The sequence below is a fragment of the Carcharhinus amblyrhynchos genome, chromosome 22 (assembly GCF_965287045.1).
Source record: "Carcharhinus amblyrhynchos chromosome 22, sCarAmb.v2.hapA, whole genome shotgun sequence".
Lineage (NCBI taxonomy): Eukaryota > Metazoa > Chordata > Chondrichthyes > Carcharhiniformes > Carcharhinidae > Carcharhinus > Carcharhinus amblyrhynchos.
In genome coordinates this window covers 34,952,236-35,096,414 of record NC_137345.1, presented here as the reverse complement: position 1 = coordinate 35,096,414, position 144,179 = coordinate 34,952,236, and the positions used below count along the sequence as shown (strand labels likewise).

The 144,179-nt window shown below is 46.3% G+C and overlaps 2 protein-coding genes and 1 non-coding gene across 3 annotated transcripts; 1 reads left to right on the top strand and 2 right to left on the bottom strand.

The window, feature by feature from the left end:
* Positions 1 to 7,321: 7,321 nt before the first annotated feature.
* On the top strand, positions 7,322 to 16,774 carry LOC145356778 (potassium voltage-gated channel subfamily A member 10-like). Its single transcript, XM_080209645.1, has 2 exons — positions 7,322 to 7,480; positions 15,143 to 16,774. The coding sequence occupies exons 1-2, from the start codon at positions 7,322 to 7,324 to the stop codon at positions 16,772 to 16,774; spliced, it is 1,791 nt and encodes a 596-aa protein (XP_080065771.1).
* An 11,194-nt stretch (positions 16,775 to 27,968) lies between these two features.
* On the bottom strand, positions 27,969 to 142,856 carry LOC145356940 (tetraspanin-2-like). Its single transcript, XM_080209951.1, has 8 exons — positions 142,769 to 142,856; positions 79,123 to 79,225; positions 60,652 to 60,749; positions 49,838 to 49,912; positions 35,129 to 35,224; positions 33,175 to 33,246; positions 32,008 to 32,091; positions 27,969 to 28,204 (listed from the first exon to the last, which is right to left on the bottom strand). Exons 1-8 carry the CDS (start codon positions 142,835 to 142,837, stop codon positions 28,139 to 28,141), a joined length of 663 nt encoding a protein of 220 aa, XP_080066077.1. The 5' UTR covers positions 142,838 to 142,856; the 3' UTR covers positions 27,969 to 28,138.
* LOC145357182 (U2 spliceosomal RNA) lies at positions 118,976 to 119,167 on the bottom strand. The gene has a single exon (XR_013889268.1). It is a non-coding gene; the product is annotated as a U2 spliceosomal RNA (small nuclear RNA).
* Positions 142,857 to 144,179: the final 1,323 nt, after the last annotated feature.

Here is a 144,179-nt window from a genome sequence, read left to right as displayed (position 1 = left end):
AGAGAGAAAGCAAGAGAGAGAGAAAGTGTGTGTGTGTGTCCAGTACAGAGGGAGAGAGAGAGTGTGTGTCCAATACAGAGACAGAGAGACAGTGACAGTGTGTCAGTACAGAGGGAGAGAGTGAGTGTGGGAGGTCTGTAGTATACCCCCAGCATAGTGACTGCACCCTTCCTGTTTTTGAGCTCTACCCACAATGTCTCGTTACATGATCCTTCCAAATTATCCACCCTCTGTACCGCTGTAATATTGCTACTCCCCCACCTCTTCTAGCCCCTCCTATGTCTCACCTAACACCTTATACCCCAGAATATTCAGCTGCCAGTCCTGTTCTTCTTTTAACCAAGTCTCTGTTATTGCAGCTATATCCCAGTTCCGCGCATGCATTAAGGCTCTAAGTTCATCCGTTTTGCCCGTTACTCTCCTTGCATTGAAGCAGATGCACTCCAGACCTCCAGGCCCACTGAGTTCATCCTCCCCAGACTGCTCTCCCTCTTAGGTAGCCTTGTCTTGGCCCCACGCTCGTTCCCAGTCTCTACACTTGCTGACCTATTGTTCCGATCCAGTACAGAGAGAGAGAGAGACATGGAGAGTGTTCAGTAAGGGGGGGAGGAGGGGGTGAGGTGCATGGAATGAGAGAGGGAGTAAGAGTGTCCAGTATCAGAGGAGAGAGATAGAGAGAGTCCAGTACCGGTTGAGAGAGAGAGAGAGTCCGGTACACAGGGAGAGAAGTGTTTTATGAGTCCAGTACGAGAGAGAGAGAGACTTGTACAGAGAGAGTCTGGTATCTCACTCTATCTCTACCCTTCTGTATTTTACATCCTCCCTCTCTCTCCCCCTGCACTGGACACGCTCTCTCTCTCTGTACTTGTACACACTCTCACCTTCTGTACTGGACAGTCTCTGCTGTCTCTTTCTTTTTTCTCCCTCTAATGCACACTTTCACTTTCAGTTCTGTGCACACTTTCTCTCTCCCTCTCTGTACTGGACACACTCTCTTTCCACAGTACAGAGAGTGAGAGAGAGAGAGAGAGTCCAGCACAAAGAGAGAGAGAATCCAGTCCAGTAGGAGAGAGAAAACACCCAGTACTGAGAAAGAGAGAGAGAGAGAGAGGGTCCAGTACAGGGAGAGAAAGAGAGAGAGAGAGAGTCCAGTACAGAGAGAGGAAGAGAAAGTAAATGCAAGATACTGGGATGTTGGAATCTGAAATAAAAAATGCTGGAAAGTCTCAGCAGAACTGACAGCATCTATGGACAGAGGATAGAGCCAATGCTTCGAGTCAGGGTGACTGTTCATCAGAGCTAAGAGCAAAGAAAATCACACTATCTCTCTCTCTGTCTCTCACAAACACACTCTGTCTCTCTCACAGACACACACACATACATACACACACACACACATACATACACACACACACACATACATACACACACTCTCTCTCTCTCACACATGCACACACACACACTCTCTCACACACAAACACATATTCTCACTCTCTCTCACACACATGCACTCTCTCTTTCTCTCTCTCACTCACATTGAAGCAATTCTCCCATCGCAACACACACGTTTTTTGGTGGATTGAGTTGGAAGATGCTCCTGCCGGCCATTTTGCGGGTTCCCCACGAGCGTTTACGACCCGCATGCATCTCCCAACTGGGAAAAGATGGCGTTGTTGGAACCACGCTGAAAACTGGCGTGTCGCTGATTTGCATTATTTACCATACCTTAGCGTGCAATTATCAGGATTCTCACGACAATCTCTGCCCACATCTGCGTCTCTCACCTCTTTGGCGTGATGTCACTTTGGCGCGAATCAAAATGGATATATAAATGTCTCAACCTGGCATGGCAGGCACTGGTGTGAGGAGGTAAGTGCGGTTAGCGGAGCACAGGAGATATTGCAGGCAAGGCCCTGGGGATGCTTGATGGGCTTCCTGCTGCTGTCTTCAGGTGTTGGCCTGTGGACCAGTAATATCTGAGGGGGGAGGGGAACTTCTATTTTCTCAGAGCTGTCTGGGTGAGGTTCTGTGAAAGAGTCCTGCTTACCCCTCCCCTCCAGGGCAGCGCTTTAGCTCAGAATGGGAGGAACCCTCAAGGAGTCGTGCTCAGCCTTCCCCTCCAGGGGACTTTGCAGAGGCAGCGTCTTGCCGTGGGGTGTGGTCAGGGACTCTATTGAGTTCCGGGGTGGGGGAGGAGCGCACCATGTGCTGACTGAGGCCTAACCGGATGAAGCAGCTGCTGTTCCAGGCCGGGGTGCAGAGGCTCAGACACGGACTGCATGGAATCTGCTGTCACTGGGCACATGTCTGGTGCTGCTTTGCAGTCTGTCCCTGCCCTGTGACACAGACCAGCAACACATGCCTGTAACGGATGCTGCAGTTGTACACATAACAATGGCTGAAGGACGCGCATTGCCCACGTCTGCACACTGACCTGTAGAATCTGTACCAGCATTTGTCATGATGGGAATTTCTCACAACTTAATCAGGTCACGCATGGCACCATAGATCGTGCGGTGTTGCCAGCTCCCACAAGTGGGGATTCTGGCTCAAGCGAGGGATTGGAGTGCTGCTGGATCTATGCAGCCAATAATAATAATCCATCATACTATGCTCTTTCCAAATCCCACTGTGCAGATAGATTGCGGACTGATCAATTTGTATCTGACCATTATGGTGGTGGCAGAGGAGGAGTAGGTGGCTCAGTAGTTGGCATGCGTGGAGAGACCCCCGCAAGGAGCAGCCACCACCAGACCCTCAGGAAGAAAAGCAGGGGGCTGCCATTGAGGGCCAGGAGGTTGCTGAGCTGGCTCCCGAAAGGGTGCTCAGAAGGCGAAGGGAGCAGAGGACAGGGAGGTACAGGCCCCACAATTCGTTCAATGATGCCCTCTCGGAGGCAATGTGCCGTTGCTGGCCAAGGGTCTCCAAGATGATGATGCAGCACCTTCGTGAGGGGCTCGCACACTTTGTGAGGGGCTCGGGGGAGGTGGACGTTAAGGTGACGGCTGTCCTGAATTTTTTCGCTTTTGGCTCATTCCAAGCACCCAGTGACGACGTCATTGGGATCTCCCAGGCCTCCATGCACAGATGTGTGTAGCAGGTCACAGATGCTCTGAATGCCAGGACAGAACAATATATAAATTTCGATATGGGTTGCGCACAGCAGTAGGCCTGTACTCTCGGCTTCACTGCCATTGCTGGGTTTCCCAATGTCCGAGGAACAGTGGACGGGATACACATCGTCTTGTGGGCACCACATGCAGGGTCTCAGCAATTTGTGAGCAGAAAGGGGTTCCACTCCCTCAATGTGACCATCTAATGAGGATTATGAAGGTCGATGCATGGCACCCAGGGAGTGTCCATGACAGCTTTGTCCTCAGGCAGTCGGACATCCCTGGGCTCTTTGAAGACCAGCCCAGGCTGCTGGGACGGTTACTGGGCGACAATGGTTACCTGCCAAGGTCATGGCTGATGACGTCCGTGCAGAGACCTGAGACCGAGGCAAAGAACTGCTACAACGAGGCCCATGCAGCTACCTGGTCCATTGCTGAATGGTGCATCGGCCTGCTGAAGATGTGGTTCCGCTGCTTGGACTGCGCTGGGGGGGCCCTCCAGTCTGACCCTGTGCGTGCTTCACGTATCATCATCGTTTGCTGCACAATATCGCCCAGCAGCGGGGAGACCAGCTGGAGCAGGAGGACGAGGAGGAGGGGGCGTCGAGTGGCGAGGGGGTGAGCTGGGCGTCCCACCACATGAAGAGCCAGAGGAAAGAGGGTGGGCAGCAATGGCAGGTGTCTGGCAGGGAAGGGCAGCGAGGGACATCTTGATTGCAGCCGCTTCACTGAGCTGGGGCTGGGCAGTGAGGGGGCTGCAACCTCCACACACCCACCACACCCCCGGAGCAAGTGCAGCCGCTATTCCCCCACCAAACTGACCCTGGGCCCTCAAACCACCACATCACCCTCCCCCAGCCCCTGTCATCCCACCACCCTATCCCCCAGAAACACCCGAACCTGCTAATGTGCCTGGGCTGGCAATGGTGAGTCTTGGGTGAAGGCTGGGGGGTGATGAACAAAGAACAACCCAGCACAGGAAACAGGCCCTTCGGCCCAACGAGCCCGCGCCGCCATCTTAACAAAGCATTTTCCTACACCTCCCTTGACCTGTGTGTATGCGTATGGTACCCGCATTGGAAACCAGATTCAGGGGAGAATAGTTTAAGGACAATTTGTTACACCAATCAGCCTAAGAGAACATCTTTGGGGTGTGGGAGGAAACCGGAGCACCCGGAGGAAACCCACACAACCACAGGGAGAATGCGCAAACTCCCACAGACACAGGCCCGAATCCATGTATCTGCACAGCTCGCAGTGATAGTCACTGAGTTGATGTGGTGCCCATCTGCTGGTCCAGTTTTAAGCGTACACAAACAACGCGAAGTACTAGGCCACTCTCAAAACATCCAAGAGCAGCCCACACATGACCCACCGTGTGCATTGCCCCTCGTTAGACAACAAGGTGGACTGACGCACCTGCGGAGTAAAAGAGACAAAACATCAACATATATAGCATTAGATTTCCAGGAACGTCCCAAAGCTCTGATCCTTATTTAAAACAGTCTCCTATAACCCTCCATCCCTGTTTCGCTCACGTGCCTATGTAAGTAAACCTTAAGTCCAGCATGCCTGCCTCCACCACCTTCCTTGGCAGTGCATTCCATACCCCCACGACCCTCTGTGTGAAAAACCTCCCTCTAGCATCCAAATTATACCTCTCCCCCCTCACCCTAAGTTCGTGGCCTCTCATGATATTTGTCTCCAATCTAGGAAAAAGCCTGCCACTGTTGACTCTATCTATACCCTTCATTATTTTATACACCTCTATCAGATCCCCCCTTAATCTCCGTCTTTCAAAGGAGAAGAGCCCCAGTTTACCCAATCTTTCCTCATAACCCAGTCCTTCCATACCAGGCAGCATCCTGGTAAACCTCCTCTGCACTCTCTCCAGGGTCTCCACATCCTTCCGGTAGTAAGGTGACCAGAACTGGACGCAGTACTCCAAATGCGGTCTAACCAACGTTCTGTACAGCTGTAGCATTAGACGCCGGCTCTTATACTCCAGGACTTGCTGTTGTGCACATTGGGACCCTGCCCCTGGTGCCACTCAAGTCTGACTCCTACATGTAGGGTCATAGAGTCATAGAGGTTTACAGCATAGAAACAGGCCCTTCGGCCCAACTTGTCCATGCTGCCCTTTTTTTTAAAACCACTAAGCTAATCTCAATTGCCCATATTTGGCCCATATCCCTCTATACCCATCGTACCCACGTAACTATCTAAATTATTTTTAAAAGACAAAATTGTACCCCCTCTACTACTACCCTTTGTGTGAAAAAATGCCTCTTTCGACATTTTTGTATCTCTCCCCCTCACCTTAAACCTATGCCCTCTAGTTTTAGACTCCCCTACGTATTGACTATCTATCTGATCTGTGCTCCTCATCATTTTGTAGACCTCTATAAGATCACCCCTCAGCCTCCTACGCTTAAGAGAAAAAAGTCCCAGTTTATCCAACCTCTCATAACTCAAGCCATCAAGATCCCAATAGCATCCTCATAAATCTTTTCTGCACTCTTTCTAGTTTAATAATATCCTTTCTATAATAGGGTGACCAGAATTGCACACGGTATTCCAAGTGTGGCCTTACCAATGTCTTGTACAACTTCAACAAGACGTCCCAATTCCTGTATTCAATGTTCTAACCGATGAAACCAAGCATGCCGAATGCCTTCTTCATCATTCTGTCTTCATCACTCTGTGACTGCACTTTCAAGGAGCTATGAACATGTACCCTGAGATCTCTTTGTAACTCTCCCCAACACCCCACCATTAACTGAGTAAGCCCTGCCCTGGTTCAATCTACCAAAATGTATCACCTCGCATTTGTCTAAATTAAATTCCAGCTGCTGTTTGTCAGCCCACAGGCCCAGTTCATCAAGATCCCATTGCAATTGGAAAGAACTTTCTTCACTGTTCACTATGCCACCAACCTTAATGTCATCTGCAAACTTACTAACCATGCTTCCTATATTCTCATCCAAATCATTAATATAAATGGCAAACAACAATGGACCCAGCACTGATCTCTGAGCTACACCACTGGTCACAGGCCTCCAGTTTGAAAAACAATTCTCTACAACCACCCCCTCTGGCTTCTGTCAAGAAGCCAATTTTGTATCTATTTAGATACCTCACCCTGGATCCCGTGGGATTTAACCTTATGCACCAACCTATTATGAGGTACCTTGTCAAAGGCCTTGCTAAAGTCCATGTAGACAACATCATCTGCACTGACCTCATCTATCTTCTTGGTTATCCCTTCAAAAAACTCAATTAAATTTTTGTACCCCAAATGCACTCTTCCACCCTGGTGTACATAGCTGTAAGGGTTGGAGACACATGTTTGTTGGCCAATCAGGGATGGGGGGGTGGAGGGGCCGACTTGCATCAAGGGTCTAGTGGATGTTGGGGAAGGTAGGGCAGGCATTCTGTAACATGTGGCTGAGTTTCCAAGGCACAACAGACAGCACCTCTATACATGGGAATGGGAACCATTCAGCTCTGTGAGTGAGGGGGGGGGAGGTTGTTGAGAGACTCAGAGACGCATTAGTCACAGCTGTAAGGAGCAAATAAAAGGTTATTCTGCTCTTAACGTTAGTGATTAATAAACTCTGAATACTGGTGACCTTTACCTGTGCCCTCTCAGTGACCTACAACTTTCTAACTTTATGTGGTCTACTGCTTCTTCCAGGATGCACATTGCAGGTGGAAGTGTCCAGCTGTGATCCATGCCCCATTGCCTGTGATGTCCTGGATGGCACTGTTTTGGTACCACCCTATTAATCTCGCTGGCCTTGAGATGCCCCGGTGTGAGAAAGGGGGGAGTCAGAAAGTCTCGGGGCATTCAGGGTATCCTGAGTGAAGGGCCCTGTCATGGGCTTGAGCCCCTCCTCCTCCCCTGGGGTGCCTAAAGGCCCCAGGGACACTCCATGGGACACCAGGGTAACGGGACTGAGCTCCGGAAGCTGTGGCATCACCTGGCTCTGCCAGTCCTGGAGGCCCAAAGGCATCTACCCCATGACCTGAGCTCAGCTCTGGCCCTCTGAGTCTGGGCCAAGCTCTAAAGCCCCTCTGGTACAGCATTCTGTGAGCAAGCCAGGCTCAGGAGCCCCTCAGCAGTAGCCCTCCGAGCCTGGGCTAAGTTGTTGAGGCTCATAGCCACAGTCTGATGTATCTCCAGAATGCCAGTGAGAGTCCCAGCCATGGCCAGCAGTGTCTTCCACATGCGCCCAACACCAATGACCATCAAACGCTGTGCCTCCTGGATGCCGGAAACACACCTACCCGTGGCCTGTAGTATCTCCAGGGTGACCTGGACCCCGTCATCCATGAGGGCAGGACTGGCAGCTAAACATTCCTGGGTATAAGTGTTTCAGGCACGATAGGGGAGGGTCAAAAAGAGGAGGGGGAGTGGCCCTGTTAGTTAGGGAGCAGATCACAGCAGTGCAGAGGGAGGATAATATAGAGGGGTTAGGAACTGAGTCGCTGTGGGTAGAGTTGAGGAGTAGGAAGGGAGCGATTACTATGCTAGGGGTGTACTATAGACCACCTGACAGCCTGCGGGCAGTGGAAGAAGGCATACGTAAAGACATTTTGGATAAGTGTAGGAAGAACAGGGTTGTTGTAGTGGGAGATTTTAATCTCCCTGGGGTGGATTGGAAGGTACCTAGAGCTGGGGGTTCGGACGGGGAGGACTTCGTAAGATAGCAATATGCAGATAGCCTGACTAGAGAGGGGGCTATATTGGATTTAGTTCTGGGTAATGAGCTGGGTCAGGTGGCTGAGGTTGCAGTAGGTGAGCATGTGGCTAACAGTGACCACAACTCTGTCTACTTTAGGATAATAAGGGAAAAAGATGAGTGCTGTCCTAAGGGGAGGGTGCTAAACTGGGGGAAGGCTAGATACAGCCGGATTAGGCAGGAACTTAGGGATACAGACTGGGATTGGCTGTTGGAGGGCAAGTCCACGTTCAGCATATGGGAGTCTTTCAGGGAAAACTAAAATGGGTGCAGGAAAGACATGTGCCGGTTAAGAGGAAGGATGGGAAAGGTAAGATTAGAGAGCTGTGGATTACTAGGGATATTGAGGACTTGGTCAGGAAGAAACGGGAGGCCTATGTTAGGTCTAAGCAACTGGGAACAGAGAGAGCGGTGGAGGAATACAGAGAGAGTAGGAGGGAGCTCAAAAGGGGAGTTAGGAGGGCAAAAAGGGGGCATGAAATGGCTTTGGCAGACAGGATTAAGGAAAATCCAAAGGCGTTTTACTCCTATGTCAGGAACAAAAGGGTGGTTAGGGGAAAAATCGGTCCTCTCAGGGACAGAGGAGGGGAACTGTGCTTAGAGTCCGAGGGAATGAGGGAGATCCTGAATGAATAATTTGCGTCAGTATTCACAAAGGAGAGGGGCTTGATGTCTGGTACGGTCTTGGAGGGAGCTGTAGACCAATTGAAGGAACTATCCATTACGAGGGAAGAAGTGTTAGGGCTTTTAGGTAGCATTAAAACTGATAAATCTCTGGGGCCCGATGACATTTATCCTAGGCTGCTTAGGGAGGCGAGAGATGAAATTGCTGGGCCTCTGACGCAAATCTTTGTCTCTTCTTTGGACACAGGTGAGGTCCCAGAGGACAGGAGGATAGCGAATGCGGTACCGTTGTTTGAAAAGAGTAGGAGGGATAACCCTGGTAACTATAGGCTGGTGAGTTTGACGTCAGTGGTAGGCAAGTTGATGGAGAGGATTCTTAGGGATAGGATGTATGAGCACTTAGAGCATTGCGATCTGATTAAGGATACGCAGCATGGCTTTGTTAAGGGGAAGTCTTGCCTTACGAATCTGGTAGAATTTTTTGAGGAGGTGACAAAAACGGTCAACGAAGGACGAGCCGTTGATGTTGTCCATGTGGATTTCAGTAAGGCGTTTGACAAAGTCCCTCAGGGTAGGTTGTTTGAAAAGATAAAGGCTCATGGGATACAAGGCCAGGTATCTAGATGGGTAGAGAACTGGCTTGCTAAGAGGAGTCAGAGAGTAGTAGTGGAAGGGTCCTTTTCTAGCTGGAGGTCTGTCACTAGTGGTGTGCCGCAGGGCTCAGTACTGGGATCTCTTCTCTTTGTAGTGTATATAAATGACTTGGAAGAGGGAGTAAGTGGTGTGATCAGCAAATTTGCAGATGACACCAAGATGGCTGGATTGGCGGGCAGTGAGGAGCAGTGTCTGGCAATACAACGGGATAATGATAGGCTGGTATATTGGGCAGATATATGGCAAATGGAGTTTATTCCTGATAAATGTGAGGTGATGCATTTTGGCCGGAATAATGTTATATGATAAAGGGTAAGCCTATAAAGAGTATAAGAACACAGCGGGACCTGGGGGTGCAAGTGCACAAGTCTTTGAAGGTGGCAGTACAAGTGGAGAAGGTTGTGAAGAAAGCTTATGGTATGTTAGCCTTTATAGGAAGGGGTATAGAATATAAGAGCTGGTGTCTAATGTTGCAGTTGTACAGAACATTGGTTAGGCCGCATTTGGAGTACTGCAACTAGTTCTGGTCACCTTACTACCAGAAGGACGTGGAGACTCTGGACAGAGTGCAGAGGAGGTTTACCAGGATGTTGCCTGGTATGGAAGGACTGGGTTATGAGGAAAGATTGAGCAAATTGGGGCTGTTTTCCCTTGAAAGATGGCGACTGCAGGGGTATCTAATAGAGGTATATAAGATTATGATGGGTGTAGATAGAGTAAACAGTGTTAAACTATTTCCTATGTTAGAAACGCACAGTACGAGGGGCCATGGGCTTAAGGTGAGGGGGGAGAGGTATAACACGGATATTAGAGGGAGGTTTTTCACACAGGGGTTATGGAATGCTCTGCCAAGTAAGGTGGTGGAGGCAGGCATGCTGAGTTGTTTAAGAGTAACTTAGACAGGCACATGAGTGGATATAGGAGATTGTTTTAAATAAGGTTCATTAGCATTGGGACATCCCTGGTAATGTATAAGGATATGGAATGATACTAATGTTTTTCTCTTTTCATTCACAGGTTTTAAGTCGGTCTGTCTTGTTGTCCAATGAGGGGCATACACGCGATGGGTCGTAGTTGGGCTGCTCTTGGATGTTCGAGATTGGCCTAGTGCTTCATGTCGTTAGTGTGTGCTTAAACTGGACCAGATACTGGGCAACACGACAGCTCAGTGACTATCACTGTTTGCTGTGCAGACACATGGATTTGGGTCGGTGTCAGTGGGAGTTTGCGCATTCTCCCCGTGCTTGCGTGGGTTTTCTCCGGGTGCTCTGGTTTCCTCCCACACCCCAAAGATGTGCTGTTAGGCTGATTGGAGGTAATAAATTGTCCTTAAATTAGTTTTCCCTCAATGTGGAATGCCATAAGCATAGATAAGGGTCATGGGTGGAGGGGGCGACTGGTAATGTTAAAATGGCGGCGTGGGCTCGTTGGGCCGAAGGGCCTGTTTCCCGGGCTGTTTTTGTTCTTTGTAGGACAGATCCCTGAACCAGATTTTCCGTTGCGGTCACCATCCTTGCAGTGTTGGCCTGGTTCGCACGCTGTCAGTACCACCTCCTTCAACAGCACTCTGCTGGACTCCTCTAAACAGCCTTGCAGTCGCAGCTGATCGCTCTTCCACAACTCCCCAGGTTTGCTGATGCATCTCCACCAGCCTTGGAGCGGTGGCACAACAACATGGTGGTTAGCACTGCTGCCTCACAGCGCCAGAGACCCAGGTTCTATTCTGGCCTCAGTCGCTGTCTGTGTGGAGTTTGCACTTACTCCCCGTGTCTGTGTGGGTTTCCTCTGGGCGCTTTGGTTTCATCCCACAGCCCAAAGATGTGTGGGTTAGGTTGATTGGCCGTGCTAAATTGACCCTAGTGTCAAAGGGATTAGTCAGGTAAATGTGTGGGGTTACGGGAATAGGGCCTGGGTGGAGTTGTGGTCAGTACAGACTCGATGGGATGAGTGGCCTCCTTCTGTACTGTAGGAATTCTATGAATTCTACGGACCCCGAGGCCCAGAATCTGGCTTGGGGACAGCTGAATCCTGGCTTCCGGCAGACCGCAGTGTGCCTGAGACCTAGGTTGACCCCAGTTGTGCATCAGTGTATCTGATGTACTCACCGGTTAGTAACCTAGGAGCCTCAGCACAATGATGGTCTCTGTGTTGGTGGGCTGTGTGGTACATGCTGGTGCTTCTTCAGTGGTGCTGTCCTCAGAGGATTCTTCAAAGCCTCCCTTTGAGATGCCCACCAGGGGGTTGTGGGCATTTTCTCCAGAGCAGCATGGTGGGTGAGGGGTGCGGGGAGGCAGCAACACTTGAAGGGCAAGGCTCCTCTAGGTCCAAGGCTGCAATAAAGAGTGCACATTAGGGGAAGGGAGGTAAATGATTCTAGGCAGCATCACACTTACTTCAAGGAGGGCGTGCTTCTGCTCACTTGCGTGCTGGACGCTGACCTGGCTGTCCGTGACTATTCTGGATGCCCCATCACCCCCGCCAGTTCCATGCCATGCTGTTCAATGTTGGTCAGCTGCCGCAGGTCAGGCACACCATCACCAGTTTGTGTCGTTTTGTGCATGTTCTGAATGCTTTTCTCCTCATAGAACCCTACAGTGCAGAAAGAGGCCCTTCGGCCCATCGAGTCTGCACTGAACACAAACCCACCCAGACCCTATCCCCATATCCCTACATATTATACCCACTAACCCCTCTAACCTACGCATCCCTGGACACTGAGGAGCAATTTCTTAGCATGGCCAATCAACCTAACCCGCATATTTTTGGACTGTGGGATCATAAGTGAATAGCAAGCATGAACATATTGCAGTGCTTAGCGCACAATGCGTGCCTGGATCTCAGGCGTTGTGCTGATAGTTTCAGGAAAAGTAGCCACCACTGAAGAGCGTGTGTTGAGGGGTAGGAGTTAGATTCTGTTCCTGAGAGAAGGGTAACTTGGTGCCCTTCAGGTGTCTAAGCAGATCTGTGACAAGCACGTGTGGGGTTCCAAGTGGGATGCTCACCCACCCTTGCTTCTCGAAGAAGTCCTACCGTTATTTCTGACACTGCGGGCCAGGGCGCCGTGTCAGGCTCCTGGCACTCACCACTTCTGCCAGCTCCTCCACAATGTGGTAGCGGATGCACTCTTTAGGTGAGGGTTGTGCCCTGGGAAGACCCACTCACACCTCTCCTCCACAGGATCTAGCAGGTGATCCTGATTCGCCTCTGTGAATCTTGAGGCTGTTTTCCTCCAATCTTTGTGGTGTGACTGGCTGTGTGTCCATTCCTGCAACTTATAAACACCTCTGGCTTATTATGAGATTGCAGATGCAGGGAGTGCAGCCAGTCAGGGGCCCACTGGCAACAAATACTTGTGAGAGATTTTGAAGGCTGCTCTCAGTTGAGTGACATTCATCCCTTAAATTTTTTTTCCTTTTCATTCACAGGTTTTAAGTCGGTCCGCCTCGTGTCCAACGAGGGACATACAGGCGATGGGTCGTACTGGGGCTGCTCTTGGTTGTTCGAGATTGGCCTAGTGCTTCATGTCGTTAGTGTGTGCCTAAACTGGACCAGATACTGGGCAAGACGACAGCTCAGTGACTATCACCGATTGCTGTGCAGACACATGGATTTGGGCCGGTGTCTGTGGGAGTTTGCGCATTCTCCCCGTGCTTGCGTGGGTTTTCTCCGGGTGCTCCGGTTTCCTCCCACACCCCAAAGATGTGCTGTTAGGCTGATTGGCAGGAATAAATTGTCCCTAAATCAGTTTCCCTCAATCTGGATGGCCATAAAACATTAGACAGGGGTCGTGGGTAGAGGGGGGGACTGGTGGTGTTGAGATGGTGGCGCGGGCTCGTTGGGCCGAAGGGCCTGTTTCCCACGCTGATTTTGTTCTTTGTTCTTTTGTTAAGGTGCTGATCGGCTGCCATTCAATAGGTCGCTGTGCCCAGGGGGTTGTAATACTCAGGGCTCCTAATCAATTAGCTGCTGTGTCCGAGGGGTGGGGGGGGCAGAGGGAGGGGCAATACTCAGGGCTCCCATTCAAGAGGGGGAATGATCACAAGCTGGGGTTGTACATGTCAGCACAGCACTCGTTCTCTGCAGGGCAGCAGTGAGGTCAGTATGTTCAAGGGATGGAGGGATTGGGTACCCGCATTATCCGGATCCATGGGGGCATGGGGTGAGCGGGCAGCAATGTCTGTGTGTTGGGGGGGGGGGGGGTGCAGTGATGTCCATTTGCGGGGGGACAGTGCTGTCTATATGGGGGAGTTGATGAGTAAGAAGTCTCACAACACGAGGTTAAAGTCCAACCAGTTTATTTGCTAGTAAACCCACAAGCTTCGTCCCCCTTCGTCAGGTGAGTGGAGAGTTCTGGCCTCAGGCAGAGCAGATAACAGCTCACAAGGTTTACAGAATACTGTAAATTCAGAATGTAAAAACAGAATACAGATTTGTATTCTCACTCTCTCACACACACATTCTCTCTCTCATTCTCACACACACTCACACTCTCACTCTCTGAAACACACTCTCACATTTTCTCACTCTCTCTCTTACACATGCACACACTGTCACACTTTCTCACACTCTTTCTCTCGCATACACATTCTCACACTTCCTCACACTTTCGCTCACTCAAACTCTCTCAAACACATGCTCTCACACATTCTCACTTTCTCACACACACTCTCACTTTCTCACTCTCTCCTTCATGCATATGCTCTACACATTTTCTCTCATTCTCACACACGCACACTCACACTCTTTCTCACTCACACATACTCTGACACTTTCACTTCTTATCTCTCGCTGTTTCATACACTCTCACTTTCTCACTCACACACACATTCTCACACTTTCTCACTCTCTCTTTCATACATTTTCACACTTTCTCACTCACACACATATTCTCACATTTTCTCACTTTCTCTCTCTCACACTTTCTCACTCACACTCACACTTTCTCATTCTCACATACACACTTTTGCACTCTTATTCTCAAACACGCACTCACACATTCTCACTTTCTCACACACACATTCTCACACTTTCTCACTCTGTCCCTCACGCACATGCTCTTGCACATTCTCTCTCACTCTCTCACACACACACTTTCTCACACACACATTCTCACACTTACACTTTCCCTCTCTTTCATACACTGTCACAATTTCACACTCTCATACACATATTCTCATGCTTTCCCACTGTCCCTCTCTTACTCTCTCACACACTCTCATACTTTCTCACTCTCTCAAGCACACTCTCACACTTTCCCACTCTCTCACGCACACACTATCATACTTTCTCACTCTCACGCATGCTGTCACACATTCTCACTCTCTCTCACACATACGGTCTTACACTTCCTCTCTCTCTCTCACACACACACTTTCTCACACTTTCACTCCCTCACTCTCACACTTTCTCACTCTCTCACACTCTCACACTTTCTCACTCTCTCACACTCTCACACTTTCTCACTCTCACACTTTCTCACTCTCTCACACTCTCACACTTTCTCACTCTCTCACACTCTCACACTTTCTCACTCTCACACTTTCTCACTCTCTCACACTCTCACACTTTCTCACTCTCTCACACTCTCACACTTTCTCACTCTCACACTTTCTCACTCTCTCACACTCTCACACTTTCTCACTCTCTCACGCACTCTCACACTTTCTCACTCTCACACATTCTCACACTTTCTCACTCTCACACTTTCTCACTCTTTCACACTCTCACACTTTCTCACTCTCTCACACTCTCACACTCTCACACTTTCTCACTCTCACACTTTCTCACTCTCTCACACTCTCACACTTTCTCACTCTCTCACACTCTCACACTTTCTCACTCTCTCACACTCTCACACTTTCTCACTCTCACACTTTCTCACTCTCTCACACATTCTCACACTTTCTCACTCTCTCTCTCTTATACATTCTCTCTCAGCCTGTGTTCTGATGCTTTGACAATGCGTCTGGCTGGTTGTTTGAGGCTGTTTGTGATGTTTGTCCACAGGTCAGTGTGGGAGTGTGCGATCCCGGTCCAATTGGCTCCATGAAGTCCAAACGTGAGATGGAGTTGGCACTGGTGAACTTTGCAGAGGTTGGCAGTGACGTGCCCATGGAGAGTTGGTCTAAAGGCCGAGACAGCTGCACGAGCCTCCTGCAGACATGGAGAAGCCTGGTGGGAAGTGAGGAATCCCCTGAACAGCTGTTGCAGCAGTCATTCTGGGAGCAGTGGTGTGAGATGGACAAGCTCTTGGAGGAGGAAGGCAGGCGTAGGATTATCATTAACGTGGCTGGAATGCGCTTCGAGACCTATCAGAGTACCCTGGCCCAGTTTCCAGATACCCTGTTGGGGGACCCTCTACGCTGTCTCCTTTACTTTGACCCTTTCACAAACCAGTACTTCTTTGACAGGAACAGGCCGAGTTTTGATGGCATTCTCTATTACTATCAGTCCGGGGGTAAGATTCGGAGGCCTGCGAATGTGCCCCTGGATGTCTTTGCAGATGAGATAATCTTCTACCAGCTGGGATCTGATGCCATGGAGCAGTTCCGAGAGGAGGAGGGCTTCATCAAGGAGTTGGAAGTTCAACTCCCCGTGCAGGACACCCTTCGTCAGCTGTGGCTTCTGCTAGAATACCCAGAAAGCTCCGGAGCAGCTCGAGGAGTGGCCCTGGTCTCTCTCATTGTCATCATCATCTCAATCATCACCTTCTGTCTGGAGACACTGCCCGAGTTTCGAGAAGGTGCAGAGCTGAGCTCCAGCTACGCTGATAACCCAACACCAAGCAACAGTAACAGCAACCTCTTCACCGACCCTTTCTTCTTCATTGAGACTCTGTGCATGCTTTGGTTCTCCTTTGAGCTGTTGGTTCGCTCGGTGGTTTGTCCCAGTAAGGCTGACTTCTTCAGGGATATAATGAATATAATTGACTTGTTTTCTATCACTCCCTACTTTGTAACTCTCATTAGTGAGTTGGCAGTGCAGCAGCAAGAGGGCAATGGCCAGCATCAAGTGGGCAGTGGGCAGCAGCAAGTGGGCAGTGGGCAGCAGCAAGGGGGCAGTGGGCAACAACAAGCAGGTAACGGGCAGCAGCAGCAAGGGCAGCAGGCCATGTCTCTGACCATCCTGAGGGTCATCCGCTTGGTCAGGGTCTTTCGGATCTTCAAGCTGTCCAGACACTCCAAAGGGCTGCAAATCCTGGGTCAGACCCTGAAGGCCAGTATGAGGGAACTGGGTCTCCTTATTTTCTTCGTCTTCATCGGAGTTATCCTCTTCTCCAGCGCCGTCTACTTTGCTGAGGCAGATGAACCCAACAGCCAGTTCTCCAGCATCCCCGACGCCTTCTGGTGGGCAGTTGTCACCATGACAACAGTTGGGTACGGTGACATGTGCCCGGTAACTATTGGGGGTAAGATGGTGGGTACTTTGTGTGCCATTGCAGGGGTGTTGACCATCGCACTCCCGGTGCCCGTTATTGTCTCCAACTTTAACTATTTCTATCACCGGGAAACAGAGAATCAGGAGAAGTCCATTTTCCCAGAACCCCCCCTCCAACAGAACGAGCTCAGCCAATCGCATGTCCCACGGGATCATATAGCTTCCATCAATAAAACCGACCCCTCAGATAAACACCACTAACCCCCCCTTCAATAAACACCAATCCCCAAATAAACACTGTGAACCACCCCACCAAATAAACATTGCTAGTGCCCACATAAAAAACACAGCAAACTCCCCAAATAAACACTGTTAGCCGCCCCCCATAAACAAGTCTAACCCCCCGAATAAACACTGCCAACCCCCTGAATAAACACTGCCAACCCCCTGAATAAACACTGCTAACTGCCCCCAAATAAACACCGCTACCTCCCCAAATAAACACTGCTAACCCCCCCAAATAAACGCTGCTAACCCCCTCAAATAAACACAGCTAACCCCCCCAATAAACACTGCTAACCTCCCCAAATAAACACTGCTAACCCCCTCAAATAAACACAGCTAATCTCCCCAAATAAACACAGCTAACCTCCCCAAATAAACACTGCTAACCCCCACCAAAATGAACACTGCTAACCCCCAAATAAACACTGCTAACCCCCTCAAATAAACACTGCTAACCCCCCCAATTAAACACTGCACCCCCCTCAAATAAACACTGCTAACCCCCCCAATTAAACACTGCACCCCCCCCAAATAAACACTGCTAACCCCCTCAGATAAACACTGCTAACCCCCTCAAATAAACACTGCTAACCCCCCCAAATAAACACTGATAACCCCCTAATAAACACTCCTAACCCCCCACCAAATAAACACTGCTAATCCCCCAAATAAACACTGCTAAGCCCCCAAATAAATACTGCTAACCCCCCAAAATAAACACTGCTAACCCACAACTAAACACTGTTAACACCCCAAATAAACACTGATAACCCCTAAATAAACACTGATTATCTCCCCTAAATAAACACTGATAACCCCCCAAATAAACACTGCTAACCCCCCAAATAAACACTGCTAACCCCCCGAAATAAACACTGCTAACCCCCCAAATAAACACTGCTAACCCCCCAAATAAACACTGCTAACCCCCCGAAATAAACACTGCTAACCCCCCAAATAAACACTGCAAACCCCCCAAATGAACACTGCTAACCCCCCAAATAAACACTGCTAACCTCCCCAAATAAACACTGCTAACCCCCCAAATAAACACTGCTAACCTCCCCAAATAAACACTGCTAACCCCCCAAATAAAAAGTGCTAACCTCCCAAATAAACACTGCTAACCCCACCAGACTGAGGGATTTGAGGTTGTTTTCGTTAGAAAGAAGGCAGCTAAGAGGGGACCTTATTGAAACATATAAGATGATTAGAGGTTTAGATAGGGTGGACAGTGATAGCCTTTTTCCTCGGATGGAGAAAGCTAGCACGAGGGGGCATAGCTTTAAATTAAGGGGTGGTAGTTATAGGACGGATGTCAGAGGTAGGTTCTTTACCCAGAGGGTGGTGAGGGATTGGAATGCCCTGCCTGCTGCAGTTGTAAATGCACCTAGTTTGGGGGCGTTTAAGAGATTCGTGGATAGGTTTATGGATGGAAAGGGATTGGTTTAGGTTAGAGGGTCATTGCTTTTTAATTGGTCGGCGCAACATCGTGGGCCGAAGGGCCTGTTCTGCCTGTTCTATGTTCTATGTCCTAAATAAACATTGCTAACAAACTCACCCAAATAACATTCCACTCCCCAAAAAAATGCTGCTCATCCCTTCAAAAAACATTGCTAACTCCCCCCCAAATGAACACTGCTAACTACCCCCTCTAATAAACACTGCAATCCCAGTCCTCCAGATCATTAATATATAGTGCAAACAACTAAAGTTCCGCACTGATCTCTATGGAACACCATGAGCTACAGATCTCCGTTCTGAAAAATACCCTTCCACCGTTACTCTCTGACTTCTATAAACAAGCCAATTCTGTATCCATCTTAACCACTTAACCACCAAAACAAACACTGCTGACTCCCCCCAGATAAACACTGGGGATTGAATTTAGGAGTCGCAGCGTCATGTTGCAACTGTACACAACTCTGGTGCGGCCGCACTTGGAGTACTGTGTGCAGTTCTGGTCCCCACATTATCGGAAGGATGTGGAGGCTTTGGAGAGGGTGCAGAGGAGGTTTACCAGGATGTTGCCTGGTATGGAGGGGAGGTCCTATGAGGAGAGACAGAGGGATTTGGGGTTGTTTTCGCTAGAAAGAAGGCAGCTAAGAGGGGATCTTATTGAAACATATAAGATGATTAGAGGTTTAGATAGGGTGGACAGTGATAGCCTTTTTCCTCGGATGGAGAAAGCTAGCACGAGGGGCCATGGCTTTAAATTAAGGGGGGGTAGTTATAGGACGGATGTCAGGGGTAGGCTCTTTACCCAGAGGGTGGTGAGGGATTGGAATGCCCTGCCTGCTGCAGTTGTAAATGCGCCTAGTTTGGGGGCGTTTAAGAGATCCGTGGATAGGTTTATGGATGGAAAGGGATTGGTTTAGGTTAGAGGGTCATTGTTTTTTAACTGGTTGGCGCAACATCGTGGGCCGAAGGGCCTGTTCTGCGCTGTAATGTTCTATGTTCTATGTTCTATCTAGCCAGCCCACCCTGAATCTGATGTGATTTCACCCTTTGTAGTAGTCTGCCATGTGGGATCTTATCAAACACCACACTAAAGTCCATATAAACTACATCCACAGCCCTTCTTTTATCAATTATCTTTGTCACCTCTTCAAAAACATCAATCAAGTTAGTGAGACATGACCTTCCCTGTACAAATCCATGTTGCCTGTCGCTAACTAGTCTATTTTCTTCCAAATGTGCATATATCCTGTCCCTCAGTATCTTCTCCAAAAGCTCCCCCACCATTGAAGTCAGGCTCAGCAGCCTATAATTTCCTGAATTATCCCTGCTTTCTTTTTTGAATATGGGAACAATATTGGCTATTCTCCAATCCTCTGGCTCCTCACCTGTGGTCAAAGTGACGATATCTGTTAAGGCCCCAACGATTTCTTCCCTTGCCTCCTGCAGTAACCTGCAATAGGTCCTATCCAACCCCAGGGACTTGTCTACCTTAATGCAATTTAGGGTACCCAACATTTCCTCCTTCAATATATTGACATTCTCTAAAACGTTCAAACACCTATCCCTGACGTCAACGCCCGTCACGTCCTCCTCTTTGGGGTCAATAGCGACACAAGTACTTATTAAGGATCTCACTCACTTCCTGTGGCTCCATGCATAACTTCCCTCCATTGGCCTTGAGTGGGCCTACCCTTTCTCTTGCTATCCTCTTGCTCCGAATATATGCGTAAAAAGCCTTGGGATTTTCCTTGACCCTGTTTACTAAAGACATTTCATAATTCCACATTTAAGTTCCTTTCTACTTTTACTGTACTCCTCAAAAGCTTTGTCAGTCATTAGATTGTTGAAGTTGTTGATATTACTGTGGATTGTCAGAGGATACAACAGGATATAGATGGTTTGGAGATGTTGGCACAGAAATGGCAGACAGAGTTTAATCTGGACAAATGCGAGGTGATGCATTTTGGAGGATCAAATTTAGGTGTGAATCATATTGTAAATGCCAGAACCCTTAGGAACATATGGAGGGATCTGGGCATGCTTGCCCAAAGTTCCCTAAAAGTGACAACACAAGTGGTCAAGGTGATTAAGAAGGCATATGGCATGCTTGCCTTCATTGGCTAGGGCATTGAGTACAAGAGTTGGGAAATCATGTTACAGCTATGTAAACTTTGGTTAGGCTGCATTTGGAATTTTGCATGCAGTTCTGGTCATCACACTACCAGAAGGATGTGAAAGCTTTGGGGAGAGTGCAAAGAAGGTTCACCAGGATGTTGCCTGGAGAGGTTGAATAAACTGGGATTGTTTTCACTGGAAAGAGGGAGCTTGAGGGGAGACCTGATAGAGGTCTACAAAATTAAGAGAGGCATAGACAAGGTTAATAATCAGAGGCTTTTTCCCAGGGTTGAACTGTCAATTACAAGGGGGCACAGGATCAAGGTGAAGGGGGAAAGTTTAAGGGATATGTGTGGGGGAAGTTTTTCACGTAGGGTGTGGAGGGTGCCTGGAATGTGCTATCAGAGGAGGTGGTGAAGGCAGGCACATTAGCAACATTTAAGAGGCATCTGGGTGGGTACATGATTCGGGAGAGAATAGAGGAATACAGACTAAGTTAGGGCAAAAGTTTTGTTTTAGTTTACTTAGAGTTTGGAGGGCTGAAGGGCATGATCCCTTGTTGTACTTTTCTTTGTTCTTTGAAATGATGACTATATAAATGATGATAAAACCAACATACTTCTCAATTTATATTTGAAGTTTCTTTTTTCTGGCTGAACATAGTTAGATTTCACACTAGTCAGAGTGCATGAAGCAAAAGGGTTGTTCTCCCTAAGGCATAATACGTGAAAGTGCTGCTCTGGCTCTAAAAGGTGAAATACTGCAAGTAAGCAATAATGTTAGCTTCAGATTAAAATAAACCAATACTTCAGATTTCTGCAAAGCATCTTTGACATCCTGCTTTCTCACATTCTGTTGTCCAGTCTCATGACTGATTCACACACACTAACTTATACGATGCTTCAATAATGTAGCTAAGTTAGGGACTGATTTTCCATAATAATTTACCAATCCTAGAAAGGACCTCCATTGCTTCACATTTTTGCTACTAAAATAGCGTCCAACTTTTTAGATGCTTTCTGTAGTCCCTTACTATCAACAGTGTGACCCAAATACTGAACTGATGTCTGGAAAAAGTCTCACTTTTCTTTCTTGATTTGCAGTCCATTTGCTTGAAGATGTTCCAATGTTGCTTCTAAATCATTTAAGTGCCCTTGTCATCATCCAGGTACCATTGTACACCTAGAGACCACTTAAAATCGGATCCATTGATCTTTGGAATAGGGCTGGTGCAGATATTTTTCCAAAAGGCAATCACTTACAATGAAAAAAGACCTTTATAGGTAACGATGGTAAGCAATTGTCATGATTCAGTGGTTACCTTCATCTGTAAATATGCTTGCAAAAGACCAATCATGCTGAATTTCAGCCCACCTGATAATAAAGCAGATAAATCTTCAATTAAAGGAAGCTGATATTGATCAGTGCACATCAGATTTATAATTGTTTTAAAATCAACAGAAATAAACAGATACGATGGGGTAACCCAGTTACGCATCATAACTGGCTCTAATGCACTAGTGTTTACAAAGTCACATTAATTCCTCTTCAACCTTGGGATGAATTACACAGGGCACTGCACTTGCTTTGGGACTTTTTGGTTGACTATTAGGTTTTATCTTGATTTTCACTTGAACTCCTTTCATTGAACAAAGTGTCTCTTTAAATAGACCCTTGCATCTACCCAGAGGGTGCTGTAGGTGTATTTTGTCATCGACCAATCTGTTGACAGCATTCCAATTAAGCTTTACCTTCACCAACCATGATCTTCCAAAATAGAGCTGGAAAAATACAACAGATCACTTGGAGAGGCAACTCCGCTGTTTGTCCATACAGCTCTATGTTGATCATGATGTAACATTTCAATGGCATGATCTCATCCATGCGTGTCCTTAAAAATCACATCAACCGGTTTCAAAGGAAGATGCTTCGGCTTTTACTGGTATGTAGTCTCAGGAATTAAAGATACAACAGCACCAGTATCAACCCCCATCCTAATAGATTGTTCACTTGGTAATCATCCAGAATCTGTGTGATCCACCCAGGATAAGATTGTGAGGAGAGCAGCAGACATGTAGGATAAAAGAATGTACATATTTTACAGATTAAAAAGCTAAAAAAAAGTTGAAATTTTTAAAAATTAAACACTAATTAAATAAAATAAAGATGGAGGGCCAGGTGATGTGTTGTAGCTGCATGATGTGGGAGCTGGTGGACCCCACTGTGGTTCCTAGTCAACACATCTGTACTGAATATTTGCTGCTCAAAGACTGTGGCTCAAAGTTGATGAGCTGGAGTCTGAGCTCCAGACACTGGACACATCAGAGAGAGGGAGAAGTACCTGGATGCTGTGCTTCTGGAGGCAATCACACTCCTTAGGTTAACTACCTTGAATTCAGCCAGTGGTCAGGGACAGGAGAGTATGACTGTGACCAAGGCAGGTAGCGGGCTCTGAGAGAGTCACAGCCCTTGTCCCTGTCCAGTAAGTACAAGATTCTTGCTCCTTCTGTGGATAAGAGGTGGCCTCAGGGAAAGATGATCAAACTGACTATAGCACGATAAGGGAGCCGTTCAAGTTGGTGGGGAGAATGCACAAAGATATGTTGATGGTACAAATTGCAACATGAGTATGATGTATTAGCTATGACAGAAAAGTGATTGCTGGGTGACCAGGACTGAGTGCTCAACTTTCAGAGTATACAGTCTTCCAAAGAAGGGGAAAGGAGGTGGGGTAGTGCTGTACTTTGGTACTTTGGTAGGAAGAATGGTAGGAAGGACTATTACTTACGTGGCGAAAAACTGCAGCAGGCGACGGTGCAGAGGGACCTCGGGGTCCTTGTGCATGAGTCGCAAAAACCCAGCTTGCAGGTGCAGCAGGTGGTCAGGAAGGCGAATGGGATGCTGGCCTTCATAGCGAGGGGGATTGAATATAAAAGTAGGGAGGTCTTGCTGCAGCTGTATAGGGCATTGGTGAGGCCGCAGCTGGAGTACTGTGTGCAGTTTTGGGCGCCGCACCTGCGCAAGGATATTTTGGCCCTGGAGGGAGTGCAGAGGAGGTTTACTAGGCTGATACCGGAGTTGAGGGGATTGAGCTATGAGGAGAGGCTGAATAAACTAGGCTTGTACTCGTTAGAGTTTAGAAGAATGAGGGGAGATCTCATTGAGACGTATAAGATGATGAATGGGATGGATAGGATAGAGGTGGAGAGACTCTTCCCGCTCAAAAAAGACAGTAGGACTAGGGGGCACAGCCTCAAGATAAAGGGGAGGCGGTTTAGAACGGAGTTGAGGAGGAACTTCTTCACTCAAAGGGTGGTGAATCTCTGGAATTCTCTGCCCGTTGAAGTGGTGGAGGCTGCCTCGCTAAATATTTTTAAGAAGCGGGTTGATGGGTTCTTGATAAGAGAGGGGATTAAGGGTTATGGGGAGAGGGCGGGAAAGTGGAACTGAGCCACAACAGATCAGCCATGATCTTATTGAATGGCGGGGCAGGCTCGAAGGGCTAGATGGCCTACTCCTGCTCCTATTTCTTATGTTCTTATGTTCTTATGTTAATCAAGGAAGGTTTCAGAGCAGTGCTGAGTTGTGATACAAAGGCAGCAGAAAAGGAGCTGAGGCTGGCATAGATCAGCCATGATCGTAATGAATGACGGGGCAGGCTTGAAGGGCCTAGTGGCAGCATTGAAATATGATTGAATTCCTGATACAGTGAACCTCATAGGCCCATAACCAGTGTCTTCAACTTAAATAAAGGCAATTATAATGGTATTAGGGAGGAATTGTCAAAGGTGAACTGGGTAAACTAGCTAAGATTCAGGTCAGTTGATGAACGTGGCAGATATTCAAGCAATTGTTCCAACATTATTCCCTGGGTTGAAATGGTCGCTACGAGAGGACACAGATTTAAGGTGCGGGGAGGAAAGTACAGAAGTGATGTTAGGGGTAAGTTTTTCACTCAGAGGGTGGTGAGTGAATGGAATCGGCTGCCGTCAGTGGTGGTGGAGGCGAACTCGCTGGGGTCTTTTAAAAGACTTCTGGATGAGTATATGGGGTTTAATGGGATTGGGGGTTATAGATAGGACTATAGATTGGTAGGTGTTAATGTGGTCGGCGCAACTCGTGGGCTGAAGGGCCTGTTTGTGCTGTAGTGTTCTATGTTCTATGTTCTAACATGAGTTTATCCCAGTCAAAAAGAGGAATTCCACAGAGTCCATGGTTAACACAGGAGGTCAAGGATAATGTTCAGTTGAAAAGCAGGAAATATAAAGTTGGGAAGGATAGTGGTAGAGATTGAGAAGTTTTTAGAATCCAGCAGCATAAAAAGGCAGAAAATGAATTTTGAGAGAAAGCTTGCATGCAGCAATAAAGCAAAGCGTAAAGGTTTCTCCGGATCTATAAATAGGAAGTGGGCAGCTAAGGTTTCTATTGAAAAAGGCTGTTGAATTGATAATAGCAAACAAGGAAATGGCAGATATGCTAAATAATATTTTTGCATCAGTCTTCACCATGGAAGATATTATCCCTAAGATATCAGATGAATTGATTACAAATAACATGGTTGAACTTACAAAAATTTCAACCTCAAGAGATAGAGTATCAGAGCAACTCAGGTGGCTAAAGGTGGACTTGATGAACTGCATGCTAAGGTTTTAATACAAGTGGTTGCAGAGATGGTAGAACGATTGGTTGAAATTTTTTGTAACTCACTTAACTCTGGGAGGACACCAGAAGATTGGAAAACAACCAATGTGACCCCCTTGTTCAAAGAGGGAGAAAGGCTGAAGGCAGGGAACTATCAGCCAGTGAGTTTAGTATCTATTATTAGCAAGATGCTGGAGTCAATAATCAAAGAGGAAATAGCAAACCATTTAGGAAAGCTGAATATAATCAAACCCAGTCAACATGGTTTTATGAAAGATAAATCATATTTGACAAATTTGCTCTAATTCTTTGAGGATGTAACAGAGAGAATAGACAGAGGGGAACCTGTAGATGTGGTGTATTTAGATTTCCAAAAGGATTTGACAAGATGCCGCATAAGAGGCTGGTGCATGAAGTAAAAGCCGGTGGAATTGGAGGAAGTGTGTTAGCAGGATTGAAAACCTAGAAAACAGAGAAAACAGAGAGTTGGAACAAATGGGTCCTTTTCAGGGTGGATGCAAATGGCATCTTGGCCTTCATTGCAAAGGGATTGGAGTTTAAAAATAGGGAAGTTTTGTTGCAATTGTACAAGATTTGGTGAGGCCTGACTTGGAGTACTGTGTACAGTATTTGTCCCCTTGGATATAGTAACAATGGAGGCAGCCCCAAGGAGTTTCACCAGGGTAATTCCTGGAATGAGAGGGTTGTTCCATCAAGGGCGACTAAATAGTCTGGGTTTGTATTCCTTAGAGTTTAGAAGAGCGAGAGGTGACTTTATTCAGACATATAAGATCCTGAGGGAATTTGACAGGGTAAATGGTGAGATGTTTTCACTAGTCTTGAACAAGAGGACATAACTACAAAATAAAAGGTTGATTATTTAATACTGAGGTGCATAGAAATTTCTTCTCGCAGAGGGTGGTGAATCTCAGGAATTCTCTGCCCCAAAAGGTGGTGGAGGTTGGATCATTAGAAGTATTTAAAGTGGATCTGGATAAATATTTGATAAACTGAGGAATAGAGGGCAATGGGGAAATGGCACAGAAAAGGAGGTGAAGCCGGTATAGATGTCATGATCGTAATGAATGGCGGGGCAGGCTTGAAGGGTCTAGTGGCCATTCCTGCTTCTATTTCTTGTGTTCTTGTATGTATGAATGACCTTCAGTTGGAGCACTTCATCATTCGCTGGACATTCATAAAATCATAAAATCTCTACAGCACAATAGGAGGCCATTCAGCCCATCGACTCAGGCCCTATTCTCATTACCCTTGTATTTACTTTGCTAATCCGCTGACACTAAGGGGAAATTTGGCATGGCCAATCAACCTAACCTGCACACCTTTGGACTGTGGGGGAAACTGGAGCACCCGGAGGAAACGCAGACACAGGGAGACGATGCAAACTGCACAACAACCAGCCAAGGGCAGAATTGGACCCGGGTCCCTGGTGCTGAGGGGCAGCAGTGCTAACCATTGTGCCAACCAACTTATTCTTCTTCTTGAAGGTAGCCAGGTTCATCTTCTAAATATTCTTCTTGGAGAAGTTGGTCTCGCCCAACGAGATTTTTAATATGACCCATTTTGCCACAATTGTTGCATTGACTATCCTTGCTCCAGCATTTGCTTATTGAATGGTCCATGTTGGTACATCTGTGAAATGCCTGTTGCTGTTTTGACTTCTTAAGGGCAGTTCACAACATGTGGATCTTCACTCATGCACCAGAAGCCTCTTTCAGCCAGTTCCATGGACACTGTGATTTCTACTGCTGTCTTTAAAGTCAAAGCATGTTGCATCAGAGATCTTCATTGGATAGGCTCATTTTGGAAACCACGCACTTGAAGAAAATCTTTGAATGGCTCACCAAACTGACACTCTTGCCTTTTTGAGATGCCACAAACTGAGCAATGCTCCCTCCGGCCACTTGATTCCTTCGGTGGAATCTGAACCATTCCTCGGTGATCAGTGGCTTTGGAGAATCGTGCACTGCTCAGTCATCATAAGTTTTGTTTCCTGGCTTTGCTGGATGTACCAAGCTCCAGAGCAAATTAAAGGTTTTACTTCCTATTGTGACGAGAAAAGCCAGTACGAGCAACTCACTTGCAATTTTACTCACTGGTATAAAGGACAAGAGCACGTGTGACTGTAAGGTTGTATGAATGTGTGTACGAGGGTGTGTGAGAAGGTGTGTGAGTGCGAGGGTGTGTGAGAAGGTGTGTGAGTGCGAGGGTATGTGAGAGGACGTGTGTGAAAGTGTGTGTGGGAGGGTGAGTTTGAGTGAGGGTGAGTATGTGAGTGAGTCAGTGAGTGTGTGCAAGGCTGAGTGAGAGTGAATGATTCTAAGTGTGTGAGTGAGTGTGAGTGAATATGAGTGAATGTGTGTGAGTGTGAGTGAGTGTATGTGTGAGGGTGAGTGCGCGTATATAAGAGTGAGTGTGAGTGAAAGTGAGGGAGTGAGTGTGAGTGAGTTTGAGGGCAAGTGAGGATGAGTGTGTGAGGGTGAGTGTGAGTGAGTGTCAGGGTGAGTGAGAATGAGGGTGACTGTGAGTGAGTGTTAGGCTGAGTATCTTACCCATGTAACTATCTAAATGCTTTTTAAAAGATAAAATTGTACTCTCCTCTACTACTACCTCTGGCAGCTTGCTCCAGACACTCACCACTCTCTGTGTGAAGAAATTGCCCCTCTGGACACTTCTGTATCTCTCCCCTCTCACCTTAAAGCTATGCCCTCTAGGTTTAGACCTCCCTACCTTTAGGAAAAGATATTGACTATCTAGCTGATCTGTGCCCCTCATTATTTATATTCTGCATTGTAAGGATTCTATGAATCAGTAACCAGGCCTCACTGCAGCAGTATCTGGGTTAGTACACTGCCCCACCTGGTCAACTAGATTATTAAATTAGCAGCAGATCTTTAGTATTTTTTAAAATAATTACAATGAAGTTTCACAAGTTTATGTAAAATAATTGAAGCATTACAAGAATGGCAACACGCCCAGATTCTTTAAGTACAGAAAAATCATTGGCATCTACTTCAATTAACCAATATGCAACTAGTTATTAGATTGAGTCCCAATGTGAAAGGTGTATGGAGCAGTGAGGGCATCGCGGTGGCTGTCCCAGTGTCACATCACATCCCGTGAATTACGAATCGCACAGCACAGAACCAAACTGAAAATCATCCCGAAAATCTGCAAAAAATAGAACACAAAAAGGCAAATCAGCCAGAAGCAGAGAACTAGACTGGTGTCTGTAAAATGCAGAAAATCAGATACAAAGAATTGGGATTGAGGGTTATAGATAGGCCTGATAGGTAGGGATATGATCGGCGCAACTTGTGGGTCGAAGGGCCTGTTTGTGCTGTAGTGTTCTATGTTCTATGTTAAAGAACCTCAAAGGAAGGAAAAGTCCTGTTCCTTGGGAATACCCTGCTCCATGCACTCAAAGAACTGTGAGTCAAGACTCACATGAGCAGGAACCACGGCATTAAATTCCTTAATTTGGAGTGTTATAGAATCATAAAAACACAACCTGTTATCACACAGAGACCTCTCTGCTACAGTGCCTATTTCAAACTCCTTTATAACATTATCCAATTTATCCACTTTCTTATCTTACCCAGTCAAACACATGCGTCTTTCATCTTTGATTTATTATTGTCACATGTATTAGTATACGGTGAAAAGTATTGTTTCTTGGGAGCTGTACAGACAAAGCATACCATTCTTAGAGAAGGAAACAAGAGAATGCAGAATGTAGTGTTACAGTCATAGCTACTGTGTAGAGAAAGATCAACTTAATGCAAGGTAAGTCCATTCAAAAGTCTGACAGCAGCAGGGAAGAAGCTGTTCTTGAGTCGGCTGGTATGTGACCTCAGACTTCTGTATCTTTTTCCCGACAGGCGAAGGTGGAAGAGAGAATGTCTGGACTTAATTATGCTTTCCTGAGGCAGTGGGAAGTGTAGACAGAGTCAGTGGGTGGGAGACTGGTTTTAGTGATGGACTGGGCTTCATTCACGACCCTGGTTTCTTGCGGTCTCGGATAGAGCAGGAGCCGTACTTAAGCTGTGATACACCCAGAGAGGATGCTTTCTATGGTAAAAGTTGGTGAGAGTTGTAGCAGACATGCGGATGTCTTATGGCTGGCTCACTCGGAACTGGAGGGAGCGTATTATTAAGTTTGTACTTGATACAAAACTTTTCTAAGTTAAGGAATATAACAGCTTTAGGAATTAAAATTTTGACTGGAGGTATATGGGGCTGTGTGATAGAAAAACTGATGAACAATCCTGAAGCAAACGTAATTCAGAGAATTATACTGAAATTACACACTGCCTGTATTTCTCATGAAAGGTTAGAGATGATAGAGGCAAATACTTGAACAATGGATGATCCATATCTAGGATTGCAGTGGGAGTCTGGAGAGAGGATAACAACATCCTTTAAAAATATCAATTACTCCTGTGAGTTACAGAATCAAAGAGATATGTTGAAAATAAAATAATATGTTTGCATTTCTAATGGAATCAACACAAATCATTCCACACAGATAGTGATTCAGGATGAAGCCTTAGTTAGAAGATTCTTTCGTTTAATTTATTTATGTGTGCTTGCTGATAGAGTTCACTTTGCGTTTCATGGTGGGGAAACAGTTTGAGGATCTGCACTAGTTTGTAGCTGGTGGAAGAAATCCTGAGTGGTCCTTATCAAGCTTTGTGGCAGAAAGCAGTCAGCCTGGATAGTTAACTTCAAAAGAGTTGCACAGAAGCAATGGGAGCATAGTCTTGAACTGCTGTAGTCTATGTGGCATAGGTACACCCATTGCACTGTTAGGGAAGGAATTCCAGGATTTTTACCCAGCAACAGTGGAGGAACAGTGATTTATTTCCAAGTCAGGATGGTGAGTGGCTTGGAGGTGATGGTGTTCCTATGAGTCTGCTACTCTAGTCCTTTAAGGTGGTGGAGATTACAGATTTGGAGGCTGATGTTGAAGGAGCCTTGGTGAGTTGCTGCAGTGAATCTTGCATTTGGTACACATGGCTGCCACTGTGCGTCAGTGTTGGAGAGAGTGAATGTTGAAGGTGGTATCTCGGGTGCTGATTAAACACATTGAGAAGTGTTGATGATAAACTGCATGGGAACACTCCCAATCCATTAGTGAGATCTTAATCACCTTGACAGGTGATTGGTTTGGATTTTTAAAGATTATCATTCCCATCAAACCTGATTAAAATGTTTGGAAAGATCAGAGTGGATAAGGCAATGTTTAAAGATGTTATTATATTGACTTTCAAAATGAAAGATAAACTCCCTCATTAGAGAATTCTTGTTAATTTGAATTCACTGGAGTTGAACCTGGTTAAGAAACTGGCTGAGTGGCAGGTTGTGAAGATAATGGGCAGGATGGCATTGATTTCATCAGCTCCTTCTCGATCCAGGGCTGCCATCTACCCAGGGCCACGGTTCCTGCTCACGTGAGTTTTTGAGCACATGGAGCAGGGCATTTCCAAGGTACAGGACTTCCCTTCCTTCATTCTCTGCCACCATTCCGCATCATCATGAAGGTTTTTGGACTGAAAGCATGATGCAGCTTAATGGACAGGAAGTTACCATTGTAAACAACTAGCGGTGGATGTCTGGTGTCAGTTAGAGTTTGTTGAACACACACACTAATACTGGCTGGACAGATGTGACGAGTTGTTTCACACACAGATGTGTGTTGGGATTTATTAACAATTTGGATAATGGGTGAAAAAGCTGGCAGCCAGCTGGGATGTGGTGACTCTCAATACCCAGTGTTTAATGCCCATTGCCCTCAAGCCAATCAGTCTCAGACATGCAGTGTGGGTAAGGAGTCACATGTATGCTCTGAGCAAATTGATACTCCTTCTCTTCAATTCACCAGCTTAGAATTAATGTTTGAAATTAGCTTCAAGTGTTGAGAAGTATTTGTTGGATTGACAAGATTCATTAAACTAAAAGCAAAATACTGCAGATGCTGGAAATCTGAAACAAAAACACAGAACTCTGGAAAGACGCGGCAAGTCTGGCAGCGCCTGTGGAGAGAGAAACAGAGTTAACGTTTCGGGTTTAATGTGACTCTTCTTCAGAGCTGAAGAGAGGGAGAAATGTGGTGGATTTTATGTTGTCAAAGAGGGGGTGGAACAGCTGGAGCAGAGCAGGTCACTGATCGGTGGTTGCTGGGAGAGATTGTAACAAGGCTGTGTAAATGATGAGACGGAGGAAAGGTTAACGGTAATGTGAAGGGCTCCGGAATGTTGATCCAACCTCCCTGTCACAAGCCATTTTAACTCAGCATCTTGCTCTCGTGCCCACCTGTCTGTCAATGGGCTGCTGCAATGTTCCGGTGAACCCCCAACGCGGAGGAACAGCACCTCATCTTCCGGTTGGGCACTTTACAACCTTCTGGATTCAACATAGAGTTCAACAACTTCAGACCACAAACTCTCTCCTCCATCTTGACCCCGTTCTTATGCAAAAACGTTGTTGTTCTAATGCAAGCCCTCCTCCCCCACTGGGCCATCTGTCACTTGTTCCTGTGTTTTGTTTTCACTCTGCACTGGCCTTTATTCTCACAATGACACTATTTTACCGTTCTGCCGCTCCTTCTCTGGCCCCACACACTGCCATTAACACTTCCTCTGCCACGTGACCCATACATCTCTGCTGCAATCTCTCTAGGCTGAACGCTCCCACCAATCACTGACCTTCTCCCGTATTACAGCTGTTCCACCCCCTCATATAAAATATAAAATTCAGCAAATTTCTCCCTCACTATAGCATTGAAGAGGAGTCCCATGGATTGCAGATGTTAACTCTGTTTCTCTCTGTACAGATGTTTAGAGTTTCTGTGGTACTTTCTGTCCTTGTGACAAGGTGACAGTGGGGTCATCACACTGGCTGCACAGCCTGTAGCTGACACTGAGATGCATATGGGCTCAGGCCTATTGACCAAGGGAGTATATGACCCTTACCATCACTCCCGCAATCCCGATTCCCATCACTCCGATCATGTACAGCTTTGAATTGAAAAAGTCCTTTAATTTGGAAGTGCAATTCTGTGGAGACAATGAGCAGGAAGTCAGTAACTGTGATCAAAGATTGGAACAGATAATATGTTCTCATAAATAATCTGGTGAATATGTGCAAACACATCTACCCCAAGGAATTGTCATCTCCGACTCTCACTGCTGGGGATATTTGAATGATGTTACTTGAGGGATAAATATTGATCAGGATTGACAAGGAGAACTCCCCTGATCTTCTTGGGAATAACACCCTGGGATCCCTTATTTCAGCTGCTCATTCCAAAGACAGCAACTGCAACGGTTCTGAAATCCCTGGAGAATTGTCAATAAATCGTCCCCATGGGCTTCCTCAATAGGAAAGGAGCAGCGGGACTTTAAAACCAGCTGGATCTACTCTGGCCAGCAGCCAAAGGTCACCAGAGCTTAACTTGTGAGTGTGGCCACAGAAGCTATCTTTGCAATGTAAACAAAGGGTGTTGGTGACAGGAGGCTGTCCTCGGTGAGATTATTACATTTACAGACTGACAAACTCACTTCTGAATATGGCTGCCTGGGTGAGTGTACAGCACTGACACTGAGCACTAGGTGTGAACAGCACTCGTGAGGCAGTACATAATCCTGTCCAGCAGATCTGCTGTACACCGTGAGGCCCACGTGGACAATCTATTGACAATCCTCAGCGGCCTTCAGAACTTGACAATTCGCTGCTCAGACTCTGTCTAAAAACTGAATTCAGTTTCACTCTCCCAAGGAAACGAATGAGAGAAAGATTATTGGATGTTATGAAATAAACAGCGGAACCTAAATGTTTAACAGTGCTCTGAACCTAAAGAGCACAGCAATGAACAAAACAGGCAATGGGAGCATACAGATGGATATCTACTGTCAGGTTAATACTCAGAATGGCAAAGGGAACAGACCAGAATCTGCACAATGTATCTGAAATAAATAAACAGGCTGAATCCAGGACTATTCCGTATTGTTGCAGCCAGGGGCAGTCACAGCTCATAGTTTATCATCACAGCTTTAAATGATTGAAGGGTCACTGTGACAGCATTGGGCAAACAAATCAAATAATTCTCTGTAGAATTTAATATGAAAGGGGGAACTCACCACAGGTGTGTGTAATGTAGGACACAACAGCTGGATGGAGGGATCTGGGGAAGAATCGCCACAGCACTGCAACTAGAGACAGAGACAGGGATAGAGATAGAAAGAGCGGGGAGGAAAGAGAAACACAGGTCAAAATATTTTACATCAAACCCGGCACCACCTGAGAGGCTGGAACGCAAATGTGAGTGTGAGACTGTACATTGAGTGTGTCAGTAAGTGAGAGACTGTGTGAGTGTTTCAGTGAGTCTGAGACTGCGTGTATCAGAGTGAGTGAGAGACTGTACATTGGGTGTGTCAGTGAGTGTGAGACGGTACATTAAGTATGCCAGTGAGTGAGACTGTACATTGAGTGTGTCAGTGAGTGAGACTGTACATTGGGTAAGTCAGTGAGTGAGAGACTGTACATTGAGTGTATCAGTGAGTGTGAGACTGCTGAATAGCAGGTGTGTCAGTGAATGAGACTGTACACTGAGTGTGTCGGTGAATGAAAGACTGTGTGAGTATGTCAGCGAGTGTGAGGCTCTGTGAGTGTGTCAGTAAGTGGGAGACTGAGTAACGAGTGTGTCAGTGAGTGTGAGACTCTGTGAGTATGTCAGAGTGAGTGTGAGACTGTACATTGAGTGTGTCAGTGAGTGTGAGACTGTGTGTGTCAGAGTAAGTGAGAGACTATACATTGAGTGTGTCAGTGAGTGAGAGACAGTGTGATTGTGTCAGAGTGAGTATGTCAGAGTGAGTGCAAGACTGTACATTGAGTGTGTCAGTGAGTGAGAGACAGTACATTGAATGTGTCAGTGAGTGAGAGACTGTGCATGTGTCAGTGAGTGTGAGACTGAGTAGTGAGTGCATCAGTGAGTGTGAAACTGTGAGTGTGTCAGAGTGAGTGTGTGACTGTACATTGAGAGTGTCAGTGGGTGGAGACTGTTTGAGTGTGTCAGTGAGTGTGAGACTGTGAGCAGTAAGTGTGTCAGTGAGAGTGAGACTGTGTGAGTGTGTCAATGAGTGTGAGACTGTGAGCAGTGTGCATGTCAGTGAGTGTGAGACTGTGTGAGTGTGTCAGTGAGACCACATGCATGGTCTTTTCTTTCTGTTAAAACCCACAATGCCTACCATATTTTCGACATTACAACCTCCAAGCCACTTACCATCCTAACTTGGTTATAACACTGTTATATATCAAATATATCAAAATCCTGCAACTCACACCCAAACAGCACTGTGGCTGTACCGACACCACATGGACTGTATTGACTCAGGAAGACAGCACAGCACCACCTTCTGATGGGATCTGCAGAGGTGGGCAGGTAATGAAGGTGATTCGAGTTCAGTTTGCAGTGGTTTTTCAGCCTCTTGGCTACTGGCCTGGTGCTCAAATTACCAGCTCAACGGAGGACATCCATCTGCAAAAGCTTCACACTTTATCCCAGCCGGAGCTCCATCCTATTGGTGCAGCCACAGGACGGAAAGGTTGCAATCTCGACCAATGGCAATCCAAGTCTTGGTGTTTCTCTTCCTGTTGCTATGTTCCTTGTTGAGGGGCAGTCTGAGTTTGCACCCTGCCACTGCGGTACCCCCTCTCTGTATGGGACTGCCGGGGGATTTCTTAATGTGAAGCCTGACCACTACGCTGATAAATACTGTGAGAACAAAGACCCCACCCCCCTCCGGAATATTCTGGATCCAGCCTCACTGCCAACTAGTGGGTGGTTTGGACCCCATTTTCTCTTGTTGTTCGGCTCTGAATCCTGAAGGAAAATCCTACCCATTCTGTCTGCTTTCCCTCTTTGGCTGGGAAAACTGGTTGATTAAGGTATAATGTGCGGTGATTGTTCTGGAAATTCGATGTGGATATTTGGTGAAGTGAGTGTGTAAAGTGTTCACTCACACAAGTGTTTGGGATGGCTGAGTGTGTACACACTCTCACTATCTGTGGTGACCATGTGAAGTGTGTACTCACCACATTGTGAATGGAATGCAGTGTCCTGTTACCAGCTCCGGTCATTCGATAAGCATGCAGTGACTTACTGTAATAAACATTCATCTCTTGCAGAATCTGTCAGCAAAACACAAACAAGAAATCCTTTTTACAGCAAGATCCACAATCAAATCAGGTGGAGGGAGAGGGGGTTGGCAAATGAGTGAAAGACAGGATGGGGGAAGAGGGAGAGAGAGAAAAGGAGAGAGGAACACGGAGGACAAAGAAGAGGGAGGTATAGAAAGGTGAAGAGAGAGAGATGGAGGATTGAACAGAAGGGGTAACAAGAAGTGGGGGCAAGACAGACAGATAGTGAGCAGGATTTTATGGCCTTGCTTGTCATATAAAAAATAAAATCCCACCTGAGGTCAATGGGTATTTTCATCGTCTACTCTTTGCCCGCTCCGATTCCGTGGTGGGTGGGACGGTAAAATTCTGGCCAGTAAACGTGGAACCAGAAAAGTGGAGAGACGGGAAGAGTGAGGAATGGGCAAAAAAAGTGGCAAAGGGATAGTGGGAGAAAGGAAAAAATGGAGCGAGAGGAGCGAGAGAGGGGGGTTGAGAGCGGAGGAAATGATCGAGAAACAAGTGGGAGAACGAGATCACAGAGTTGTGATGGTGCAGATGGAGGCCATCCAGCACATCATATAATCATATCTTAGAATCGCTGCAGTGCAGGAGACCAATCGGCCCATCGAGTCTGCACCAACACTCTATTAGAGAACTTTACCCTCAGCCCACTCCCTCACTCTAGCTCCATAACCTGCACATTGATCATGGCCAATCCACCAAACCTGCACATGTTTGGTCTGTTTCTGGGGAATGATAACTGTGCTGGCTAAAGGCCCTTAAATCCCCTGGACCTGATGGGTTGCATCCTAGGATATTAAAGGAAGTAACTACCTGCTGAACTCACATGCTAACTTCCTGTGATTTATGCACAAGGACCCCCAAATCCCTCTGGGCCGCAGCTTTCTGCAGCCTTTTTCCATTTAAATAATACTCAGTTCCTTTGTTCTTCCTACCAAAGTGCATAACTTCACGTCTGCACAGCGGATGCACTGGTAGTCATTTTCCAGGAATCCTTAAATTCCAAAAAAGGCACAGAGGGTTGGAAAACTGCCAATCAAACAACCTTACTCAGAAAGAGAAGGGGATAAAAAAAACAGGTAACTACAGACCAGTTAACTTACCATCTGAAGGTGGGAAAATATCAGAGTCCATTAAACAGGATGTAGTAGCAGAACATTTAGAAATATGTAATATAATCAAACAAAGTCCGCGTGGCTACTGCGTGAGTTTCCTCCGGGTTCTCCAGTTTCCTCCCACAGTCCAAAGATGTGCGGGTTAAGTTGATTGGCCATGCTAAATTACTCCTTAGTGTCAGGGGGATTAGAAAGATAAATGTGTGGGGTTGCAGGAAGAGCGCCTGGGTGGGATTGTGGTCGGTACAGACTCAATGGGCCGAATGGCCTCCTTCTATATTGTAGGGATTCTATGACTCTCTGAAATAATAAGGAAATGTTGCAACTGGAATACCAGCAAACTGTTCTGTATACACTTGAGGTCAAGTGAAAACTAAAAGATAGAAAATAATTTCACCAGTAAAGAGTAATAAGAAGCATGTTGGAGGATGGGCTGGTTCAGGGTGCAGAGTAAATAAGCATTCTTTATACACATGGGCCGAGAATAATTGCACCGTGCTGACCTGTCGGGAGGGAATTACCCGGGGAGTTCTCAATATCGACTCTGTACCCCATTTAATCTCAAGGCATCAGGTCAAACGTGGGCAAGGAAACCTCCGACTGATTACCACGTACCATTCTCCACTCACCGCCCCCGCACCCCAGCCCTCAGCTGACATATGAGTTCTCCTCCATGTCAGCATTCCAGGCAGTGAGTTAAACACTAAGATAGTGGGGAACCTGTAGATGTGGTGTATCTGGATTTCCAGAAGGCATTTGAAAAGGTGCCACACCAAAGACTGCTGCATAAGATAAAGGTGCACAGTGTTACGGGTAATGTATTAGCATGGATAGAGGATTGGTTAACTAACAGAAAACAAAGAGTGGGTGTAAATTAGTGTTTTTCTGGTTGGCGATCAGTGACTAGTGGTGTGCCTCAGGGATCAGTGTTGGGACTGCGATTGTTTACGATTTACATAGATAATTTGGTGTTTGGGACTAAGTGTTGTGTGTCAAAATTCGCAGATGAAACTTAGATGGTTTGAAGAGCAAAGTGTGCAGGGGACATTGAAAGTCTGCAAAGGGATATAGATAATCTAAACGAGTGGATGAGCATCTGGCAGATGGAGTAGAATGTGGGTAAATGTGAGGTCATCCATTTTGGTAGGAATAACAGCAAAATTGACTATTATTTAAATGGTAGAATATTGCAACATGCTGCTGTGCAGAGGGACCTGGGTGTCATTGTGCAGGAATCTCAAAGAGTTGGTTTGCAGGTGCAGCAGGTAATTAAGAAGGCAAATGGAATTTTGTCCTTCATTACTGGAGGGATGAAGTTTAAAAACAGCAAGTTTATTTTGCAGCTGTGAGGCCACGCCTGGAGTACTGTGTACAGTTTTAGTCTCCTTACTTGAGAAAGAATATACTGGCACTGGACTGGGTGCAGAGGAGATTCACTAGGTTGATTCTGGAGTCAAGAGGGTTGGCTTATGAGGAGTGACCGAATAGACTGGGGCTACACTCATTGGAAATCAGGAGAATGAGGGGCGATCAGACAGAAACATATAAGATTATGAAGGGGATGATAAGGTAGAAGCAGGGAAGTTGTTTCCACTGGCGAGAGAAATTAGAACAAGGGGGCACAGCCCCAAAATAAGGGGAAGCAGATTTAGGACTGAGTTGGGGAACTTCTTCACACAAAGGATTGTCAGTCTGTGGAATTCCCTGCCCAGTGAAGCAGTTGAGACTACCCCATTGAATGTTTTTAAGGCAAGGATAGATACATTTTTGAACAGTAAAGGAATGAAGGGTTATGGCGAGCGGGCGGGGAAGTAGAGCTGAGTCCACAAAAAGATCGGCCATGATCTTATTGAGTGGCGGAGCAGACTCGAGGGGTCAGATCATAGAATCCTACAGTGCAGAAAGAGGCCCTTCAGCCCATCGAGTCTGCACCAACCACAATCCCACCCAGGCCCTACCCCCATATCACTACACATTTTATCCGCTAATCCCTCCAACCTAAGCATCCCAGGACACTAAGGGGCAATTTCAGCATGGCCAATCAACCTAACCTGCACATCTTTGGACTATGGGAGGAAACTGGAGCACCCGGAGGAAACCCACGCAGGCACGAGGAGAATGTGCAAACTCCACACAGACAGTGACCCGAGCCGGGAATCAAACCCAGGTCCCTGGAGCTGTGAAGCAGCAGTGCTAACCACTGTGCTACCGAGCCTCCCTAGATGGCCTACTCCTGCTCCTGATTCTTATATTCTTATAGAGGGAAAACATTGCAGATGCTGGAATCAGCTCTGACGAAGGATCACCCAGACACAAAACGTTGGCTCGATTCTCTCTCCACAGATACTGTCAGACCCGCTGAGATATTCCAGCATTTTCTGTTTTTGTTGTGATTGAGGCACAATGGTAAGAGAGCATATGATAGGAGATAAAAAGGCAGTGGAATTTTATGGATAGAACTAAGATATAGGAAAGGGTTTAATTCATTAATGCATTAAGGCAGTTGTGAAGTGGTAGATTGTATCAATGAGGGGATTGTGTTGCAGCAGAGACGGAGGGATTGGAATGATCAAATAGATTGGGTTAAACTGTCAGAAACATTGCAAATTTTGAGCTTTTTCAGGATGGTTTAGAATCATAGAATCATAGAAAAACTACAGCACAAACAGGCCCTTCGGCCCACAAGTTGCGCCGATCTTATTTCTACCTACTAGGCTTACCTAGTAAGCCCGCTGGAGCGGGCGGAGTGAAGGAGCACTGAGTCAGGTAAGAAATTACCTGTTAAAAAACTGTTTAAATCATTTAAAAGCATTTTTGCGGGCTTTTTTGTGTTTACCGCTTTAAGAATTCAAAGGGAGTGGATAGCAGGGATTTGTGGGTAAGCAGTCTTTTAAACCGTGCCAGGTTTAAAAGGAGGCCTGGTGTAGACAGCGGGCAGCGGAGTGAGAGGGAAGCAGAGTGAGCTGCTAGGGCTTAGGATCTAAGGGCTTGGGAGAAAAGGGCCAGGTAAGTTTGAGTTGAAAACGGTGTTCAGTATTACTAAAGGGGAATAATGGAGGGGCATGTGATGTGCTGTTTCTGTATGATGTGGGAGCTGGTGGCCCCCAGGGTCCTTCCCAGTGACCATGTCTGCAGTAAGTGCAGGTTGCTGGAGGAGCTCTAGCTCAAGGTAGATGAGCTGGCCTCTGAGCTACAGACGCTGAGGCTCATCGGGGGAGGGAGGGTGCCATTGATAATGGGGTGCAAGAGACATCCACACCCCCTAGACTGGCTAACTCTAAGGGTCAGGAACAGGAGGGGGCTGCCGAGAGGAGGAAGGAGGGTGGGGAGAGGAGGAAGGAGGGTGGGGACCGGAGGAAGGAGGGTGGGGACCAAATGCCTCAGCCTCTCAATCTGCATAACAGGTTTGAGGTTCTTGCTTCCAGTCTGGACGAGAACGAGGGCTGTGAGATTGGTGAGCAAACTGCACACAGTAGTGATGCAGACACAGGACATAGACAAAGAGAAAGTGAAAAGGAATGTAGTGGTAATTGGGGATAGTGTGGTTAAGGGATTGACACTGTCCTTTGTCACAATGACAAAGTGCACAGAAGGGTGTGTTGTCTGCCTGGTGCTCGGGTCCAGGATGTTGCATCTGGGCTGCAGAGGAACCTGGAATGGGAGGGTGAGAATCCGGTCGTTGTGGTACATGTGGGTGCCAACGACGTAAGCAAAATGCGAACTGAGGATCTGGGGAGGGAGTATGAAAAGCTGGGAATGGAATTAGAAAGTAGAACCGACAAGGTGGTTATCTCTGGGCTACTGCCTGAACCGAGTGCAGACGGGCGTAGGGTTGATAAGATTAAGGAAGTGAATGGGTGGCTCAGGGATTGGTGTGGGAGGAATGGGTTTGAATTTATGGGGCATTGGCACCAGTATTGGGGTAGGTGGGACCTGTTCAGGTGGGATGGGGTTGGTCTGAACCGTGCTGGGACCAGAGTCCTGGTGAATCGTGTAGATAGGACTGTAAATAGGGCTTTAAACTAATTAGTGGGGGGGATGGTGAGAGGGTAGGTGAAATTACAGGGTCGAAAGTAAAGGAGAGGGTACAGGTAAGGGAAGAGGCCAAGGATGTCCCAATAATAAAAGGGGTAAGGGGCGTGAGTAAGGTTGGTGGCGTTCCGGCAAATAGGGTACAGGTAAAGGCTGGGATGAAGGCACTTTATCTGAATGCACGAAGCATTCGGAATAAAGTGAATGAGCTGGTGGCGCAGATCAGCACAAATGGATATGATCTGGTGGCCATTACAGAGACGTGGCTGCAGCGTGACAGGGACTGGGAGCTGAATGTCCAGGGGTATCAAGTGTTTAGGTGCATGAGTCGCAAAAACCCAGCCTGCAGGTGCAGCAGCTGGTCAGGAAGGCGAATGGGATGCTGGCCTTCATAGCGAGGGGGATTGAATATAAAAGTAGGGAGGTCTTGCTGCAACTGTACAGGGCACTGGTGAGGACGCAGCTGGAGTACTGTGTGCAGTTTTGGTCGCCGCACTTATGCAAGGATGTTTTGGCCTTGGAGGGAGTGCAGAGGAGGTTTACTAGGCTGATACCGGAGTTGAGGGGGTTGAACTATGAGGAGAGGCTGAATAAACTAGGCTTGTCCTCGTTAGAGTTTAGAAGAATGAGGGGAGATCTCATTGAGACGTATAAGATGATGAATGGGATGGATAGGATAGAGGTGGAGAGACTCTTCCTGCTCAGAAAGGACAGTAGGACTAGGGGGCACAGCCTCAAGATAAGGGGAGGGGCGGTTTAGAACGGAGTTGAGGAGGAACTTCTTCACTCAAAGGGTGGTGAATCTCTGGAATTCTCTGCCCGTTGAAGTGGTGGAGGCTGCCTCGCTAAATATTTTTAAGATGCGGGTTGATGGGTTTTTGATAAGCGAGGGGATTAAGGGTTATGGGGAGAGGGCAGGAAAGTGGAACTGAGCAGCGACAGATCAGCCATGATCTTATTGAATGGCGGGGCAGGCTCAAAGGGCTACATGGCCTACTCCTGCTCCTATTTCTTATGTTCTTATGTTCTTATAACTCTCAATCATATTAAGTCCCATGTACTCATCCAGAAGTCTCTTAAAAGATCCTAATGAATTTGCCTCCACCACCACTGATGGCAGCCGATTCCACTCACCCACCACCCTCTGAGTGAAAAACTTACCCCTGACATCTCCTCAGTACCTATTCCCCAGCACCTTAAACCTGTGTCCTCTTGTGGCAGCCATTTCAGCCCTGGGGAAAAGCCTCTGAGAATCCACCCGATCTATACCTCTCAACATCTTTCTGCAACAAAATGTCCCACAGCCAATCAGAAACAAGCCAGGTTAAATATAAAGGAATAACAAGTGGAATTCTCCCATTTTGAAGCTAAGTGTCCACACCAGCGGGAAAAACAAAGCATTCTCACTGACACTCACAGCTTCTGCCAGGTGGTCTCACCCACTTGGAAGGTGTTAATGAGGTTATTTCAGGGACCCTGCTGGCCAGCTCTGCTTCTCCAAGACCTGGTGCCTTTTATTAAAGATCAGCCTAACCTCCCCTTAATTTAAAGCTATGTCCCCTCGTGTTAGCCATCACCATCCAAGGAAAAAGGCTCTCACTGTCCACCCTATCCAATCCTTTGATCATCTTGTATGCCTCAATCAGGTCACCTCGTAACCTTCTTCTCTCCAATGAAAATAACCTCAAGTCCCTCAGCCTTTCCTCATAAGAACTTCCCACCATACCAGGCAACATCCTGGTAAACCTCCTCTGCACCCTTTCCAATGCCTCCACATCTTTCTTATAATGCGGCGACCAGAACTGTACGCAATATTCCAAGTGCGGCCGCACCAGAGTTTTGTACAGTTGTAACATGACCTCACGGCTCCGAAATTCAATCCCTCTACCAATAAAAGCTAACACACCGTACACCTTCTTAACAACCTTATCAACCTGGGTTTCAATTTTCAGGGAGCTATGCACATGTACCCCAAGATCTCTCTGCTCGTCAACACTACTAAGAGTCCTTCCATTAGACCTATATTCTGTACTCCTGTTACTCTTACCAAAGTGAATCACCTCACACTCTTCCGTATTAAACTCCATCTGCCACCTCTCGGCCCAGCTCTGCAGCTTATCTACGTCCCGCTGCAAACTGTAAGATCCATCCTCACTGTCTACAACTCCTCCAACTTTGGTGTCGTCAGCAAATTTACTAATCCATCCTTCTACACCCTCATCTAGGTCATTTATAAAAATGACAAACAGCAGTGGCCCCAAAACAGATCCTTGAGGTACACCACTTGTAACTGAACTCCAGGTTGAATATTTCCCATCAACCACCACCCTCTGTCTTCTATCAGCTAGCCAATTCCTGATCCAAACTGCTAAATCACCCTCAGTCCCTTGCATCTGCATTTTCTGCAATAGCCTACCATGGGGAACCTTATCAAACACTTTGCTAAAATCCATATACATCACGTCAACTGCCTTACCCTTATCCACCTCTTTGGTCACCTTTTCAAAAATCTCGAAGGTTTGTGAAGCACGACCTACCCTTCACAAAACCGTGTTGACTATCCCTAATCAGTTTATTTCTCTCTAGATGATTATAAGTCCTATCCCTTATAATTCTTTCCAAAACTTTGCCCACAACAGAAGTAAGGCTCACTGGTCTATAATTCCCAGGATGGTCTCTACTCCTCTTCTTGAACAAGGGGACAACATTTGCTGTCCTCCAGTCTTCCGGCATTATATCTGAAGCCAATGACGACATGAAGATCAAAGCCAAAGGCTCTGCAATCTCCTCCCTAGCCTCCCAGAGAATCCTAGGGTAAATCCCATCTGGCCCAGGGGACTTATCTATTTTCACACTTTCAAGAATTGCCAACACCTCTTCCTTATTGAATTGATGAGCAATGTATACATGCGTTTCATTATGTTGGCAATAAACAAACTTATCAAGGTTATAATCGGGTAATATCCTGAAGGCAAGATGAGTTGACCACATCCCTTAGAGATTCAGTTAACTTCACTGTCAAGGCCATAAAATACTAATGGCTTTTGTAGCCTCCTATATCAATTAAAGGATATCCATGTTGGACTGTTTTAGTGAAGATACTTTGTGAGGCTGCTATCAGAAATAGAGACATGACGCCTGACTAAGAAACTAGAGGGCCTACTTAGGGATGATATATTGGGGTATTATGATCTCATAGATCAGGGTGGTTCAGTGTTTTTTTCTATTGGATCAATACATAAAGTATGTCATTTGTAATATTTTTGATTGGATTGTGCCCAACCGACTGTGAGCTGCAGAATTGTGTAAACCAGGATAATTGTCTTTGTCTGGTGGAAAGGTATCTCGACCCATTGTGTCTAGAGACTACCCCCCTCGCCAGCAAGTAAAATAAAGACAATCTGTCGGTTAAGTATCATGTGTTAATGTGTGTTTGTATTAAAGTCAAACTTGGAAATCGAGATTTCGACAGTATATCTTGGAGGTCCACCGAGGTCGCCTGCTCCTAACTGGTGAGTAAACAGACACAAGCTCTCCAGGGGATGACTCTAACTGGTCAGTATAAAAAAAGGTGATATTTTAGTCACTAAAAAGGCTCTCCCTTGGATGGTTCAAAATGTAGTCTGTTTGTCCCAGCGGGTGAACTGCGACATTTGACTTATTTCAGGAACTGGTTAACTTTTTAAATCACTTCCTCGTTCTTAGCTTGATGACAAAGAGGGACAGATTCAGAAATTCCACTCCTGAACAGACCGGGCAGATTCTCTAAGTGAGACCAAAGGAAAGACATCATAAGAAAGAGAGAATGTCTCTGTTTCCTCTGGGAGAGGAGTGAGCCCTTGTTTGATGGGGCGAGAAAGGTAAAAGGAACAGGCCAGTCCTTGTGTGAAAGGATGATCCTTGTGTGATAGGATTATAAGTGAGAATAAGTGCACTGTTAGAGTTTAAGATAATGTGCTGAGGGCTCTGCCTGTAGTGGCGAACAACACAGGCAGAGAACTGTTTATATGTTTAATTAAAGTTTAAATTTGTGCTGTTTGTGATATTTGTTGTTAGTTTTGTACTTTGTGTTCCTATCGAGCTCTTGGGATTCAAATCGCTGGGAAGTAACAGGAAGTAACACAATATATCACCCTTAACTGATTGAGTTGCTGCGATAATCGGTTGATTGGGAAATGAGTGGCTTGTATCCAACAAGTATCTTAGACACCCAGACTGAGCCCAAATTAAGAGCCCAGATGTGTCACGTGAAGGCCAGGAGAAGTGGGCACAGAGAACACCAGTTGGAGCACTGGGACTATGATACTGTAATCTGTATCAATTCAATCAGTTAAGAGAACGGGAGCTAGTTCAAGCAAAATTCCCCAGAAGAGAACAACAATTTACTTTATGTTCTAAAATTGCGGCCAGTCTTCAATCAGTGATCTGCAAAAATGGGTAGAATGGATCAAGAGTAAGAATAAACCTTTCCCACCTAATGGTACATTCAACCTCGATAGAATAGAATGCCTTTTGCACAGAGGTCCCGAAAATAAAGGTAAATTGGTCAGATTTTGGAGATTGGTAAAGGGGGCATGGCAGACTATATTTTAAAAACATGGTATGCACCAGATATTTCTGCAATTGCAAAGCAAATTAATGATAGATGTATTATCTGTCAAACCATGAATCCAGGAGAAAGGTACAGGCTGCCTCCCATCCAAATCCAACAGGACCCTTTGTAAATCTGAAAATGGATTTTATTGAATTACCCCCATGTATGGAATTTAACTATATATTAGTAATTGTAGATGTATTTTCTAAATGGATTGAAGCCTTTCCATGTGAAAAGAATAAAAAGAATAATGCTACTCCTGTTGCTAAATATTTGCTAAAAGAAATTGTACCATGATTTGGCATACCTGTGCTTTCAAGTGATAATGGATCACATTTTACCAGGACAGTTATGAAAGAAATGTGCCGAGCATTACAAATCAATCAGCATTTGCATTGCAGCTATCACCCGCAGTTAGCTGGACTGGCAGAGAGATATAATGGGATGCTGAAGAACAAGCTGGCAAAACTTAGTGCTGAAACTGGACTAAAATGGGTTCAACTGTTACCCCCTGGCACTAATGGTAATGCGGTCAGCAACAAACAGAACAACTGGGCTACCATCACACGAAATCGTTATGGGACGAGCCCCCACCGTTTGCCTTTTTATGCACCACTTGTTAAGTAGATGGATATCCACAGAATGGAAGAAAATATGCTAAACTATTGTGTTGCTTTAACAAAATGTATTTCTAGTTTCCATTCCCAGGTAAAGGAAGCTCAGGCTAATCCTTCAGAAGGAAGGTACCACAGCTTAAAACCAGGTGACTTCATTTATGTTTAAATGAGAGAATAGTCTTCACCCAAGATTTGGGGGCCCCTATTAAGTCTTGTTGACCACCAACACAGTGATCAAGGTGAAGGAAAGACCAACATGGATTCACGCATCTCATTGCAAGAGGGCTCCAGCCCCAAAGAAAAGGAATCATCAGCCTCACCGATGGAGGAAATTGGACATTAAGGCTCTGTTTTCTTGTGACATTTATTGTACTGGTATTGCCTAATTGCACAAAAATACCTTCATGCACATGTCGTATACCTATGCCAAGGATATTAATGCTTCCAGCTGTAGGGTGTGTACACATGTACCAACACACTCGAAGGGAGATATTCCTTTAACACCAGTTCCTTTCAATTAATCAGAAATAGCAGAATGGTGGGTGAATCAGAAAAGGTCACCCACAAATCAGAACGACAATAATACTTCTTAAGGAAGGACTAAGGGATAGCAAGAAACATTGGGAATCAGCTGGGTATAATATAAATAAATTTAAAGGATGGTTCTAACCTAATTAGAACTTTTCTCAGAAGCCCCCTGTCTTGTTCCTTTCGAACACAACAGAACTGGGGAGACCCAATGGAACAATTTATCTGGTCAGTATACAGACAGGTGGGTGGAAGGCAGGAATAAGTAAGTGTAACCATTCACTGATTCTCACATCTGCAAACTGAAGGAAATGGTATCAGTTTACTAACCTTAAACTTAACATACTTTGTGTGCGGACACAAAGCATATCCCTAGTTGCCATTAAATTGGGAAGGGTCATGTTACTTGGGCTATGTAATACCGTATATCCATCATTTGCCCTCCCTAACACAACACCCCCTTTATCGGTCTAAATGAGCCCTTCCAAAGACGCAACAATTCCTTTTGATCCTTTTTCCCTCTGTCAGAGTGGGATTTACTTCAGTTGAAGTAGTACAATTAGCTAAACTACTAGAAGTGGTGGCAAATGATACAACAAAAGCTACAAAAGGGTTAAGTGATGAGATGACAGTGGCAGTTAAGAACAGTGACCTTACAGAACAGGATGACCCCAGATTATTTGTTAGCTGAAAAAGGTGGGACATGTGCTATAATAGGGTCTGAATGCTGAACTTACATCCCCGAACATTCTGAGGAAACAGGTAGCTTAGTGGATCATATGCGACAGGAGGTTAAGAAGTTTAAGGAACCAGATTCATGGGCAATTTTTTGTTGGCTGGGGGGATGGTTAGGAGGAATAGGTAAGTCCCTACTCATGGGTAATCATATTTTTGGCCGTTACCTTTACCCTATGTCTGGTATTTGCCATGATAAAGTGCTGCTGTGCACGGCTTGGAAATGCTATTAGTTACTCCAGGAGCTGCAGCCACTATGATGATAATAGCAACTTCAGAACTCTCAGAGAATGCAGTAAGCAAAGAAATGGAGAGACTTTACAAGATTCGATTAGATTGAAATTGTTGTCCTTGAGAAGGATAAGGGAGAGGGCGTGTCGGGTAGAAAAGAAAAGGGCTACCATAAGAGTGACTGACTGTCCTAGGGTTTTTGTTTAATCAACTTAGATATAGCATTCACTTTAAATCAAAGGGGGGTGAGTTTGCTCATAATTGTCATTTAAATACTCTGTAATTTTAAAGGTACATGTAATACATTTAATTAGGCCATACATGTAATGCCTTTAATTAGTCCATAAATATATCTGCTATACATTTTTAGAAATTAAACAAAGAAACTTCGATGCACAGTTACAGAGTGCCCCTTTAATACCAAACAGATGTTAGATACAGTCCTTTAAAGCACCCAACTGTTGGAATCACAAGACCATAATTGTCTCACCAGACACCTTATCAGAAACAACTGATACAAGAGTGAGTTTTAATGAAGCTGCCGTCACAGTTTCTAATCAAAACAGAGTCAGAAAGATTTTAATGTCTTAGCAAACGAAAAAATTATGGTAGGAGATTTAGTGGAAACTGACAACAATTAATCGTAACATAATGATACCCCTTGAAACTGTAGGTAGTGATAAAAAGCTCAGTCACTTAACTGATAAGCAATGCATACATGTGTTTCATTATGTTGGCAATAAACAAACTTATCAGAGCTATAATTGGGAAATATCCTGAAGGCAAGATGAGTTGATCACATCCCTTAGAGATTCAGTTAACTTCACTGACAAGGCCATAAAATACTAATGGCTTTTGTAGGCCCCCTTCATCAATTAAAGGATATCCATGTGAGACTATTTTACTGAAGATGCTTTGTGAGGCTGCTATCAAAAATAGGATAAGAAGTCTCACAACACCAGTTAAAGTCCAACAGGTTTATTTGGTAGCACAAGCCACTAGCTTTCAGAGCGCTGCCCCTTTACCTGATGACTTCTTACTGTGTTGACCCCAGTCCAACACCGGCATCTCCACATCATCAAAAATAGAGACATGATGTCTGACTAAGAAACTAGAGGACAGGTTTAGGGATGATATATTGGGATATCCCCGGAGATATCATGAACTCATAGATCAGGGTGGTTCAGTATTTTTTCTATTGGATCAATACGTAAAGTATGTCATTTCTAACACTTTCGATCAGATTGTGCCCAACTGACCGTGAGCTGCAGAATTGTACAAACCAGGATGATATTCTTTGTCCGGTGGAGTGGTATCTCAACCTAATATGTTGAGAGACTACCGCCCTTGCTAACAAGTAAAGTAAAGACAATCTATTGGTTAAGTATGTTGCGTTAATGTGTTTTTGTGTTAAAGTCAAATTCAGAAGTCGAGATTTCGACAGCGGAGTTGAGTTCGGCGGAGCGGGGTCAGGTTGGGGTCAGCGGAGCGGGGTCAGGTTGAGGTTGGCAGGTTGGGGTTGGCGGAGTGGTGTCAGGTTGGGGTCAGTGGAGCGGGGTCAGGTTGGGGTCGTCGGAGCGGGGTCAGGTTGAGGTTGGCAGGTTGGGGTCAGCGGAGCGGGGTCAGGTTGAGGTTGGCAGGTTGGGGTCGGTGGAGCGGGGTCAGGTTGAGGTTGGCAGGTTGGGGTCGGCGGAGTGGTGTCAGGTTGGAATTGGCAGGTTGGGGTCAGTGGAGCAGTGTCAGGTTGGGGTCAGCAGAGCGGGGTCAAGTTGGGGTCGGCGGAGCAGTGTCAGGTTGGGGTCAGCAGAGCGGGGTCAAGCTGGGGTCGGCGGAGCAGTGTCAGGTTGGGGTCAGCAGAGCAGGGTCAAGTTGGGGTCAGTGGAGCAGTGTCAGGTTGGGGTCAGCAGAGCGGGGTCAAGTTGGGGTCAGTGGAGCAGTGTCAGGTTGGGGTCAGCAGAGCGGGGTCAAGTTGGGGTCAGTGGAGCAGTGTCAGGTTGGGGTCAGCAGAGCAGGGTCAAGTTGGGGTCAGTGGAGCAGTGTCAGGTTGGGGTCAGCAGAGCGGGGTCAAGTTGGGGTCAGTGGAGCAGTGTCAGGTTGGGGTCAGCAGGGCGGGGTCAAGTTGGGGTCAGTGGAGCAGTGTCAGGTTGGGGTCAGCAGAGCAGGGTCAAGTTGGGGTCAGTGGAGCAGTGTCAGGTTGGGGTCAGCAGAGCGGGGTCAAGTTGGGGTCAGTGGAGCAGTGTCAGGTTGGGGTCAGCAGAGCAGGGTCAAGTTGGGGTCGGCGGAGCAGTGTCAGGTTGGGGTCAGTGGAGCAGGGTCAGGTTGGGGTCAGTGGAGCAGGGTCAGCTTAGGGTCAGTGGAGTGGGGTCAGGTTGGGGTCGGGACAGGGTCAGGCTGGGGTCGGTATGTTGGAGTCAGCGGGGTTGGGGTTCATTGGGTGAACCCCAGTTTTTGGCTCTGAAGAAGTGAGAGAATGAGGCTCAGTGAGGCAGGTTTGATGGGCAGCTTCATGGTGTCTGGAAACCTGCATCACTGATTGTAAAATGATCACCCAATGCTGCTTCACAGCTATTCCGATTCAGGATTTTGGGGAGAGCGGCTTCAATGTGAGAGAGAGACACTGTCCGCACCAAACAAATGTACACAGGCTGAGAATGGAAGGCTGATGTGATGATTTCTAATTTGGATGATTATGTGAGTGTCACTTCCTGTCTGTTCCATTTCTTCAGCAAGGACAGAGAGAATAAATTACCTCATGTTTGTTTAGGAAGCCCCAGACACCGGCTGTGATCTCAGCTGTAAAAATCACCAGCAAACACAGGAAGAACTGAAAAGAGAAAGTGTCAACATTAACATTGAACCATCAGATCTGACCCCTGGGACACTCTAACCTTTAACCCCAGATACACACCAACCCCTGACTCCAGGAGCACATTAACGCTCGAACCAGGGCACATGTCGACCTCTGACCCCAGGTAAAGGTCAACCCTAACCCCAGAAGTACACTAACTTCAGAACTCAGAAGCAGAGACCCATTGGTCCTTGATCATAAATGCAAAAACTGACCCTTGACCTCATAGCCTAGACATATACTCACCCTGACATACACCAATCTCTAACCTCACTGATAAACACTGACCCTGACAACAGAAACAAAACAGACTCATGACCCCAGACAGACTTTGACTTCTGACCCAGGCACAGATTAAAACTGACTGCAGATGCATATCAAACCCTGACCCTGACACACAAACACCTTGACCCTTGACGCACAATGACCCCTCACCCCAGACATGTACGCAGCAACTCATGACACCAGATCCAGACCGCAGCTTGACCCCAACAATCAATGACCCCGATCCCAAACTCACATCATCTGATGACCACAATCCATGCCAAGCTATGACCCCTGACATAAAGAATCATGATCCCAGTTCACATTTATCCCTGACCCCTGACACAGGCCAACACCTGACAAACAATGAAAACTGACCCCTGATGAAATCCTGAACCCTGACCTCAGCAATGTTCTGGACCCTAACCACAGAAGCACAGTGACCCCTGATTGTTGACACACTTTGAGACCTGACCCCAGACATGCCAAGCCCTCATAGCAGGCCCATACTGACTGTTGTGTTCTTTTATTAACATGAATGTACCAATCATATACAAGGATTGGTGAAAATATAATGAGTTCTTTAGTTGAAGATAAGACCACATAAAGATATATTTAGCAGGAGGTTAATCTGATCTCTCCACATCCCCTGCTTGCAAATTCCCACAAATCACAGGACTAATACACATTTCCTGTCCTGTGATGTTAACTGGTTGGTCACACTGCATGGTGTCACCCCAAGATGCAACACAATCATATGCAGATCATGTTTTGCTTGACAGAACCTTCATGATTAGAGATTTTACCGCTTGAATCCTGTGTTTGATCATTCCATTGCATCGGGGGGAGGGGGCGAGGAATGCAACGATGAAGTGATGTGGTTGGCTCCCCACTTCTCACATATCATCCGAAAGTGTTGTGCAGTCTACTGGGGTCTGATATTGGAACAACTTCCTGAGATGCCCTGAAGATCAAGCTCAGTGTGTCTCCAATGGGTGCGTGGGATATACAAGGTAACTGGGGGGGGTTACTGGAAATGTGGAGTAGTGATCTCCTTGGATGTTGAAGAGGTCTGCCTGGCCCATGGATGTTTGAGTACCTCGTGAGGAAATAGAACAAAGAACAACAAAGGAACAGGCCTTTTGGTCCACCAAGCCTGCGCTGACACTTGGCAACTTTCAAAACTCTTGAAATAGTACCTAGTCCGTCCGTAAGCAGGACCCAGACCTTCCTGTCGCTTGTCATTCCAACACACTACCCTGCTCTCCTGTCCACATGTCCGTCCCTGACCTTTTGCAAGTTCCAGTGAAGCCCAACACAAACTGGAGGAACAGCACCTCAGCTGTCGAATGGGCTCTTTACAGCCTCTGGACTCAACATTGAATCCAACAATTTCAGAGCATCAACTGTCTCCTCCACCCTCACCCCACTTCTATTTATTTCTATCTTATTAATCCAGTACTTTGTATTCTAGTAGATTTTTTATTTTAACTTCTTCCATCATTCCTTTTGTCCACTTCTAAATCTCACTTTACATTTTGTTTTCTTCCAAGCCCCCCCAACCTCACGCGTGCCGTCTGCCACATTCCTCAGGTTGCCTTTTGACATTGAAATGTTGGATCTATTCTCTCTTCACAGAGGCTGTCAGACTTCTTCTGTTTTTGTTTCAGATCATAGAAAGCATTCTTCCAGATTGTATCACAGCTTGGTATGGGCTCCTGCTCTGCCCAAGACCACAAGGAACTACAAAAGGTTGTGAAAGTAGGCCAATCCATCACCCAAACCAACTTCCCATCCATTGATTCTGTCTACACTTCCTGCTGCCTCGGCAAAGCAGCCAGCATAATTAAGAACCCCATGCACCCCAGACATTCTCTCTTCCACCTTTTTCCATTGAGAAATAGATACAAAAGCCTGAGGTCACGTACCAACCAATTCAAGAACGGCTTCTTCCCTGCTGCTGTCAGACCTTTTAATGGATTTACCTCGTATTAAGTTGATCTTTCTCTACACTCTAGCTATGACTGTAACACTACATTCCGCACTCTCGTGTTTCCTTCTCTATGAACAATATGTTTTTGTCCATATAGCACACAAGAAATAATACTTTTCATTGTATGTTAATACATATGACAATAATAAATCAAGTCAAATCAAAACCATCTTTTGTCTGGAATTACATAGAACATAGAACATTACAGCGCAGAACAGGCCCTTCGGCCCACGATGTTGCGCCGACCAGTTACAAAAACAATGACCCACTAGCCTATACCAATCCCTTTTCGTCCATAAACCTATCCACAGATCTCTTAAACGCCCCCAAACTAGACGCATTTACAACTGCAGCAGGCAGGGCATTCCAATCCCTCACCACCCGCTGGGTAAAGAACCTACCCCTGACATCCGTCCTGCAGCTACCCCCCCTTAATTTAAAGCCATGCCCCCTCGTGCTAGCTTTCTCCATCCGAGGAAAAAGGCTATCACTATCCACCCTATCTAAACCTCTAATCATCTTATATGTTTCAATAAGATCCCCTCTTAGCCGCCTTCTTTCCAACGAAAACAACCCTAAATCCCTCAGTCTCTCCTCATAGGACCTCCCCACCATACCAGGCAACATCCTAGTAAACCTCCTCTGCACCCTCTCCAACGCCTCCACATCCTTCTTGTAATGCGGGGACCAGAACTGCACACAGTACTCCAAGTGCGGCCGCACTAGAGTAGTGTACAGTTGCAACATGACGCTGCGACTCCTAAATTCAATCCCCCTACCAATAAACGCCAAGACACCGTACGCCTTCTTAACAACCTTATCTACTTGATTCCCAACTTTCAGGGATCTATGTAACAGACTATCTCTGTTGCTGTGCGGACACATGGATTTGGGCCTGTGTCTGTGGGAGTTTGCACGTTCTCCCCGTGGTTGCGTGGGTTTCCTCCGGGTGCTCCGGTTTCCTCCCACATCCCCAAAGATGTGCTTTTAGGCTGATTGATTGGGTACTAAATTGTCCCTAAATTGGACCTCCCTGATCCTGGCACATTAGGCGTAGACTAAAATCATGAATAGGACACTGAGACAGTGGGACGGCGGCACGGGCTCGTTGGGCCGAAGGGCCTGTTTCCCGTGCTGTGTTGTTCTTTGTTCTTTGTTCTTTGTTCTTTGTTCTATGTACACATACACCTACACATACACCTCTGTTCATCCACACTATTCAAAGTCCTCCCGTTAGCCCTATACTCGACACATCTGTTGCTCCTACCAAAGTGAATTACCTCACACTTCTCCGCATTAAATTCCATCCGCCACCTCTCGGCCCAGCTCTGCAACCTATCTAAGTCTCCCTGCAGACTATGACACCCTTCCTCACAATCTACCACACCTCCGACCTTGGTGTCATCAGCAAATTTACTAATCCACCCAACTATACCCTCATCCAGATCATTAATAAAAATTACAAACAACAGTGGCCCCAAAACAGATCCCTGAGGCACACCACTCGTAACCGAACTCCATGATGAATATTTACCATCAACCACCACTCTCTGTCTCCTATCTGATAGCCAATTCCTGATCCAACTTCCTAGATTACCCACAATCCCATACATCTGCATTTTCTGCAGAAGCCTACCATGGTGAACCTTATCGAACGCCTTACTAAAATCCATATATACCACGTCAACTGCCTTGCCCCCATCCACCTCTTTGGTCACCTTCTCAAAAAACTCAATAAGGTTAGTAAGGCACGACCTACCCACTACAAAACCATGCTGACTATTTCTAATCAATTCATTACACTCCAAATAACTATAAATCCTATCCCTAATAATTTTTTCTAAAACCTTGCCCACAACAGAAGTAAGACTCACCGGTCTATAATTCCCGGCAAAGTCTCTGTTCCCCTTCTTAAACAATGGGACAACATTCGCTATCCTCCAATCCTCCGGGACTACACCAGAGACCAATGACGACCTGAAGATCAGAGCCAGAGGCTCTGCAATCACCTCTCTAGCCTCCCACAGAATCCTAGGGTAGATCCCATCCGGACCAGGGGACTTATCTATTTTCAGACAATATTCAGACAGACTTAATGTTCATCAATGGACGCCTTCATTGCATAGTTTGTTTAATTGCTTAGGAAATATTGAGGGTCAGAAATCAAAGTTCGCCACCTTGTTATAAGATCATAAAACATAGGAGCAGAATTAGGCCATTTGGCCCATTGAGTCTGTTCCACCATTCAATCATGGCTGATAATTGTCTCATCCTCATTCTTCTGCCTTTTCCCCATAACCCCTGATCCCCTTATTAATCAAGAACCTATCTATCTCTGTCTTAAAGACACTCAATGACCTGGCTTACTATGCCTTCTGTGGCAAAGAGTTTCACAGATTCACCACTCTCTGGCTGAAGAAATTCCTCCTCATCTCTGTTTTGAAGGAGTGTCCCTTCACTCTGAGATTGTGCCCTCTGGTTCTAGTTTTTCCAAAAGTGGAAACATCCTCTTCACATCCAGGCCTCACAGTATCCTGTAAGTTTCAATAAGATCCTCCCTCATCCTTCTAAACTTCAACAAGTACAGACCCAGAATCCTCAACCGTTCGTCATACGACAAGCTCTTCATTCCAGAGATCTTGTGAACCTTCTCTGGACCCCTCCAAGGCCATATCCGTATCCGAGGAAGGGTGGGCCTTCCTCGGATACGGGCCCCAAAACTGCTCACAATACTCCAAATGGGATCTAACCAGAGCCTTATGCAGCCTCAGAAGTACATCCCTGCTCTTGTGTTCTAGTCCTCTTGACATAAATACTAACATTGCATTTGCCTTCCTAACTGCTGACTGAACCTGCACGTTAATCTTAAAAGAATCTTGTACAAGGACTCCCAAGTTCTTCTGTACTTCTGATTTCCCCATTTAGAAACTAGTCTATGCCACCATTCCTCCTTCCAAAGTGCATAACCTTACGCTTTTCCACATTGTATTCCATCTGCCATTTCTTTACCCACTCTCCTAACCTGTCCAAGTCCTTCTGCAACCTCCCCTGCTTCCTCAATACTACCTGTCCCTCCGCACATCTTTGTATCATCTGCAAACTTAGCAACAGTGCCTTCAGTTCCTTCCTCCAAATTATTAATGTATATCGTGAGAAGTTGTGGTCCCAGTACTGACCCCTGAGACACACCACTAGTCACTGGCTGCCATCCTGAGAAAGACCCCTTTATCCTCACTCTCTGCTTTCTGCCAGTCAGCCAATCTTCTATCCGTGCCAGGATCTTACCCTCAACCTCATGGGCATTTAACTTATTTAACAGTCTCCTTTGCGGCACCTTGTCAAAAACCTTCTGGAAATCTAAATCATGTCCACTGGCTCTCTTTTACCTAATTTCCTTGTTACCTCCTCAAAGAACTCAAACAGATTTGTCAGACATGACCTCATCCTGATGGAGCTTGTAAACTGTAAATTGTAAAATAATTGAACTTTAACCCGAACAAATTCAGATTGGAGAGTTATTGCCTTCCAATAGATTGTTGAAAATATTGTGGCCATTTTGCAGCTTTTTGCAGGATTTTTAACTATATCTGAAATTTTCACAGTGATCAGCTTATCCCCAGTGTTTTTAGAGTGAAACTGGCTTGAAGTTGCAAGGCCTTTGTGTCTGGGTGTACATGAAACCCAGACACACACCAATCCTGACTCAGTCTGGGTGTACACTAAACCCAGACACACATCAATCCTGATTCAGTCTGGGTGTACACTAAACCCAGGCACATCAATCCTGACTCAGTCTGGGTGTACACTAAACCCAGGCACATCAATCCTGAATCAGTCTGGGTGTACACTAAACCCAGACACAGCAATCCTGACTCAGTCTGGGTGTACACTAAACCCAGACACACATCAATCCTGACTCAGTCTGGGTGTACACTAAACCCAGACACACATCAATCCTGACTCAGTCTGGGTGTACACTAAACCCAGACACAGCAATCCTGACTCAGTCTGGGTGTACACTAAACCCAGACACAGCAATCCTGACTCAGTCTGGGTGTACACTAAACCCAGACACAGCAATCCTGACTCAGTCTGGGTGTACACTAAACCCAGACACACATCAATCCTGACTCAGTCTGGGTGTACACTAAACCCAGACACACATCAATCCTGACTCAGTCTGGGTGTACACTAAACCCAGACACACATCAATCCTGACTCAGTCTGGGTGTACACTAAACCCAGACACAGCAATCCTGACTCAGTCTGGGTGTACACTAAACCCAGACACAGCAATCCTGACTCAGTCTGGGTGTAGACTAAACCCAGACACACATCAATCCTGACTCAGTCTGGGTGTACACTAAACCCAGACACACATCAATCCTGACTCAGTCTGGGTGTACACTAAACCCAGACACACATCAATCCTGACTCAGTCTGGGTGTACACTAAACCCAGACACACATCAATCCTGACTCAGTCTGGGTGTACACTAAACCCAGACACAGCAATTCCGACTCAGACTGGGTGTACACTAAACCCAGGCACATCAATCCTGACTCAGTCTGGGTGTACACTAAACCCAGACACACATCAATCCTGACTCAGTCTGGGTGTACACTAAACCCAGACACACATCAATCCTGACTCAGTCTGGGTGTACACTAAACCCAGACACACATCAATCCTGACTCAGTCTGGGTGTACACGAAACCCAGACACAGCAATTCCGACTCAGACTGGGTGTACACTAAACCCAGACACACATCAATCCTGACTCAGTCTGGGTGTACACTAAACCCAGACACACATCAATCCTGACTCAGTCTGGGTGTACACTAAACCCAGACACAGCAATCCTGACTCAGTCTGGGTGTACACTAAACCCAGACACACATCAATCCTGACTCAGTCTGGGTGTACACTAAACCCAGACACAGCAATTCCGACTCAGACTGGGTGTACACTAAACCCAGGCACATCAATCCTGACTCAGTCTGGGTGTACACTAAACCCAGACACACATCAATCCTGACTCAGTCTGGGTGTACACTAAACCCAGACACACATCAATCCTGACTCAGTCTGGGTGTACACTAAACCCAGACACACATCAATCCTGACTCAGTCTGGGTGTACACTAAACCCAGACACAGCAATTCCGACTCAGACTGGGTGTACACTAAACCCAGACACACATTAATCCTGACTCAGTCTGGGTGTACACTAAACCCAGACACACATCAATCCTGACTCAGTCTGGGTGTACACTAAACCCAGACACACATCAATCCTGACTCAGTCTGGGTGTACACTAAACCCAGACACACATCAATCCTGACTCAGTCTGGGTGTACACTAAACCCAGACACACATCAATCCTGACTCAGTTTGGGTGTACACTAAACCCAGACACACATCAATCCTGACTCAGTTTGGGTGTACACTAAACCCAGACACAGCAATCCTGACTCAGTCTGGGTGTACACTAAACCCAGGCACATCAATCCTGACTCAGTCTGGGTGTACACTAAACCCAGGCACATCAATCCTGAATCAGTTTGGGTGTACACTAAACCCAGGCACATCAATCCTGACTCAGTCTGGGTGTACACTAAACCCAGACAACACATCAATCCTGACTCAGTCTGGGTGTACACTAAACCCAGACACACATCAATCCTGACTCAGTTTGGGTGTACACTAAACCCAGACACACATCAATCCTGACTCAGTTTGGGTGTACACTAAACCCAGACACAGCAATCCTGACTCAGTCTGGGTGTACACTAAACCCAGGCACATCAATCCTGACTCAGTCTGGGTGTACACTAAACCCAGGCACATCAATCCTGACTCAGTCTGGGTGTACACTAAACCCAGACACACATCAATCCTGACTCAGTCTGGGTGTACACTAAACCCAGACACACATCAATCCTGACTCAGTCTGGGTGTACACTAAACCCAGACACAGCAATCCTGACTCAGTTTGGGTGTACACTAAACCCAGGCACATCAATCCTGAATCAGTCTGGTTGTACACTAATCCTAGACACAGCAATCCTGACTTAGTCTGGGTGCACACTAAAACCAGACACGCAGCAATCCTTTAGCAAAGCCTTTACCTTTGATCTTTGCGTCCTCACTGTCCACAGGGATTATGCCAGAGTACTGGAGAGTGGTAGATGTTGTTCCTCTCTTCAAGAAAGGAAATAGGGATGACCCTGGTAATTATAAACCAGTTAATCTTACCTCGGTGGTTGGTAAATTAATGGAAAAGGTCTGAAGGATGGGATTTATGACCATTTGGAAAGATGCAGCTTAACCAGGGATAGTCAGCACGGTTAGCCAGGGATAGTCAGCCTCACAAATTTGATTGAATTCTTTGAGGAGGTAAATAAATGTGTAGATGAAGGTAGGGCAGTTAATGTTGTATACATGAATTTTAGTAAGGCATTTGATCAGGGTGCCCATGGTAGGCCCATGAAGAAAGTAAGGAGGTATGGGATAGAAGGAAATTTGGCTGATTGGATAAGTAACTGACTGTCTCATAGAAGACAGAGGGTGGTGGAGGGGAAATTTTCAGACTGGAGGCCAGTTACCAGCGGTGTACCACAGGGGTCAGTGCTGGGTCCTCTGCTATTTGTGATTTTTATCAATGACTTGGAAGAGGGGGTTGAAGGGTGGGTTAGTTAATTTGTTTTTGACACCAAGAGACATTGATAGGATGCAGAGCTGGGACGAAAAGTGGCAGATGGAGTTTAATCCTGATAAGTGAAAGATGATTCATTTTGGTAGGACAAACTTGAATGCGGGTTACAGGGTCAACGGCAGGGTTCTGAGGAATGTGGAGGAACAGAGAGATCTTGGAGTTCATATCCACAGATCTCTGAAGGTTGCCACTCAAGTGGATAGAGCTGTGAAGAAGGTTTATAGTCTGTTAGTGTTTATTAACAGGGGGTTTGAGTTTAAGAGTCGTGGGGTTATGCTGCAATTATACAGGATCTTGGTGAGACCACATTTGGAATATTGACCACATTTGAATTGTTTGCAGTTCTGGTCACCTCACTATAAGAAGGATGTGGAAACACTGGAGAGAGTGCAGAGGAGATTTACCAGGATACTGCCTGGTTCGGAGGGTAGGTCTTATGAGGAAAGGTTGAGGGAGCTGGGGCTTTTCTCTTTAGAACGGAGGAGGATGAGAGGTGGCTTAATAGAAGTTTATAAGATGATGAGGGGGTTAGAAAGAGTGGAAGTTCAGAAACTATTTCCTCTGGTGGATGTAGCTGTTACTAGGGGCATAACTATAAGGTTCATGATAGGAGATAATAGGAGCGATGTCCGAGGTAGATTCTTTATTCAGAGGGTGGTTGGAGTGTGGAATGCACTGCCTGCTGTGAGAGTGCAGTCAGACACTTTAGGAACTTTCAAGTGGTTATTGGATAGGCACCAGAATGATAGGGAGTGGGATAGCTTTATCTTGGGATCAGATAATAGCTTGGCACAACATCAAGGGCTATACTGTACTGTGCGTACTGTGCTATACTGTTCTATGTTCTATGTACACTAAACCCAGACACACAGCAATCCTGAATCAGTCTGGGTGTACACTAAATCCAGACACACAGCAAGCCTGAGTCAGTCTGGGTGTACATGAAATTCAAATGCACATCAATTCTTACTCAGTCTGGGTTTACACGATACCCAGACACAGCAATCCTGACTCAGTCTGGGTGTACATGAAACCCGGGCACACAATGACCCTTGACCCCAGTTGAACATTGTCTGCTGATCTTGACACACAACCCCTGACCCTAACGCATATCATACTCTGATTCTAGACACAGTCCAACCTCTCCCAAATACAGACTGACCTCTGACCCTGACACACACCAAGTGAACTCCAGAAGCTCACTGATCCAGATCCCAGACACCGAGTCATCCACGACCCTGGGATTCAAATCTATCTTGAACTGATATACACATTGACTCCTGACCCCAGATAGACACTGACCCCAAACATAACACCAGACCTAAGATACTGTGGATGCTGGAATCCGAAACAAAAACAGAAAATGCTGGAAAATCTCAACAGGGCTGTCACCATCTGTGGAGAGAGAATGGAGGCAATGTTTCGATTCTGGATCACCCTTCATCAGAACTCGAGGCATCCAGATTCGAAATGTTGGCTCTATTCTCTCTCCGCAGATGCAATCAGGCCTGTTGAGATTTTCCAGCATTTTCTGCTTTGTTCTAACACCAGGCCTGACTTACACAGACCCCTGATTCTGGGGATACATTGACCCCTGACCCCATAATGGCCTCGGGCACAGACCTATGTCTGGTACATACTGACCCCTGACCCCAGCGAAGCACCAGCCCCTGACCCCTGACCCCTGGCCTACTGAGTGATAAATGCTGATCGTTTATTCTGGGTTCTAATGATACTTACAGCTCCAAGTAAACACTGCGATTCCTGCACTGTTCCACAACATCCGAGAAATCCCACCACCATCATCAGGGCCCCTGTGGCAATCAGTATGTACACTCCTAGAAAATAGCAACACAGAGTGAGACAGTACACAGAGCCAGGCCAAGAAGATGGGAAAGAGGCAGAGAGAGGGAGGATAGCAAGAGAAAGGAAGGGAATGAAAGTTTTAATTTAGTTTATTTATTAGTGTCACAAGTAGGCTTACATTAACACTGCAATGAAGTTACCGTGTCACCACACTCCAGTGCCCATTCAGGTAGAAAGATAGAGGGGTGGACAGAGAGCCGGAGGGGGTGGGACAGACAGAGAGAGAGAGAGAGAGAGAGATAGAGAGAGAGAGAAGGAAGGGGTGGGACGTAGAGAGAGCAGAGAGAGAGAGAGAGGGTGGGTGGGAGAACAGAGAGGGGGTTGGGACAGAGAGAGGGGGGTGGGACAGAGAGCGGGTAGGACAGAGAGAGAGAGAGAGAGAGGGGTGGGACAAAGAGAGGGGGATAGGATGGGGGAGGTGGTGGGACAGAGAGAGGTGGTGGGACAGAGAGAGGGGGGTGGGGCAGAGAGAGCGAGGGAGGGGGGGGAGAGAGAGGAGTGAGTGGGAGAGGGAGAGGGAGAGAGAGAGGGAATGGGAGAAAGAGAGAGAGACATGGACACTCTCCATTTTCTATCCCAAGCCTGAGTTCAAACGTGAAACCAATAAAGTAAAGGCAAGGATGGCAGCATGGTTGGGTGGCAGGAAATAGAGAGAGTTGGGGGTGACATGTTTTACACAGGCCTTCTCCGGATGCTCCGACTCTAATTGATATCAATAACCTAGACCTGGATCACAACTACAGTATTACCCACACTTCAGGAAGGAACAAGATTTACTGGAATGGTTCTCAAGATGAGGGATTTTAGTTACAAGGTGAGGTCAGAGAAGCTGGAGCGACAGAGATTGAGGGAGATTTGATTGAGGTGAACAGGATTGTACACACCTGTAGATAAGGTAATAAAGGAAAGCTTTCCAAAGATGTGCGGGTTAGGTTGATTGGCCATGCTAAGAAATTGCCCCTTAGTGTCCAGGGACGCGGAGGTTAGAGGGATTAGTGGGTATAACATGTAGGGATATGGGGGTAGGGCCTGGGTGGGATTGTGTTCGGTACAGACTCGATGGGCCAAAGGGCCTCTTTCTGCACCGTAGGGTTCTATGATTCTATGATGATTCTTTCCCATGGGCTGATGGTGCAGGGATTAGGGAACACAGATTTAAAGTTTTGGTTACGAGATACAGATGAATATGAGGGAGAGTTTTTACACAGCGAGTGGTAATGAGCTATGTCCCCTGGTACTTGACATTTCTGCTCCAGGAAAGAGTATCTGACTGTCCACTCTGCCCGTGCCACTCATATACTGGTAGACATCTATGAGGTCACTTGACTAGACTAAAGCCTCGGCCCAGCAGTTAAAATACAGTGTCATGATTCTGTGATAATATTGTGTCCTCACCTCATGAGGAATATTCTGGAACCGCACTTTAGGAAGGATGTGAAGGTTTTCGAGATGATGCAGAAACGATTCATCAGAGTGACTCCAGTGTTGGTGACTGGCAAAAGGAAAGGCTGCCTTTGTGGTTAGACTCAGGAATGTGCGAGCTGGGAGTGTGGAGGAGGCAGATTCAGTCCAAGCTTTGAAAAGGAAATTTGAGAAAGATGTGAAGAGAAAGGATTGATAGGGTTACAGGAAGAGGGTGAGGGGGTGGGGCAATCAGTGAACTATTCATTCAGGGAGCCAACGCACACACAACAAGCCCAACAACCTTCTTGTACACTGTAACATCCAGTGATTCCAGGTGGGACAACAGTCACACGGATAGATTGAAAAGGCTGGGATCATTCCCCTTGGGAAGGGAAGGTCGAGAGGAGATTTGATAAATGTTGGAACTCGAGGGGTTTGGACAGATCAGATAGAGAGAAGAGTTCCAAACTGAATTACACCGAGTGTCAAAAGACTCAATGGAGAGAGAGAGGAGGTGGGAGAGAGAGGGAGAGAGAGGGAAAGATATGTTTTTTACACAAGTCAGTTATACTTAGATAGTGCTCAGAAAAGAAAGGGAAGGAAGAAAGGGAGATGGGGTGGCGGTGCTGACTAGCGAAGACATTATCATGTTCAGAAGAGAGGATGTCCTTGAGGGACTGAGGACAGAATCTATTTAGAGTCAGAATGTAAAAGGGGGCGATCACAATCTTGGGGGCGTTCTATAGACATCCTAATACTGAGAGAGAGAGAGAGAGAGAGAGGAGCAAATTTACAGGGTGAATAAGAACAATAGACTAATGATATTCATAGGTTTAATTACCTAAATATCGATTGGGATAATGTTGAAATAAAGCATAAAGAGGGGAGGAATTTCTGAAAATGTTCAGGACGTTCTTGATTAATAGGTTCTAGGGCTAGTCAGGAAGGGGCATTGGTGGATTTTTGTGAGCGAGTGGAGGAAGTGAACTGTGTATCTGTGGGGGAACAATACATCATAATGGTTAGATTAGTCATGGAGAAGAGCAAGGAATATTTAAAGAGGAATTTTCAATTGGCAAAGAGCTAACTCTAGTGTGAGGAGAGGGGATCTAGCCAGGGTTCAAATGGAACCAAAGAGTGAGAGCACAAACTGGAACACAACAATGAGTGATCATTCAGGAGGAGTTGTTTTAGGTACAGGTGCGGTGCATTCCAACAAGTGAGAAAGATAAAGGCAAGATTTTCAAACCATTCCCGCCGGTGGGATGTTCTGGTTGAGTTGATGGTGACTCCTCACCGTGGATTCCCTAGCAGCGGAGAGTGTGAACAGAAAGACAGGCATTCTGAGACAGCACACTGCCAAGGTAGCAGAATGTTTCTACATTTGGAGTCTGATGGTTCAGGACTTGTGCTTTGCTCTGGCTGAAAGGTAGCTACAGGATTAGAGAGAGGAAGTGAAGTGGAAATTAAGAATATAAAGAGAAATATGGGAATAGAACGACAGTCAACATTAAAGGCAAGAAAGAACTCTCTATTAGCATGTAAATACTACACTGGGGGAGAGAAGAGTCCTATATAGCATCAAAGTATTCTTTGCTGGACAAGGGGGAAGTGAGAATACTTAATGAGTTTTTTAAAAATTCAATCACAGGGTCTGGGCGTCACTGGCTAGGCTCAGTATTCACTGCCCATCCCTAATTGTCCTTGAGAAGGTGGTGGTGAGATGCCCTCTAGAACCACTGCAGTCCCCAAGTACTTTGTAAGGATGTTTACTAAGGGAGAGAATGCTGACAAAATATTGGTAGAAGTAGAGATGGTAGGGGATGGGGTGAAAATTGATGAGACAGGTTTGACTATCTGAGAATAGGTAAGTTACCAGCATAATTTTATTAAAGGCAGCTTGTGTTTGACCAATCCAATTACATTTTTGGATGAAGTTAGAAAGAAGGTTAATGAAGGGAATGCAGTGGATGTTTTCTATATGGATTTGAAAAAAGCTTTCAACAAAGTACACATGAAAGGCTGGTTAACAAAATTGAGGCTTGTGTGATAGGAGGGTATTAGCTTGGATTTAAAAAGAATGGCGTAAATACAGAAACCAGCAAGAATGGTAGATGGTTATTTTTTAGGCTGGAGGATGTTAGACAGTGGTGTTCCTCAATGGAACGGAATAGCAGAAACTCTGCTATTTTGATATAAATTAATGACTTGGACACTGGAATACAGAGTAAAATTTCAAACTTTGCCCATGATACCAGACCCAGAGGTGTGGGAAAGAGTGAAAATGATACAAATTGTCAGATAGACCAGCAGAATGAGCAGACATGTGGCAGATGACATTTAATACAAGTAATGTTAGGTGATGTACTTTGGCAAGGGGGGGTGGGGGGTGCGTGTAGGGAGAGGCAAATTGGATTAAATAGCACGGTTGTAAGGAGAGTGAGGATAGAGGCACCCGGGGGTTGAAGTGAGTACATTGTTGAACATGGCCAATCTTGTTGGCAGGGTGGTTAGCAAAGCAAGAGAATTATATCCAGTTCCAGTCACCACACTTCAGCACGGATGTGAGGGTCCCTGAGAGGGCGCAGAGAGACAGTTACTAGAATACTGTCTGGGGTGAAGGATTTCAGCTGGGGATTAGGAGCTGGACTCACTGAGGTTAAGGGGAGGTTTCATTGAGGTGTACAAGATTCTGACAGGTTTACATAAAGGTAGACAGGGAAAAAGCATTGTCATGAGGTGACATTGAAGGTTTTTGGTAAGGGATAAGAGGGAATATGTGGAAGAACATATTGAGACAGGAAGTAGAGATTGCTGATGAGGATGGTGCAAGCAAAGATGATGGGGTGGGACACTTATTCTGGGAGGGACTCTGGTTCTGGGAGGGGGTCCTTGTTTTGGAGGGGGAGACCTGGTTCCAGGGGATGGGAGACCTGGTTCTGGTGGGGGGAGGCCTGATTTCAGGGGGGGGTGAAGACCTGGTTCTGGTGGGGGGAGGGTGGGCCTGGTTCTGGGGGGGAACCTAGGTCTGGGGGACACCCTTGTTCTGGGGTCAGACCGTCATTCTGGGGGGGACCCTGGTTCTGGAGGGGGACCCTAGTTCTGGTGGGAGCCCGGTTTTGGGGGAAGGCACTGGTTCTGGGAGGGGGTCCCTTGTTCTGGGGGGCCCCTGGTTCTGGGGGGGGAATGGAGCTCTGGTTCTGGGAGGGGGGCCCTGGTTCTCGGGGGGGCGGAGAACCCTGGTTCAGGGGGGTGCCCTAGTTCTGGGGGATGTCCCTGGATCTGGCAGGGAAAGGGGAGACCCTAGTTCAGGGGGGGAGGGGACCCTGATTCTAGGGGGATGTGTTGGCCCAAATGAATTAAATGTCTGTAGGAGAGCACTTAGAGAATAGTGACTATTGTATCATAAGGTTTGGATTAGATATGAAAGAAGACATGAAAGGGAAAGCCAACTTTGATGGGATCAGAATGCGTCTGAGTCGAGTGAGTTGAGTGAGTTGGAATCAAATGTTGGTGGAAAAGACAGTAGCTGAACAATAAGCTTCCTTCAAAGAGATAGTACTGCAAGAAACACCAAGGCATGTTCCCTTGGAGACAAAAGATCTGACAATCCAGAACACTCTGGATGATGAGAGAGACAAGGTAGAAAATACAAAGGAGAAAAACTAATCCGAAAAGGAAAAGAGACCAGCAGCTAACATAAAAAAGAATCCTAAAGGTTTCTATATGCCTGCACGTGGCTCTAACATCCATCATTGTGAAGTGCTTCGAAAGGCTAATCATGGCACGAATCAATTCCAGCCTCCCGGACTACCTGGATCCACTACAGTTCACCTACCACCACAACAGGTCCACAGCAGACGCCATCTCCCTGGCCCTGCACTCAACCCTGGAACACCTAGATAACAAGGACACCTATGTCGGGCTCCTATTTATTGACTATAACTCAGCTTCAACACCATTATTCCTACGAAACTCATCTCCAAGCTCCGTGGCCTGGACCTCTCTGAGATTGGATCCTGAACTCCCTAACTCACAGACCACAATCAGTAAGGATAGGCAACAACACCTCATCCACGATCATCCTCAACACAGATGCCCCACAAGGCTGTGTTCTCAGCAACCTACTGTATTCCTTATCCACCCATGACTATAGGGCGAAAATCCCCTCCAATTCGATTATCAAATTTGCTAATGACACCACAGTAGAGGGTTGGATCTCAAACAATGATGATACAGAGTGTAGGAATGAATTAGAGAATCTGGTGAACTGCTGCGGCAACAATAATCTCTCCCTCAACGCCAATAAAATGAAGGAGATTGTCATCAACTTCAGGAAGTGTAGAGGAGAACATGCCCTTCAAGTTTTTAGGTGTGCAGATCACCAACAACCTGTCCTGGTCCCTCCATACCAACGCTATAGTTAAGAAAGCCCACCAACGCCTCTACTTTCTCAGAAGTCTAAAGAAATTTTGCATGTCAACTCCAACTCTCATCAACTTTTACAGATGCACCTTTACAGAAAGCATTCTTTGTATCACAGCTTGGTATGGCTCTTGCTCTGCCCAAGATTTCAAGAAACTACAAAAGGTTGTGAATGTAGCCCAATCCATCATGCAAACCAGCCTCCCATCCATCTACACTTCCTCAATTATGAAGGGCAAAACTGCGCACTGTACAAAGAAGCATGTTGACAGATACGCGAATAGGGCAGGAATAGAGGAATATGGACCACTTAGAGGCAAAAGGTTTTTAGTTTAGAAAGGCATACAGCACAGGAACAGGCCATTCGGCCCACTAAGCCTATGCCAACTCACAATGCCTTTCTAAACTAAAAATCTTTTGCCTCTAAGTGGTCCATATTCCTCTATTCCCGTATCTGTCAAGATGCTTCTTAAATGTTGCTGTTGTATCTGCTTCTACCACCTCCTCTGGCAGCGCATTCCGGCACTTCCCACCCTCTGTGTAAAAAAAAATTTGCCTCTCACATCTCTTTTAAACTTTCCAGCTTTTACCTTAAACGTATGCCCCCTTGACATTTCTACCCTGGGAAAAAGACACCAACTATCTATTCTATCCATGCCTCTGATAATTTTGTAAATTTCTATCAGGTTGCCTTGCCCCTCAGCCTCTGACATTCAAGTGAAAACAAACCATTTATCCAATATCTCCTTATAGCTAAAACCCTCCAAACCAGGCAACATCCTGTCCTGATAAACCTTTTCTGTAACCCCTCCAAAGTCTCTACATCCTGCTGGTAATGTGGTGACCAGAACTGTATGCAGCGTTCCAAATGTGGCCTAATTAAAGTTCTAGCTGGCTGCAACATGACTTGCCAATTTGTATTCTCTATACCTGACTGATGAAGGCTAGCATGCCGTACTAGGTGCCTCCTTGACCACCTTCTCCACTTGTCTTGCCATTTTCACGAAATTGTGGATCTGTGTTACCTGTGGATCCCTCCATCTTAATATATTCCAGGTGTGGTCTCACTAAAACTCTGTAGTCACCAAGAAGGGCAGGAAAGGTCAGCCTGAGTTATAGACCTACAGCTTGGACTGGAATGACAAATCATGTGGAGAGGTGTAATTATCGGCCAGGTCCGCGAGGCATTGGGGCTGAGGTTTAAAGGTTTAAAGGTAGTAACTCAATCCTGAGGGCGCTTGAGCTGAGGTTACAACAGAAATGTGGGCTTTTGCCTATGGTTTTTCGAGGAAGCTTTTTACTCATAAGTTGTTGTTTTAAGCGTTGCGTGGCATCGGTCCACGAGTTTAGACTTCTTGAATTGGGACATCAAGAGTGTTTTAATAAAAACTTTTGTGGTTGAACCTTTGTCTGGAGCATACACCTCTTCCACCAGTCACTTAACCTGTCTATACATTGTTCAAACCTCTCTGTGTCCTCCATACAGTTTAAATTCACATAAAGTTTTCTACTATCACAAAACCGATATATATATTTTCTTTTTGTTGAAGTTTTTAATCACAGTCCCTGCACTGATCCTCGCTACAGTCCATCAGACACTGCTGCCAATTTGAAAATGCCCTGTTTATCTTACTCCTTGCTTCCTACCCATTGACTAATCCTCTATCTTTGCTCACACATGATTTCTGACTCCATGAGCTTTTATTCTGCCTATTAACCATCTGAGTGGCATCTTACTGAGTGCCTTTCGGAAAAAAATAAATATACCACATCTACTGGTTCCCCTTTATCTAGCTTACAAATGATATCTTCAAAAACAAGGATAAATTTGGAATCACATTTTGTCAGATCACTGAATGTACTGTTATTATTTCCCCTAATAATAGATTCCAGAGACTATCGCTATTCCTGGGTCAGAACTCTCTTCCTTACAGCACTGTGGGTGTACCTACACCACAGGAGCTGCAGAGATTCACAAAGGCAGTTCACAACCATCTTCTGAATGGCAGCACAGTCAGTGCTGGTTTAGCCAGCAATGTCCACATCCCATAAATGAATGGAAAGAAGTTTTCACAGTGACTGATGTCCGGTACCTATTGCCAGTCTCTGCATTAACTGCGCTGTCAGTGCGCTGACTAGAGATTATTCCTGGTTTTTTGCTGTGCTACCTACTGGGGCTACTGTCAGTCTCAATGCTGATTGGAGATTACTCAGGTTATTGGCAATTAGCCAGGAGTTACTAAGAGTATTGTCAGTGCCAGTAACTACAGGCAGTTACTGTCATCTTGTCACTTGTCTCACAGGCAGTGTTTGTACTGAACCAGAATCGCAGAATTATTATGGTGCAAAAGGAGGCCATTCAGCCCATCGGGTTTGCACCATCTCAGCGTCCAAACCAGGCCAAGCTCTCCCCACCCTCATAACTGGCTCATTTAGCCTGGCCAATCCACCCAACTTGGACTGTGGGAGGAAACCGGAGCACCAGGAGGAAACCCACACAGACACGGGGAGAATGTGAGGACTCCACACAGACAGTGACCCGAGGCCAGAATTGAACCTGGGAACCTGGCGCTGTGAGGCAGCAGTGCTAACCAACCACTGTGCCAGCCACTGTTACTACTGATTGGACAATTCCCAGTGATTGGCAGTTTGCATGCTGTTGGCGAGTTACTATGGTTACTGCTAGTCACTGTTCTAATGGATCTATCCAAGCACAACTGTTGGACTCTATATTAATTGGAATTACTCTTTCTCTTCCCCGTTTGTGTAGGAACAGGAGTTTATTGTCATTATTAGCAGTCTCTGCTCTGACTGGCAGACTGGGTTCAGTGTGTGGTGTTTACAAAGGGTTAAGCAGCCCTGCTGATTGCTTGAAATCCAGTCTAGAGCTCTGTCCTAATGGGCACAACCTTTTCCACCATCAGGAATCCACCACTTCCTGCACACAAGCTATTAATAGAGAAAAGTGCACACAAACCAGACAAACACCTCCCCACCCCAACATCCTATAATCTTCACCAGTCTACTCCCAATACTGTATCACCCAGCCCTCAGCCAGAGCATACTGCTCATTCACAGAGCAGCTCATAGATAGGGTCAGAGAGAGAGAGACAGCATGAACAAGGTGGCACAGACACAAGGACAGCAGCTGACAGACTCAAGGAAACAGCAAGAGAAAAACAGAGAGAAAGAGAGAGAGATAGAGACAGAGCAAGGTAGATAAACATTAAGAAATGAAGAGAGAAGGAAAAACAGACACAAAATTAGTGAAGGGGAGACAGAGAGATACTGGGATGTAAGAGAGAGGCAGGCAGAACGTGAGGGAGTGAGACAGAGAGAGTGAGGGAGAGAGGGGGTGAGACAGAGAGAGTGAGGGAGAGAGGGAGCAAGACAGAGAGTGAGGGAGAGAGGGACTAAGACAGAGAGAGTGAGGGAGAGAGGGACTAAGACAGAGAGAGTGAGGGAAAAAGAGAATGAGACAGAGAGATTGAGGGAGAGAGGGAGAGAGACAGAGAGAGTGAGGGAGAGAGTGAGTGAGACAGAGAGAGTGAGGGAGTGAGACGGAGAGAGTGAGGGAGAGAGGGAGCAAGACAGAGAGTGAGGGAGAGAGGGACTAAGACAGAGAGAGTGAGGGAAAAAGAGAATGAGACAGAGAGATTGAGGGAGAGAGGGAGCAAGACAGAGAGAGTGAGGGAGAGAGTGAGTGAGACAGAGAGAGTGAGGGAGTGAGACGGAGAGAGTGAGGGAGAGAGTGAGTGAGACAGAGAGAGTGAGGGAGTGAGACGGAGAGAGTGAGGGAGAGAGGGAATGAGACATAAAGAGTGGGGGAGAGAGGGAGTGAGACGTAGAGAGTGAGGGAGAGAGAGAGAGAATGAGACAGAGAGTGTGAGGGAGAGAGGGAGTGAGAGCGAGAGAGTAGGGGAGAGAGGGAGTGAGTCAGAGAGAATAGGGGAGAGAGGGAGTGAGACACAGAGAGCAAGGGAGAGAAAGAGAGAATGAGACAGAGAGAGTGAGGGAGGGAGGGAGTGAGACAAAGGGAGTGAGACAGAGAGAGTGAGGGAGAGAGCGAGTGAGACAGAGAGGTTGAGGAAGGGAGTGAGACAGAGAGGGTGAGGGAGAGAGGGAGTGAGGGAGAGAGGGAGTGAGACAGAGAGAGTGGGGGAGAGAGGGAGACAGAGAGAGCGAGGGAGAGAGAGAGAGAATGAGATAGAGAGTGTGAGGGAGAGAGGGAGTGAGAGCGAGAGAGTAGGGGAGAGAGGGAGTGAGACATAGAGAGCAAGGGAGAGAGAGACAGAATGAGACAGAGAGAGTGAGGGAGGGAGGGAGTAAGACAGAGGGAGTGAGACAGAGAGAGTGAGGGAAAGAGGGAGTGAGACAGAGAGGTTGAGGGAGGGAGTGAGACAGAGAGGGTGAGGGAGAGAGGGAGTGAGACAGAGAGGGTGAGGGAGAGAGTGAGTGAGACAGAGAGATTGGGGGAGAGAGGGAGACAAAGAGAGTGAGGGAGAGAAGGAGTGAGACAGAGAGTGTGAGGGAGAGAGGGAGTGTGATAGGAAATGACAGTCTATCTTGCATGAAGTTGATCTTTCTCTACACCCTGGCTATGACTGTAGTACTACATTCTGCACTCTCTCCATTCCTTCTCTATGAACGGTATGCTTTGTATAGCATGCAAGAAAGAATACTTCTCACTGTGTACTAATACATGTAACAATAATAAATTAAATCAAAAAGATGCAGCACGCCCTCAGTACTGACCCTCTGACAGTGCGACCTACCCTCAAAGCAGTGCCCCTTCAGTGCGGTGCTCCCTCAGTGCGGCACTCCCTCACTGCAGCACTCCCTCAGAGTGGCGCTTCATCAGTGTGGCGCTCCCTCAATGTGGCGCTCCCTCAATGTGGCGCTCCTTCAGTGCGGCGCTCCCTCAGTGCGGCGCTCCCTCAATGCGGCGCTCCCTCAGTGCGGTGCTCCCTCAGTGCGGCGCTCCCTCAGTGTGGCGCTCCCTCAATGTGGCGCTCCCTCAGTGCGGCGCTCCCTCAGTGCGGCGCTCCCTCAGTGCGGCGCTCCCTCAATGCGGCGCTCCCTCAATGCGGCGCTCCCTCAATGGGTGCTCCCTCAATGGGTGCTCCCTCAATGGGTGCTCCCTCAATGCGACGCTCCCTCAATGCGACGCTCCCTCAATGTGATGCTCCCTCAATGGGCGCTCCCTCAGTGCGGCGCTCCCTCAGTGCGGCGCTCCCATACTCCAATAGGATAGTGAGATTGCGAAGCAGAAACAGAGAAAGACAGAGTGGTAAAGTGAGACAAAGACAGAGCGAGAGAGAGAGAGAGAGAATGAAGATACATAACAACGGTGGCACAGTGGTTAGCACTGCTGCCTCACAGCGTAGTCTCACAGCACCAGAGACCTAGGTTTGATTCCTGGTTTGGGTCACTGTGTGTGCGGAGTTTGCATATTCTCCCCATGTCTGCATGGGCTTCTCCCGGGTGCTCCAGTTTCCTCCCACAGTCCAAAGATGTGCTGGTTAGTGGATTGGTGATTCTAAATTCTCCCTCAGTGTACCTGAACAGGTGCTGGACTATGGCAGCCAAGAAATTTTTACAGTATCTTCATTGCAGTGTTAATGTAAACCTACTTGTGATACTAGTAAATAAACTTTACTTTAAGAGACAGAGGGAGACATGGGACAGAGAGAGAGGCAGAGATGAAGGCAAAGTGTGATAGAGAGAAATACTGAAAGAAACAGTAATAGAGAGAGAAATACTTAGAGATGGAAACTGAGCCGGGGAGACCCAGAGAGGGGTATGTTGGAGGGGGAGGGGAGTTAACACAGAGGGAGTTGGAGAAAAGGATAGAGAAGAAAAAGATGGCTAGTCACAGAGAATGATAAAAAGAGGGGGGAATGGAGAGAGAGAATCAGAGAGAGGGAGAGAGAGAGAGAGAAAGGGAAGAGAGAGAGAGAAAGGGAAGAGAGAGAGAGAAGGGGAAGAGAATTGAAGGAGTGAGAGAGGGGGAGAGAGGAAAAGAGAAAATGCAAAGAAGGGGAAATGGGAGTAGGGGGAGAACCGGAGAAAGGAGGAATTGAGAGAGAGGGAACCAGGAAGAGGAGGGAATGGGGGGGCGGGGAGAATGAAGGAAGGGAGAAATAGAGAGAGGAAGGAAACAAAGAGAGGGGGAGAGGAGAGACAAGCAGTGCATCCCAGATTCTCACCACCATCTGAGTGTTTTTATTTTTTCAAATTCCCTCTGAATCTCCTGCCCCTTCCCCTAAAACAAATCCCCAATTTGTGATTGATCACTCAACCATGGGGAACAGCTGCTTTCTACTTACCCTGTCCATACCCCTCATAACCTTATACACCTCAATCCCCCCTCAGCCTTTTTTGCTTTAAAGAAAGCAATCTAAGCCTATCTAGTCTCTCCTATAGCTCAAATGCTCCATCCCAGCAACATTCTGGTGAATCTCCCTGTACTCCCTCTAGTGCTATCATATCCTTCCTATAGTGAGATGACCAGAACTGCACACAGGATTCTAGCTGTAGCCTAACCTATGCTCTGTACATTACCTCCTTGCTCTTATACCTTATGTCATGAATGATAAAAGCAAGAGTCCCATATGCTTTCTTAACTATCCTGTTCACCTGCTCTGTCAACTTTGGGGATCTGTGAATAATTAGTTCAAGATCCAGCTGTTCATCTGAGCTTCCCAGTGTCCTGCCAGTCATTAAATACTCCCTCTTGTTACTTCTTACAATGTGCATCATCTCACACTTATCAGGGTTAAATACCATCTGCCACTGCTCTGCCTATCTGACCAACCTATCTATATCTTCCTGTAACCTACAACATACATTCTTCACTATTAACCACCCAACCAATCTTGGTGCCATCTGCAAACTTGCTTAACATTCCTGCACATTTTCATCAATATCATTTATGTATATAACAAACAATAAGGGCCCCAGTGCTGAACCTTGTGATACGCCACTGGACACTGGCCTCCAGTCACTCAAACAGCCTTCTAACCACTCCCCTATGTGTCCTATTACCCTGCCAGTTTCTGATCCATCTCGCCAAGTTTCCTTGAATTCCAAGTGCTTTAAACTTGTCAGTCAGTCTCCCGTGTGGGATCTTGTCAAAAGCTTTGCCAAAATCCATAAAAACTATATCAGCAGAACAGCAAGTTGCGTGAAATTCTGGAGGACTTGAACCCTCTATTTATAAATATTATAAGAACATAAGAAATAGGAGCAGGAGTAGGCCATCTAGCCCTTCAAGCCTGCCCCGCCATTCAATAAGATCATGGCTGATCTGAAGTGGATCAGTTCCACTTTCCTGCTTTCTCCCCATAACCCTTAATTCCCTTGTCTGTCAAAAGTTATCTACCCATGACTTAAATATATTTAGCGAGGTAGCCTCCACCACTTCAACGGGCAGAGAATTCCAGAGATTCACCACCCTTTGAGTGAAGAAGTTCCTCCTCAACTCCAATCTAAACTGCCCACCCCCTTATCTTGAGGCTGTGCCCTCTAGTCCTGCTATCCTTTCTAAGCGGGAAGAATCTCTCTATCTCTACCCTATCCATCCCTTTCATTATCTTATACGTCTCTATAAGATCCCCCCTCATTCTTCTAAACTCCAGCGAGTACAGACCCAGTCTATTTAGTCTCTCTTCATAGTCCAACCCCCTCATCTCCGGTATCAGCCTAGTGAACCTCCTCTGCACTCCCTCCAAGGCCAAAATATCCTTGTGCAAGTGCAGCGACCAAGACTGCACACAGTGAATTTTGGGAATTTTGGGGTTAAACTGAGGAAGGGAAGGAGAATATTGATCAGTGTGTGAGCGGATTGAGACAAGGAGCTGAATCCTGTGAGATTGAAGGATGATGTGATGAGCGACAGGAGGAGATCATCCTGTGAGTGCACGCCTTCTGAGAGAGGGAAATCTTATGCTCAGAAAGCTACTGACGTGAGCAGAAACTCAGAGATGGCTAGCGTTCAGCTGCAGAGCATTTACTGGGTAATTGACAGAGAGTGGCTCCATTTTGAGAGGCAGTGGAGATTGTTAAGAACAAGGTGTTGTAAACAAGAGCAAGGCCAGAGAGCTGAATGTAAGTGCTGAGGAGGACACTACACGAGGAAATGATTGCTAGACAGACGTCGGACGATAATTCTGAGAAATCAGCCTCAACCCTAGAACAGGTTGACTAGAGCAAAGCAGACTGAGGAGAGATTTGAACGAGGTGTATAAGGTTATGACAGTCTCAGATGATAAAGACAAAGATAAACTGTTCCCACTAAAAGTGACAATGACTAAAGTCAGGCAGGAGGTCATGTATTGACAGTGAAATACATCACCCTAATCCTGATACAGTGTGATCTGCAGCAGAGATACAGCAACTGACTGATGTAAAGGCAGGTCAATTATTCATTTATTTTTGTGAAATACTAAGCAAATCTTACCCAATTTGTCAACAGCTTGTCAATTTCTACACAACTCACTGCAAGGGATGTTCAGTGATAATGGGACATAGAACAAGAAGCAGCTTTCATTCACATCAAACAGCGAGTGACAACAATACCAGAGTTGATGAATTATGCTGTTAACAATAAGGTCACTCTGATGCCTGAGAGACAGAACTTGGAGAAACCCTCAGGCAATGAGGACAATCAATTACATTTATATCCAAGGTATCAACACAAACTGAGTAACACAATTCACAGATTGAGAAAAAGTACCTGTCTTCACGTGTGAGTATTTTATTCAGTGCTTGTCTGGGAGAGAAGAAGTAATATTGGAGTCTGATCACAAGCCATTCCTCTGGCCATGGGGAAAGGTGCTAGATGATTGGAGAAGCTAATGTGATTCTGCTTTCTAAGAAGGATTGTAGAGATAAAATAGGAACTACAGCCTAGTGAGGGAAGTTACGTTGGAGTTGTATTGAACTTCGATGAGACACAGCTAGAGCACTGTGTGTAGTTCTGGTCACCACATTATTGGAAGGATGTGATTGCACTGGAAGGGGTGCAGAGGAGTTTTGCCTGGGGTGGGATATTTAAGTTATGAAAAGAGGTTGGATAGGCTTGGGTTGTTTTTGTTGGCCATGATGTGGAGATGCCGGCGTTAGACTGAGATAAAACACAAAGAAATCCCACAACACCAGTTTAAAGTCCAAACAGGTTTATTTGTAGCAAAAACCGTAAGCTTTTGGGACAGCCTGTCCCTTGGTCAGGTGGCTGGAGCAGAGAAGACTGAGGACGATCTGATTGAGGTGTATAAGATTACGAAGGACATGGACAGGGTGGTTAAGGAGCACTTGTTTCCCTTAGTTCAAGGGTCAGTCACGAGGAGAGATAGGTTGAAAGTGAGGGGCAGCAGGTTTGGGGGAATATAGGGAAAAACCTTTTTTAATCAGAAGGTGGTGATGGTCTGGAATGTGCTGCCTGGGAGGGTGGTGGAGGCGGGTTGCCTCACATCCTTTAAAAAGTATCTGGATGAGCACTTGGCACATCATAACATTCAGGGCTATGGGCCAAGTGTTGGTCAATGGGTTTATGTAGGAGGTCAGGTACTTCTAATGTGTCGGTGTAGACCCGATGGGCCGAAGGGTCTCTTCTGCTCTGTATGATTCTATGATTCATTTCAAAACATCTTTCTCAAACACTGGAGTATCTGGAAAGGATGTTACTTCATTTGCAGAGATCTACATTTGGGAGTGAAGCACAGGCAAGGATGTACATCGCTGACATGTTTTTTGGAACTGCTCTCGCTTTGCAGGAAGTGGATGATGCAAGTACAGAGTGTGAAATCTTCCAGCTTCAGTGGAGAGCAAAATAATTTCATCAACCCAAACCCGGCACAGACATTGAATCTGACAGATAAGCATCTCCCTCAAATCAAGCAGTTAACATAATGAGACCCAATTCTTCAAGTTTCAGGATGCCCTGAAGCCATCAAAGACACAACTCTGGCTTTCTGAGAGAAACAGAGATCAGCTGTCACACAAGATGGAATTGTGTAGAAAGGGACAAGGGTTGTTATCTCTAAAAGGCTGAGAGGAGAGTTCTGATTCCCAGGAACATCCTAAACCAAAATAACCAACTTCACTCAATAACTCCCAAATGAAGAAGTTGCCAATACAATTCTACATTTTATAGCTTCTAACATGAATCAGGACCAAACGTGAATTAGCAATACTTCAAATAAAATAATTCTTCAGATAAAATCTCACGTTAAACAACAAAGACATACCTTAGACAACCACAAGCATTCCCGTCTGTCCTGTACAAATCTAGCACTACATAGCTACAGAGTTCCACAACTTGCTGCTCTTTATTCGCACAGGGTAGGTCAGGAGGTCAGTCCAATAACTGCTTTCACCCCTGAGTTTTATCGGTGAATTATCATCAGTAATGCACTCTTCTATGTTCTCCCTCTTCCCTGGGTCAAAATAGTACAGATGATGTAGTTTTGGTTTGGCCGCTTCTGGTTGACAGACTGCTTTTTAGTGTCTCCAAGCTATTTGCACAATTTTCCAGGTTTTAAGCCTTTTTAGACCATAAGACATAGGAGCAAGATTAGGCCGTTCAGCCCATCGAGTCTGCTCAGCCATTCAATCATGGCTGATATTGGTATGATCCCCATTCTCCTGCCTTTTCCCCATAACCCCTGATCCCCTTATTAATCAAGAACCTATCTATCTCATAAGAACATAAGAACATAAGAAATAGGAGCAGGAGTAGGCCATCTCTGTCTTAAAGACACTCAATGACCTGATCTCCACAGCCTTCTGCAGCAAAGAGTTCCACAGATTCACCACTCTCTGGCTGAAGAAATTCCTCCTCATCTCTGTTTTAAAGGATCATCCCTTTTGCCTGAGATTGTGCCCTCTGGTTCTAGTTTTTCCTACGGGAAACATCCTCTCCACATCCACTCTATCCAGGCCTCGCAGTATTCTGTAAGTTTCAATAAGATCCCCCCTCATCCTCCTAAACTCCAATGAGTACAGACCCAGGTCCTCAACCATTCCTCATACGACAAGTTCTTCATTCCAGGATTCATTCTTGTGAGCCTCCTCTGGACCCCTCCAAGACCAGCATATCCTTCCTTAAATACGGAGTCCAAAACTGCTCACAATACTCCAAATAGGGTCTGACCAGAGCCTTATACAGCCTCAGAAGTACATCCCTGCACTTGTACACTAGCCCTCTTGACATGAGTGCTAACATTGTGCTTGCCTTCCTAACTGCTGCCCGAACCTACACGTTAACCTTAAGAAAATCTTGAACATGGACTCCTAGGTCACTTTGTGTTTCTGGTTTCCTAAGCATTTCCTCATTTAGAAAATAGTCTAAGACTTCATTCCTCCTTCCAAAGTGATTAACCTTTTCCACATTGTATTCCATCTGCCACTTCTTTGCCCACTCTGCTAACCTGTCCATATCCTTCTGCAGCCCTCCTGCTTCCTCAATACTATTTGTCCCTCTACATATCTTTGTATCATCTGCAAACTTAGCAACAGTGCTTTCAGATCCTTCTTCCAAATTGTTAATGTATATTGTGAAAAGTTGTGGTCTCAGCACTGACCCCTGAGGCACAACACTAGCCACCGGCTGCCATCCTGAAAAAGATCCCTTTATCCCTACTCTCTGCCTTCTGCCAGTCAGTCAATCCTCTATCCAGGCCCCATTCCCATATCCTCACATATTTACCCTGACACCAAGGGGCAATTTAGCATGGCCAGTTAACCTAACCTGCACATCTTTGGACTGTGCAAGGAAACTGGAGCATCAGGACGAAACCCACGCAAACACAGGGAGAATGTGCAAACTCCACATAGACAGTGACCCGAGGCTGGAATTGAACCCGGGTCCCTGGCGCTGTGAGGCAACAGTGCTAACCACTGTGCCACCATGCCATCTGTTTTGGTGTAGTCAGGCCTAGTCTTGAGGTAGCTGGGCTTGGCCTAGAGCTATTCAGGCACAGTCACAGGGTAATCAGGCCTATTCCTGGGGTAGTCAGGTGTGGTCTGTGGATAGTTGGGCCTGGTCTGGACAGTCTGGAGCCAGTCAGGCCTACTTTGGGATAGTCAGGCCTGGTCCAGTGGGTAATGGGTTCTGGTCCTGAGGTAGTTGGGACTGCTCTGGGTGGTAATTGAGTAGTTTGGGGCTAGTCAGGCCTAGTCTTGTGGACAATGTCCACCTTTCTTTCTACATTCTGTAACGGTTGGTGCCTGAGCCTATAGACCAAAATTTATCAATGGCAAAATAGTCAAAATGGTGCAAGGTCAATCAAGTTTCCAGATGTGAAGCTCAGAATTCCATGTGCAATGAGCTGTACCTCAACTTTCCAGCTTATCTATCAGCCAGCTCTGTCATACTGCTATATTCCAACACCACTGCCTCCATCTGGCCGTTCCTGCTGGTGTTCACTTGTTTTACACAATTCTTGGTTTATAAACTCTCCTTGGTGTGTCTGGCTGATGACGGCAGCTTTCTCCACACCAAGCTTCACTCACCAATGTAGAAAGATGTGGGGCAATGGTCACCACTGAATATGGTGGTTGTGTCTGAGTCAAAGCGAAGCCACAGGCCAAGCGAGAGGACTGCAGTGCCAGTCAGCTGGGAACAGAGAGAAAATCAGAGTCAGTAATTGACAATGAGAGTAATGGCAGTAACAGTATTAGAGAACAAGTGTAATGGGACTGACAGAAAAACGAAGGGACAATAATGACTGTAACAGGGAATGACCATAACAGGGAATGATTGTAATGGGGAGTGGCTGTAACAGGGAATGGCTGGAATGGGGAAAGACTGGAACAGGGAATGACTGTAACGAGAGTAGCTGTAACAGGGAATGACTGTAGTGGAGAGTGCCTATAATGAGGAGTGACTGTAACGGGGAATAATTGTAATGGGGAGTGGCTGTAACAGGGAATGGCTGTAACGAGGAGTGCCTGTAATAAGGACAGTCACAGCATACAAACCTATTATAATGAGGAGTGGAAGTCCAGGGAAAAGTTCCACCGCTGACATCCACCTAGGATTAACCCTTGGCATCCCAACCATCCTCTTCACATCTCCATGCTGGCCCTCAGTGACACTCTGTTTCACTCTTTTATGGGATGTGGGCAATGTAAACAAGGATATCATTGAAAAGGAATGCGTTATTTTGTGTGTTATCACTGCAACAGCCCCCCCCCCCACCTCACCACCAACTCCAGCAAATTCCCCCAGCTCTCTCGATTGTTAGACCATCAATCTGCCAACCAGCAAGTATGGAAATTCCCCGCCCTAAATACTGAGAGCATTGTGGCATTGCCTTTGCCCCATGTCGCCAACGCAATTCCTCTCCCTGGTAACTTTCTTGAAGCTGATGGCAACATTGGTGTCATGTTGACCTATTACCTCTGACAACCCCCAGAGTCAGAGATCGCCCCCCCGAGTCACTGAGACCCCCCCCCAGAGTCAGAGAACCCCCCAGAGTCACTGAGACCCCACTGAATAACTGAGATCCCCTGAGTCACCGAGACCCCCCCCCCACGTCAGAGACCTTTCCCCAAGTCACTGAGACGCACCCTCCCCAAGTCACTGAGACTCCCCCGAGTCACTGAGACCTCCCCCAAGTCACAAAGACCTCCCCGAGTCACAGAGACCATCCCTAGTCACGGAGACCTCCACCCCAAGTCACTGAGAACCCCCCGAGTCACTAAGACCCACCCAGAGTCACTGAGAACCCCCCCGAGTCACTAAGACCCACCCAGAGTCACTGAGAACCCCCCCCAAGTCACTGAGACCACATCTGGAGATTTGTATTTCATTAACATTGCTCAGATTTGAGCACATCCCAAAACACTTTGCATCCAATGAGGTGTTTCTAAGCGATGTCATTTTTGTAACATGGGAAAAGCAGCAGGATATTGTGCACAGCAAGATTCCAGAAGGAGCACTATGCCATGTTTTAGTAACATTGATTAACCCCAGTACTCTTCATTCACACAGTGCAATGGGGATCTTTTCATTCAACAGAAGAGTGTGGAACTGGTGTTGAGTATCTGGCCCTAAAGTCAGCACTTCCAGCAGTGCAGCACTCCCTCAATCTCGCACTGGAATATCAGCCTTCTTATGGTCAAATCTATAGACTGGGAGCAATATTCACAACCTTCAGACCAGAGTGGTAACCACCTAGTCAAAACTGACAAAGATTCTTCACTCCACTCAGCCTCTACATGTTCCATACCAAACTCCTCCTTTACCACTTTCTCACCTCTAAACGTGACTATCCCAACACTCTTGGTGCAGCCCTCACACATTCCACACATCATAAACCTCAGACCATCCAACCCCTATACTTATATCAAGTCCCGTTCCCTGATAATCCTATATCAAATTCTCAACCCTCTATCCAATTTCCTCCATGATGCAGCTGTTCAGATCTAACAAACCCTCCCTTTCCCTGTAACAAACCCTCCCTCTCTCTGTAACAAACCCTCCCTCTCTCTGTAACAAACCCTCCCTCTCTCTGTAACAAGCCCTCCCTCTCTCTCTGTAACAAACCCTCCCTTTCCCTGTAACAAACCCTCCCTCTCTCTGTAACAAACCCTCCCTTTCCCTGTAACAAACCCTCCCTCTCTCTGTAACAAACCCTCCCTTTCCCTGTAACAAACCCTCCCTCTCTCTGTAACAAACCCTCCCTTTCCCTGTGACAAACCCTCCCTCTCTCTGTAACAAACCCTCCCTCTCTCTGTAACAAACCCTCCCTCTCTCTGTAACAAACCCTCCCTCTCTCTCTGTAACAAACCCTCCCTTTCCCTGTAACAAACCCTCCATCTCTCTGTAACAAACCCTCCCTCTCTCTGTAATAAACCCTCTCTCTCTCCGTAATAAACCCTCCCTTTCTCTGTAACAAACCCTCCCTTTCCCTGTGACAAACCCTCCCTCTCTCTGTAACAAACCCTCCCTCTCTCTGTAACAAACCCTCCCTCTCTCTGTAACAAACCCTCCCTCTCTCTCTGTAACAAACCCTCCCTTTCCCTGTAACAAACCCTCCATCTCTCTGTAACAAACCCTCCCTCTCTCTCTGTAATAAACCCTCTCTCTCTGTAATTAAACCCTCCCTTTCTCTGTAATTAAACCCTCCCTCTCTCTGTAATTAAACCCTCCCTCTCTCTGTAATAAACCCTCTCTCTCTGTAATTAAACCCTCCCTTTCTCTGTAATTAAACCCTCCCTCTCTCTGTAATAAACCCTCCCTCTCTCTGTAATAAATCCTCCCTTTCTCGGTAATCTCATGTAGCCCCACATTCCTGCCAAGATTTCTGAGCTCCTCAAATTCTGGCCTCCTCAGTATCCCCAGTTTTAATCATCCATCGTCGATGGCCTTGTCTTCAACTGCCAAGACCCCAAACTCTGGAGTTCTCTTAATAAACTCCACCTCACTACCGTTCTTTACCACACTATTTAGATCCCTCTTTCACCAAATTTTTGGTCATCTGACCTAATGTCTCTCATATTCATGGTGACAAATTATATTGGGTAAGTCACGTGGCTTCAGAGGGTACATTAAAGGTACTATATAAAGCCAAGTTGTTGTTGTAATGTGCATTGAAAGTAGGGGGAGTGAACAGAGAGGTTAGTAAGAGTAATGGGAGTAAATAAATCACAGCGATGGAAAGTGAATGTAACAATGGTGACTGAGAGAAATGTGGAATCACTGGAACAGACTGTAATAGCAGACTATAACAGAGGAGCAGACTATAACAGAGGAGCAGACTGTAACAGGAGAGTGGGCTGTAACAAAGGAGTAGACTGTAATGGTTGAGTGAACTGTAATGGAGGGGTGGACTGAAATGGAGAAGCAAACTGTAACAGAGGAGCAGACTGTAACAGAGGAGTAGACTGTAACAGGACAGTGGGCTGTAACAAAGGAGCGGACTGTAATGGTTGAGTGAACTGTAATGGAGGGGTGGACTGTAATGGAGAAGCAAACTGTAACAGAGGAGCGGACTGTAACTGAGGAGATTTACTCCCCAGGACACACAATTTAGGATTAGCATTAGGATTAATTTAGGATTAACAGCAAGTCATTAGAAAAGCTAAGAATATTATCATTTATTGTGAGGGGATTGATTACAAAAGTAGGGGGGCTATGCTTCACTGTCCAGAGCATTGGTAAAACCACATCTGGAGTACTATGTACAGTATTGGTCTCCTTATTTAAGGAAAAATGTAAATGTATTAGAAAATGTTTTAAGAAGGTTTAAGAACAAAGAAAAGAACAAAAAAGAAGGAACGGTACAGCACAGGAACAGGCCCTTCAGCCCTCCAAGCCTGAGCCGATCGTGATGTCTGCCTAAACTAAAGCTGTATGCACTTACAGAGTCCATATCCTTTCCATTCCCATCCATTCATGTATTCATCTAGTGGCCCCTTAAATGTTGCAATCGTACCTGCTCCCACCTCCACCCCAGGCAGTGCGTTCCAGACAGTCACCACCTCTGTGTAAAAGCTTGCCTCACAAATCTCCTCTAAAGTTTTCCCAGGTACCTTAAACCTATGTCCCCTAATACTTGACTTTTCTACCCTAGGGAGGAGCATCTGACTATACATTCTGTCCCTGCCCCTCATAATCTTGCAGACCTCTATCAGGTCATCCCTCAACCTCCATCGTTCCAGTGAGAACAAACTGAGTTTATCCAATCTCTCCTCATAGCTAATGCCCTCTATACCAACATCCTGGTAAACCCCTTCGTACCTTCTCCAAAGCACCCACATCCTTCTGGTAGTGTGGCACTGGAATTGTACACAATATTCTAAATGAGGCCTCACTAAGGTTCTGTGCAGCTGCAGCATGACCCACCAATTTTTATACTCAATGCCCCGACCAATGAAGGCAAGCGTGCCGTACGCTTTCTTGACTACCTTATCCACTTACGTTGCCACTTTCAGTGATAGGTGGACATATATGAAAGCCCAGATCTTTTTGCCTGTCAATACTCCTAAGGGTTTTACATTTACTGTGTAATTCCTACATGCATAATTTAATTTAATTTAACTAGTTTACCCAACTAATACCAGGAATGGACCAGTTGTCACAACACACTACAGCGCAGAGTCGCTGAGCAGAGACTGATAGCCAAGTTCCGCACACATGAGGACGGTCTCAACAGGGATCTTGGGTTCATGTCACACTATCTGTAACCCCCGTGACTTGCCTGGGTTTGCAAAACCTCACTCACTGTGCTGTCTGGAGACAATACACATCTCTTTAACCTGTGATCAGTGCTCCTTCCACTCACATTGTCAGCCACTTCAGGTCTTGAACAGCAGGTTAGGTGTAAGGATTCGCATTCTAATCAGTAATCTCTAAACTGTCTGTGCTTTATATGCTCTGTCTGAGGCCAGAACTCTCCATTCACCTGACGAAGAGGGAAACCTCGAAAGCTTGTGCGTTTACTATCAAATAAATCGGTTGGACTAAAACCTGGTGTTGTCAGACTTTTTACTGTGTTCACCCATTAAAGACAGAGATGAGGAGAAATGCTTGTTCACTCAGAGTGTTGAGTCTGTCTGGAATTCTCTTCCTCAAATGATGGGGGAAGGACAGTCTTTAAATACTTTAAAGGCAGAACGAGAATGATTGTTGATAATCAAGGCTGCGGGGTAAAGGTTATTGGAGTAGGCAGGAGTGTGGGGTTGAAGTTATAATCAGATCAGCCATGATCATATTGAATAGTGGAGCAGGTTGGAGAGGCTGGGTGGCCTAGTCCTTCTCTTAATTTGTATGTTGTTCGACCAAGAGGGAGGCATTGACACCTGAAGTGTGAGGAAAATGAGTTCCAAGAGGGAGTCTGGGTGACACGGTGCCACAGTGATTAGCACTGCTGCCTCACAGTGCCGAGGACCCAGGTTTGATTCCTGGTTTGGGTAACTGACTGTATGGAGTCTGCACGTTATCCCCATGTCTGTGTGGGTTTTTTCCAGGTGTTCTGGTTTCCTCCCACAGTCCAAAGATGTGTAGGTTAGGTGGATTGGCCATGCTAAATTGCCCCTTAGTATCCAAAGATGTGTAGATTAGAAAAATGTGTGGGGTTGGAGGGTTCATGGGGAATAGGGGTGGGCCTGGGCAAGAAAGGGTGGGTGTAGACCTGATGGATGAATGACCTGCCTCTGCATTATGGGGATTCTACGGAGTCAGTAACATCTGGAAGACTGAGGGGAATAAGAACACAGACACAAACCTCAAAACATTCTCCAGTCCAGTCTGTTATTCCAGAACGAAGTAATCATATTCTGAGAGAAATCCAAGTCTGACACCACAAGAGATAAGTTTTTTGTTGAGTCCCAGAATGGGAATGAAGGAGACACAAGCTGTGCAATTTGTTCAGAGGTTTGATCTTTGTGTAAGCAGCGTGGATGAACTGTGTGGAAGCTGTTAATAGGAATGGAGTGATTGTCAGGGGCAGTACAATGAGGGGGGATTGACGGTCTTCTCTGCAGCAAGGAGCAAGGTTCCAATTTAAGTTAAGTTTAAGTTTATTAGTGTCACAAGTAGGCTTACATTAACACTGCAATGAAGTTGCTGTAAAAATCCCCGAGTCATCATACTCAGCCACCTGTTCGGGTACACTGAGGGAGAATTTAGCATGGCCAATCCACCTAACCCAGCATATCTTTCGGCCTGTAGGAGGAAACCGGAGCACCCAAAGGAAACCCACACAGACACGGGGAGAACATGCACAGACAGCCACCCAAGCCAGGAATTGAATCCGGGTCCTTGGCATTGTGAGGCAGCAGTGCTAACTGCTGTGCCCAAATGCCACCCAATCCAGATGGCTGTATTGCCCGGTGCTATGGTTTGGGACATTTGCTCCGGGTTGGAGAGGAACTTGCAGTGGGACGGAGCAGGGGGTGGAATCCAGTGATCACGGTTCATGTAGGTACCAAACACATAGGCAGGTTGAGGAAAGAGTTTCCTATACTTCATCACTGATAGACACCGAAGTTAGATCCCAGAATGAGCTTCAGGTTAGATTCACTATGGACAGAGGTGTGAGCAGAGATGGAAGTAGCATCTGGAAGTCCAAAAGAATCAGCATGCATCTGAAAACCAGTCACAGATGGGGAAGTTCTCTGTGGATACAAGAAGGAAGAGGAGAACAGTTTTTAAAATGTGGGTATGATAGATGATGCTCGGAATCAGTTGAATGGACAGAAAGACAAATGAGTGGCTCAGATCAAGAGTTCAGGAATCAAAAGGGTACAGGCAGCGAGTGAAATGGCCAAGAATAGACATTGGAAACTAAGACCTGACAGCCTTGTCTTGGCAGCATTTGAAGAGAAATTGAAAGTGAGAAGTAAAATGGGTGGTTGATGAAGAACATTGAGATGTGATCTGAGGAAACAAGAAGACAATGAGATTGCCCTACAAAGGCTATGGTGATATTGAATGACCAATTCTTGTTAGCAAAGCGAATAACCTCACTCTTCCCCACATTATTTCTCATCTTCCACTTTATTGCCCATTCACTTAATCATTCATTTTTCTGTGTCCTCCTCACGGCTCAATTTCCACCTAACTTTATATCATCGACAAATTTAGCGACATTACTCTCAAACGTTTCATCTAACTGACAAATATACATTATAAAAGCTACGGTTCCAGTGCTGATCTTTGTCGCACTCCATTAGATACAGCTTGCCAATCCTTATTCAGTGTCTCCACTTCCAGTCTGTTAATTATTGTCTATCCATGCTAATATATTGTGTACAATACCGTGATCCCTTATCTTGATTATTAATCTTTTGGGGATCAATTTACTGACTGCCTTTTGGAAATCCAGGTACACCACATTTACCGATTTCCCTTCCTCTACCAAAGAAATAATACAGCACAGACATGAGTGAGGTATATAAGATTATGAGGGATATGGATTTGGTGAAAGGGGGGTAGGAGATTCAGAGGCAATTTGAGAAAGAAAATTCACTCAGAGAGTGGTGGGAATATAAAACGCACTGCCTGGAAAGGTAGTGGAGGCTGGAAACCTTACAATCTTTCAAAAGAATTTGTATGAGCACTTGAAATATCGTAACATTCAAGGATACGAGACAAGTTTAGGAAAATGGGATAAGTGCGCCTTTACTGATAGTTATTGTCAGTGCAGATTCAATGGGCTGAAAGGCCTTTTCTCTGTGGTACAACTTGATGATTCTATGACTATGACTGCCCCTGCCCCCCCAACGCCCTCTCCCGCTTCACCGCACCCCCGCCCCACCCCCCACCTCCACAAAGGGTTCAGGAAACTCTCCCCATCCCTAATACCCCATCCATAATGTCTGTGCCTCAGACTCCAGCCCAACCATATTGTGCGAACAAAGTTCCTCAGACACACAGGTGATCAGGAAAGCTAGTGGAATGTTAGCCCTTATTTCAAAGGGGTTGGAGTATAAGAGTAGGGAAGTCTTGCTGTAACTATACAAGGTACCAGTGAGATCACATCTGGAGTCCTGTAAGCAGTTTTGCCCTCTTATTTAAGGACAGATATTATTTCGGTGGGGGCAGTTCAGAGAAGGTTCACTGGGATAATCCCCGGTATAGAAGGATTGTCTTATAAGGAAACGTTAAACAGGTTGGGACTTCATTCATTGGAATTTAGAAGAATGAGAGGTGATCTCATTGAAACATATAGGACTCTTGAGAGGCTTGACAGGGTAAATGCTGAGAGAATGTTTCCCCTGATGGGAGAGCCTAGAATCAGAGGGCATCATCTCAGAATAAAGGGGGACCAATTTACGACTCAGATGGAGAAGAATTTCTTCTCTCTGAGGTTGTGGGTCTTTGAAATTCCTTGGCACAGAGAGCAGTGGGGGTAGATTTCTTAGCCGCGATTCTCCCATCCATGCCCACCACTCTTCCGATGGGTCCAGCGAGGAGACCCACGCCTTGAACAGGAATTTGTGCATGCGCCAGGAACACACGCGCATCTCCCAGAGCCAGGGAACAGTCGCTGGTCAGACCACCCTGGAAACTAGCAGGAAGAAAGGTAAGTGATTTAAATTTGTTTTTAATCGATTTTAAATATGTAGATTTGTTAATTTCTCAGGTTCTGATCTCAGGACCCGATCAAATCTCCCATCCCGCCAGAAGTACTTCACTGCGGCGGGGTTCAGACTAGTTCCCCACATTCGGGGGGGAATGGGCGAGTGGGAGACCTTGCCGGAATGAAGGGAGGGCAATCAGGGCACCCCCCAGAGGGTCAGGCAGTGGGGGGGCGGGGAGGGGTGGCTGCTGCCCCCTGGTATGGGCATCTTGACAGTGCCAGCCTGTGCCCCCAGCACTGCCCAAGGAGCAAAGTGCCCATGCCCAGGGCTACCTTGGCACTGCCCACTGGGCATCAGGCAGTGCCAAGGGGGCAGAGTCTATTGTGGGCAGAGCCTAGGTGCGATTGGTGAGGGGGGGGCGGGTTTCCACTGCCATTCTGCATTGGGATCGGTCTGAGATGAAGGGAGGACAGTGATTTTGGCGGGCTAAGGGTGTGGGGGTGTAGTGGTCTGCTGGAGTGGGGGGCTTCCTCTGGAGGGGGGGGGGGGGTGAGAACGGGGATCTTACCTGGGGAGGGGGGTGGTCAATGGGAGGGGTGATCTGCTGGGGTGAAGGAGGATGCCACTGCTGGAGAGTGGGGCCTGGCATTAGGGCGCTCTCTTACGGGTGGGACGGGGAGCGGGTATCGGGACTGGCCTGACAGTTGCTGTGGGGTTGGGGGGGTGGGATTGGAATTACAGCACTGTGGGGCTCCTGGGCCGGCCAGCGATCGGGCTGTCCAGCAAACAGAGAGATTGACAGATCGGGGCCACTGCGCATATGCAGAGTTTCAGAACTGTCAGACTCCAGTGAGAATAGGCCCCCCCCACCCCCCCCCCCGCTCCCCGGGTTTAATGAGATTCATGGGATCTCTGCAGTGCTCAGAGTGCAGAGATTCAGGTGAGAAGCTGAACTGACAAAACAGTCAGGATCTCGAACAGTTTTTCTGCCAATTCAGCACTTTCTGGAGAATCGCTCCCCCTTGTGTATATTTAAGGCTGAAATAGGTAGATTTTTGATCAGTAACGGAATCAAGGGTTAAAGGAAAAGGGCAGAAAGGTGGACATGATTCTAATGAATGGTGGGGCAGGCCTGAAGGGCCAAATGGCCTCCTCCTGTTCCTATTTCTTATTGTCCTATAGGCTGCAGCCACTCAGTCAGGATGTAGTTATCCGGGATAATAATGCTCTCCCCACACTCCCAACCGCTTCACATTAGCTGCCCTGTCATCTCCATTTAATCTGATTTATTTGATCAGTTAGTTGATGATTAAATTACTAAAGCTACAGTCTCCTTTATTAAAATAAAACTTTATTAATTTAATCATCAATTAACTGACCAAATAAATCAGATTAAACGGCCAAGACAGGGCAGTTAATGTGAAGCGGTTGGGAGTGTGTGGAGAGCATTATTATCCTGGGTACCTACATCCTGACTGAGTGGCTGCAGCCGATAGTCTCCTCGCTCAGAGGCAACAGAGAAACACTCATCAAATCCTGAAGTAACAGGCATCAAATAAAACCTGACATTCCTTCTTCCTCTGCACAGATTCCCAATGTTGACACTGTTTATGTTCACTCTGCACACACTTGAGGAAACATTCCCCTGGACACAGTCTGGGAGACACACTTTGTGGGACAGGAATAAGAGGTTAGCCTCACCCTCTTTTAAACTCCGAGCTACACCAGTATTTATTAAGATGAGGCTATTAGGCTAATCCAGTCAATCCGTTGCTTCCCAGTTAAGATCCTGGTGCCTTCACCTCACTTATTCTCTATCTTTATGTTCTAATCATAGAATCCCTACAGTGCAAAAGAAGGCCATTCAGCCCATCGAGCCTGCAACAACAACAATCCCACTCAGACTCTATCCCTGCTAATCCCTCTGACACTAAGGGACAATTTGGCATGGCCAATCAATCTAACCTTTGGAGCGTGGGAGGAAACCCACGCAGATATGGGGAGAATGTGCAAACTCCGCAAAGACAGTGACCCAAGGCCAGAATTGAACCTGGGCGCCTGGCGCTGTGAGGCAGCAATGTTAACTACTGTGCCACCGTGCCGGCCACTTTCCGATATCTTTACAAACCCCACTTTTATTGATCCTGGTCCCTTCACCTCACTCACCCTTTGTCTTTGGTAGCCTGGAGGAAATGAAGGATGTTAATTGGCTCTGAGCAGTTTATGTGAAGCTTGCTCCTCCCCAAGCCCTTACTAAAACAATCTATCTTTCACTGAGCACTCACAGCCTTTCCAGGTGACACTGTCCGCTTTCCACCATTTCCTGTTTTCATTTCACAACAGACACAGGTCATACCCAGTCCGACCCAGGCACCCACCAGGTCAGAGGTCAGGGCAGGCACAGTGACCCCTAGCCTGCTGGACTGTACCCATTCTGTGGAGTCAACAACCTCAACAGGTCACAGAAACTGACCCAAACACAAAAGAAAGACATGTATTTATAAAGTGTTCAGAGTAAACACACCAGGGCCAGGGCTTTACCACCTCACCATGGTGTCTCCCTCCCCCATCCCCTCCCCCTCCCTCTCTCCCTCCCCGTCACCCTCCCCCACCCCCACGCCTCCTGGCAGCAAATGTGGTGCGCCATTTAAACCTCCATTCAATCTGACTGGGTGGGAGGGGTCAGTAAAGTGCTCTGATGTCGGAAACACAACAGCCAATATGTGCACAGCAAGATCCCACAAACCACAATCTGAAAATGACCAAATAAAAGTGATGTAATCAGGTGGTTACCAAGGGCAGTGTGAAATTGGGAAAAATCCTGAAATCCTGTGATGACAATAATAGTAAACACAGCGACTGAACCTTTAGGAAGATAGGAACAGGTTGGGGAATTGGCTAGGTGGTTAGCAGATGCAGGTTAATGTGGAAGGCAATAGTGTGGGAACAAAGGAATATGAGAGTTCAGTCCTGAATGGTGTCGAGCTTCTTGAATGTTGTTGGAGCTGCACCCATCCAGGCAAGTGAGCAGCACTCCATCACCCTCCTGACTTGTACCTTGTAAACGATGGACAGGCTTTGGGGAGTCAGGTGGTGAGTAACTCGCTGCAGTAATCCTAGCCTCTGACCTGCTCTTCATGTTTACGTGATCAGTCCAGTTGAGTTTCTGGTCAATGGTAAACCCAAGGGTGTTGACAGTGGGGGATTCAGTGATGGTTACACCATTGAATGTCAGGGGGCGGTGGTTAGAGTGCCTCTTATTGGTGATAGTTATTGTCTGGCATTTGTGTGGTGCGAATGTTACTTGCCCCTTGTCAGCTCAAGTCTGAATATTGTTCAGATCTTGTTGCATTTGAACGTGGACTGTTTCAGTATCTGAGGAGTCACAAATGGTGCTAAACATTGTGCAATCATCGGCGAACATCCCCACTTCTGACCTTATGACGGAGGGAAGGTCATTGATGAAGAAGCTATGAAGATTGTCGGGCCTCGGACACTATCATGAGGGACTCCTGTTCTGGAGCTGAGATGATCGACCCTCCACAGCCACAACCATCTTCCTATGTACCAGGTATGACTCCAACCAGTGGAGAGTTTGCCCAATGACACCCACTGATTCCAGTTTTGCTTGGGTTTTTTGATGCCACACCGGGTCGAATGCAGTCTTGATGTCAAGGGCTGTCATTATCACCTCACCTCTGGAATTCAGCTCTTTTGTCCATGTTTGAACCAAGGCTGTAATGAGTCAGGAGCTGAGTGACTCTGGTGAAACCCAAACTGGGCATCGCTGAGCAGGTTATTGCTGAGCAGGTGCTGCTTGATAGCACTGCCGACAACCCCTTCCATCACTTTACTGATGATCGAGAGGAGACTCGCCGGTAATTGGCCTGATTGGACTTATCCTGCTTTTTGTGTACAGGATACCTGGGCAATTTTCCACATTGTCAGGTAGATGCCAGTATTGCAACTTAAAGAGCTTGGCTCAGAGAGCAGCAAGTTCTGGAGATCAAGTCTTCAATACTATTGCTGGAATGTTATCAGGGCCCATTGCCTTTGCAGAGTCCAGTTTCTCCAACCATTTCTTGATATCATGTGGGGTGAATGAAATTGGCTGGAGACCAGCAGCTGAGATGCTGGGACCCACTGGAGGAGGCTGAGATGGATCATCTACTCAGCACTTCTGGCTGAAGATTGCTGCAAATACTTCAGCCTTACCTTTTGCACTGATGGGCTGGGCTCTTTCATCATTGAAGGTGGGGATATTTGTGGAGCCTCCTCCTCCTAGTGAGTTGTTTAATTGTCCACCACCATTCACAACTGGATGTGGCAGGACTGCAGAGCTTGAAATTGAAGAGCTTGAACAGCAGAGCTGAACAACAAACTACCTTCAAAAAGTTTAGGCATCATCAAGGTGTATTCCCTCAAAAGGGAAAGGAAGGGCAAACAAATCTAGAGCTCCCTAGAGATAGACATTAAGATAAAGAAAAAAGTGTGTCTATGACAAGTGTCAGATAGAAAATACAATAGAGAACCAGACTGAATACAGATGGTTCAGAGAGCAGGTGAAAAAGAATGAGTGTGAAAAGACACTGGCAACTAATAGAATTGCAAAATCTTCTATCAGTATATAAAGAGCAAAAGGGTGGTGAAAAGACGATCTGGGCCAATAAGGACCAAAAAGGGAATGCTGTATTTTTAGATGAATACATTGCGTCTGTCTTTACCCAGGAAGAAGATGTTACCCAGGTCACGGCAAAAGAAGCTAAAATGGTCAATAAGGAAGAAGATTTGGATGGGTTATCTGAATTTAAAGTTGATAAGGCAATGGGAACAGATAAGATGCTGAGGAAGACTGAATAACTATGGCCTATGCAATTTCCATTCTCAATTCCTACAGTCTTCTCGCCTCTGATTAGAATGTGAGCCTTTACAGCTAATCAAGTCTTAAAGGTGCAGACAATGTGAGTGGAGATAGCATTAAGAGATGTGTACTGTCTCCAGACAGGACAGTAAGTGAGATGTCGCAAGCCCAGGCAAGTCATGGGGGTTACAGATAGTGTGACATGAACGCAAGATCTCAGTTGAGGCTGTCCTCATGAATGCGGAACTTGGCTATCAGTCTCTGCTCAGCGACTCTGCGCTGTCCAGGCCTCATCGGGGCCTTACCAATTTTAATAACAATCTTCCCTTGTCTCAGGGATGGTGCCAGAACTCTGGACAACTGCAAACATTACACCCTTATCCAAAAGAGGGTATGAAGATAAACACAGCATCCACAGGCTAATCAATGAAACCAGTGTTGGGGAAAAAATAATCCCAAACAAAATTCATCGTCACACAGGCAGATGGGTTGGGTTGGGGGAGGGGGGCAGGTGGGTGGGGGGGGGTGCAATTTGGGAAAGTCAATGTGGATTTCTTACATGTTTAACAAACTTGTTTGGGTTTTTTAAAGGGGTAACAGAAAGGTTGCTAAGAGTAATACTGTTGAGGTGGTGGTCTACATGGATATCCACTACCCCAGCCTCTCCCTATATCCCTGTATCAAAATCAGTTGAACAACACTGCCCCAGTCTCTCCCTATATCCCTGTATCAAAATCAGTTTAACATCACTACCCCACTCTCTCCCTATATCCCTGTATCAAAATCAGTTTAACATCACTGCCCCACTCTCTCCCTATATCCCTGTATCAATCCCAGTTAAAAGTTTCAAAACACCAGGTTAAAATCCAACTGGTTTATTTGGTAGCAAACGCCACTAACTTTCGGGGCTTTGCCCCTTCGTCGGGTGAGTGGAGAGTTGATCACAAACAGGGCATATAAAGGCACTCACTCAGTTTACAAAATACTGATTAGAATGCGAGCCTTTACAGCTAATCAAGTCTGAAAGGTGTAGATAATGTGAGTGGAGATAGCATTAAGAGATGTGTATTGTCTCCAGACAGGACAGTAAGTGAGATGTTGCAAGCCCAGGCAAGTCATGGGGGTTACAGATAGTGTGACATGAACACAAGATGTCAGTTGAGGCCATCATCATGAATGCAGAACTTGGCTATCAGTCTCTGCTCAGCGACTCTGTGCTGTCGTGTGTCACAAAGGCTGCTTGGAGAACGTTTACCCGAAGATCAGAGGCCAAATGCCCGTGATCGCTGAAGTGTTCGCCAACAGGAAACAAAAAATCGTGCCTGGTGATTGTCGAGCGGTGTTCATTCATCCATTGTCGTAGCATCTGCACGGTCTCCCCAATGTACCATGCCTCAGGACATCCTTTCCTGCAGCATATCAGGTAGGCAACATTGGCCGAATTGCAAGAGTATGTACCATATACCTGGCGGATGGTGTTCTCACATGAGATGATGGCATCCGTGTCGATGATCCGACATGTCTTGCAAAGGTTACTGTGGCAGGGTTGTGTGGTGCCGTGGTCGCTGTTCTCCTGAAGGCTGGGTAGTTTGCTGTGGACAATGGTCTGTTTGACGTTGTGCAGTTGTTTGAAGGCAAGAAGTGGGGATGTAGGGATGGTCTTGGTGAGATGTTTGTCTTCATCAACGACATGTTGAAGACTCTGGAGAAGATGTCATAAATTCTCCGCTCCGGGAAAGTACTGGACGACAAAGGGTACTCTGTCCACCATGTCTCATGTTTGTCTTCTGAGGAGATCGGTGTGGAGAGGGCGGGAAACTGGAACTGAGCCACGACAGATCAGCCATGATCTTATTGAATGGCGGGGCAGGCTCGAAGGGCTAGATGGTCTACTCCTGCTCCTATTTCTTATGTTCTTATGTTCTTATGTTTTTCGCTGTGGCGCGTCGTGTGTGTAGGGGTGTAACTGTATTAATCCCAGTTTAACATCACTGCCCCACCCTCTCCCTGAATCCTTGTATCAGTCCCCGTTTAATGTCACTGTCCCACTCTCTCTCTCTATCCCTGTATCAATCCCAGTTTAACATCACTGCCCCACTCTCTCTCTCTATATCCCTGGATCAATCCCAGTTTAACATCACTGTTCCACTCTGTCCCTATATCAATCCCAGTTTAACACCACTGTCCCACTCTTTCCCGAAATCCCTGTATCAATCCCAGTTTAACATCATTGTCCCACTCTCTCCTGACATTGCTGTTTCAATCCCAGTTTAATGTCACTGTCCTACTATCTCCCTATATCCCTGTATCAATCCCAGTTTTACATCACTGTCCCACTCTCTCCTGACATTGCTGTTTCAATCCCAGTTTAATGTCACTGTCCTACTATCTCCCTATATCCCTGTATCAATCCCAGTTTTACATCACTGTCCCACTCTCTCCCTATATCCCTGTACTAATCTCAGTTTAATGTCATTGCCCCACTCGTTCCCTATATCCTTCTATCAATCCCAGTTTAATGTCACTGTCCCACTCTCTCCCTGTACCTCTGTATCAATCCCAGTTGAATGTCACTGCCCCACTCTCTCCTCATAGCCCTGTATCAATCCTTGTTTAAGATCACTGCCCCACTCTCTCCCTGTATCTCTGTATCATTCCCAGTTTTACATCACTGTCCCACTCTCTCCTGTATCGCTGCATCAATCACTGTTGAATGTCACTGCCCCACTCTCTCCTCATATTCCTGTATCAATCCCAGTTTAATGTCACTGCCTCATTCTCTCCCTGTATCAATCCCAGTTTAACAATACTATCCCACTCTCTCCCTATATCCGTGTATCAATCCTAGTTTAACATCATTGTCCCGCTCTCTCCTGATATCCCTGTGTCAATTCCACTTTAATGTCACTGTCCCACTCTCTCCCTATATCTCTGTACTAATCCCAGTTTAATGTCCCTGTATCAATCCCAGTTTAATATCACTGCCCCACTCTCTCCCTATATCCTTCTATCAATCCCAGTTGAATGTCACTGTCCCACTCTCTCCCTGTATTCCTGTATTAATCCCAGTTGAATGTCACTGCCCCACTCTCTCCTCATAGCTCTGTAACTATAGTCCCACTATCCATAAACTAACCCCACAGACCCACTCTAAGATTTCTAGAAGTACAGCACAGACTGTGGCCATCTGTCCACTCACCCATCAGCTCTGTTCTGGATCTTTCAAGGATCAACCCAGTTTATCACACTCCCTCTCACTCTTTTCCCCATACCATGAAGATTTTATCTAACTTCCTTCTCAAGGGTACCATATTCTTTTGCTTTCCAAATCGTAACCCCTCATTGTGGGGCTAAACTTTTCCTTGATTTTATTTGCCAGTCACATCAAATCTATGTCCCTATTTATAAGATGCAGATTCTCCTTTATTAACTTGCTTTCCTAAGCACAATCGCCCCGAGCTCTCTCTGTTCTTTAAAACTGTCTCATTTTACTGCAACATAAGACCATAAGATATAGGACCAGAATTAGGCCATTCAGCCCATTGAGTCTGCTCTGCCATTCAATCATGGCTGATATATTTCTCTTTCCCATTCTCCTGCCTTTTCCCCATGACCCTCAATCCCCTTATTGATCAAGAGCCTATCTATCTCTGTCTTAAAGGCACTCAATGACCTGGCCTCCGCAGCCCTCTATGGCAATCAGCTCCACAGATTCACCATTCTCTGGCTGAAGAAATTCCCCCTCATCTCTGTTTTAAAGGAGCATCCCTTCACTCTGAGGTTGTGCCATTGAGTTCTCCCACTAGTGGATACATTCTCTCCACGTTCACTCTATCTAGGCCTCTCAATATTCTGTAAGTTTCAATTAGATCCCTCCCTCACTCTTCTAAACTCCATCGAGTATAGACCCAAACTCCTCAACTACTCCTCATATGACAAACCCTTCATTCCTGGGATCATTCTCATGAACCTCCTCTAAACCCCCTCCAAGGCCAGGACATTCTTCCTTAGGTATGGAGCCCAAAACTGCTGACAATATTGTAAATACAGTCTGACAGAGCCTTATACAGCCTCATCAGTACATCCCTGCATCTCCCTCAGACTCCCAGTCAGAATATATCACCCCATGTTTTTCTGTGCTGACTTCCATCTGCATGTGTCCACTCATTCCAACCACCTGCTTTTGTCCCCTTATTGACTCAACTTCCAAGTTTTGTGTCCACTGCAGGTTTTAAGATTGTTCCCTCTGCCTTCAAGTCCAAGTCATTAATGTATATTTACAAAGCGTAGCAGTCCCAATGCTGAAGCTTCCTGATGACACTGTATCCCTCCTTCCAATCTGAGGAACAGCTGCTAACCACATCTCTGGTTTCTATATTTTGGCCTTGGAGGGAGTGCAGAGGAGGTTTACTAGGCTGATGCCAGAGTTGAGGGGGTTGAGCTATGAGGAGAGGCTGAATAAACTAGGCTTGTACTCGTTAGAGTTTAGAAGAATGAGGGGAGATCTCATTGAGACGTATAAGATGATGAATGGGATGGATAGGTTAGAGGTGGAGAGACTCTTCCCGCTCAGAAAGGATAGTAGGACTAGGGGGCACAGCCTCAAGATAAAGGGGGGGCGGTTTAGAACGGAGTTGAGGAAGAACTTCTTCACTCAAAGGGTGGTGAATCTCTGGAATTCTCTGCCCTTTGAAGTGGTGGAGGCTGCCTCGCTAAATATTTTTAAGAAGCGGGTTGATGGGTTTTTGATAAGAGAGGGGATTAAGGGTTATGGTGAGAGGGCAGGAATGTGGAACTGAGCCACGACAGATCAGCCATGATCTTACTGAATGGCGGGGCAGGCTCGAAGGGCCAGATGGCCTACTCCTGCTCCTATTTCTTATGTTCTTATGTTCTTATGTCTTTGCCAATGTCATAACTATGCTGTTACTGTCCCTTTAATTCCATTGGCTTCACCCGCACCAACCACACTCTCTTCAAATAACTTGACAAAGGCCACTGCTGACTCCATGATTAGTTCTTGTGTGTTTTAACGTTTGCTAATCATTTCCCAGATGGTGAAACTCAGATATCTGTAGTTATCACTTTATCAATGTTGGCATAACATTCCCATCCTCCAACTTTCTGAGTTCTGTATCTGAGGATCGGAAGATTGGATTTAACACCTCTGCAATTTTAACCCTTAGTTCCAGAGCAACTTGCGGTGTTTCCCATCTGAACTGCATTACTTTGAATCATAAAGGAACTTACATAAAGCAGGCCATTTACCTGCCATACTCTGTTTAGTCTTAAAGTAAAGTTTCCCATCTAACTTTTTCCCTATAGTACTGAAAGATCCTCACCATCAAGTATCTCTGCAACTATCTTTAAATGATTGAAGGAATCAGTGGCATTATGCTTTCCCGTCAGGTTTTACTTACAACTAGATTCCAGAAAACAACATTGATTCTTACCAAAGACAAAGACAAGTTCATGTTGGAATATGTTATTGCATCACAGCAAGATCTCAGGGACATGGACTCTACCCACTCCCTCAGAGGCACAGAATGGCTATCTGACCATCAGCGTGGGCTCAGCAAGAGGATTATGTCTTTGAAAAGAAAATCTAAGGTGCTTCGCACAGTGTTAAGCCAAACAGGAGCTTTGATGTAATTGTTCCTAATGAGGAACTGGAACACATTGAGCCACAGGAATTGCTCATATCTCAGAGGACAATGTTATCATTGAAGATTCTTGGAAAAACAGCAGGGATCTGAGATCCTAGGATTCATTAAATATCAACACCAGGTAGCTTTGTCAATAACAACTAACACAAGCTCCTAGATGATGCTTACAGATCTTATTGACAAGGAAAACCAGACACCATCGCACAATGATCTCTGGGGCAGAATACTCCAGTCATCTGCTAGACTAACAATTCACCGTATGCAATGACGCCAATGAGTCACTTCCACAGCACCATCCTCTAAAAGAGCTTCTTCTCAATCCTTCATAAGTAGAAGTCACTGAGGCCATAAAGCAGCTTTCTCTGGGCAAGCCCCGGCAACTGATGACACACCAGCTCAAGTGAGAAAACTCACTAGTGTTTTCTGCCTAATCTAGAATCAGGGACCAAGATGACCAGGACACCTCTAAAACTCATCGCTACAGATGGAAAGGGGGAAATCCATCTGTGATAAACAGTGTGGAATATTACTTCTTTCAACCCTTGCAGGAACAATTCATTGCATTGGGATCTTGATCAATAGGGCCAGTTGTTTGAGGAATGGCAGATGGAGTTTAATTTAGATAACTGCGAAGTGATGCTTTTTGGTAGTTTGAACCAGGGCAGGACTTACTCAGTTAATGGTAGGGCCCTGGGGAGAGTCACAGAACAAAGATCTGGAGGTACAGCTTCATAACTCCTTGAAAGTGGCGTCACAGGTGGACACAGTGGTGAAGGCGGCATTCAGCGTGTTTGGTTTCATTGGTCAGAACATTGTTTACAGGAATTGGGACGTCTTGCTGAAGTTGTACAAGACATTGGTAAGGCCACACTTGGAATACTGTGTGCAAGTTGGTCACCCTATTATAGAAAGGGTATTATTAAACTAGAAAGAGTGCAGAAGAGATTTACTAAGCTGCTATTGGGACTTGATGGTTTGAGTTATAAGGAGAGGCTTTATAGACTGGGACTTTTTCCTCTGGAGTGTAGAAGGCTGGGCAGTGATGTTGCAGAGGTCTACAGAATATTGAGGAGCACAGATCAGCTAGGTAGTCAATATCTTTTCCCAAAAGTAGGGGCGTCTAAAACTAGAGGGCATAGGTTTAAGGTAAGAGGGGAGAGATATAAAAGGGCCCAAAGGGGCAATTTTTTCCACACAGAGGGTGGTGAGCATCTGGAACAAGTTGCCAGAGGTAGCAGTAGAGACAGGTACAATTTTGTCTTTTAGAAAGCGTTTAGACACTTATATGGGTAAGATGGTATAGAGGGATTATGGGCCAAATGCGGGCAATTGGAACTAGGTAGGAATGCTGTGGAGGCCAGAAATCTAACAACTGTTAAAAAATATTTGGATGAGCACTTGTAAGATCAAAACATTCAAAGATATGGGGCAAGCGCAGGAAAATGAGATTAGCATGACTTTAAATGGTAGTTATTGTTGGTGCAGGTTTCAATGGGCCAAAGGGCCTTTTCTGCACTGTATGATTCTATGGCTCTACTCTATGACCCCATCGTCACTACCAACAACACTCTCCAGCCTTCAGCACAGAGCTTCTGGTAGCCCTTCGAATAACATTATGTTGGGTAACAAAATCAACCAACATTTCCAGTGGCATGCTTAGCATTGATGTTCAACATCCAAGTGGAGAGGATCTGCAAGAAAATCACGCATATTGACACAGACATCAAGTTTCTACACATTATTTTGTAAATTGAGTTTGTGTCTTTATATGCCCTGTTTGTGAACAGAACTCCCACTTATCTGACGAAGGAGCAGCGCTCTGAAAGTGAGTGGCTTTTGCTGTGAAATAAGCTTGTTGGACTGTAACCTGGTGTTGTGAGACATCTTCCTTTGTTTACCCCAGTCCAACGCCGGCATCTCCACATCATGCTCAGCATGTGACAGACTCACTCAGGGCAGAGAGATGAATCTGATTAAAGTTCGAAGTCTACCAGGCAGTGCTTCTTACATCATTTCTGTGTGAGTTTGGGACTGGAACAACCAACCATAATCACATCAAACAATGCAAAGCATTCCATTGCCTCTGCCTGACATCTATTTACAACATCAGATGGCAGACGAGAATCCCCACACTGAGGTTTTTGCTAAGTGCTATGCATCTGGCATTGAGAACAAGCTGATCAGAGCTCAGCGTCAGTGTGTCAGTCAGGGGGTTCACATAGAGCAATCCCACAAACCAAAGCCAGCCGAGTATGGGATCCATACCACAGCACATCCCAGATTTAAAGACAATCGGAATACCAATCTCAAGGCTTGCAAGCTGAACTCTAATATCTGGGAGTAAACAGTCTTAGATCCAAACACAGAAGTCTCTGTCATCAAGCAATTCTGACATTTGCAGAGAACAGAGCAAGCAAAAATTGGTGTTATCTGATACATGACATTAGAAATGTACCAACAATGAGGAATACTACAGACAGTTACCCACAGATCTAACCAAAGAACACACCTGTCAACTCAACAGACTGATCAAGACCTTTAATCCGGACCTTCAGAGCACCTTCCATGTTCTCATCCCACGTACTTCCCGCATTGGAGATCTCTACTATCTTCTGAAGATACACGAGGCCAACACATCCGGCTGACCCATCATATCAGGCTATGGGACCCTGTGCAAGAACCTCTCCAGCTACGTCAAGGGCATCCTGAAACCCATTGTACAAAGAACCCCCAGCTTTTGTCGCAACACTACGGACTTCCTACAGAAACTCAGCACACATGGAGCAGTTGAACCAGGAGCACTCCACATTACAACGGATGTCTCAGCACTCTACACCAGCATCCCCCACAACGATGGCATTGCTGCAACTGCCTCAGTATTCAACGCTGACAACTGCCAATCTCCAAATGCAATTTTACAACTCATCTGTTTCATCCTGGACCACAATGTCTTCACCTTCAACAACCAGTTCTTCATCCAGACATAAAGAACAGCCATGGGGACCAAATTCTCACCTCAATATGTCAACACCTTCATGTACAGGTTTGAACAAGGCCTCTTCACCGCACAGGACCTGCAACCGACGCTACACACTAGATACATCGATGACATTTTCTTCCTTTGGACTCATGGCAAACAATCACTGAAATAACTATATGGTGACATCAACAAGTTCCATCCCACCATCAGACCATCAGGCTCACCGTGGACTACTTTGCAGAATCAACTGCATTCTTGGACACATGCATCTCCATCAAGGACGGTCACTTCAGCACTTCATTGTTCCGCAAGCCCATGGATAACTTGCCCATGGATGCTCCACTTCTTCAGCTTCCACCCGAAACACATTAAAAAAGCCATTCCCTATGGATAAGCACTCTGTATACACAGGATCTGCTCAGAAATTGCTTAGAAAGGATAGCAGAACTAGAGGGCACAGCTCAAAATAAGCGGGGGGGTGCAGTTTAGATTAGAGCTGAGGAGGAACTTTTTCACTCAAAGGGTGGTGAGTCTCTGGAATTCTCTGCCCATTGAAGTGGTGGAGGCTGCCTCGCTGAATATATTTAAGTCACGGGTAGATAGGTTTCTGATAGACAAGGGAATTAAGGGTTATGGGGAGAAAGCGGGAAAGTGGAACTGATCCACTTCAGATCAGCCATGATCTTATTGAATGGCGGGGCAGGCTCGAAGGGCTAGATGGCCAACTCCTGCTCCTATTTCTTATGTTCTTATGTTCTTATGTAGATGAAGCGGATCGCAACAGACACCTACAGAAGCTGGAAGGCGCCCTTGTAAGAACAGGATATGGCGCTCGACTCATCGATCGACAGTTCTGACACACCACCGCACCCACCTCCTCAGAAGACAAACACGGGACATGACCGACATAGTATCCTTCATCGTCCAGTACTTCTCCGGAGCGGTGAAGCTACAACGTCTTCTCCAGAGCCTTCAACATATCATTGATGAAGACAAACATCTTGCCAAGGCCATCCCCACACCCCCACTTCTTGCACTCAAACAACTGCACAACCTAAACAGACTATTGTCCGCAGCAAACTACCCAGCCTTCAGGAGAACAGTGACACGACACCACAGAACCCTGCCACAGCAACCTCTGCAAGACATGCCGAATGATCAACACGGATGCTATCATCTCACGTGAGAACACCATCCACCAGGTACACAGTACATATTCTTGCGATTTGGCCAACGTTGTCTACTTGATACACTACAGGAAAGGATGTCCAGAGGCATGGTACATTGGCGAGACCATGCAGACGCTACGACAATAGATGAATGAGCACTGTTCAACAATCACCAGGCAGGAGGGTTCTCTTCCTGTTGGCGAACGCTCCAGCAGTCATGGGCATTCAGCCTCTGATCTTTGAGTGAGCATTCTCCAAGTTGCCCTTCACGACACACAACAACGCAGAGTTGCTGAGCAAAAGCTGAGAGCCAAGTTCCACACACATGAGGACAGGCTCAACTGGGATCTTGGGTTCATGTCACACTATCTGTAACCCCCATAACTTGCCTGGGCTTGCAAAATCTCACTAACTGTCCTGTCTGGAGACAATTCACGCCTCTTTAACCTGTGCTTAACCCTCTCTCCACTCACATTGTCTGTACCTGCAAAGACTTGATTACCTCAAAAGACTCACATTCCAACCATTATCTTGTAAACTTAGTCTGTGTCTATATCTGCCCTATTTGTGAACACAACTCTTCACTCATCTAAGAAAGGAGCAACGCTTCAAGAGCTTGTGCTACCAAATAAACCTATTGGATTTTAACCTGTTGTTGTGAGACTTTTTGGTATGACATTAGGTTAGGTCTCGAATTGCTTAACCAATTACAAATACTGATTATGCACGCAGTGTTGGAGAGACAGATAGAGGTGTTAACTCCGTGTCTGTTTGATTTGATTTGATTTATTATTGTCACATGTATTGGCATATAGTGAAAAGTATTGTTTCTCATGCACTATACAGACAAAGCATACTGTTCATAGAGAAGGAAAGGACAGAGTGCAGAATGTAGTATTACAGTCATAGCTAGGGTGTAGAGAAAGATCAACTTAATGTGAGGTAAGTCGTTCAAAAGTTTGACAGCAGCAAGGAAGAAGCTGTTCTTGAGTCAGTTGGTACGTAACCTCAGACTTTTGTATCTTATTCCCAATGGAAGAAAGTGGAAGAGAGAATGTCCGGGGTGCGTGGGGTCCTTAATTATGCTGGCTGCTTTGCTGAGGCAGTGGGAAGTGTAGAAAGAGGCAATGGATGGGAGGCTGGTTTGTCTGATGAATTGGGCTACATTCATGATCCTTTGTTGTTTCTTGTGGTCTTGGGCAGAGCAGGAGCCATACCAAGCTGTAATATAACCAGAAAGAATGCTTTCTATGGTGCATCTGTAAACATTGGCAACAGTCATAGCAACATGCCAAATTTCCTTAGCCTCCTGAGAAAGTAATGGCATTGGTGGGCTTTCTTAACTATAATGTCAGCATGGAGAGACCAGGACAGGTTGTTGGTGATCTGAACAGCTAGAAACTTAAAGCTGTCAATCAGTTCCACTTCATCTTCGTTGATGTAGACGGCGACATGTTCTCCTCTACGCTTCCTGAAATCAATAACAATGTCTTTTGTTTTATTGACGTTGAGGGAGAGATTATTGTTGCTGCACCAGTTCACCAGATTCTCCATCTCTTTCCTGTACTCAGTTTGAGATGCAACCCACTACAGTGGTGTCATCAGAAAACTTGTAAATGGAGTTGGAGGAGAATTTGGCCACACAGTAGTAGCTGTATAAGGAGTAGAGTAAGGGGCTAAGGACACAGCCTTGTGGGGCACCAGTGTTGAAGATGATCATGGAGGAAGTGTTGTTGCCTATTTTTACTGACTGTGGTCTGTGGGTTAGGAAGTTCAGGATCCAGTCACAGAGGGAGGAGCCGAGCCCTAGGTCATGGAGTTTGTAGGAATAATAGTGTTGAAGGCTGAGCTGCTGTCAATAAATAGAAGCCTGACATAGATGTCTTTGTTATCTAGGTGTTCCAGGGTTGAGTGCAGGGTCAGGAAGGTGGTACCTGCTGTGGACCTGTTGCGGTGCTGGGCGAACTGTAGTGGATCCAGGCCAGAATTGATTTGTGCCATGGCTCACCTTGTTTGTCACTTGTTTGTCCTGAAGGTACTCGACTCTGATCTCTCCAAATGTCATAATTACTTGTGTAAAGGGATAGACAGGAAGAGAATGGTAGGAATAAATGGGTAAAGCAATTGAAGAGACAGTACAAATGGACAAACACTGAAGGGTGAATTGTAAATGCGTAGAGAGGAAGGTTGTGAATCAGTAGGAGGAAAGAAGGGTTGGAGCAAAATGAACAGAGTGAATGTAAATGAGGAACAAGAAAGAGGTGCAGTAAATTGATTGCTAGAGAGAACTAAAAGGTGTAAATGAATAAATTGAAATTGAAGTGCAGAGTGTAAGTAGATTGACAGAACGTAAATTAATTGAAACAAAGAGCAAAGATAGAAAGAGACAATGGTCATAATTGAATTGCTAAAGAGTGAAAGTTTGGGTTAAATGGATCCCATTCCAATAAGAGAGACCTATTTTGACATTCAATGGTGTTACCATCGCTGAATTTCTCACTATCAACATCCTGGGGGTTACTATTGACTAGAAACTAAACTTGACCAATTATATAAATACAGAGACTAGGACCCCTTCAGTGAGTGACTCACCTCTTGACTCCGTAAAGCCTGTCCACCATCTACAGGGAACAAGTCAGGAATGTGATGGAATACTCCTATATGGGTGCAGCTCCAAACAACACTCAAGAAGCTCAACATGATCCGGGACAAAGCAACCCGTTTGATTAGCACCCCATCCACCACCTTCAACATTCACCCCATCCACCATAGGTGCACAGTAACAGTAGTGCATTGTCGTAGATTCCCTTCATTATCACTAATTACTGCTCCTTGTGCACACAGAAAAACATCTGTTTATAGTTTATACGTTTTAGGAATTAAACTGTTAAATGTAAGTTGAATGGAAGATTCTGATTAAGAAACTGGTAATAACTCTGATGCAAATACAATTCAAATGAGGCTGGGTTCAATACACTTAGGAGGTAAACTTATCTTTATCTTCAAGGTCAGAGTTAACAATGTGAACCCGTAAACAATGAGGAGTCTTCTATCTGTGGACAATACAGCCAAGCGTTCTGCCTTTCCATATGGAATTTAAATTCTCTATCTAGCTTCCAAATCAAAGGAAGTGGATTTGTAAACACAGGCTTTCTTCGTGCACCAGGGAGTTTGGAGAGAGAGTTGGAGAATTCCACAAACAAGGTAAATTATTCATATGGGTTGCAGAATCAAAGAATAGCATGGAAGATAAAATAAGCTGTGTTGGGAATTATTCCAAAGCATGCCATGTTGTCATAGAAACAGGCTATTGGGATGGAAGTCTCTTATTTTAATTTATGCATATGCATTTGCTGATAGAAGTAAGCAGCTCAGTTTGAGGAATGGACCAAGATTGTGATCGTTTTGCTTTGGTGTAAACTGTATCTCATCAGATTGAGATACAGTCTGTACTTGTGGCAAAGAAAATACTAACTTCATGGTTTACATATGGAATGTGAGTGGAGTTCTATCTCAGCTTGGATTTCATGAGGAAAGGTCAGCTGGAAGCTCTAGCTCATAGCCAGTGGACTAAGTCTATAGCGGTCCCCACAGAGCCTTGTTGCAAAAAGCAGTCAGCAGAGCTAGCTTGAAAAATTGTGGGGAGATAGTTGGATATCTATCAATAACTTCAACAAGCAGTCAAGCCATTCAATCAGGAGGTCTGTAAAGGAAAATTGGAGGGTCATGTAGTTAAAAGACTGCTGGAAAGATGCCCATTGATTCTTATATTGGAGGATAGCTGGAACACTGAGGAGTACCAAAGTGAATTCTAGCAGGCTGTAGCATACCACAGGGTTGGTCCCATGAAAAGTAAAGGAACCTTCAAGATTTTGCCAGATAAGGGAACTCCTGGGGAGTAAGAAGTATTATAAGCTAATTCGTCCTTCATATGCATTAAAGTTTGTTTTTGTTTGAAAACAGGAAATTTTGTGGTTAACTGCTGGATATTTTATTTGAACACTAACAGTCCCTAACAGGAACATAGCAATCCTCTGCTGTGCATTTTGATGTGGCTGTGGAGCTCAGTGGGAGTGTGGGCAAGGATAAATTGTTTACTCAGTGTTTCAAACTGGCCTTTAGCTGCCTGGATTCTTTCCTGTTCAAAGGGAACAACATTACGAGCTGAGAACATTCCCAGGCAGTGAATCTTTCACCCAGTCCGTAATGGACATATCACATTCAAAGAGTGACTGAAACATAATCTCGGCTGACTTTACAATTAGTTCCCAAGTCTAAGTTCTAAATAGATGAACAATTTTTGTATTTAATCATCAGTCATACGTACTTTGTGTCTACTCCTGCTGCCATTTCTTATATTCTACTGCACTGTATGGCCTCTCCAGCTAAGCTGAGTTCTGATGACAAGCACTTAATTTCCAGAAATGTCTGCTCTTTGCAGTGTTTCATTGCTGGGCACTTTGTCTCTCTTGATGCTCTGACTGCATCTCATGTGGAACCTGTCCACCTGCTTCTTATGACTGGAGTAGGTAGTCCAGGTCACACAGCCATAGAGAAGGATAGGTATTGTTAGAATGTAACCAGTGACAACTTTGTATTGGATGTAATGTGACCAATGAGAACAAGATGTAAGGTCAGCTGATGCAGTAAACAATGGAACCAATTACAGAGTGATGTAATAGTCAGCTGACCAGGTGATTCACTATAAGTAAGGAACTATCTAGACTTGTGGGAAGCTTGGAGTGGCCCTGGCCGAGGCCTCAGGTTTGGAGTAATGACGTTTCTTTATTAAACCCTTTCTTTGATTTATAAGTTGGAGTAAGTTTTGTTGTATTTTCATTAGCTGCATTTTGAAGTGTTTCTTCTGAAGAAACAGGTATTAACACAGCTTTGTACATAGCAAGTTTTGTTCTAAATTGGAAAACTTCACTGGGATTCTCTGGCTACCTATTCCCCCTGCCCTCCGCCACCCCCACCCCCCCACCCCCCCCCCGCCCCCCCACCCCCCACCGCCACAGTGTGCTTTGTGGCAGCAGGAGGTGGAATGCCATTAGCCAGTGGTATATTTTGGTCTCACTGCTGTCAATGAGATTCTCCATTGACTCCATCCTATGCCAGCAGGATACCTGTGCTGGGAGCAGGGGTTGGGGAGGGGGAGTGCGCCGGGGGGTGGGTTGCACTGTCCAGGGGATCCTGTCAGCCAGAAGATCATGCCCTTCAGAGAATCATAAAATCCTGACAGTGCAGAAGGAGGCCATTCAGCCCAACGAGTTTGCAGCGACTCTGACAGAGCATATTACCTAGGCCCTCTCCACACCCTCTCCCTGTAACCCTACACGTTTTTCAATTTTGCTTCCTGCACAATCTCTTACATAAACAGACACATGCTGCACTTGCTCAGCCAATTCTAATTGGTGTCTCTGTCAATGCAGGGATTTTTGGAGAATGTGCTCCAGAGATAAATGAAGTTATTTACATCCTCTGATTATCCATTCTGTCCATGCTCTCATAACCCTGTAGATTTCTATCAGGTCTCCCCTCAACCTCCATTGTTCCAGTGAGAACAAACCAGGTTTCTCCAACTTCCCCTCATAGTTAATGCCCTTCATACCAGGCAACATCCTGGTATATCTTTTCTATACCCTCTCCAAAGCCTCCACATCCTTCTGGTAGTGTGGTGACCAGAATTGAACACAATATTCCAAGTGCAGCCTAAGGTTCTACAAAGCTGCAACTTGATTTGCCAATTTTTAAACTCAATGCCCCGGCCGATGAAGGTAAGCATGCCATATGCTTTCCTAACTATCTTCTCCACTTGTGTTGCCACTTCCAGTGACCTGTGTACCTGTACACCCACATCCCTTTGCGTATCAATACTCTCAAGGGTCCCGCCATATTTCCTATCTGTGTTAGACCTTCCAAAATGTATTGCTTCACATTTGTCTGGATTAAACTCCATGTGCCATCTAACCAATCCACCGTGTCCCATGTTTGCCACAGCGAAAAACTGCACCGACCTCCTCAGAAGACGTGGTGGACAGAGTACCCTTCGTCGTCCACAGTACTTCCCTGGAGTGGAGAAGCTACGACATCTTCTCCGGAGTCTTCAACATGTCATTGATGAAGACAAACATCTCACCAGGGCCATCCCCACATCCCCATTTTTTGCCTTCAAACAACTGCACAACCTCAAACAGACCATTGTTTGCAGCCTTCAGGAGAACAGTGACCACAGCACCACACAGCCCTGCCAACAGCAACCTCTGCAAGACATGCTGGATCATCGACATGGATGCCACCATCACACGTGAGAATACCATCCACCAGGTACACGGTAAATACTCTTGCAATTCGGCCAACGTTGTCTACTGATATGCTGCAGGAAAGGATGTCCCAAGGCATGGTACATTGGGGAGACCATGCAGACGCTATGACAATGGATGAATGAACACCACTCAACAATCACCAGGCAAGACTGATGCCTTCCTGTTGGCGAACACTTCAGCGGTCATGGGCATTCGGCCTCTGATCTTCAGGTAAATGTTCTCTAAGGTGGCCTTCATGACAAACATCAGTGCAGCGTCGCTGAGCAGAAACTGAAGTTCTGCACATATGAGGACAGCCTTAATTGGGATCTTGGGTTCATGTCACACCGTCTGTAACCCCAATGACTTGCCTGAACTTGCAACATCTCACTTACTGTCCTGTCTGGAGACAACACACATCTCTTTAAGCTATGCTTAATGCTATCTCCACTCACATTGTCTGCACGTTTAAGACTCGAATTGCAGATTAGCTGTAAAGACTCGCATTCTAATCAGTATTCTGTAAACTGTATGTGCCTTTACATGCCCTGTTCCTGATCAGAACTGTCCACTCACCTGGAGAAGAAACAGCATTCCGAAAGCTTGTTGCTTTTGCTACTAATTAAACCTGTTGGACTTTAACCTGGTGTTGTGAGACTTCTTACTGTTCCTCCCCTGTAGCCAGTGAAGATCCAAAGATTTCTCTCAAGGCTCCAGCAATTTCCTCCCTTGCCTCTTGCAGTATTCTGGGGTATATTCCATCAGGCCCTGGGGACTTGCCTACCTTAATATTTCTCAAGAACCCCAATACCTCTTACTTTTTGATCTCAACATGACTCAAACTATCTATACATCCATTCCCAGACTCATCATTCACCAAGTCCTTCTCTTTGGTGAATACTGACACAAAGTATTCATTTAATACCTTGCCCATTTCCTCTGGCTTCATGCATAGATTCTCTCTACTGTCCTTGAGTGGGCTAACCCTCTGCTGGCTACCCTCTTGCTCTTATGTACAAAGAACAAAGAACAATACAGCACAGGAAACAGGCCCTTTGGCCCTCCAGGTCTGCGCCACTCATGCTATTCGTTTGACTATTCGTTTGTATCCCTCCATTCCCAGTTTGTTCATGTGGCTATCCAGATAAGTCTTAATCGATCCCAGCGTGTCCGCCTCTACCACCTTGCTTGGCAGTGCATTCCAGGCCCCCACCACCCTCTGTGTAAAACACATCCCTCTGACATGTGTGTTAAACCTTGCCCCCCTCAGCTTGAACCTGTCACCTCTGACCTGGGAAGAAGTTTCCCACTGTTCACCCTATCTGTGCCCTTCATAATTTTATACACCTCTATGAGGTCGCCCCTCATCCTCCGTCTTTCCAGGGAGAACAACCCCAGTTTACCCAATCTCTCCTCATGGCTAAGACCATCCATACCGGGCAACATCCTGGTAAACCTTTTCTGTACTCTCTCCAAAGCCTCCATGTCCTTCTGGTAGTGTGGCGACCAGAACTGGACGCAGTATTCCAAATGTAGCCTAACCAACATTCTATATAGCTGCAACATCATACACCAACTTTTATACTCTATGCCCTCTCCTATAAAGCTAAGCATGCCATATGCCTTCTTCACCTTCTCCACCTGTGTTGCCACCTTTAAGGATCTGTGAACTTGAACACCCAGGTCTCTCTGTGTGTCTATACTCCTGATGGTTCTGCCATTTATTGTATAGCTCCTCCCTACATTAGTTCTACCAAAATGCATCACTTCACATTTATCCGGATTAAATTCCACCTGCCATTTCTCCACCCAATTATCCAGCCGATCTATATCCTGCTGTATTCTCCGACAATGTTCATCGCTATTCGCAAGTCCAGCAATCTTTGTGTCATCTGCAAATTTACTGATCACACCAGTGTAACTTCCACATCATTTATATATATCACAAACAGCAGAGGTCCCAGTACAGATCCCTGTGGAACGCCACTAGTCACAGACTTCCAGCCGGAAAAAGACCCTTCCATTCTACCCTCTGTCTTCTATGCAGTTCTCCACCTATCTAGCTAGCTCACCTTTTATCCTGTGAGATTTAACCTTTTGCACCAGCCTGCCATGAGGGACTTTGTCAAACGCTTTACTAAAATCCATATAGACGACATCCACAGCCCTTCCCTCATCAATCGTTTTTGTCACCTTCTCAAAAAACTCAACCAAATTTGTGAGGCATGATCTCCCTCTTACAAAACCATGCTGTCTATCACTAATGAGATTATTCCAATCTAAATGTGCATACACCCTATTTCTAAGAATCCTCTCCAACAATTTCCCTACCACGACGTCAAGCTCACCAGTCTATAATTACCCAGGTTATCCTTGCTACTCTCCTTAAATAACGACCACATTTGTTATCCTCCGATCTTCTGGGTCCTCACCTGTGCCCAGTGAAGAGACAAAGATTTCTGTTAAAGGCCCAGCAATTTCATCTCTTATCTCCCTGAGCAGTCTAGGATAGACGCCATCAGGCCCTGGGGATTTGTCTGTCTTAATGTTCCCTCGAAAACCTAACACTTCCTCCCTTGTAATTGAGATTTTCTCGAACGGGTCAACACATCCCTCTGAGAGACTCCCAGTCAACACATCCCTCTCCTTTGTGAATACTGATGCAAAGTATTCATTTAGGATCTCACCTACTTCCTTGGGTTCTAAGCATAATTCCCCTCCTTTGTCCCTGAGAGGTCCAATTTTTTTGGTCCGATCAACAAGCCTCTTGATTCTAACGTATGTATAAAATACCTTAGGATTCTCCTTAATCCTGTCTGCCAAGGACATTTCATGACCCCTTTTTGCCCTTCTAACTCCCCGTTTGAGTTCTTTCCTACTTTCTCTGTATTCCTCCAGTGCTCCATCTGTTTTTAGCTGACTGGACCCAGCGTATGCCTCTCTTTTCTCTTTGATTAGACCCTCAATTTCCCTGGTTATCCACGGCTCTTGAATCCTATCTTTCCTATCCTTCCTTTTTACAGGCACATGCCTGTCCTGCAGCCCTATCAACTGCTCTTTAAAAGACTCCCACATGCCAGATGTGGATTTACCCTCGAACAGCCTCTCCCAATCAACAGCCACCAAATCTTGCCTAATCTGTCTATTGTTAGTCTTCCCCTAATTCAGCACCTTACCCATAGGACAACACATATCTTTTTCCATTACTATCCTAAAGTTTACAGAATTGTGGTCACTATTTGCCACATGTTCCCCTACTGAAACTTTAATGACCTGAGCGGGCTCATTCCCCAGTACAGCCCCCTCTCTAGTTGGGCTATCAACGTATTGTTCCAAAGAACCTTCCTGTACGCATTTTATAAATTCCTCCCTGTCCAGACCCCCAGCCCTAAGCACTTTCCAGTTTATATGAGGGAAATTAAAGTCTCCCACTACAACAACCCTATTTTTTCTGCACCTATCCAGAATCTCCTTACATATCTGTTCCTCCACTTCCTGTGAGCTGTTGGGAGGCCTGTAGTATACCCCCAGCACAGTGACTGTGTCCTTCCTGTTTCTGAGCTCCACCCACAGTGACTCGTTATTGTCCACCCTCTGTACCGCTGTAATATGCTCCCTAACTAATGTTGCTACTCCCCTTCTATCCTCGCTTCTGTCTCGCCTAAAACACTTATAACCCGGAATATTCAGCTGCCAGTCCTGTCTTTCTTTTAACCAAGTCTCCGTCACTGCGACCACATCCAAATTCCGCACAAGCATTAAGGCTCTAAGTTTGTCTGTCTTGCCTGTTACGCTCCTTGCATTGAAGCAGATGCACTCCAGACCTCCAGGCCCACTGAGGTCATCCACCCCCAGAATGCTCTTCCTCTTAGATAGCCTTGTCCTGGCCCCAAGCTCGTCCCCAGCCTCTATGCTTATTGACCTATTGTTTTGATCCCCACCCCCCGCCACATTAGTTTAAACCCACTCGAACCACACTCACAAAACTCCCAGCCAGGATATTCGTGTCCCTCCAGTTTAGGCGTAACCCGTCCTTCTTGTACAGGTGCCATCCTCTCTTGAAGACTTCCCAGTGATCCACGATATATGTATAAAACGCCTCGGGATTTTCCTTAATCCTGCTGGCCAATGACTTTTCATGATCCTTTTTAGCCCTTGTAACTCCTTGCTTCAGTTACTTTCTACTTTCCTTGTATTCATGTGTTCCTAGTCTCCTAGCTTTGACAAATGCTTCCTTTTTTGTTTTGACTAGGCTCACAATATCTCTCGTTATCTTAGTTTCCCAAATCTTGCTACACTTATCCTTTATCCTTACAGGCATATGCTGGTCCTAAATCCTTATTAACTTACACTTGAAAGCCTCCCACATGTCAGATATTGATTTGCTGTCAAACATCTGCCCCCAATCTACATTCTTCAGTTCCTGCCTAATATTGTTGTAATTAGCCTTCCCCCAATTTAGAACCTTCACTTCAGGACTACACTTATCTTTATCCATCTGTACCTTAAAGCTTACTGAATTGAGCTCACTGTTCCCGAACTGCTCCCTTACTGAGAAGTTGGCCACTTGGTCAGGCTCATTCCCCAATACGAGGTCCAGTATGGTCCATTCCCTAGTTGGACAATTTACATACAGATTACAAACTGTGCCACATCCATGCCCTGCACTCTGCCCATTCCACTCCCCGCGCTCTACCCATTCCAGCCCCATACTCTGCCCAGACCAGTCCCTGCACTCTGCCCAGTCCAGTCTATGTACTCTGCCCAGTCCAGTACACGCACACTGCCCAATTCAGTCCCTGTACTCTACCCATTTCAGTCTCTTCACTCTGCCCAGTCCAGTCCACACATTCTGCCCAGTACAGTCCCCACACTCTGCCCAGTCCAAGCCCCACATTCTGCCCATTCCAGTCTCTTCACTCTGCCCAGTCCAAGCCCCGCACTCTGCCCTGTCTAGGCCCCCATTCTGCCAGTCCAGTCCCCGCATTCTGCCCATTCCAGTCTCTGCATTCTATCCAGTCCAGTACCCGTACTCTGCCCATTCCAGTCTCAGTGCAGCTGGTACTCTGCCCATTCCAGTCTCAGTGCAGCTGGTACTCTGCCCATTCCAGTCCCCGCATTCTGCCCATTCCAGTTTCTGCACACTGCCCATGCCAATCCCAATACAGTACCAATTCTGCCCATTTGACTTCCTGCACGCTGCCCATTACATTCCCCCCTCTCTGCCCATTCCAGACTCTTCATGCTGCCCGTTGCAGGCCCCGCACTCTGCCCATTCCGGTCCCCACACTCTGCCCATTCTGGTCCCCACACTCTGCCCATTCTGGTCCCCACACTCTGCCCATTCCGGTCCCCACACTCTGCCCATTCTGGTCCCCACACTCTGCCCATTCTGGTCCCCACACTCTGCCCATTCTGGTCCCCACACTCTGCCCATTCTGGTCCCCACACTCTGCCCATTGCGGTCTCTCCGCTCTGCCCATTGCGGTCTCTCCGCTCTGCCCATTGCGGTCTCTGCAGTCTGCCCATTCCGGTCTCTGCAGTCTGCCCATTCCAGTCCCGCACTCTGTCCACTGGAGTCCCGCATTCTGCCCATCAGAGTCCGCACACTCTGCCCATTCCAGTCTCCACACAGCCAGCACTCTCCCTAGTTTAGTGCCCTGCACTCTGCCCATTCCAGTCCCTGCACAGCTGGCATTCTGCCCACTCTAGTTTCCGCACAGCCAGAGCTCTGCCCTTTCTAGTTGCTGCACTCGGCCCATTCCACTCTTCACTCTGCCCATCCCAGTCCCCTCGCTCTGCCCATCCCAGTCCCCTCGCTCTGCCCATCCCAGTCCCTGCACTCTGCCCATCCCAATCTCCGCATGGCTGGCTGGGAGTTGGCTCTCCTATGTGTTAGCTTCTTTTTCACCTTACTTTGGAGAGTAACATCTTGTGATCTTAGCAATCTCCTTTCCTCTCGTAACCCTGGTGACGGTAACCATTTTGATGTTGCTCGATCAAATGATGATAATGTGCATTCAAGTATTTTTGTACTTTGCTTCTGTTTAAAGTTAGTGACATATTTCAGAAGCTGCAAAGACCCAGGCAACTATGCCATTACTGTCCCAAAGGCCAACTGCCTAGGACACCATCCCATGCCAGACAGCCGGATTCTATTCTTTGTGGAATAGTGCTGGCAAAAGGCATTGATGTGCCCAATGAGCCATGGTCATATTAAATGGTGGAGCAGGCTCGAGGGGCTGAATAGCCTACTCCTGCTCCTATCATCCTATCATTGTAGTGAAGTCCCCCACCACAATGACCCTGTTCTCCTGTAGGGTATTGGCTCTGTCCAAATTCCCATACAAAGGAAGAAGTATCTCTAATCTTTTTACAACGTCAAGCTGGATAATGAAGCTGATTCCTGCCTCTCAACTCTCACTCCATCCAGAAGAAGGTGTAGCCTGCAGAAAGCTGCGTTTTCTCCACTAAGTGACAGTCACTTAACCATGAAAGCTGCCTGCTAACCAGCACAGTGCATCCTTATCAGACAGTGGTTACAGCACAGAGGAAAGCCATTCTATGTTGTCTCTCAAAAGGCGTGATTCTGCTAGAACAACTCCCCTGCCTTCTCCCTGTAACCCTGTAAATTCTTCATTTTCAGAGAGTGGTTTAATTCCCTTGTAAAAGCTTTGATCGACCTTGCTTTTGTCACACTCTCAGGCAGTGTGTCCAAACCCTAAACACTCAACTGCCTGAAACATGTTTCCACATTGCTTCTTTTGTTGACGATCTTAAATCTCTGCCCTTTTATTCTCAATTCATCCTCCAATGAGAACAGTTTATCCCTATATCGATCTCTATCAAATCTCCCCTTAGCCTTCTTTCCCCCCAAGGAGAACAGTCCCAATCTCTCCAATCTACCTTCATAATGAAATTTCTCATCCCTCAAACCATTCTCATGAATCTTCTCTGTGCTCTCTCCAATGCATTCACATCCTTCCTATAGTGTGACACCCAGAATTGTACACAATATTTCAGCTGTGGTCTAACTAGTGTCTTGTATAAGTTAAGCATACCCTCCTTGCTTTTGTACTCTGTTCCTATTAATAAATGCCAGTGTACTATACGCTTTACTGACCGCTCTCTCCACCTATCCTGTCACCTTTAATGATCTGTGCACATTTTCACCTAGCTCCCTCTGCTCCTGCACTCCCTTTAGAATTTTACCCCTTTGTTTTGTATTGTTCCTCCATGTTCATCACCTCACACTTCTCTGCATTGAACTTCCTCTGCCACCCATCATCTCACTGTACAAAACAGCCTATGTCCCTTTGAAGTTCTATGGTGTCCTCTTCCCAGTTTACAATGCTTCTCAGTTTTGTGTCATCTGCAAACTTTGAAACTGTACCCGGCACACCAATAACAAGACCATTAATATATGTCAGGAAAAGCCCTGAGGAACTCCACTACAATCCTTCCTCCAGTCCCAAAAATGTCCATGAACAACTAAGCTCTGTTTCCTGACCCTCAACCAATTCCATATCACTGTTGTTACTGTCCCTTTTATTCTCTGAGCTCTAACTTTACTTTCAAGTTGGTTGTGCATCACTGCATCCAGTGCACTTTGGAAATCATAGTACACTGAAGCAGACAAGTCTACTGAAGATGGAAAGGTATGGCCAGTGCCTCCGCAATGGCCACTCTTACTTCCCTCAGCATCCTCGAATGTATCTCATTCGCTCTTTGTGCTGAATAACTTTCAGTGTAGGCAGCCTATCCAATATCTCTTTCCTAATAATTTCAAATCCCCTTGTGTCTGAGAACTGGGTAGCATTTTCTTCCTTGATAAATTCAAATGCAAAGCCGAGTTATCAAGTAGAGCTCATATGATCTAAAAATGTTAAATAGAGTTTCCGTTTGCCTTAGGAGCAAAGGAACGGAGTCCAATCTGCTGTGCCATTCACTATGACCACGGCTGATCAAGCACATTGATGTCTGTTACACCTCATATCCCTTTTGTTATTGTCCATCAGAAATCTATCAATCTCTCTTTCAAATACACTCAGTGACTGAGCTTCTACAGCTTTCTGGGATAGAGAATTCTGAAGATTCACAATCCTCTGTGTAAAGACATTACTCATCTTGCTCCTAAGTGGCTTCCCCTTACCTTGAAATTGTGTCCCCTGGTTCTAGACTCCCCAACCGAGGGGAAATATCTTTGCTGCATCTATCCTGTCTGTTCCTTCAAATATTTTGTAGCTTTCAATGAGATCACGTCTCATTCTTCGAAACGCTGGAGAATACAGGCCCAGTTTACCCAATCACTCTTCATAAGGCAGTACCACTGTCCTGGGAACAGGTTTGCTGCACTCCCTCTATGGCAATAACATCCTTACTGAGGTGAAGGGACCAAAACTGCACACATTACTCCAGGTATAGTCTAACCAGGCTTCTATGCAATTGAAGCAAGACGTCACTAACCCCCATATTCAAATCTTTTTGTGATAAAAGCTAACATTCCCCATTAACCTTCCTAATAGCTAAAATTCCCAACAAATTCAAGAAACATAATTTCTCATTTGCAAATCCATACCGACTATCATGATTGTCCAAGTGTTGACTTATCACATTTCTCTTTCTGTCTCCTGCACAATGTGATGTTGTATGTGGATGAAACATTTCAGGATGTAACGGAGTGAGGAAGATGCAGACCTTGTGGGGAAGTGATGGCCTGCATGTTAGCCTGGAGTGACTTATGGACAAGGACACCCAGGTCCCTCTATATATCTACACTTTCTAATTTCTTGCCATTTAGGAAATAGTCTGCACATCTGTTCCTTCTACCAAAGTGAGTTACCTCACATTTTTCCACGTTACATTCCATCTGCCATGTTCTTGCCCACTCATTGAGTCTGTCCAAATCCTCCTGTAGCCACTTTACATCTTCCTCACAAAGCACATTCCCACCTAACTTTGTGTCATTCGTGAACTTGGAAATGTTATATTTGGGACCCACATCCAAATCATTGATATATATTGTGAACAGCTGGAACTCAAGTATGATCTTTGCAGTACCCCACTAGCCACAGCCTGGCAATGTAAGAATGACCTGTTTATTCCTACTCTCTGCTTTCTGCCTATCAGCCAATCCTTAATCCATGCCACTATATGGCCTCCTATCCCATGTGCTTTTATTTTGCTATATTGTGGGGGCTTTTTCAAAAACCAAATACACTATGTCCTGTGACTCTCCTTCGTCAATAAAGTTGGCAACATCATCAAAAATTCCCAACAAATTCAAGAAACATAATTTCTCATTTGCAAATCCATACCGACTATCATGATTGTCCAAGTGTTGACTTATCACATTTCTCTTTCTGTCTCCTGCACAATGTGATGTTGTATGTGGATGAAACATTTCAGGATGTAACGGAGTGAGGAAGATGCAGACCTTGTGGGGAAGTGATGGCCTAGTGGTATTATCGCTGAACTATTAATCAAAAAACTCAGCTCATGTTCTGGCTTCGAATCTCGTCACAGCAGGTGGTAGAATTTGGATTCAATAAAAGAACATATGGAATTAAGAATCCACTGATGATCGTGAAATCATTGTCGATTGTTGGAAAAACCCATCTGGTTCACTAATGTCCTTTAGGGAAGAAATCTGCCATCCTAACCTGAGCTGGCCCGTGTGCGACTCCAGAGCCACAGCAACATGGTTGACTCTCAACTGCCCTCCATGGGCAACTAAGAATGGGCAATAAATACTGGTCAGCAGCGACACCCATGCCCCATGAATGAATAAAAGACAGGATAGCCTGCCTGTGGTAATGGATTATGTTAGGTCAGTCCAACTCTGATTATATCTTCATCATGTGTGTCTGGTGATTTGTTGACTGGGGCTGTGGTGGATAATGTCACACCTTCTGTGGCCATCTCAGCTGTGCCATGCTGTTTCGGTAGCAGAAAGGAAACAACCTTTCCTCATGTGTCGTAACTTTTTCTGTGTGGTTGGAGACAGGTCTTCTCCCTTGTGATAATGTAATCAACGGTAACTGTGAAGGTCAGCCCAACTGGTAGACAACGTAGCCAATAGCAAAACGATGTGGTGGTCAGCTGACTCGGTATAAATAGAAAGCAGATGGGGATTGGGGGGAACTTGTATGGCCCAGGGTGTGACCTGAGGGTTGTGTAATGAAGTTTCTTTATTAAACCTTTTCCTTTGATTTACTTTGTGAGGTTAGTTGTTTTATTTTTTTTAATCCACTTCAATTGAATCAAGTCCAATTCAGAGACCCAACAAGTTGGGACATTCCCGATCCAAGCTGACAAGACAGGGCTCTCACCTCCTGTCTTGGGTTTGATCTACATGATCCAAGCTGATTGGAGTAGGTGTAGCTCCATCTCCAAGGCTTGATCTCATTTGCATCTTAGCCAAAAGGCCGAGATGCAGCTTTTAAAAATTGCTTCAAATGAAGCTGAAATGTAACCTAATGACTTCAACCAAGCACAGCATGTCGATATTACACTTGATCTTAGCCAAAAGGCCAAGAAGTTGCTCGCAACTGGAGTATCCTCACTGTCGGATGGGCATCTCTAACACCAGCCGACATGCTGCCCTCACCCATGTTACACTGTGAACACACACAGGTGCAGGACTGTTCACAAGCAGCTAGAAGTCTCACAACACCTTCTTACTGTGTTTACTCCAGTCCAATGTCGGCATCTCCACATCACCACAAGCAGCTGTACAGAGTCACAGTGCAGACGACCAGTTTCAGTAGAATGTGTCTGAGCGCCGCAGAGGGGAATACCTCTCACACGTGCACACACACACACCCAACCATGTGTACCATCTGCAACATGCACTGCAGCAACTCACCCAGGCTCCTTAGGCAGCATCTTCCAAACCCACAAACACTACCATCTAGAAGGACAAGAGCAGCAGCTACCTGGGAACACCACCACCTGGAAGTTCCTCTCCAAGTCACTGACTTGGAAATATATCGCCGTTCCTTCACTGATGCTGGGTCAAAATCCTGGGACTTCCTCCCTAACAGCACTGTGGGTGTACCTATATCTCAGGGGCTGCAGCAGTTGAAGAAGACAGCTTCCCAGCACCTTCTCAAGGGGAAATTCGGGATGGGCAATAAATGCTGGTCCAGTCAGTGATGCCCACATCTTGTAAATATGTTTTAAAAAAGAAAAGACTGAGAGAATTTTGTGTGAAATGGATGGAGAGAATGAGAAGAATCAAAGTTAACTGGGGATCTTTCGATGAGTGCAGTGTTGAGGTGTGTGTGTGTACAGTGTTAGATACTCACTTCCTTTACTTCCCACCAAGCATGAGGTAATGGACAAATATCATCATGTGTGGAAACACGTCTCTGTTTCCCTGCAGTCTGCTGCTCCAACTTAGAGGGAGATTGTTTTCATCTCGCTGACTGTTAGTAGCTATGCTGGAGTCAGTGCCCACAGCATCTCCTCCAGTTTCCTGTAAAAACACAGCTCGCAGCTAGAGCTGGAAATAAGCCAGCAGCAGGATTGAAAAATTGAAAGAAAACTGAATGGGTGCAGGTGAGATTACAGCCTGACCCACTCACTGACAGAGGGACTGAGACCAACACACAGAGTGAGCCCAAACTGAAGCTCTCTGAAGGAACAGTGAATCGCACCATGGGATGATGAACATGAGGTGGGGACTTGAGGTCTGCTCAGGCAATCCAGCAAACAAACTGAATCCAGCCTCACAAATCTACAACATCTGGCAAACACATTCTGCGGCACTGGCCTTTTTAAATTAGACACAGCAGCAGGATGTGGGAATAAACACCAACCCCACAGACAGGACACAGAGCTGCAGTGAGTACACACTGGCAAGGGAGAGACCTGGATTGTCCCAGACCCCAGCCACAGCTATTCTGACAGCCTTTCTGTATGAACAGGGGTTCAAGGCCACAGTGTGGGAGCAGGGTGACTGTGGGTCAAAGTAGAGGGGTGTGTGAGCAGACAGCAGGAACAGGTGTGTGCAGCTCTATGGGGCACAGTGTAGACCCAGCACATTCCTATTCAAAACACTGACAACACAGGAGCTACGGGGTAAGACACAAGGGTAGCAAAAAGAGAATTAGAGAATGAAGGGAGGAGTTAGAGGGATTTAATGGCAGGCTAACTGTTCCTGGCTAATACACAGGAGTCCAGCCCGGACAGGATTACTGAGATGTGAGAGTCCTTAGGGTGCAGTGGGAGGAAGTTTGGGTGATGATTGTTAGAGGGATTGGGGAGAACAAGAAAAGCCTGAGGGAAGACTGACAGTCTCAAAGAGGGGCTCCAATAGAAGGGTTCGAGTTCACAGGGGAAGAGCTTCAATAAACGGGTTAGAGTCACAGAGGGACGGGGTTCGATGAGGAGTTAGGGTCCCAAGGGAAGAGTTGGAGTCCCATGGGGTGAATTAGGGTAAACACAGTAAGAAGTCTCAAACATCAGGTTAAAGTCCAACAGATTTATTTGGTAGTAAACGCCACTAGCTTTCGGAACGCTGTTCCTTCGTCGGGTGAATGGGGAGTTCTGATCACAAACAGGGCATATAAAGGCACACACAGTTTACAGAATACTGAGTGGAATGTGAGTCTTTACAGCTAATCTGTTATTCAAGTCTTACAGGTACAGACAATGTGAGTGGAGATAGCATTAAGCAGAGGTTAATTGGGGCAAATCAGAGTAGATAAATCCCCAGGACCGGACAGGGTATTCCCTCGGACCTTGAAGGAGAATAGTGTTGAAATTGCAGGGGTCCTAGCAGATATATTTAAAATGTCATATCCACGGGTGAAGTGCCGGATAATTGGAGGGTAGCTCATGTTGTTTCATTGTTTAAAAAAGGCTCAAAAAGTAATCCGGGAAATTATAGGCCTGTATGTTTGACATAGTAGTAGGTAAATTATTGCAAGGAGTACTAAGAGATAGGATCTACAAATATTTGGGTGGACAGGGACTTATTAAGTAGAGTCAACATGGCTTTGTGCATGGTAGGTCATGTTTAACCAGTCTATTAGAGTTTTTCAAGGAGATCACTAGGAAAGTGGATGAAGGGAAGGTGGTGAATCTTGTCTACATGAACTTCAGTGAGACCTTTGACAAGGTCCCTCATGGGAGGTTAGTTAGGAAGCTTCAGTAGGTATACATGGAGAGGGAGTAAATTGGATTAGACACTGGCTCAATGGAAGAAGCCAGAGAGTGACAATGGAGGATTGCTTCTCTGAGTGGAGGCCTGTGACTAGTGGTGTGCCACAGGGATCACTGCTGGGTCCATTGTTGTTTGTCATCTATATCAATGATCTGGATGATAATTGGATCGGCAAATTTACTGATGATACAAAGATCAGAGGTGTAGTGGACAGTGAGGAAGGTTTTCAAAGCTTGCAGAGAGATTTGGAGCAGCTAGAAAAATGGGCTGAAAAACAGTAGATGGAGTTTAATGCAGACAAGTGTGAGGTATTGCACTTTGGAAGGACAAACCAAGGTAGAACATACAAGGTAAATGGTAGGACACTGGAGAGTGCAGTAGAACAGAGGGACCTGGGAATACAGATACATAATTCCCTAAAAGTGGTGTCACAGGTAAATAGCATGAAGAGTGCTTTTGGTACATTGGCCTTTATAAATCAAAGTATTGAGTATAAGAGTTGGAATGTTATAGTGAGGTTGTATAAGACATTGGTGAGGCCAAATTTAGAGTATTGTGTGCAGTTATTGTGTGCGGTTTTGGTCATCTAATTACAGGAAGGATATTAATAAGGTTGAAAGAATGCAGAGAAGGTTTACAAGGATGTTGCCGGGACTTGAGAAACTGAGTTACGGAGAGAGATTGAATAGGTTAGGACTTTATTCCCTGGAGCATAGAAGAATGAGGGGAGATTTGATAGAGATGTATAAAATTATGATGGATATAGATAGAGTGAATTGCAAGCAGGCTTTTTCCACTGAGGCTAGGGGAGAAAAAAACCAGAGGGCATGGGTTAAGGGTGAAGGGGGAAAAGTCTAAAGAGAATATTGGGGGGGGCGGGTTCTTCACACAGAGAGTGGTGGGAGTGTGGAATGAGCTGCCAGATGAAGTGGCAAATGCAGGCTCACTTTTAACATTTAAGAAAAACTTGGACAGGTACATGGATGAGAGGGGTGTAGAGGGATGTGGTCCAGGTGCAGGTCAGTGGGACTAGGCAGAAAAATGGTTCAGCACAGGCAAGAAGGGCCAAAAGGCCTGTTTCTGAGCTGTAGTGTTCTATGGAGAGGATTGGGGTCCCAGGAGGAAAGTTGAGATCCCAGAGAGAGGATTAGGGTCCCAGGGAGAGGACTAAGGTCCCAGGTGGTGGATTAGAGTCCTAATGAGAAGTTAGGTTCCCAGTGTGAGGGTTGAGCTCCCGGTGGGAGGTTTGGGTTCCCAGTGTGAGAATTGTGCTCCCAGTGTGAGAATTGGGCTCTCAGTGTGAAGGTTGGGTTTCCAGTTTGAGGGTTAGGCTCCCGGTGTGAGGGTTGGGCTCCCGGTTTGAGGGTTGGGCTCTCAGTGTGAGGGTTGGGTTCCCGGTGTGAGGGTTGGGCTCTCAGTGTGAGGGTTGGGTTCCCGTTGTGAGGGTTGGGTTCCCGTTGTGAGGGTTGGGCTCCCGTTGTGAGGGTTAGGCTCCCGTTGTGAGGGTTGGGCTCCCAGTGTGAGGGTTGGGCTTCCGGTGTGAGGGTTGGGCTCTCGGTGTGAAGGTTGGGCTCTCAGTGTGAGGGTTGGGTTCCCGGTGTGAGGGTCGGGCTCTCGGTGTGAAGGTTGGGCTCTCAGTGTGAGGGTTGGGTTCCCGGTGTGAGGGTTGGGCTCTCAGTGTGAAGGTTGGGTTCCCGGTGTGAGGGTTGGGCTCTCGGTGTGAGGGTTGGGTTCTCGGTGTGAAGGTTGGGCTCTCGGTGTGAGGGTTGGGTTCCCGGTGTGAGGGTTGGGCTCCCGGTGTGAGGGTTGGGCTCCCGGTGTGAGGGTTGGGTTCCCGGTGTGAGGGTTGGGCTCCCGGTGTGAGGGTTGGGTTCCCGGTGTGAGGATTGGGCTCCCGGTGTGAGGGTTGGGCTCCCGGTGTGAAGGTTGGGTTCCCGGTGTGAGGGTTGGGTTCCCGGTGTGAGGGTTGGGCTCTCAGTGTGAGGGTTGGGCTCTCAGTGTGAGGGTTGGGTTCCCGGTGTGAGGGTTGGGTTCCCGGTGTGAGGGTTGGGCTCTCAGTGTGAGGGTTGGGCTCCCGGTGTGAGGGTTGGGTTCCTGGTGTGAGGGTTGGGTTCCCGGTGTGAGGGTTGGGTTCCCGGTGTGAGGGTTGGGCTCTCGGTGTGAGGGTTGGGCTCCCGGTGTGAGGGTTGGGTTCCCGGTGTGAGGGTTGGGCTCTCGGTGTGAGGGTTGGGTTCCCGGTGTGAGGATTGGGCTCTCGGTGTGAGGGTTGGGCTCCCGGTGTGAGGGTTGGGCTCTCAGTGTGAAGGTTGGGTTCCCGGTGTAAGGGTTGGGCTCCTGGTTTGAGGGATGGGCTCCCGGTGTGAGGGTTGGGCTCCCGGTGTGAGGGTTGGGTTCCATGTGTGAAGGTTGGGTTCCCGGTGTGAGGGTTGGGTTCTCGGTGTGAAGGTTGGGTTCCCGGTGTAAGGGTTGGGCTCCTGGTTTGAGGGATGGGCTCCCGGTGTGAGGGTTGGGCTCCCGGTGTGAGGGTTGGGTTCCCGGTGTGAGGGTTGGGTTCCCGGTGTGAGGGTTGGGTTCCCGGTGTGAGGGTTGGGTTCCCGGTGTGAGGGTTGGGCTCCCGGTGTGAGGGTTGGGCTCCCAGTGTGAAGGTTGGTCTCCCGGTGTGAGGGTTGGTCTCCCAGTGTGAGTGTTGGGTTCTCGGTGTGAGGGTTGGGCTCCCAGTGTGAAGGTTGGGCTCCCGGTGTGAGGGTTGGGCTCTCAGTGTGAGGGTTGGGTTCTCGGTGTGAGGGTTGGGCTCTCAGTGTGAGGGTTGGGCTCCCGGTGTGAGGGTTGGGTTCTCAGTGTGAGGGTTGGGCTCCCAGTGTGAGGGTTGGGTTCCCAGTGTGAAGGTTGGGTTCCCGGTGTGAGGGTTGGGTTTCCGGTGTAAGGGTTGGGCTCCCGGTGTGAGGGTTGGGCTCCCAGTGTGAGGGTTGGGCGCCCGGTGTGAGGGTTGGGTTCTCAGTGTGAGGGTTGGGCTCCCGGTGTGAGGGTTGGGTTCCCAGTGTGAAGGTTGGGTTCCCGGTGTGAAGGTTGGGTTCCCGGTGTGAGGGTTGGGTTTCCGGTGTAAGGGTTGGGCTCCCGGTGTGAGGGTTGGGCTCCCGGTGTGAGGGTTGGGCTCCCGGTGTGAGGGTTGGGTTCCCGGTGTGAGGGTTGGGTTCCCGGTTTGAGGGTTGGGCTCCCGGTGTGAGGGTTGGGTTCCCGGTGTGAGGGTTGGGTTCCCGGTGTGAGGGTTGGGCTCCCGGTGTGAGGGTTGGGTTCCCGGTTTGAGGGTTGGGCTCCCGGTGTGAGGGTTGGGTTCCCGGTGTGAGGGTTGGGTTCCCGGTGTGAGGGTTGGGCTCTCGGTGTGAGGGTTGGGGTCCTGGTTTGAGGGATGGGCTCCCAGTGTGAGGGTTGGGCTCCTGGTTTGAGGGTTGGGTTCTCGGTGTGAGGGTTCGGCTCTCGGTGTGAGGGTTGGGCTCCCGTTGTGAGGGTTGGGTTTCCGATGTGAGGGTTGGGTTCCCGGTGTAAGGGTTGGGGTCCCAGTGGGAGGGATGGGCTTCCGGTGTGAGGGTTGGGCTCCTGGTTTGAGGGTTGTGTTTCCGGTGTGAGGGTTGGGGTCCCAGTGTGAGGGTTGGGCTCCCGGTGTGAGGGTTGTGTTTCCGGTGTGAGGGTTGGGGTCCCAGTGTGAGGGTTGGGCTCCCGGTGTGAGGGTTGGGTTCCCGGTGTGAGGGTTGGGCTCCCGTTGTGAGGGTTGGGTTCCCGGTGTGAGGGTTGGGCTCTCGGTGTGAGGGTTGGGTTTCCGGTGTGAGGGTTGGGGTCTCAGTGTGAGGGTTGGGTTCCCGGTGTGAGGGTTGGGCTCCCGGTGTGAGGGTTGGGCTCCCGGTGTGAGGGTTGGGGTCCCAGTGGGAGGGTTGGGTTCCCCGTGTGAGGGTTGGGGTCTCAGTGTGAGGGTTGGGTTCCCGGTGTAAGGGTTGGGGTCCCAGTGGGAGGTGTTTGATTTTTTTTTACTCTCCCCTCCACAAGTATTATTGTAAATTCATTTGGCAGAATTTTCCCAAATGCGCAAACGAGAGAATCACGCTGGCTATTCCAATGAGCTGTCGACCAGTGAGTCACTTGAGTGGGTGGGTTGGGAGTGGAGCCGAAGCTCGCGGTGAAGCTGGCTGCAGAGCACTTGGGGCGCCATTGCGCAGGAACCCCGATCTCCTGATGTACTGGAAGATACCTGCCACCTCCTCAGGCACAGTTATGGTGCCCAGTAGAAGCCCACAGGCATTGTCCAGCTCTGCCCTCTCCACATGAAGGGGGGAAATGCCCAGGGAGGCTGGAAATAGGCATTCCGGGCTGATTAATGACATGCTGTTCCCATATCCATGAGTGCACAGAGGGCCAGAGGATCTGGAGAGAAAACTTGCAGGGTAGCGGGATAGCTACAGTCTGGTTTCTCAGCTCAGCCAGCACTCTGTACTCAGGGTACAAAATTCCACCCTTTCAATCCATTCACCCCTGTCTGCCTCCCTCTCTTTCTTTCTGTATCTCGAGAGCCTGGACAAAGGCAAACACAGACACTCGAGTTTATCATTGTCTCTAATTCGCTAGTTCAGCCTCTGGCTGACTGAGGTGGAGACTATTTGAGGAGCAAGGTCTCAAACTGGAGATTCAGGTCATGGTTTATCAGGCAGGAATGGCCCCCATACTCTCATTGGCTTCAGAGTGTCAGACAACAGAGGGCGGACACCCCAACATTCAGGAGAAATACCATCCATGCTGTCTTCACAATAGCCTGCAAATTTGGCAGCGGTGAGGTGGTCCAACATCAGTGTCCTCTCCCAGTGTCCAGCATCAAGGCACTAATCACTCAAATCCCACTCCTCTGAGTGAAACTTGTTGCTCATATACCTGATGCCAGACTCCTGAAACAACTGCCCTACTCAGAACTCGGTTATGGGAGGAGGCTTCCAAGAGGATAGTGGGAATGCTTTAGCGCTATCCCTGGAAAGATCAAACATTCCCATCAACTGGTTGATGTCCCTGGTCAATGACTGAGCAAAATGGAGAAGGTTCACTTGCAAAGGCACAGAATAGATCTACAGACTGTGTCAAGATACCACAGAGATACAGCCCTGGTATCACAGAGATACAGCCCGGATATCACAGAGATACAGCCCAGATATCACAGAGATACAGCCCGGATATCACAGAGATACAGCCCGGATATCACAGAGATGCAGCCCGGATATCACAGAGATACAGCCCAGATATCACAGAGATACAGCCTGGATATCACAGAGATACAGCCCGGATACCGCAGAGACACAGCCCGGATATCGCAGAGATACAGCCCTGGTATCACAGAGATACAGCCTGGATATCACAGAGATACAGCCCAGATATCGCAGAGATACAGCCCGGATATCACAGAGATACAGCCCGATATCACAGAGATACAGCCAGGGTATCACAGAGACACAGCCAGGATATCGCAGAGATACAGCTCGGATATCGCAGAGATACAGCCCAGATATCACAGAGATACAGCCCGGATCTCGTACAGATACAGCCAGGATCTTGCAGAGAATCCCCAAACTGCCCATCTAGCCAACCTTTCCAGCACCATCTGCCTCACATCTGGCAGCGTCTGCCCATTCAGCAGTATCAGCCATCCCAGAACCTATTAATCAGGAGTGAAAGCAAGCCATTCTCGATCTGAGGGTCTGCTTAAAAAGACATTTTGTTCCAGTCTCTCTCCTATCCTTTCTCCTTCTTCCCTCCCCTCCCTCCTTCCCTTTCTCCCTCCGTACATAAACTGTAAGCAGATGAATGAGTAGATGTTAGTTATTGTGACTGGAAAGTTGTAAAAAGTATGCTTCTTGTTATCTAGTCAATCTGAACCCAGCAAGAGAGGATTTGCAGAGAGTGAGAATGGGATTGCCATGTAGAATAAGCTATTTACCATTTATATAGATGATCTGGAGGAGGGAACCGAGTGCAGGGTGTCGAAATTTGCTGATGACACCAAGATTGGGGGAAAGGCAAATTGTGCGGAGGGTGTGGAGAGTCTGCAGAAGGATCTAGATAGGCTGGGCGAATGGGCCAGGAAGTGGCAAATGGAATTTAATGTTGGCAAGTGTGAGGTGGTCCACTTTGGTAGGAAGAATGGTAGGAAGGACTATTACTTACGTGGCGAAAAACTGCAGCAGGCGACGGTGCAGAGGGACCTCGGGGTCCTTGTGCATGAGTCGCAAAAACCCAGCTTGCAGGTGCAGCAGGTGGTCAGGAAGGCGAATGGGATGCTGGCCTTCATAGCGAGGGGGATTGAATATAGAAGTAGGGAGGTCTTGCTGCAGCTGTATAGGGCATTGGTGAGGCCGCAGCTGGAGTACTGTGTGCAGTTTTGGGCGCCGCACCTGCGCAAGGATATTTTGGCCCTGGAGGGAGTGCAGAGGAGGTTTACTAGGCTGATACCGGAGTTGAGGGGATTGAGCTATGAGGAGAGGCTGAATAAACTAGGCTTGTACTCGTTAGAGTTTAGAAGAATGAGGGGAGATCTCATTGAGACGTATAAGATGATGAATGGGATGGATAGGATAGAGGTGGAGAGACTCTTCCCGCTCAAAAAAGACAGTAGGACTAGGGGGCACAGCCTCAAGATAAAGGGGAGGCGGTTTAGAACGGAGTTGAGGAGGAACTTCTTCACTCAAAGGGTGGTGAATCTCTGGAATTCTCTGCCCGTTGAAGTGGTGGAGGCTGCCTCGCTAAATATTTTTAAGAAGCGGGTTGATGGGTTCTTGATAAGAGAGGGGATTAAGGGTTATGGGGAGAGGGCGGGAAAGTGGAACTGAGCCACAACAGATCAGCCATGATCTTATTGAATGGCGGGGCAGGCTCGAAGGGCTAGATGGCCTACTCCTGCTCCTATTTCTTATGTTCTTATGTTCTTATAAGCTGAGAGTAAGTTAAACCAAGGGATGACAGTAAAGAAGTAATAATCAGGAATGAATTCAAACTTGGAGATTAAAACTAGCTAAAGGGAAGGCACTAACACTGAAGAGATTTTAGGATTTGTTCGCAGGATGTGTGTGTCACTCACAACTCCATTTGTCAATCTCCTCTAATGTGGCAAAAATCTGATTCACAATTTCTGTTGGAGAATAAAGTATTTAATTTCAGGAATTAAAGGTGAATAGAAGATTCTGTTTGAAAAATTGGTAATAACTCTGATGTAAATACAATTAAAACAAGCCTGGGTTAATTACACTTGGAAGGTAGACGTGTATTTATTTTCAAGGTCAGATTTTAACAGATGGGACTCATAAACAATGAGGAGTCTTCTTTCTGAGCACAATACAGCCAAGAGTTCTGCCCTTCCATACTGAATTTAAATTCTCTATCTGGCTTCCAGGTCAAAGGAAGCAGATTTGTAAACACTGGCTTTCTTCATTACCAGGGAGTTTGGAGAGAGGATTGGAGAATTCCACAAACAAGGTAATTATTCATGTGGGTTGCAGAATCTAAGAATGAAATAATTTAAAACCCAATAATTAACTGACAAAACCACGCTGCAAGATTACAGATTTTTAAGCAAAAAACAAACTTTATTGCAAATCAAAAAGAATTTTAAAAAGTATGTACCATTCACTTATTTTACAACTCTATGTTATGAACCTTGTGTTACTTTTTACTCCCCCGCCAACAATTTTTCACACGTTCAAAAAGTCTTGAAGGTACATTTACTTCTCAACAGATCAAATCAAAGACATGCCATAGTCCTCCAGTATTCACTTTAATTCTCAGTACTTCAGTTATCCTCAGAGATAAGATTCAATGGGATTCCTTCCATTAACTTTTTGACTATGTGACCCTCCACATTTTCTTTATAGATCTCATGACTGTGGATGTCACTGCTCCTTGTTCAGGTGACAGCAGTAAATCAACTGCTTTGTCACACTTTTCTGAACTAATTCTGCTGACTGCTTTCTGCAGCAAGGCTCTATGAGGACCATTCATTGTAAACTAGAGCAAATCTTCCAACTGCTTTTTCCTCCTGAAACCCAAAATGAAATTGAGCTACGGTTGAATTTCGCCAGATGTGTAAGCCTAACTAATTGTCCTGCGGCTTCTCTCTATCCAGAGAGATGCTGCCTACACTGCAGCAAAGCTGCAACTGTCTCTGTCTATTCCTCAAACTGTACTTCTTGTCAGCCACCACACACATACATTAAATAAAGGAACCTTCTGATCTACACAGCCCATCTTTATGACAATGTGGCAAGCTTTGGGATATTCAGACAGAAATACAAATAAATTATTTTAACATCAACACAACTTTTTACCTCTGTAACCAGTATGAATAATTTATATTTCAAATGGATGTAAGTTATAGAATCATTGAATCCCTACAGTGCAGAAGGAGGCCTTTTGGATCATTCAGCCTGTACCAACAACAATCCTTCCCAGCTCCTATCCCATTAACCCTATTGTTAGTCCTCCACACTAAGGGGCAATTTAGCATGGCCAATCCACCTAACCCGCACATCTTTGGACTGTGGGAGAAAACCGGAGCACCAGGAGGAAACCCACGCAGACACAGGGAGAATGTGCAAATTGCAGACAGTGACCCAAGGCCAGAATTGAACCTATGTCCCTGATGCTGTGAGGTATCAGTGCTAATCATGGTGCCACCGTGCTGCCCTTTCTCCAACTCTCTGTACAACTAAAAAGTCACTCTTAAATTTGTGTAGAATAATCACAGGGCAGTTAAATCCAAATGTTTGATTTCCCTTTACATTACAGCTGTTCATTAGTTTTTTAATCAAACTGTTTTAGTTATCTTACATTTAACTCTTTAATGTTTAATTTTTTATATTCTAAAACCTCTGAATAATGAACTATATTTTCACAATATTTCATTTATTTAAAAGTGGTTACAGAGATGTTTTATCAATATAGCTGAAAAGATTTATCACTAAAATGCAGAATTTTAAATCAGAGTCAAGTTCACCACCTGGGAGCACTCCAGCTGTCAGTGATTGAAAATGGATTTGAAAAAGGAAACTGAACCACTGATAGAACCAAGAATGACAGCCCATTTAGAGACAAAACTGTATATGATGAGAATCATTTAGAACCATGTTTACAAGTTGGCCAAGATTGGATCTAAATATTCAAGGATATTTGCCATTACTGAAGGACAAGAGATGAGAGAATGGTGGTGGGGTAGCTCTGTTACGTAAGGGTGATATTAGTACAGTCGTGAGAGAAGGCCTTAATTCAGGTCAAGATGTAGAATCAGTTTGGGTGGAAATAACCAATACGAATTGTAGGCACTCACTGTGGGAACAGTTGCAAGGTCCCCTAATAGCAACTACAATATTGGACAGAGTAGAGGAAGAAATAATGGGGTAGAAACAAAGATTATTTAAAAAATTCTGAGTGACTTTAATCTTCACGTCAATTGGGGAAATTAAAATGGCAAAGGTAGCTTGGAGGATGGGTTTCTAGCGTGTATATAGTAGTAAGGGTGGCATGGTGGCTCAGTGCTTAGCACTGCTGCCTCACAGCATCAGGGACCCAGGTTCAATTCCAACCTCTGGCCACTGTCTATGTCGAGTCTGCATATTCTCCCCGTGTCTGTGTGGGTTTCCTCTAGGCGCTCCAGTTTCCTCCCACAGTCCAAAAATGTGCAGGTTAGGTGGCCATGCTAAATTGCCCCTTAGTGTCAGAGGGACTAGCTAGGGTAAACACATGGGGCTATGGGGATAGGGCCTGGGTGGTCGGTGCAGGCTTGATGGCTGAATAGCCTCCTTCTGCACTGTATGATTCTATCACTCAGGACAATAGTTTAGAACAATATGTTCTAGTACTGGTTGAGTTGGGGGGAGACACTATTTTAAAACTGATAACATGCAAGGAGATAAAACTAATGAATGACTTCAAAGTAAAGGAACCTTGAGGCAACAATCATCATTACATGATAGAATTTCACATTTGCTTTGAGGGTGAAAAATGTGGGTCTGGGAATAGTTTCTCAAACTTTAATGAAGGAAATTCAGATGATATGAAGATGGGAGCTGGATAAAGTAAACTGAGAAAATGTGATGAAGGGTCATCCAGACTCGAAATGTTGACTCTATTCTCTCTCCACAGATACTGTCAGACCTGCTGAGATTTTCCAGCAGTTTCTGTTTTAGAACATAGAACATGTTTTGTTTCAGATTCCAACATCCGCAGTATTTTGAATTACTTTGCATCTGTCATTACAAAGGAAGAATCATAAAATCCATCGAATTATAGAAATGCCTACAGTATAGAAGGAATGGCCTTTCCAGCATTCACTGACAACAATCCCACCCATGCACTATTCCCCTAACCCCACTTATTTACGCTGCTAAACCCCCCCAACACCAAGGGAGAATTTATCATGGCCAATCCACCTAACCAGCACGTCTTTCAGACTGTGGGAGGAAACCGCAGCACCCGGAGGAAGCTTATGCAGACATGGGGAGAATGTGCAAACTCCAGTCATATAGTCACCCAAGGTTGGAATTGAGCCTGGGTCGCTGGTGTAGTGAAGCAGCGGTGCCAGAGAATACAACCCAGGCTATGGTGAAAAATTATGTAACTTTTTGTGCTTTAAAATTGATGAGAAGCTAACATTGGATAGGCTATCTATGCCTAAAGGTGCTAAGACACCGGACGAGGTAAGATGCATCTAAGGAGAGGAGCAAAGTGTGGCCAAATGGCTAACAGCCTGAGCAACATAAAATTGGACACTTTAATGTTCAGCTAAACAGCTTCTACAAACAAAAAGCCGGATAGAATTCAGATAGGATGAGGTTATCACAGGTCAAAATACAACAGGGACCATACCAGAATAAAGGCAAAATATTGTAAATGGTCAAATCTGAAACAAAAACAGAAAATGCTGCAAAAACTCAGCAGGTCTGACAGCATCTGTGGAAAGAGAACAGAGCCTGATGAAGAGTTATCCAGAGTTGAAACATTGGTTCTATTCTCTGTTCACAAATACTGTCAGGCCTGCTGAGTTTCTACAGTATTTTCTGTTTAGGGACCATACCAGAGCTGTCTTGCAGCTTGTACTTGACCTTCATAATGGGGGAGTCATTATGACCCAAAACAGAGTCTAGATGACATACTGAAAGACAGGCTCAAACTTTACAATGGAAGAATTATTATGGCCAAAATCCATCAGGAGGTACTCAGCCAGAATAATAGGAAAAGACATTCACCGGAATTCGAGCGCCCAGCCCACCATGGAATTGGAACAGGTGAGAGGCACACAATGGAAACGTCCGTGGATCCTGGGTGGGAATTTCCAGTCTGGCTCGAGCGGGGGCATAAAATCCCGCCTATTATGTTTGTGTATTCCCCAGTTTCAGGCAGACTCCCTGCTCTTAACCAAATCCTGAAAGGAGATATGTACAACTAGGATAGTCTGACCTAACCTCATTGAGTACTGTCACTCTCGTCCTGTCACCCCATTGGCTGCAGGCCAAAAAACATGATCTGTAGCAATGGAGGAGGGTGTGTATGGCCCACCTTTGTACCCAGAAAACCCTGAGTTAATCTGTCGATATGAGCTCAGTGAATTGAATGCAATAGCCCAGTCAACCTCACTAGAATGGGTATCGCAGTTAGCCTGGCTTGGGGAAAAGCTAACTTAATTTATGATGTAAAAGTAGTTTCTTTAACTTGCATGTGTTTTAATGAAGCTAAGTTCAACCATAGTCCATTGCCTGTCTGACAAAGTAAGGGTACCTGGGTAGACATGCTTTGAGTGAATAACTGGTGGAAATGTCTGTACAGAATATTTCACAAGCAATAGGAGTGAGAATGGAAATTGCAAAGGTGCAGGCCATAATTTTTCCGTCTTCCTTAGTCTCAGGGGTGGCCCCAGAGCACCAGAGAATAGAAAATCTTACACCCTTACTCAAAAAAGATTGTAAGGATAAGCCCAGCAATGGCAGGTCAGTCAGTTTAACTTTCGTACTGGGGAAACATTTAGAAGCAATAATTTGGGACATAATTGATAGTTACATGGATAAATGCAGGTTAATTAAGGAATGCATGGATTTCTTAAGGGTCAATCTTGTTTAACTCACTTGGAGTTTTTGGAGAGGTAACAGAGATGGTCGGTGAGGGCAATGCTATTGATATGTTGTACACGAATGTCCAAAAAATGTTTGATACAATGCCACACAACAGACTTGTGAGCAAAATTATAGCTCATAGAGTAAAAGGGGCAGTATAAACATGGATACAAAATTGGCTGAACGACAAGAAATAGAGAACAGTGGTTGATGGATGTTTTTCATGCTTGTGGAAGTTTTGTAGTGATGTTGCCCAGGGTGAGTGTGGCTTTTCCTGATAGAAAATAATGATCTAGACCTTGGTGTGCAGGGGACAGTTTCTGCATGGCAGCATCGTGACCAGTGAGGAGGACAGTGTAGAACTTCAAAAGGACATCGACAAGTTGGTGGAGTGGGCAGACAGGTGGCAGATGAAGTTCAACACAGAAAAATGTGAAGTGATTGATTTTGGTAGGAAAACGTGGAGAGACAAGAGAAAATAATCCAAAAGGAGTTTGGGAGCAGAGGGAGCTGGGTGTATCTGTGCACAGATTATTAAAGATGGCAGGTCAGGGAGAGCAGTTAAAGCAAATTTATTGGGATTTATTGAAAGGGGCATAGAGTACAAGAGCAAGGAACTTCTACAAGATACTTGTGAGATCTCAGCTGGAGTATTGTGTACAATTCTGAACAACGCACTTTAGGAAGGATGTGAAGGCATTGGAGAGAGTGCAGAGAAGATTCAGGAGCATGGCTCCAGGGCTGAAGATCTTCAGTTGTGAAGATAGAATGGAGAAATTGGGACTAATCTCCTTAGAGGAGACTGAGAGTAGATTTGATAGAGATGTTCAAAATCATGAGTGGTCTGGACAGAGTAGATAGAGAGAAAGCGTTCCCATTGATGGAAGGATTAAGAATGAGAGGGCACAAACTGAAGGTAATTGGAAAAAGAAGCAGAAGTGACAGAGGAGCAACCTTTTCACATAGTGAGTGATTAGGATCTGGAATGTACTGTCTGAGAGTGTAGTGGAGACAGATTCACACAGCGAGTGGATAGGATCTGGAACGTACTGTCTGACAGTGTGATGAAGAGTGTGATTCACACAGTGAGTGGTCAGGATCAGAATGTACTGTCCGAGAGTGTGGTGGAGACAAATTCACACAGTGAGTGGTTAGAATCTGGAATGTACTGTCCGAAAGTGTGGTGGAGACAAATTCATACAGTGAGTCGTTAGGATCTGGAATATACTGTCTGAGAGTGTGGTGGTGACAGATTCACACAGTGAGTGGATAGGATCTGGAATGCAACGTCTGAGAGTGTGGCGGAGGCAGATTCACACAGTGGTTTGGGCCTAGAATGCACTGTCTGAGAGTGTATTGGAAACAGATCATACGGCAAGTGGTAGGATCTGGAATTCATTATCTGAGAGCATGGCGGAGACAGATTCACACAGCAAGTGGTTAGTATCTGAATGTACTGCCTGAGAGTTTGGTGGAGATAGATTTGCACAGCAAGTGGTTAGGATCTGGAATCCACTGTCTGAGAGTGTGGTGGAGCCGGATTTGCACAGCGAGTGGTTAGGATCTGGATTGCATCGTCAGAGAGTGTAGTGGAGTCAAATTCATACTGCAAGTGGTTCGGATGTGGAATGCACTGTCTGAGAGTGTGGTGAACAGATTCACACAGTGAGTGGTTAGGGTCTAGAATGCACTATCTGAGAGTGTGGTAGAATCAAATTCAGAGTGGTTAGGAGCTGGAATGTACTGTCTGAAAATGCCTCGGAGGCAGATTCACACAGTGAGTGGTTAGGGTCTAGAATGCACTATCTGAGGGTGTATTGGAGACAGATCCACAGGGCAAGTAGTTAGGATCTGGAATCCACTATCTGAGAGTGTGGTGGAGACAAATTCACACAGCGAGTGGTGAGGATCTGGGTTGCATTATCTGAGTGTGGTGGAGACAGATTCACACAGCGAGTCATTAGGAGCTGGAAGGTACTGTCTGAGAGTTTGATGGGGACAGATTCACACAGCGAATGGATAGGATCTGGAGATACGAATGGATACTGTCTGAGAGTACGTGGAGGCAAGTTCATGTGAGGATTCCAAAAAGGAATTGGATTATTGTTTGAAAGGGAAGACTGTGCGGGTTTATAAGGAGATGGTGGGGGGAATGTTATGAGGTGCATTGCCAGTTTGGAAAGTTGTACAGCTCTGATGGGCTGAATGGCCTCCTTCCTGAGTTGTAACAATTCTGTGATATGTCGTTCATTCAGCTAAGATATATTCTATTGAAAAAGAAGGACTCTACAGAAGATGCATCATTCATGGCTAGCAAGGAAGTGAAGAATATAGTCAAATTGTAAGAAAAAACATACAAAGATTCATGATAGATCAAAGGTTGCACTGATTGTAGAAACCAGCAAAGGAGGATTAAAATTTTTTAAAAAGTTTATTTATTAGCCACTTGTAAGGCTTACATTAACACTGCAATGAAGTTACTGTGAAATTCCTCTAGTCGCCACACTCCGATGCCTATCAGGTTGATGCACCTAACCAGCACATCTTTCAGACTGTGGGAGGAAACCAGAGCACCTGGAAGAAACATACGCAGACACAGGGAGAACGTGCAAACTCCACACAGACAATGGCCCAAGCTGGAAATCAAACCCAGGTCCCTGGTGCCGTGAGGCAGCAGCACTAACCACTGTGCCACTGCGCCATAAAGATTAATAAGGAGGGAGAACATAGAACATAGAACATAGAACACTACAGCACAAACAGGCCCTTCGGCCCACAAGTTGCGCCGATCACATCATCACCTACCAACCTACAGACCTATCTATAACCCTCAATCTCATTAAACCCCATATACTCATCCAGGAGTCTTTTAAAAGACCCCAGCGAGTTCGCCTCCACCACCACTGACGGCAGCCGATTCCATTCACTCACCACCCTCTGAGTGAAAAACTTACCCCTAACATCACTTCTGAACCTCCCTCCCCGCACCTTAAATCTGTGTCCTCTCGTAGCGACCATTTCAACCCGGGGAAATAGCCTCTGAGAGTCCACCCTATCTATTCCTCTCAACATTTTGTAAACTTCTATCAGGTCGCCTCTCAACCTTCATCTCTCCAGGGAAAAGAGTCCCAGCTCCCTCAACCTAACTTCATAAGGCATGCCTCCCAGTCCAGGCAACATCCTTGTAAGTCTCCTCTGTACCCTTTCAATAGCTTCTACATCTTTCCTATAGTGAGGCGACCAGAACTGCACACAATACTCCAAATGAGGCCTGACAAGGGTCTTATAAAGTTCCAGCATTACCTCCCGACTCCTAAACTCAATCCCTCGATTAATGAAGGCCAGTACACCATACGCCCTTCCGACCACCTCCTCCACCTGCGAGGCCGATTTAAGAGTCCTGTGGACCCGGACCCCAAGATCCTTCTGCTCCTCAACACTACTCAGACTTCTGCCCTTGATAGTGTACTCGTTCATCCCGTTGGTTCTGCCAAAATGGACGACTACACATTTATCCGCGTTGAAGTCCATCTGCCACTTCTCCGCCCAGTCCTGCATCCTATCTATGTCCTGCTGCAACTTTTGCCATCCTTCCAGATCATCCACAACACCACCGACCTTCGTGTCATCAGCGAACTTACTTACCCATCCCTCCACTTCCTCATCCAGGTCATTTATGAAAATGACAAACAACAAGGGTCCCAGAACAGATCCTTGAGGCACTCCGCTGGTGACTGACCTCCATTCAGAAAAAGCCCCATCCACAACCACTCTCTGCCTTCTGCAGGCAAGCCAGTTCTGGATCCACAAGGCCAAAGGCCCTTGGATCCCATGCCCTCTCACCTTCTCAAGAAGTCTTGCATGGGGGACCTTATCAAACGCCTTGCTGAAGAACTTAGAGAATAAGAGAAATCAGCTGCAAATATAAAAACAGCGTATGGATTTGTACAGTTTTAAAAAGGAAAAGAGTAATTATTGATTATTGGTGGGTGACACTGCAGGATAAAAAAAAAATCTGCAGCATGGGTAGAGGATTGGATAGTAATAGGAAGCAGGGCGTATGAAGAAACTGGTCTTCATTGGCTTGTTACGCTGTTATTAGTGGAGTGCCACAGGAATCAGCACTGGGGCGTCAGCTATTTACAATCTAAATCAATGGCTTGATGAAGGGATTGAAGGGACGGTTGCTAACTTTGCCAATGACACAAAGATAGGTATGAAAAGGACATGAGCAGTCTGCAAAGGGACAAGAGAGGTTCAGTGAGTGGGCCAAAATTTGGCAGATGGAGAATAATGTTGGAAAATGTGAACTTATCCATTTAGGTAGGAAGAATAGAAAAACAGCATATTATTTAAACAGAGAGGGATTAAGGAACAATGAGATACAAAGGGATCTGGGTGTCCTGGTACATGAATCACAAAATGTTATTATGCAGATACAGCAAGTGACTAGGAAGGCAAATGGAATGTTGTTTATTACAAGGGGACAGGAATGGAAGTTTTATTACAGCTGCACAAGGTGTTGGTGAGACCACATCTGGAATACTGTGGACAGTAGATTCTGATAAGGTCCTAACAGTCGAAAATAGCGAATGTGGTTTCTCTATTTAGGATAGGAGGAAGATAGAAAGCAGGAAACTAAAGGCCAGTTAGCTTAACATGTGTCATAGAGAAAGTGCTTAAATCTATCATCATGGAAGTTAAAAATTTACACAGCAAACCTCAGGGTGGACTCTCAGAGGCTATTTCCCCGGGTTGAAATGGTTGCTACGAGAGGACACAGATTTAAGGTTCAGGGAGGGAAGTTCAGAAGTGATGTTAGGGGTAAGTTTATCACTCAGAGGGTGGTGAGTGAATGGAATCGGCTGCCGTCAGTGGTGGTGGAGGCGAACTCGCTGGGGTCTTTTAAAAGACTTCTGGATGAGTATATGGGGTTTAATGAGATTGAGGGTTATAGATAGGTCTGTAGGTTGGTAGGTGTTGATGTGATCGGCGCAACTCGTGGGCCGAAGGGCCTGTTTGTGCTGTAGTGTTCTATGTTCTATGTTCTATGTAAACTGCCTTTGACCACACGTCCATCAGGCACAGTGGTCTGCACAGGATACTCTGACGGAAAAGGAGATGGTGGACCCTGTCAGACGGTTCTCTGAGCAGACTGTCAGAGTTATCTGGCAGAACGCCTCATCACCAGAACTTTCAAACAAGCACCAAGATCTGGCTTGGCTGGTGGTGAGAAAGGCCCTTCCTGTTAGATCCTGCTACAGACTGGCACATCCTACAGCCCAGGACAACGTGCTGAGGGATGCAGAGACACAATGGGGAAGGTCACTGTCTAAGACTTTTAGCCATAGTGAACTGAGGGGTGTGGAATGGTATAGAACCCCCAATGACGAACATTGAATGTATACAGTAAATATTACACTTATCACAATTGTACTGAGGCATGTCAGAGTGCAACTCACTCTAGGTAGACAACTTAAATACCTTTGCACTATTTGTAATGACCATTTTGCAATTTCTGTAACGTTTGTTTGGCTGTATTGAAGCCCCAGAATTTAACACGATGTTTGCAGAATAGCTGAACGTTATTATATTGTGTGTGATAGCCATCTTGAAAAGATGTAACGTTCTTTCAGATATCTTACGAATGAAGTGTACTTCTAGAATAGAGGCAATAGTGGCACTTAGGAAATAGTAATGCAAACAGACTGAGTCAACATGGGTTTATGAAAGGGAAATCATGACTAATTTATTGAAGATGTTTGAGGAAGTTGGATAAAGGGGACCCTGTGGATGTGGTTTACTTTGATTTTCTGATGACATTTGACAACGTGCCACATCAAAGGTTACTACTTTGGTTACAGGTGAGACCACACCTACCTACATACAGTTTTAGTCTCCTTACTTAAGGAAGGATATAAATCTGTCCAAAGCAGTTCAGAGAACTCGTCTAATGGCTGGGATGAAGGTTTTTTTTAAATTCTGTCAGTCATGAGCAACGCTGGCTGGGCCAACATTTATCACTATTCTCTAATTGCCCTTGAACTGAGTTAGGCCATTTCAGAGTCACTCACATTGCTGTGGCTCTGGAGTGACATGTAAGCCAGACCAGGTAAGGATGGCAAATTTCCTTCCCTAAAGGACATTAGTGAACCAGCTGGGTTTTTCCAACAATCTACAATGGTTTCAGGGCCACCAGTTACTGATTGTAAATTTCACCGTGCTGCAGTTGTAAATGCGCCTAGTTTGGGGGCGTTCAAGAGATCCATGGATAGGTTTATGGATGGAAAGGATTTCGTTTAGGTTAGAGGGTCATTGCTTTTTAACTGGTCGGCGCAACATCGTGGGCCAAAGGGCCTGTTCTGCGCTGTAATGTTCTATGTTCTATGGTGGGATTTGAACCCGGGTTCCCAGAGCATTATCCTGATCTCCAGATTACTAGTCCAGTAACTATAACACTATGTCACTGTCTCCCCTAAACCTTATGAGAAATGTTTTGACAGGTTGGGCATGGGTCTATTGAAATTCAGAATTATTGAAACGTAGAAGATCCTGAGGAGATTTAACAGGCTGGCTGCTGAAAGGATGTTTCCTCTTGTGGGAGGGGCTGCAACTGGGGGATATGGATTAAAAATAAGGGTGCCCCAGGAATAAGGAGAATTTGTTTCTCTCAGAGGGTTGTTAGTCTGTGGAAATCTCTTTCCCAAACTCATCTACATCAGCATAAAAATAGATAATAGAAAGAAATAAATAGGATATTCCCCCCTCAGCTGATGAATAAGGTACTCAGAGGAAGCACTGAGGGTGGCAAGGATGCAAAATGTACTCTGGGTGGGGACTTCAACATCCATCACCAAGACTGGCTCGGTAATAACAGCATATTCCGAGCTGGCTGGTTTCTAAAGGACAAAGCTGCTATACTGGGACTGAGGCAAGTGGTGAGGGAACCAACACTTGGTCCTGAGTGAGGGGCTGAAGTGTGGCGTTATGTCAGTCAACACTCATTACATTGTGGCTGTCAGAGTTGGTGGGGGTGTGGTCCCCCTCAACTCTTTGTATGACTGAGCCCGTACCATTCAAAAAAGTCAGGCCTAGTAGGAGATATATACATTTGAACATCCAATGATATGAATTAGGAGCAGTAGGTCACTCAGCCTCTCGAGCCAGTTCTAGTATTCAATACGATCATGGCTGGTCTAATTGTAACCTCAAACCTCCCAAACCCTAATGACCTTTTGACTCCACTGTTAGTTCGGAATCTATCTAGTTCAATGCTCATTAAGCCAGCCTCCACTACCCACGCCCCTGAGAGAAAACAATTCTCCTTAGCGTACAAATGCCAGGCAATAACCAATACCAATAAGAGACACTCTAACCACTGCCCCTTGACATTCAATGGTGTTATCATCACTGATTCCCCCACTGTCAACATCCTTGGGGTTACCTTTGATCAGAATCTCAACTGGATTCATCAAATAAACACAGTGGCTACAAGAGCAGGTCAGAGGCTAGGAATGCTGTGGTGAATAACTCACCTCCTGACTCCCCAAAGCCTGTCCAGCATCTACAAGGTACAAGTCAGGAGTGTAATGGATTATCCTCCACTTGGCTGGATGGCTGCAGCTCCAACAACACTCAAGAAGCTTGACACCATCCAGGACAAAGCAGCCCGCTTCATTGGCACCACATTTACAAACATTCAATCCCTCCACCACCGATACTCCGTAGCAGCAATGTGTGCTATCTACAAGATGCACTGCAGCAATTCACCAAAGATCCTTAGACAGCACCTTCCAAACCCATGAACACTTCCATCTAGAAGGACAAGGGCAGCAGATAAATGGGAACACCACCATCTGCAAATTCCCCTCAAAGTCCTCACTTGGAAATATTCCTTCGCAGTCGCTGGGTCAAAATCCTGGAATTCCCTCCCTAACGGCATTGTGGGTCAGCTGATAGCACGTGGACTGCAGAGATTCAAGAAGGCAGCTCACCACCACCTTCTCAAGGGCAACTAGGGATGGACAATAAATGCTGGCCAGCCAGTGACACCTGTGTCCCACGAGTGATTTTTTTTAAATCACCGGCTTGAATGGAACACCTTTTATTTTTAAAAAGTTTTAATCTCTCCCATGAGGGGAATCATTGGCTGAAACTTTCCGGTCTCGCCCCCTGCGGGAATCGTAGTGGGTGAGACAGAAATGTCAGTGGACCATCTGAAGGTCTATTGAGCTCAGGTGGGAATTTCCGATCTTGGGCTGGAGAAGCCCACCCGTTATCTCAGTGTCCACTCTGTCAAATCCCCTTTCTGTAAGATCACCTCCGACAGATACAGAACCAGCCTGTCCCACCTGTCCATATAAGATAACCCCCTCCCTTCTCAGCGACAGGCCAGGATACCTAGTGAGTTCTTTATACACAGAACTCCAGATGTGCTCTCACAACTGCACCAACACATGACTCCATTCCATTCCATTTCCACTGGAATGAAAGACATACATTTGTTACTGATCCTGGCTGTGGGCACAGATGCTGAGGACTTCATACAGATGTTTGTGCTGGATTTGGGATGCACACACTCTGGCTGGGAGCTGCTGGATCCAATGAGCTTTCCCTGTGCTCTGAGCAGATATAAGGACAGAGAGGGGTAAACTCTGAGAGGGAGAGTTTGTGCGATGTGCTGCTGGAAAAAGCGCTGCGAATACCATCAATCCCAAAATAAACTCCCGGCCACACAGCGGGCCAGAGTCTCAAGGAGCCAGCAGAGTGACCGCGGGCCGAATAGCCTCAGACTCTTCCTCTGTACTCTTTCTCTCTGTCTCTATTTCTGTCCTGCCGCAGTCACTCACCCAGAAGCAGAGGTTGAAAGTGAAGAGCAGAATCTTCATACATTTCATCCCACCCGACACCCTGGCCATGCTGAACGCTCACACACACTGAGACTCACTCACTCACAAACACATAGAGCAGGAAACAGGAGTCCGCCCCAGAGGAGGAGCTCTCACACACAGAGGAGGGGGAGAGAGAGGGAGGGGGGGGGGGGGGGAGAGAAGAGTGGGAGAGAGAGAGAGGGGAGGACAGAGAGAGGGGGAGGAGAGAGAGGAGGGAGGGGAGAGGGAGTGGGAGAAAGAGAGAAATGGGGGGAGAGAGGGAGATGGGGAGGGGGCAGAGACAGAGGGGGGACAGAGAGAGATGGAGGGAGAGAGACAGAGGGGGAGAAAGAGACAGAGAGAGACAGACAGACAGACAGAAAGTGACAGAGACGGAGAGAGACAGGAAGAGAGGGAGATACAGACAGGGATAGAGAGAGGAGAGAGAGAGGGAAGGGGGAGAGAGAGAGAGTGAAGACAGAGAGAGAGAAGACACAGAGTGGGAGAGAGAGGGGAGAGAGACAAAGAGAAGGGGGAGAGAGAGAATGAAGACAGAGAGAAAGAGTGAAGACAAAGAGAGAAAGGGAGAGAGACAGACAGAGAAATGCGGGAGAGACAGAGGGTGACAGAGGGAGGGAGAGAGACAGACAGAGAAACAGAGAGAGAGGGAAGAGAGAGAAAGAGGCACAGAGAAAAATAGAGAAACAGAGAGGAAGAGAGAAATAGATGGAAATAGAGATAGAGACAGAAAGAGAAGGAGACAGAGAGCAGAGAGACAGAGAGACATATTTATAGAGAGAAATAGAGACAAAATAGTGAGAGAGGAAGAGAGAGAGGGACAGAGAGAGAAATACAGACTCAGAGAAGGAGAAATACATAGAGAAAGAAATAAAGAGGCAGGGAGAGAGAAATATATAGAGAGAGCGAAGTAGACAGCAAGAGTGATAGAGAGTGAGAGAGATAGAGAAATAGCGATAGAGAGAGAGAAATAGAGAGATATAAAGAGAGAGACATAGAGAAAGAAAGAGAGACAGAGAGAGAGAAGCAGGCAAACAGACAGAGAGAGAGAAAGACGCAGAAACAGAGAGAGAGAGAGTCAGAGTTAGACAGAGAGAGACTAGAGAAATAGACAAAGCCATAGACGGAGAGAAAGAGGCAGACAGAGAAGAACAGAGAGAAACAGAGAAATAGAGGCAGAAGCAGAGAAAAGCAGTAAGAGAGTGAGACAGAGAGGCATAGAGAAAGAGAGAGAAATAGAGAGACAGAAAAGCAGAGACCGAGACAGAGAAAAAGTAAGAGCGAGACAGAGAGACCAAGAGAGAAATAGGGGGAGAGAGAAACAGAGGAATAGAGAGGCAGAGCAAGGGAGGGAAACAGAGACAGAGAGCGA

Bases quoted from the DNA above. Each gene is read 5' to 3' on its own strand.
- LOC145356778 (XM_080209645.1), top strand. From the start codon at position 7,322: ATGGCCAGCAGTGTCTTCCACATGCGCCCAACACCAATGACCATCAAA. The intron at 7,481-15,142 runs GTATAAGTGTTT...GTTTGTCCACAG, and splicing joins TGGCAGCTAAACATTCCTGG to GTCAGTGTGGGAGTGTGCGA.
- LOC145356940 (XM_080209951.1), bottom strand. From the start codon at position 142,837: ATGGCCAGGGTGTCGGGTGGGATGAAATGTATGAAGATTCTGCTCTTC. The intron at 35,225-49,837 runs GTAATTTATTCT...TTTTGCTGACAG, and splicing joins GCTTCCTAAACAAACATGAG to ATTCTGCAAGAGATGAATGT. The intron at 33,247-35,128 runs GTGAGTACACAC...CTCTGTCTCTAG, and splicing joins TGCATTCCATTCACAATGTG to TTGCAGTGCTGTGGCGATTC.